The 143,875-nt window shown below is 44.9% G+C and overlaps 2 protein-coding genes, 2 pseudogenes and 1 gene segment (V, D, J or C); 3 read left to right on the forward strand and 2 right to left on the reverse strand.

Annotated features, from left to right (window-relative positions):
* The first annotated feature begins 8,514 nt into the window (after positions 1-8,514).
* Positions 8,515-66,484, forward strand: LOC132240013 (T-cell receptor alpha chain constant-like). The segment is given in 5 exon segments: positions 8,515-8,631; positions 62,464-62,721; positions 64,195-64,239; positions 65,128-65,235; positions 65,948-66,484. Coding segments are annotated over 4 exon segments (417 nt in total).
* A 13,935-nt stretch (positions 66,485-80,419) lies between these two features.
* Positions 80,420-110,037, reverse strand: DAD1 (defender against cell death 1). 2 transcript variants are annotated; one of them, XR_009454228.1, is made up of 4 exons: positions 109,740-110,037; positions 93,848-94,022; positions 83,646-83,768; positions 80,420-80,662 (listed from the first exon to the last, which is right to left on the reverse strand). XR_009454228.1 is itself a non-coding variant. In XM_059707515.1 (3 exons), the coding sequence occupies exons 1-2, from the start codon at positions 109,948-109,950 to the stop codon at positions 93,892-93,894; spliced, it is 342 nt and encodes a 113-aa protein (XP_059563498.1). In that variant the 5' UTR covers positions 109,951-110,036; the 3' UTR covers positions 80,420-80,662; positions 93,848-93,891. The 2 variants fall into 2 exon arrangements, 1 of the variants encoding a protein (XP_059563498.1); XM_059707515.1 differs by lacking the exon at positions 83,646-83,768 and having other exon boundaries at positions 109,740-110,036.
* Positions 110,038-117,957: 7,920 nt separating this feature from the next.
* LOC132240206 (cleavage and polyadenylation specificity factor subunit 6-like) lies at positions 117,958-119,742 on the forward strand (annotated as a pseudogene).
* A 5,691-nt stretch (positions 119,743-125,433) lies between these two features.
* Positions 125,434-125,980, reverse strand: LOC132224822 (proteasome maturation protein-like; annotated as a pseudogene).
* Positions 125,981-132,662: 6,682 nt separating this feature from the next.
* The window catches only part of ABHD4 (abhydrolase domain containing 4, N-acyl phospholipase B), an 11,921-nt gene continuing 708 nt past the window's right edge, over positions 132,663-143,875 (forward strand). Inside the window, exons 1-7 of one of the 6 annotated variants that reach the window (XM_059707530.1) lie at positions 132,663-132,759; positions 136,047-136,135; positions 137,397-137,769; positions 138,158-138,312; positions 139,706-139,817; positions 142,210-142,396; positions 143,091-143,875. The exon at positions 143,091-143,875 is cut by the window's right edge and continues 708 nt beyond it. In XM_059707530.1, the coding sequence (XP_059563513.1) occupies positions 132,737-132,759; positions 136,047-136,135; positions 137,397-137,769; positions 138,158-138,312; positions 139,706-139,817; positions 142,210-142,396; positions 143,091-143,180 (1,029 nt within the window). In that variant the 5' untranslated portion in view covers positions 132,663-132,736 and the 3' untranslated portion in view covers positions 143,181-143,875. The other 5 variants (XM_059707543.1, XM_059707537.1, XM_059707525.1 and 2 more) reach the window with 5 other exon arrangements.

Consider the following 143,875-nt stretch of genomic DNA (forward strand, 5'->3'; position numbering starts at 1 on the left):
TCAATAGAGTTTATCATTACACACAGTGTTCTGGAAGTAATAGAAAAGTGCATTAGTACCTCCTACAAATGGAAATGAAATGGAAATGTAGATTGTAAGTATACAACTGCAGTAAATAGCAAGGGGGAAAAAGATGAAAAGATTAGACCACATTTTTCTAATCCTAAAGGGGATGTTTCTATAAATAGTTTAAAACTATTGGAGAGGAGGGCGAGGAAGAAGGAGGAAAACAGAGGCAAACAGATTTTCTCCTCATCTTCTTCACTTTGCAAAATTGGAAATTGTTTTTTTAATCAAATTTCCATGAGCAGAGGAAAGAAACCACGTCTGTTTTCAGACTAAAGGGCACATGGGTGAGTTTCTCCTAGAAGTGATCTTGTGGAGGGCTCCCTATTGGTGACAAGTGCTGGCAATGTCATGGGGGGGGGGGGGGCGGAATTAGCACAAAAATGAGTTCAATGAAGTGTGCAGGGACAAGAAGGTCTCACCAGGCAGGATTTCCCCTGGATTTTCTGCCCTGACACCTAACCTTTCCTGGTTTAGCCTGGTGGATTAGGTCACAGACCAGCAGGTCCTAGGATTCAACCCAGAAACTGTAAGGATGAAGCGAACTCAGCTTTACTCAGGAGACCTGGCATATTCTGATTTTAAAGGTTCTTTTAACTCAGCTGTTTTTTTAGGGGGAGCTCTGAAAAGACTGAAAGAATGGTTTTATTTTAAAGGTTAGAATTGTAGGAAATGGAATAAAGATGTTAAATATTTGTTTGGCAAAGAGATTAAATATCTGGTACATGTCTACAAAGGAGACTTTGCCAAGGAGAAAGTAGGAAGCGCCAAAGGGACACTGTCCTGAACCCATCTGGCTTGTGAGATTCAGGCCATTGTCCACAGCAGCTGAGGCGCTAGGAGAGCAGATCAGGTGTCCTCCTCAAGGGGGAGAGGAAGAGGGGCCTTGTGTGAGGTTTGTGTAAAGCTGTTTGCTGTGGTGTATGTCAGGGGGTGCCAGCCAGAAGCTGGTATTTGGACAAGGAACCAGGCTGACCGTCAACCCCAGTGAGTATGAAAGGGGGAAGCTCCGTGGGCTCCCTCCAGCCCTTTCCTTCTAAGCCTTGTCCTGCGAGTTCCCCTGGAGAGGCAGGACTCCTTTTGCCTAGTCCCTCATAGGGAGGCAGACCCGGAAAGCCAAAAAGCCCTCCAACTTCTCCCTTTGAACATGTCCCTTTAAAAGCTCACTCACTCTGCTCCCCGTCTGCATCTGCAATCAGTTTCCAGTCAATCAGAATTTAGTGAGTTGATGTGAGCAATTTCAAGAAATAGCCCTGAAGTGCAATAAAGTAGAAACTGTGAGTGCCAGCCAGGGGTAGACAATGAGGGAAGAAAAATAGGTGGATTACTGAAACTAAGGTGGCAGCTTAGACATAAAGAGAAGAAAAACAATAAAAATTTAAAAAATAAATAATGTGTATATTTATCAGGGCTCCCTTGCCTTCTGGAAGCCCAGCTCCTGCCTGCAGCGGCCACCTTGTGGACTTGTAGGTTAGTGCTGGGTTGCAGGTCAACATCATATTGACCCCCCAGGGCCCTCTGCAAAGAGCAGCTCCTGTTTGTTTTTGTAAAGTGCCCCCTGACTGTGAGAATAGTGGAAGTGGCAGCTATAAACTGACATTTGGAAAAGGAACTCTCTTAACTGTGAATCCAAGTAAGTTTGAAGGGACTAACCAGGGTGGGGGTAAAGGGAATTCAAAGCACTTCTTTCTTCTCATTTAAATTATTATCCCCCCAAACATCCCAGCTTAGTTTCTAAATCTAAGAAATGGAAGACATGGTCCGCATCAGAGAGATTAGAACTCCATTGTACGAAGACTAAATTACCTTCAGCTAAAAACATTCCTATCATCCATCTTAAACAAGATTATAGGTTCAGGGAGAAAAATTGAATACAGGATCCTGAGAGATTCAGCTAAAGCCAGGGAATGTTTGCCAAAAGGAGAGAGAGGAAATTGGCATATTGTGACTATGCAAATTCAGAAGACCAAATATAAATCTTCCTGAGGCAGATACTAAAACTCCCCCTAAATTTATCTCCGAAAGAATGGAACCCTGCAATTTTATTAATGAATGCTGGAAATTCTACAGACAGATTTTTTTCCTTCTTTTCCCTTCATGTTTTCTCTCTTAAAGGAACTGTTCTCAATCCCCAGTCCAGTAACTGAGGTCTCTATGGGTGGAACTGTCTGGTTAACTCAGGCGGAGCATTAAACCTCTCTTTCCCTCAGTTACCAAAATCATTGACTGAGCTTTCATTTTACTTAGTTCAACTGCAGAGAGTGGGGAGAAATTCATTTGTCCTCTGGGTTGTGAGAATAGAGCAGTAGACTTTAAAATATACACCCACCTTTCCATAATGATAATAATGTGTGTAAGTGCTTGGAAGAAGCTTAAAATGCTATAAAATTGCTATTGGCACTTCTTGAAAATCTGTGTTTCTGATGGGTTTCTGAGAGTGGTGCTTATGAACGAATGCTGGGAAGACTGGCTTGATATACAACTTGGGGAAAGTGGAGGTGAGGCAAACCTGTTGAAACAGCCCAGTCTCCTTTGATATGAGCTGAGTACCCTGTTTGCAGCGTTTTGAGATCTGCTTTGCGTAATTAGGAGAGCACGCAGCACTGGGAAAAGCATGTTGCAAAACACAGCCCAGTCAGAGCTCTTGAAGAGTGGCTCAGGGGGTGATGCAGTGCAGGGTGGCACTGAAGGGGTTAATGCAGCCTGGTAGCAGCTGGCTTGGAATGTTCTGGGATAGGCCCTGAAGAACACATAGTGTGGTTAGCCATGAAGTTGTCATGCGCAGAAGTGCCTTGCTCAGCAGGGGGCAAAACCAGTACAACAATGAATAATACATGACATTGTTAAATCCCATGCATTCAGCAGTCTCTGGGGGTCTATCTAATTAACCCTTCCAGGGAATTCTTATGAACATCCTGGATCCTGAAGGACCTCCCTTCTCAGAGGGTGGGCAGTCGAGGCTGGGGACTTATACAGGAGGTTTTATCTTTGGTGTCTTGCTGGAAACACACCAGGATGCATATAGAAGCTGGGAGGCCTTCTCAGCACTTGGTTGACCTCCACACTTCAAAATGTGGACAAGCGGCCAGAGAGTTTGACGGCCTAACCACGCAAAGGAAATATCTAAGCAGGGCAAGCATCCTTCCAGAGCTCTGAACAGTAATTGTACGCCAGATTTCCCATGCAGTGGACTCTATATGCAGGGCTACAAGGCAAGGCTGGAGTCCAAGGCACCCATGATTAAATTCTGTTTTCCCACAGTCAGCAGAACACAGAGGTTATTGCCACAGCAGTACATTGGCACCGTCTGTTTGAGGGCTTCTGCTGAGGGCAGGCATCTGAGTTTGTTTATGTCCTGATGTATGGCAGCTGGAGTAGGGTGTAGAGTAGGAAAGAGAGCGGAAAAGTTGCTTGAATCCCCGACTGCTATGCTTAAAGCAGATAGACATGTCTTTGTTGCTAAATAATAGCCTTTTTCTCTCACCCTTTTCATGTTGATAAGCAAGCTAAAGCTTTGACCCTTTGCTGATTAAGTGGTTGCTTAAAGAGACGACTAGAGAGACTAGCACAAATTTAGTCCAGACAGTTGAGTTTAAATGTTGAATGCAATTAAAGAGCTAAGTATTTGTTTTTCTCATTCTTTGGGGATACGGTTTGATCACCATTGTGCCAATAATGAGACTGCCTCAATTTTGTTTCTTCCGCCTTTTGGGGCATCCACCAGACACAACCTAGGAGACCCCCAAGCTTCCTATGGTTATGACAGTCAACAATGGAAGCTGTGTTAGGTCAAAGGATGACATTTACAGCAACCTCAAGTAAAGATGCAGAAGCCTGCCTCTAACAGGGGCCTCACTTAACTCTATCACTGTGGCTGCACTGTGAGGTCAGGACACTTCTCATAGGGTGACCAGATGTCCCAGCTTGCCTGGGATTGAGAGGCTACCCAAGATAAAGGTATTTCTTTGCTAAACCCAGAACAGCCCAGAATAGCTAATCACCATAACAAAGATCAGGTATAAACTTTCTGTGAAATGCCACTAACATTTCACCACGTTCAAAACTGACAAAAAAGCTACTCTGTGAAAATAGGCTGAGTCAAATGTGCCCATCCTTTTCGTTTCTTATGCTGGGGCACAAAAGGGAAGCTCTGGAGACAGTGTTTCAAGAGGCTGGAGCCTCAACCTCATCTAATTCTAGTCAGCCTCCAGAAAACTGAGCACTCTCCTCCTGTCTTCTTCTAATCAATTCGTTGTCATCAGAAATGCGTGATACCTCGAAGGAAGGGGAGGACATGTCTTGAAAACTGATCAGAGAAATTGTCCTGAAAATGATGCTGTAAGATGGAAATGAGACCTTTAGAAAGAGCGATGCTAAACATGAGACATCGGTTAGCCTCAGGATGGAAACCAGAGGAAAAGGAGGGAGATGGCAGGCAGGGGGGGACACAGCCGGTCAGTGGCCCAGGACCAGGTGTGCAAATGGTCCTCTGACCTTCAGTAGGAAGAAACTGGCCTCACAAATCCAGGTCCCTTTGGGTGGGTTTCTTCTCCCCAGAATTAAAGAGGAAGGTGGCTGTTAGCATCTGTGGTCCCCTGGGGTTCTTGTAAAGGCCTCTGTTACAGTGTTAACACTGGCGGTAGTGGCTATGGAAAGCTGACGTTTGGACAGGGGACCATCTTGACTGTCCATCCAAGTAAGTGTAAAAGGGCACAGCAGCATTCCGGAAGTTCTGGAATTTTGCCCCTGATTTGAAAGAAATGTATGTTGCCTTGGAACCAGATCTTGCTTGAGGTTAACTAGTGACCTCCAAGGTCCTGTCCCTCCTTTAATCTCAATATTAATAATTCCTTTTTGGACCCTGAGCCATTAGGTTTATCCTCCTGCTGTTAAGTAGAGCTGACCTTGACCCTGGAAAGATAGAAAAGAATCCTTGCTGATTTCTGAGCCTTCTCTGGAGATGATGCCCAACTTTGGGGCTGGAGGGTCACCCTTTCCAACCTATTCCCCTGAGTAACCCCTTCTAACATTTAGTATCATCCTATCAGAAAGTGTTTCCTTACACCAATCTTAACGTCTTCTTGGCTCAGCGGAGGCCATGTGCACAGTGGAGAGGGAGAACTGGGAGCAGAGTTGGAATAGGTAGGGAGCATTCCATTCCGGGTTTTAAATGAAAGTGAAGAGGGAAAACACGAAAACTGGATGGGAATCTGAGGTCTTATTTTAAATCCCTCTATGTTCCCTGCCTGACTCCTATTGCGTCTATAGATGCAAAACTATAAAAGGGGGGGGAGGGAATTATGCATCCACTGTGTTCATTTCCAGCTCTGAAGCCACCAAGCAAGAGGTTACAATTCCTTCCAAAGAGTTTCAGATACAAAGCTGTATCCTTGCCGATAATTAGAGCGGATAGAAAGATTTGGCTTTAGTGTGTTTGTGGCTGCACCCCGCCGGGAAGAGAGAGGAACTCTGGCTGTTTTTTTAAGATTCATAAAGTTCCTCCTGTCAGTCGCTGTAACATGCCCCGCTGCAGGGAGAAGTGTGACAGCTCTGAGAAGCTGATATTTGGAAAGGGGACGCAGTTAACCGTGAAGCCCAGCAAGCCAGAAAGACTCTAACTCACAGTGTCCCCCATGTCTTTTTGCATTTTAGGCCTTTGGGCTCTTTCTTGCAGGGATTCTATTGGAGTCGGATGGAAATAGATCAAGGAGAGTCTGGAGCCCCGTGGGTGCTCAGAAATGATAAATGAAAGAGATGAGAGGCAGGAAGGAGGTGGGGAGTTAAAAAGCAGTAATATATTTTCCACTGCAGCTTGGTTAGACAGAGGTGGGGAGGGGGTGTCCGGAGAGGACTGTCACCGCTCGGACTGTGACTTAGCACTGTTTTCCTAGGCTCTCCTCCTAGGGCAGTATTTTCCCCCATTCTAAAGGGGGTGAGTCCAGTCCCTGGGCTGCTGTACAGGCCCAGAGGATCAGGCAGGCAGTGTAGTCGTAGGCTGTGTGTGTGGAGGGGGTGGTCTGGCATCACTGTCTACCTGCTCCACTGAGTGGCAGCACCCGGGTGGGTATGGAGCTAGAATGTGTGGTGCTGCATGTTGGGTTGTTACCATCATTTTGAATGTACGAGATGCCACCAAGGAACGCCTGGTTCTAATGAGCAGGGGGCAGGTTGGACCAACATTGCCCAGATTTCGTTGAGTTTCTCCAAGCCCAGTAATGTGGGAGCCAACACTGGGAGGCTGACTTTTGAGCCTAGGATCCCTTTGACTGAAATCCACCAAAGGGGTCAGAAAGGCCAACACAGCCTTGAAAGCTCTGCTTTTGTTTGGGCTGTCAGTTGTCATTTCAGCAAAACGCATCCCCTGAGAAAGGTCAGCTCTTCATTAGCCAGACAAATGAGAACAACATATTGACCAGTGATAAGGAGCCAGGAGCCCAGATCTTAGCTCTGAGAGCCTGGCAGTCCCAGTTCTGTAATCACAGCGTGCCTGTGAACAGACGCTGGCTCAGAGAAGGCGGATCAATGTGCGTGAGGACCTGCTGAAACCAGGCAAGGGCTTGGAGATGGAAATGAGATGCAGATTGGGATGTCCTGTGGATGGGGGGATAATAGAGAAGGGAGGAGGAGACAAGCGAGCTCACTGAGGCAGAAATGACACCAAGGCAGAAAAGTACACACTCCCAGCAAGGTTTGTATCATCCCGAGAGAGCCTGGCCTAGCTGTGGCTCCACACTCACAAATCCCATCCCATAACTCTCTGTGGTGCTTTTGAAGGGGCATCAAGAAAGACTGGGGTCTAAGCTCCTTAAGTGTCATCTGTCAATTATTGCAAAGGGTTGGGTGGCTGTGTGACAGCCTTCTCCAACAAGTTGACATTTGGGCAAGGGACAAGCTTATCAATCATTCCAATTAAGTGTCCCTGTGACTTTGCCTGTGAAATGTGGGAGCCTAATAGTCATATGCATGGGGCTCCAGTGGCTGTGCAGGTGGCATGTGGTTGAGGACATAAAGCTGAGGGATCAAGATATATTAACTCTTATCAGAAAAGAAGGTCAAAGAATGTAGGTTTAATCCTTAAAAGGTAGCATAGAGAGCTTGGGACTTGAAAGTGGAATTTGAAAAACAAAGTCACCAACTTGTGCTCTCCCCGCCAATTCTCGCTGTACATAGGGCACAAGGTGTGAGGCAGAATGGACAATGGACACTGCGTACTGGGGGTGTTAGGGAAATGAGGCAGGTTGGAGAGGAGCAAGGTGATCTGAGCCGCATACTGAATTCATCTGGAGAAAATGAGTTATTCCAGAAATTTCACAAAGAAATAAAATCCTTCCCAGAGTGAAAAGAGGTAATAAAGAGATCTAATTAAAATGCACTTCAGAATCATATGATCAACAGGAGAGAAATTAAGTCTTAAAAGAATTTTTAAACGCCCAGGAATAAAACAAACGGGCCTACCCCTTTCCTTAGACAGCAAGCTGCACAAGATGCACATTAGCCCCCCCCCTTGAATCCCTTCTCAGGGGGACTCAGTACCTCCAGCCACACATGGTCACAGCTGCTGTAGGCCCTTAAGTTCCTTTCTATTAGCACCCTTGCTCCTGCGCCTGCAGGGGGAAGAGACACTTCGTCTGCCTGTCAGTCAGTTGGGTGGGGCCCCAGGTGTACACCTGGCTCTCTTCTGCCTGGTTTTTGTTGAGCTTCCTATCACAGTGTAACACTGGTAACCAGAGACTCTATTTTGGGAGAGGAACAAGTTTGACAGTCATTCCAAGTAAGTCGAAGAAAATTTTCCATCACCATTGTATTGAGCAAACCCTTTAAACTCCAGGAAGAATGGTCAAAAGTCTGCTACTCTCTCTGCTTCTCAGTATAAATTTATCTGGAATATAGCAAAGAGCCCTTCCCATCCACCACTAGAATGATTGACATCATGACAGGTCTTTATTTCCTTGCCTGAAAATCCCTGGGAGGAGGGGGACAAACAATGCCTGCAGTCATGGCTGTCCGCTAGCTCACCCCTCACACCTGCACTCACCAGAGACATCTGGCTCTTTGTGGCACAGGCCACGGGAGCAGAGGATGGAGGGACAACTGAGAGAAAGTGGACCAGAAGGCAAAAAGGCACTTCAGAGAGAACTGAAATGTGGGATGGCATAAAAGGGTGAGAAAAGTGGCAGGGGATTCCAGACTCACACCTGTGTTTAGACCGCAGGGAATTCTGATAAAACCTGGAGAGAGAAAGAAAAGGTTTGTTCTCTCTGAAGGGAAATTTGGCAGAAAAATTAAAAGAGATCTCACATGTCAAGTCTCTTCGGACTATAGCCTTTTATCTCCACTTCTCTCAGTTGTTCCAACAGGAAGTGACATGAAGGGGTCACTGGGGGCTTTGATATTATAGAAGCATTGTGAGGAGAGGGTCACAAGAAACGACAGGTGGGAGGCCTTGCTGTGGAGTTTGGAGAACTTGGAGCAATGGTTTTTGCAATGACTTAGAACACTGTGTGTCTAACTATGGGAACGAGAAATTAACCTTCGGGACCGGAACCAGACTTACCATTATGCCCAGTAAGTACTCCATCCTTGGTCAGGAATTCTTCTTGAATTTCCAGGTTGCCTGTATTAGATTCCAGCGGTCATACTAGACCATGCAGACTTATCAAGGAGAGTTTCCACGTGTCCTTTCTCATAACTGGTAGAGATGGGTATTAGCCAAATACCTGAGTTTTCTGGGCAAACTCCAGTCTGAATATTTAATTCAAAACTAAAAATATGATTCACAATTCTGTTTTTGCTGCTACCATTATGTTGATGTGACATGTGAAGAGAATTCAGATAGAATGACTGCATCTTCATTTTTATCATGTATGATCATTTTAACTTTGAATACTGCTAGTGTTTGGAAGATGTGGTAGAAACACAAGCTCTCAAGGAGAAAAGCAAGCCAGAAAATCCAGAGAGGCAGGCAGACAGAATGCCAGGCAGTATATCATTTTACAAAACTAGTCCATGTGTGTCTCTCTTTGCAGATGGCAAAGGTATTTGAAAAGGTGCTAAGAGCTGATGTTCTGGGTGGGGCTGGCTTACTCAAGGGGAAGCTAAGCACTGATCCCAGGGGAAGGTTTAAACTTGGAAAACTGGGGCGGGGGGAGGGGTTCAGTGGAGTTTATCAGTGCAGCAGCACATCTGCATTTAGTAAATTACAGTTTGGGCAAGGCACAGAATTAACTGTTAAAAACAACTATGTCTGAGATTAGATAGAGAGATGATAGATATAGATAGATAGATAGATAGATAGATAGATAGATAGATAGATAGAATATATATGCACAGAGTAGAGTAATGTGAAAAACATGGGGCAAATACATTTCTTGCACCTGAAATTAAAAGCTGTGGAAAATTTGAATACGTTCCCTTTATAACCAAAGACAACTTCCCCAAATGGAAAGAAAAGCATACTGAGAGAGCAAGAGCTGGGCGGATGGAACCTTTCCGAGTCTGGATTTCCCAGCTGTCTTAACCACTCAGATACCTAGAGGAATTTTTTTCCTCTTTTCTGCATTAGAAATTAAAGGCATGACTATTGAGGCTTTGGACGGCTCGGGCTCTTATAGTGAAAAGTACATGATAAAGTGCCCCCCAGCTAGGCTAGCTAAAGCGCCCTTAGACATCAATGTTTCTTTCTTCTCCTCTCTCTGGATAGAATAGGAAAGTGGTTCTCTTCTCATTTTGTGTCTAGGGACAGGGAACTCAGAGTGGCCTGGAGTTACAAAGCAAGACGGTAGCAAACCTGAGCTGTGGGGTCTGGGGACCCAGGGATGGCCAGTCTGCCGCATGCCACAGATGCCACAGTAGCCAGAAGTGTGTAGGAAACTGTCCAGGTGAAAATAGAATGCACCCAGGGAAAATGCCACACTCCTGTGCCACTGACAGCATCTCAGTGTAAGAATGCTTTGCCCAGAGTGGCTCTAAACCAACTCAGAGCCCCAAATATTTGAAAATCTGTGGAAACCAGCTAAAATGAGCTCATTTCCCAGCAGCGCTTTCAGAAATTTGTAGTGGTTGGTAGTTGCTATGGAATTTGAAATTGGAGGACATCACAGCAGAGTAAAATTGTTTGGGTGTAATGGAGTATGATTAGGATTAATGAGATGAAAGAAAATTTGGCTAAAGGACTGGAAAAGCCCTAAAAGAACAGATACACTAAACCTTTGGAGTATTCCTTCCAGAGAAAAGTTGTAGCATTTATCCTAGTCCAAGAAGCAAAGAGCAAACATGAGCCAAATTCCATGCCCAACCAGCCTTTTCCTATTTAGAAGTTTCTGCAATTATTGCAATATCCTTGGCTTCTTGGCCAAATACCAGCAGGTTCTTAATGCAAAATGGACCAGTCTTCTGTTTCCAGGGCATGTCAGTCGCCCCACTCCACCCCACACAGAAACTGCGGCCGCTGTTTTTGTAGAGGACTTTGATGCTGTGTGAATGACAGAAACAAGCTGATCTTTGGTTCAGGAACCGTTTTGAGAGTCCAACCTTGTGAGTATAAAATGCATTCTGGCCCACCCTAATCGCAACCCAAGTTCCGTTGCATATTAAATAGACTCTTTCTGGTTTAGAAGTATTTGATTCTGAAGAAAGAAAAAGTAAATTTCAGGTGCAACACAAGCATTTCATTAGTGTGATTCGCTTACGAATTTCCATGTAGTGCCTTTGAGAGAATCCATCACACCAATTAACTGGTGTGACCCGCAGCTTTAAAATAGAATTTAAAAAAAAAAATTTATGTCAGTATCTCTGTGGAACACCTTGCCTACTGTTTGGGTGTCTCCTTTGGTAAAAGGGAAACCTTAGTCTGCACTCTTAAGCTTAGAGATTGTGGCTTAGAAAGCTTGTGGCTTAGAGAGGTATGAGAAAAGATCCACGCTGCTTGGTGAGGGCATTTCTGGATCAGTGTCAGGAGAAAACCAGGGCAGGCGGGTTGGTGAGGTGACGCTCGTGACAGGTGTCTGCCCTGTTTCTGTAAAGCTGCTGACAGCAGTGGGTACACTGGCAGTGGAAACAAGCTGACTTTCGGGACCGGGACTCGTTTAGCAGTGAGGCCCAGTAAGTCTGAGAGGAAAGTGGGATCTCTGTGTGTTTTTCTATCAGCATTCTAGTCTGATGTTTGGCTTCTCCTTATGCCCCTTTAAATATTTGCGACTAAGGGCCTCCGTCCTACCCGTCCTCCCTATGTGATGGGGTAGAGTTTTGTGGTCATGGCCACTCTCCTGAAAAAGTCAATGGTGATGCAGTTGGAAGCTGTGTGATGGCACTCCCAGGGCTCACCGGTAGGCACCTTGCCTTGGTTATGTGTGCTTTAAGCTTTTATGACACAAGAGAGGGACAGAAATGACCAGCAGCCCCAGCCAGGGCTCTGAGCCCTCTCTGGTATCCATGGGCTTAAGAGTGGCTATAGAGCAGTGGTTCTCAACCTTCCTAATGCCACGACCCTTTAATACAGTTCCTCATGTTGTGGTGACCCCCAACCATAAAATTATTTTCGTTGCTACTTCATAACTGTAATTTTGCTACTGTTATGAATCAAAATGTAAATATCTGATATGCAGGATGTATTTTCATTGTTACAAATTGAACATAACTAAAGCATAGTGATTAATCACAAAAACAATATGTAATTATATATGTGTTTTCCGATGGTCTTAGGCGACCCCTGTGAAAGGGTCGTTCGACCCCCCAAAGGGGTTGTGACCCACAGATTGAGAACCGCTGCTGTATAGGTTCTGAGAGGTTCAGGGCCTGGGTCTCTGACAGAGAGATTTATGCAAAGGGTTGTCCCAGGGTGTGAATACAGGAGGTGCTAAACTACTCACCTTTGGGAGAGGGACCCAGCTCATCATCCAGCCCTGTAAGTGCTTCTGCCGGGGAGATGGGGGGTCTAAATGCAGTCCCTATGGGGACGCTTCTAAATCCTGCTACTGAGCCTCTGGTACCACTGCTGTCACCAGCACCGTCCTAAACACACAGTAGGTTTTGAGTCCTGTAGATGAGGGAGGTGATACAGTCTGTGCTTCAGAGAACTCCTGGGTACTTCTGTGACTGCATTTAACTATAAGGCCATTATTGGGAATTCTGGGCTCCGGCAGACAAAGGATACCCTTAGGACTGGGGCACAAGCATCTGCGGGCCACTTCGTTAGCACCACCTTTGCAGTGACAATGGCTTTGATAGGAATGGTGGAAATGGCAGGGAAGATAGAGGCTTGATTGTTTCTCCTTTTTTGTCTTCATGCCCTCTTCTCTGCCTGACTCAGGGACCTTAAGTTAGAACAGTTATTAATCATTTGATTTCTGAGGCCATCATTCATGAAGTCTGACAAGAGAGATCAATTAACATTAACATAAAACCCAGAAAGGGAAAGACAAAGAGCTCAATTCCTAATGTCTGCAGAGTTGAACTTGACAACTCCTTGGCCTTAATCAACTAGCCAGCACCTCATGATCTCTTGAAGTCAAAAAAAGGTCCCTAACAGGTAATGTTAGCCAAGCAAGTATCTGGCCATATCCTGCTGCCCTCGTAGGGGTTAATATTGCAGAATTTGGGCAATAGAAATGGATCCCTGAGGGCTCAGACAAGCTCCCCATCAGGGAAGAGGTCATGGGGAGAGAGCTCTATGTAAGGGAGTGGAGCGTGGAGACCAGAAGGAGATTCAAGCAACAGGTTTCTGTTAGGGAGCATCTCACTGTGTAACCACTGGCGGAGGCAGGAACCTCGTCTTTGGGACTGGAACGAGACTTCAGGTCACCCTTGGTATGTAAAAGGAACCATGATGTAGCTTAACTGTGTGTTCCTTTAAAACAGAGGGTACTACAGAGTGGTTATCCTGGCGGGATGTAGTCCTTCCCTCTGTGGTGGGAGGTGATCTCACTGAGGATGCCTCAGTGCATTCAATCAGAATTTGTGTTATTTTTATTTCTGTTACCAAGGCTTTTCTTCCCACCTGTGAAAACAAACCTCTCCCTGCTCCTGCTTCTTCAGCCATCATTACTCGGTGTGTTTCCTTTGGAACAGTGGGTTTGGGAATTAATTTATCATCCAGACTTTGTCACTCTGGGAAGCAGAATGAAAATTGCTCTCAAACAGAGAAGCGAGAGTCCTGCTTATTCTGATAACTTTTCAGGGGTGATATGTATAAATGGGAGGAAATGGGCTGCAGTGACCTAAAGTTGTAGAGTGACTCTCAGGAAACTTGCTTTACGTCCTATGCACTTGACTTCTAAGAGGAGTCGTTTGGTTAGACCCTTGGTGGGGTAAAAACAAAACCTTGACCCTCTGAAAACATAATCAAAAGCAACAACCCCCACCCCCAACCCCCAAAACACTGCCACTTTTCATTATTTACCAGTTACAAAATGACTGCATGATAATTAACATGAAATTACATAGATGAGTACTTTGGGTGTTTTGAACCCATAATTAAAATGCAAGTTATAGAAGTTCTGGAGCATGCCACCAGGCAGTACCTCATACATGTGGTGTCTGAAGACAAACTGTGTGTTTGGCATGATTTGTTTGTGGTGTGGGTTTAGGAACCTGTTTGAAAGCTGATTATATGTCTCACAGTGCCCAGTTAGGGTCTCGATAAGCTGTGCTCAGTGGGCTGAAAAGTGACCACTTTTACAGCCTAGAAGCATGACAAAAATGACCCCATTTCTGTAGAAAAGGGAGAATGGGACTGTTGTGTTCTGTGCCAAGCTGGGAGCCTGACTGCAAGGTGTCCTGAGGAGGTTTTTGTTAGAGGGTGTATTGCTGTGGCAATAATAACAACGACCTACGCTTTGGAGCAGGGACCACGCTGACAGTAACACCCAGTAAGTGAGGGGAGTGGGCGAATCTCAACAGTTGGCCTGAGTGAGTGGCAGTGCTATTCTGTGTAGTTTCAGTGGGATTAAGACACTGCCGCTCCCAGGAGGATAGATGCGCCTAGTTTCTTTGTGCCTGAGCTGGTGGATGTCTGCTAGTTGACAGACCCTGGCAATCCTAAGAATTAGGTCATGAAGGAGTAGAAATTTTCACTGGCTTCTTCATTGGCTCTGGATATAGAGAAATTCTAATGATAAGATGCAAAACCTATGTTCTGTAATAAGACAGAGCTGAAAGACCTAACAACTCAGAAATCTGTGGGGGTTTTTCTTAATAAGAAGCCCTCCTCTCCAAGAGGAGTACGATCAGTGGTTTTGTTGTGTTATGGGGATCTTTTTTGTTGTTAAATTTGTGTAGCTGTTGTTTGTTGTTTGTTGTTTGTTGTTTTTAAGATCTATGCCTCTGAAAGTTGCATGGTCCCTGGTCCCCCAATGCTGACCAGCTATGCTGGATGACATGTATCTGCCAGACCTTGCGGTTGTCCCATGAGTCTCAGGCATAAGCAAGCCATCAGAACCCAGTGCTCTGGGAGCAAAACTGGTGGTTTAGGATCAAGCTCAGCTCTATCTTCACAGTCTGCTATGATTTTTAGAGAAATGTCCTAACTCGAGCAAGGAGCTGGGAGCTGAGGCTGCAAGGTGGTAAGACTTCCACAAGAAGGGAAGGTGATCTCATTTGTTCAGTCTCTCCCTCAGTCCTTCCCACCCACTGATTATTGTAAGGCCCCATATGACTGTGTGAATTATGGAAGCAACCAAGGAAAGCTCACCTTTGGAAAAGGCACTAAACTCTCTGTTAAACCAAGTAAGTGCTAGAGTCTCACAGACTAAATCAATGAATACAATTAAAGTACAAACTTGAGTGAATGAGAAGAAATTTACCAACCACTTTCTCAGTGGTGTCTTTCTGCCCTTCACCCATGAGCCCACAGAATTGCTCCTGGTCATGCCCCTGGCTGTCCTCAGTCCAGACGGGCACTTCCCTCTGCTGGACATAGGGAAACTCAACATGTAACATGGTCCCTTCCCCAGGATGGCACTTCTCAGAAGTGATTGCCCACCCCACCGTGGTGAGTGGGTGACCTTCTCAGCACTGGTCTCATGGAAGAGGGCCCTGGATGACCTCGGTCTGTGTGACTGCTGTGCGACTGGCTTTTAGACATTAGATTTCATAGAGGCTCACCCAAGGAGGAGAGGCAGAATGGCTACTGCAAGGGGTTTTTGTTTAGGGAAAAAGTGCTGTGGAACTCAAACGCCGGCTATGCACTGAGCTTTGGCAAAGGCACCTCCCTGTTGGTCACACCCGGTGAGTTCTTGTGGTTAACAAATTATTCTTTTTGGAAAGAAATCCAATAGGACCTGTTGAAACACAGCTGAATTTAATTGATTAATTTAGCATGCAGTTGTTAACTATGTCGGATGTGTGAGCAAGATATGAACACCTGTTTCCTTGGAGTCTGGATTTGGTTATCAGGTTTAAGGGTAGTTTGATAAATTGTATTATTACTACAATCAGTGTTTCTCGAAGGGCCACAAAAGCACGTTGAGGCTTTGGGAAAGAGACAGAGATAAGGGGAAGAAAAGCTTTCTGATAGGGACAGAAACAAATCAATGAAAAGGGATGCTACCGTAGCAGCAGTGTGTAGCCATGGGAGCATGTCTTTAACAGATAAGTGATGAGGATCCAGTTGAGTTTATGCCCAGGTCATCTGATAGAACTGAAAAACCCGGCAAGTGCACTGAGGACTCGGATGAGAGGAGGGCAGCAGGAGCTAAAAACTTCTCACAACTTTCCTCTTCTGAGAGAATAGCAGAACAGTGAAACTTTCTCTGGAGAGAAAACAGGCCCATTCTTCATTCCAGGGGCAAAGTAGTTCCTTACGCAGACTTCACCCCTTTACCTCGGCTTACTGAGTCGACCTTATGGGAGGAACAGAATACCAGTACCTTGGAAGGCCCCCCTCCTCCACTGAGTTATCTGTGCTAAAGCAGAATGTGTTACCCGAGTTGTGAAGCTGTCAGGGAGAGGGTAATAGAGCTGAATTATAGGAAGCAGTACTGAGAATTTACAGGCTCTCTCCACACTTGCAGAGTTCAGTGTTTTTGTTTTTGCTTTTTTTTTTTCTGTTAGAATTATAGGAACTGGAGTGCTTCCCATGCAGGCACACTATTTGCAGAAATGCCTGCCATCTCACATTTCCATAGTATTTCATCAACAGCCCTCTGTGCATGAACCAAGTGTGACAATAAGATCATGGGCTGATTTGTTAACAAATAGAGTTTATACAATTAAGTAAGTGGCCCAGTTTGAAGTATCTCGCATGTTAGTCCAAACTACTGTCCATTGCTCATCTCTTCTTTGATTCTGCCCTCTGTTGGTAGCATCTATAATGCCTTAATCTTTTGAAGTCAGATTTTGTCTTCGTTAATAACCAAAATCCTTTCAGAGCCATGACTTATAAATAAATGAGGAACTCAAGCTAGTTACTGGTACATTTTGGTTCCAAAATGAGGTATGACTATAAAATAATATCCTTGGTGTGTTTGTGTGACTCATAAAGTGACTCTCATAAAGAGTCCTAAAGGGAGTACTTCGAAGATTCAATATCAATCAGTTAGATGTTCAAATCCTGATATGGTTGTTTAAAAAGCCTCTTAAACACAGTTAAGATGAACAGCACAAGAGATTGAGGAGGTTTGGCAAACTCAGACCTAATCATAGTAGTGGAGACTTTCTATAAGAGCTGAGATATTATAGCAAATAAATTCCTTTTAGAAAACCATGAGGTAAAGACCTTCCAACAGGAAAAGTGCATATGATGTCCTAGTAACCAACAGCAAAGCTATTCCAACAAATGGTAACGTGATGTTGGTTTATGTAGAGCCACATGACACTGTGTCTACCTCAGTAGACTACAAATATGTCTTTGGAGCAGGAACCAGGCTGCAGGTTCTAACAAGTGAGTATTACAGGCAAGACAGACTTTATTTTATAAGTTGTTGGTGTTTGAGGGCCAAGGAAAGGGAAATACTCGTTATAACCTATGGAAGCAAAAATGGCCGCTAGTCTGAAGTGGCAATTTTGGGTCCCTGTACTCTGAACAGGAGGGGTGAAGGAGAGCTCTGAGGATAGGCTTACCATCAATTTCATAAGAATTGTGTTACCATTAGAAAAATATTTATTAGCTGGAAACCTTGAGAGACTTATAAATATAAGAATTCTATATTCTATATTACACTAAAACTGTATTATCATTCCACATTTTTCACTCCCTTTCTTACCCCTCTCTACGCCTCTCTCCTATCCAATTTCACCTGGCATTTATATTTTGAGAAACCATTATGTCTACTTCTTAGCTTATCACTTAAGGCTCTCTAAAAATCTGGATTCTTTCTGTCCTCCAAATTTATTTTCAGCTATTCCTTTTCACAAATGCTCTGCCCCAGGCAAACTGGACGCATACTTCCCCTGAATGCTTACCCATTCCCACACCCATACTTCATCTCCACAAACCAGACACCGTGGACATACCACCGAAGACAGACTTTCATATGTGAAACAAAAGTTTTCCTACCCAGGAGACTACTAGACTTAATTTTATAGAGGGAATTTGAGGCATTATATACCTTTTAAAAAATTAATAAGGCTTGGCTAAGAGGCAAATAGCAAAGTAAGAAAGAGGGATCTGCCATGGGAAGATAATCTCTGGGAGACAAACAACACTGACTAAATCCAAGTAGGACATTTATGAGCTGCCATATTGTCTGCATGTCCCTTGTTTTCCCCCTGGAGGGTCCATTCCTAATTGCTGTTGTGAGGCCCTGGTCCTCCCGGCAGCCGGGGGGAAGAAGGAGGACACCATGCTGTACACTTGGCAGTGGTGCCCAGGGAGTGTCCTCCTCAGATTTTCCTTCAAGTTACCTCAAAAGTGAGAGAGACTCCAAAGGATGCCCTAGACAGGATGGGAGAAGCTACCTGTGGGGGAATGATTTCAGGTTAGTCCATGAGTTGTGTTATCTCCCAGGACAATGGGACAGTGAGAATGAAAAGTCTCTACTAGGACAAAGGTAGAAAATGATGACAGTCTTTTTCCTGGTGACAGTCTAAGCAGAGGATGAAAAAGTCTGAATTTGGAGTCAGGAGCTAATCCAGGGCTGACCAGTGCCTGCAACTACCTCTAGTTCTGTGGAGTGAGAAAAGGTGGGACTCCTTTTAGGTGTTCCAGAATCTGGACTTCAGTCAGAGGTGTCTGGCTCCAGCACCCTCAATGGGCAAACCAACCTTCTGACCCCTCCTGCCAGGTGGGCAGGGGCAGCTGCCCTCCGTCTCTCCCTCTGTGATGACAGAGCTTCTGGCTGTTTTGGCTTTGGTGCCATTATATTCCTACTTTGTCCAAATAAGGTATATAATCTTTAGAACCCCTGGAGAATTGTTATCTAAAACCAGAGGGTGTGCTAGGATTTTTGGCAGCCAGTATTCTGGGCTTGTGCAGAAAACTCCTTCTTTAGAATATTCAGAAAGAATATCCTTCATTTCTCCAATGTTGAAACAGTCCTAAAATCCAAGCTGGTGCTAGGATTCTGTGCCAGGTTATTACTGTGTCAATTATGTAATATTCTCTGTGCTCACTGTATCGCTCCTTCCAGAAGATCTTTAGGGAAAACTTAGTTTGGTTTCTAGAAGGTTTTTGCTGAGCTGAAGATCACTGTGTGAATAATAATGCAGGCACCAAGCTCACATTTGGAGGGGGAACAAGGTTAATGGTCAAATCCCGTGAGTACCTCTGCTGAATCCATAATGAATGCTCTCATTTCTAAAGGCAGCCATAGCACTGGGTTTCATGTGGGGGCTGTTTTCTCCACCCAGTTTTATATTTTGTTCATTCTAATCATTAATCCTTATGATCATACAGTGTTATACATGCCATATGTACATGTGGAAATGGGCACATATATAATTGTCGCAGGAACAAATGAATTGGAGAAAGACACATTTCTTGTCCTTTTTGTCTTAACCATTAGGGTCAGAAAGTCTAGTTGTGTTGAACATGAGGAGTGGGAGAACCCATCTTCAGGAGCTTTATCAGGATTGAGCCACTCCTTGCTGGCCTGGTCAGGGGCAGCTCGGTCTGGCAGTGGAAGGATGGATTATTTAACCTCAGAAGAGCATTTCCTTCCCAAATATGCTATGAATGGACCACGATGCCTCTTTGGCCAGGGTCCCAGCTGGAGGAGCACGCCTCTGGATTTGGGGATTGAAAGGGATTTCCTGGTACACGTTGGCCTGGTCGGTTTCTGTAAAGCTTTCTGTGACTGTGTAATATTGGCAACGGCCGTAAGCTGATTTGGGGATTGGGGACACGTCTGGCAGTAAAACCAAGTGAGTCTTCAAATTAATTCTGAAACCTGTCTATGCAGTTTGAAATATCTTAGAAACTGTCTCCTTTTGAAGCCCAACTGTTTAAACTGTGCAGTTATGGGTAGTGTTTTCTCCTGTCCACCCAAGCTGAGCCCTTGTTTATCCTTCAATCAAAATAACCAGATGGCATTGGTCCACAGTGCATGGTAGGAAGGCAGTCGGGGGAGTATGAGACTGTTTTCTCACAGGGCAAACAGGCTGGCCCATTCCAAAAGGGGCCATAAAGGAGCACTGGAAATTAGAGGAGGTAAGAATATGCATCATGTATTATGGCTTTCTTAGTCCATCCATATGCTCCAACCTCACCATGGGCCCCTGGTAAATACTCTTCCCTTGGCTCGCAGCCAGAGAGAGTCAAGTGCTGCTGGGAACTCCCAGGACTTAGGCGCATCCCAGTGACTTCCCAAGAGAACATCTCCCTGGCATGGATTATCTAGAAGGACCCAAATTTATCATGTAATTCCTGCATCTCTCAGTCCTCATTGGCTCACAGCCTATGGTGGATCTGCTAGAAGGAACAGGAAAGGAGTGCGTTTCATCCTAACTCTGGTCTCCCTTGAGTTCTCTCCAAGAATCTTCAGAAGCATCTTAGAGATTCAAAACTGTGCTCTGTGCAACCAGACTGTGTTCCCAGCAGTGTGTGCAGTGGCTTTGGCTGAGGGTAGCTCTGGAGCTGTAGGCTGGTGCAGCTCGGGGAGAGGAAGGGGAATTGAAAGACACCTCTGATATAGGCATTAATGAATTTCTAAAGGAGCTTCCACATGTTAATCTGATAAGCCTCTCCAGGGAGAAGGTCACCCTTCCTTTGCAGCTCTAAATGTAAGACATGTGTTGCAAGAAAAAGTGGGAAATGTCAACTGCAATGCCAAAATGGTGAAAGTGGGTATAAATATTAAACCGGTTTTAACGTTAAGTTTATGAAATGTAAGCCTTTCAGGAGAATCAGATCAAAGTACATTTATTAGGGTCAGTGAGCTAACTATTTTGTCAATGTTACTGGCATACGCACTTTAAAGGAGAACCCAAAATAGAAAAAGGAAGCCTAATAGAAGGTATAACATAATGATTAAGGACACAGATTTTGAAATCTACTGCCTGGGCAAATCCTAACTCTGCTCCTTACTGGATGGGTGGCATTGAGCAGGTCACTTAATCTCTTCTTGCCTTGTTTTACTTCATGTGCTCACTGAACTGTTGTGAGATTAATAGGGTTTATACCGATAAAGGGCTTTGTATAGTGGCCGGCACATAGTAAGCCTTCAATAAATATTAGCTATTATAGATTGCTGGAGGGAAGGTGATGGAAATGATCTCCTTTTGAAGTTTTTGTAAAGTGCATCATTAGAGTGTGGCTCTGGTACTGTGGGGAAACTCACCTTTGGGCAGGGGACAACGTTACAAGTAAAACCAGGTAGGTTTGAATGTCCCTGACTAAGCCACAATTGCCATCTATGTTCTTTTTTTGGTAAATCTCTGCCTGTTCAACTTCTAAGCAAAGACTTATTTTTAAGTTTTATTTTCCTTTTATAAAAGTTAATAGAGTGTGTCTTTTCTAACCCATTTGGTTGCAGCTACTGGCAAAAAGAGGGGCAAGATTTAGAATGAGGTGGGTATAGAAGTTCTAGGTTAAGACTGAGAGAATATCCGTTTGGCTGACTTGGGAGAAATAAAAACTTCAAATGTGAGAAGTTCACAAAAAATAAAGGTGATTTTACAGAATAGGAGACTAGAGTGGAAACCACCCCTGGAGCTACTAGAATTCTTTAAGAACTGCCTTTCAAGCATGAAAATGGAAAGCTTTTGTTTGGGAAAGAAAAATGGGGAGGAGAGAACAGACTGTTAGTGATTTGGATTTTTTTTTTTTTGCTAAGAAACATGGAAGACAGCATTTTCTAGAGGATGGGTATAGCATACCCCTAGTGAGCGCTATAGAGGAAGAAAATTCAGCAGAGCAAAGTGTTTTTGTAGCAGGCAGAAACACTGTGCCAACTTCTGGAGCAGACAAGCTTGTGTTTGGGACTGGAACAAGACTCACCGTTATTCCCTGTAAGTCCTTTGCCACTTGAGACAAAGCCCTTAATCTGTAATAGCCAGCTCACACATCCCAGACAGCTAATAAGAATTTCTAAATGAGCTTCCATGTGTTAACCTGATAAGACTCTCCAGGGAGAAGGTCACTCCTGCCTTCCTGGCTTTAAATGTAAGACCGTGTAGCAAGAGAAATGGGAAATGGCAATTGCGGTGCCAAAATGAAGAGGGTGGATGTAAATATTGGACCAGTTTTAACGTTAAGTTTATCAATATAACCCTTTCAGAAGAACCATATCAGGCGCATTTATTAGTTTGTGTTTACACAGCACAATCGCCTGGTTAATTTGATTAATGTCAGGAGCTGATCCTGACCCTCAGGCACTTCCTTGAAAAACCTCCTTTGTGCTTCAAGTTGCCTGAACTGACTGGCGAATTACCTAAATAATTGCCAGATCTGTTTTACTTTGTGCTGTATAGACTCAGCCTAATGAAAACAAATGCTGCTGTGTTTTTCCAGTCTGTCTACTCCCCACACAGAAAGTTTTCCTTCTATTCAACATCTCTTCACACAACGGAGATATCCAGCGAGCCATTTGACTTATAGCTGCTGCTATTTTGCATTTATATGACTCCTTTCCTTGGGAGAGATTAAGACACTTCGTAGGACTTATTATCTCAACAGATTGACAGCCTAATTAAGAAGAGCGAGACAGATTCTGAGTATCTTTTTGTGGCTGCTGTGGAACATTTCGTCAGATGACTCTGCGAGGCAGAAATAAGACAGGGAGGTGGTGGCCGTGTGTGGCGCGGGCCTTCTCAGCTGCACGTGAGAACTTGGCCCAGGAGGGGAAGCAGCACTAAATAGGTCAGGGCAACTGACAGAGCCGGGGACATTTCTTCCCCTAAAACCCGTGTGTTCTCACAAAGCAAAGCGTGACCAGTTTTGACATCAGCTGTGTGTTTGTCTATGCTCCTTACTTTGGTTCTCGGGCCCTCCCACTCCAGGTCTACCAGCCTTCCGTCTCTAACTTTTCTAACTCCTTTCCCTCTCCTTTGATTCCTGACGCCCATGCCCACCAGTGCCAACCCCACCACATGCCGCCGCCTGCCTCTTTAGCCTGGCAGTTGTATTTCTGAGGAGTTTCTTAGCTCCTTGAGTGATTCCCCAAGCACCTGAGGGGGTCTTTTCTGAGGATGGGGCCCCAGCAGAGGTGGCAGTGGCCGCCATGGGCTACCAAGTGCCTTTATGGAGGCCGGAGCTGGGCCCTGGATGAGAAAGAGCCTCCAGAGGACGGTCTACCAGGAAATAAGGAACACCGCAGGGTTTTTGTAGTAGAGTCTACCATTGTGCACAGACAGGCTTTGCGGGTGCGCTGCAGTTCGGGTCCGGCACTCAAGTGATTGTTACACCAAGTAAGTGTGTCTTTTCTCATTTCTGTGGGCTAGAGTGTCTGTAAGTCATACAGAGTTCTTTCCCACCCACCCCCCCACTTCATTTCCCAGCTAGGCACTGATGCGATACAATTTCTGAATCTAAATACACTGCCCGTTTGACCATTAAGATGGTCAAATTCATTTTTAAAAATAACTTCGACTGATTTCACTTAATGCTGCCAACAGCAAAGAGAAATTAGTATGTCATGGGAACCTAATCTATGCTCATTGGCCGCTATGGGAAAACAGTCATTCCTTCCTACCCCCGGCCGTTAGCCCTCAGAACTCAGCTGACCTTTTCCAGACCTGTCTCTTCTGGCAGATTAAGTGGTTGTATCCACTGACTTTCTGGTGGAAAAACACACGAGACAGATATTTTGTCCTTCAGTTTTTACTAAAAAAGCTTTCTCTTCGTTATTTTGACAATAAACTTCAGCTAACATATTCCCTCCTATTCATGTCCATAGTATCTTGGCTTGAGCACGCACATACCCCCCTCATTAAGCAAAATGCGTTTCTATATTGTAACCCACTGCACTATCACTTTCATCTTCACAACATTCTCCAAGGTAAGCAGCGTCACACAGCATCAAACTTATTTCCCAGACAAAAGAGCCAAGCACAGACAAGTAAAGTTATTGTAATCAAGTCCCCACCCCAAATCAGAAGTGAAATTAGAGTTTGAGAGGCCCTGTATTCCCCTGGTGAGTTATCTTGAGCTGTCATCTTTGTGAACTGAAAACATAGTCGGCACAGGCCATGGGCATCTGCAGGGGACGAAATTTAGCAAAAACTGACTGTTTCATTGCATTGGTGTTTTAAGTGCATCCCCAAATCTTCTTTGATGGTGGTAGTTATTTGCTGCCAGTGATGGGTAAGAAGTGGAGGCAGAGCACCCTGCTGGGCTTAGAGGTTTTTGTAGGCCTCGCTATCACTGTGTGAACTCCAACAATGACAAATTAATCTTCGGAGCTGGAACCAGATTACAAGTCTTTCCCAGTAAGTACTAGGAGGAGTGATTTTGAAGAGGTGTTTTCTATAAAAGCCAACTTGCTCTAGTACATTCTTGCATACCACAGGCCACCCTCCCTACACTGAACTAGTTGGGGGCCTTCCACGCCTCCGGCTGCCTGGGTCCAAATTCCTCAGGATGTCATTTTTCTGATAGAACTCTGTAAACCAAACCAGCTTAATCTATATCTGAATACCATGGTTCTGACTAGAATCTTATCAGCAGTGAAAATAAGACACTGGAGAATTAGATGCATTATGACTCCAAACAAATGATGTTTCTCTTTTTTGCATTTTAATTTAAAAACTAGAGGCCCAATGCACGAAATTTGTGCAAGCGGCTTGGCCCTCACAGTATCACCAGGTGCCGCCTCAGCCCTCACAGCCCCAGCTGCCTCGAGACCCTGCCCTTCCTCCCCTGCCCCCCGCCCCCCCCCCCCCCGCCACTGGTTGTTCCGGAAGGTTATTCTGCTGTCCGGTCTAATTAGCATATTAGCTCTTTATTATACAGGATATCAGGAAAGGTGAAGCAAATCCAACTTCTCCAGTTTGGAAACTGTTTATGAATTATGTTTACCTTATATGCAGAGAGACCTAGATTGACTCTGAATGTTTAGTCATTCGATTTTATCATCTGTGTCTAGAATCTATAATGGGCAAGGGGATCAAATGTAATTAAATGAACAAATAATCTTCAATAGTCAATATTCCTACATTGTTTCATGTGCTTTGCTCTGGATTTTTTATCTGGGATTTATCTCTAATTGGCTCCCTGGAAGGACAGTGAGGTTTTTGTTAAGGTTTTTGTGTCTGTGTGGATAGCAACTATCGGTTGACCTGGGGCTCTGGGACCAAGCTAATTATAAAACCAGGTAAGTCTCAAAGATGCGACTATAAGGAAGTGGAGACACAGGTTGAATAATGCATGAAGCATAGCATGCAAATTATATTTTTAAGAACAATCCAGCCTGCTGGAGACAATGTACTTGACCCAAATGGAGTTTTCACTCCCAGTGAGAAGCAATGTAAGGCACCACCTCTCTTGTTTGGTCTAGTTGCTTCCAGAATGAATAATGCTTAACCAGCCTTTTAAGAGAGCAGAGCTGGGTTGTTAAGGAGTATCTAATTCCCTCTGATATGGTTGGAATTTTTTTCCAAGAATAGAACCAGCCTCATTCCATTAAAAGAATGAATTCAGAGAAAGGGAAAAGTCCACAGTCAAAGACCAGGGGGAAGGAATAGCGTGCCTGCTGCTTCCCCACATCCTTGCCTCTGGCTGCTGTCCCGAATGGAGAGCAAATGTCTGCGGAGCTCTTAGTCACTTGTTGGTGAATCACCCAGGGTTCTGGGCCTTAGCACAAATCCACAAGGACATAATATAAAAGGCAGTGGCAGGGCAGTAATATGGGGACTGAAGGGACACCTGGCAGGTCAGCCTTTGCTGTGTAAGCCTGGACTGTTCTTAGCCTGGAAAGACTGAGCCCAGACTCACCCCATCCTGCCATGCCCTTTCCTGGGGGTTATTGTAAGGCTCTGAAGGGCTGTGTAAACTATGGAAGTGGAGCAAACAAGCTCATCTTTGGGACTGGCACTCTGCTTTCTGTCCAACCAAGTACGTGAGTAGTGGGATTCTGTGTCCGTGACAAGTGGGAAGTAATAGCCACTCTGGGAAAGGGGTTAGTTCCCCGCAGTCATCCTTATCTACTACAGTAGAGTAGGCTTTCAAATTTTCCCATTCTCCTGGATGGTACCCCATAGTCAGAGGAGAGGACATGGTGTTGATATTAAGATAAATCCCAGCGGGGGGGGAACTACTGTGGGAAAATTGTTCTCATCTAAATGCTACAGGTTTTCCGTTCTGTGAACCCTGTTTCCAGGCCATTTCTCAGTTCTGCTCCTACTTTACCTGTATATAGTAAATACAAGCTCTGCTAACTTGTTTGTACAACTGTATGCCAACTGGTTCAAGCACCTCTGTCTATAGGCCATATCTTCTTTTTCTTCCTAAAGAGACCCCAGAGCTATACTTGGGAAGGTTGCTGAGAAGACAGGCAAAACTGACCCAATAGTCAGGGGGAAAGCAGTGGGAGGAAGGCAAATACTAGACTTAGGGTAAGTTGGCTCAGTTTTAAAACTACGACCCATGTAACTGCCTTCCTATATTGCCTGCACTTGCTTCCCCTTCATTTTCCCTAGAATGGTTTATTCTGAATGCCCCAGGCTGAGAGGAGAGATATAAAATTGGTTTTGAACTCTTTCTTCAAATCTGAAGAATTAAAAGCCATAGTCATGTTGGGGATGAGTTCAAGTCTCCTCTCTCCACACTTAAAATTCTATCTCTTATGCTCTACTTTTAACCAAGACCTGGTACCACTGTCTTGAATGCTCACTCCTCTCCCTCTTCTTCAATACTGTGTATTAAAATCCAGTAATGCTCAGCTTTGTGATAAAGAAGCTTCTGTGTGCTCTTATCATTGCCTTTAAGGTACAATCTTTCTTATAACAGAACTAGAGGCCCGATGCACAAAATTCATGCAAGGGCCTCAGCCCTCACAGCTTCATCAGGAAAGTCGTCCAGAAGGACGCTGGGGAGGACGTCCAGAAGGTCGTTCAGCTATCCAGTCTAATTAGCATATTATGCTTTTATTATTATAGATATGTTCACTTCTTCCATTTATTTCAGAACTGGACTTTGGGTTATGGCAGATGGTGTGTTATAACTTCCTACCCTGGTCTGTCTAAAACATCATACATGTCCATGGTGGAATTTCTTTGGGGAAAGATAGGACTTATTACATTTTGCTCTTCTTCCCTGGTGAAATCTTTTCTTAGGCTGCCACATAGAATCTGTTACACAGTGAGAAAGCTGTGAAATCACTTGACCACTGAGTAGAGGACAGGACCATGGAGTTTGGGTTTAAGTGGAGCCTGGGTGTGAGTCCAGTTGGCTCTGCAGCTGGAAAACCTCCCTGTGGACATAGAAATGCATCATCCCTTCAGACCCAGCAAGAGTTGTTAACAAATTATTTGATTCAGCTTTGGCAGATTTAAGCCTAGAAATGCAAAAGGATTTAAAAGCTCATAAGTTTAGTCTTTTGAAATAAAAATGATTGCTTTGTGTAACAGAACCAATTCTTTTCTTCCTGTTATAAATGGCCATTTTCTAGAGACACAGAAACTTAAAAAAATCATAGAGAATCCAAATGCCCCCTCACCATGGTGCCTTGTGTTTGGTGGGGTTTGGCTAGGGGTTTCAGTAAAGGCAGGAAATGCTGTGGGAATAATAATGCCAGAATCTTCTTTGGAACTGGAACCCAGCTAGTGGTTAAGCCCAGTAAGTGACCGTGTTCTTTTTATATTCGAGCCAACAAATAAATCCTGTGAAGTTAGTGGCGATTTCATTTAGTATGTAGACAACTGTACCTTTGGAAAAAAATGACTTTTGCAAATGCATGAAACATTGGTGATTGTTGAGAATAGAATAATAATGATAAACAAAGTGAAATGAGACAATGCCAAATTGCCGTTAATATGGTAGCTCAGCTCTCCTTCCAAAGAGATATAGGGCTGTGAGTTATTTACAGCCACAGTATCTCTCCAACTGTGTTCTGCAATGATTTGTGTGTTTACTGTGATTTTGCCTATTAACCTTGTCTTTTATTCTATTAAAAAATTAGAATCTATCTCATTTGAAACACCACTAAGATGAAGAAGGTATTTTCTTTGTCTTTCATTCCTGCATATGTATTTATTCTAAAGACCTAATAGGAAACCTAAATATTGTCTCATTTTGACAAATATCCACATCTAGTCCCATTCATGTCAAATTTTACTAAAAACAACTTTACTATTCAAATGCAATGGGATTTTTAAAAGACCCACAATTCAGAGATTAATTAATGGTCCCAGATGGCTTTATAAACACCTGAAAAGAAATTCAGAGGGAAATAAGATGGCAGGCATGATAACAATATTTTTGTTTAATGATCGATTTCTCCATGGGGAGTAGAAATTTTTTAAATATATCTCATTGGGGAGGAGGAAAATGGGAAATTCGGGATCTTGGCATCCCTAGGGATGTACCTGGAGTGTCAGTTCCTCCATAATGCCATTTTGGGGACAGCAGGAACCATCAAATTGTCAGTCAAAAAAATAATATTAAGAGGCAAATCTTGTCAAGTTGACTGACTGGGTTATTAAACCCTGCAACAGGTTAGAAATGAGACTATGGAATAACCAATCCAAAGAGCTTTAAAGTAGGGTAGCCTATTCTTAAATGGTTTAGCTATGGGAAATTTCCAGACAAGGAAATCAGCTACCTGACTCCATAAGTTTGTTTTAGATTTAGTAAGCATGACCAACCCATGCTCATCTTTTGAAATGACTGTGATAAAGAGCATTTGAGAGTTAGGTAGACAATGAGAAATAGGCAGTGGGGCTTGGTCAAACAAGGACCCATCAGGGCTAGTGGTAATGGCATCAAGTTTTCATCACTTGGTAGTGAGTGACCATGTTCTTGGACTGTGAAAGGAGAACATTTCCCGAAAGACTGGGATCCCTCTGGGCCAGAATGAATTTTCACTACCCCCAACTAGGGCAGGGCTAAAATGCATGTAGCAAACCTGTACTTGGCCTAAGGTGAGGTATCTTCAGGGTTTGATGATAAGGCCACTCTAGAACATAACTGAGGGTAAGGTGGGGCTCTGTAATGCAGCTCTATATCAGGTGGAAATTCAGATGTGTGTCTGACCTGGCCCCTTCCTGCCCTCATCTTTTGGGGGACTCTGAAGAGTGGATTTCTAATGTGGCTGTCTGCCCAGTCATTTATTTTTGCCTAAAGTAACAGAACTGTGTGTGATAGCACAGAGCAGTTGATGGAACTGTTGTTTTTATAATTCACTTTCAGTGTCAAATGAGGTCATCCAATTTCCTCTGTGCATATTTGCAATAAGCAGCATAAAATTCAAGCAAAACAACCAGGAGACACAGAGAAAGATGGCTGAAGCGATAATGAGAACTGTTTGTTATAGTAGAGGAGACTATGTGGGAATTTGTTAAGTCCCATGAAGGTGAGCTATCCACCAAGGCATGTGTAGCTTTCCTAACATGCGTCACTAGGAGTTTTTGTTATGGCCCCACTCACGGTGCACAAAATGTTAACAAAGTCATCTTTGGAAAAGGGACTCAACTTCATGTTCTCCCCAGTAAGTGCTATTCGTGTGATTTTCTGATATTGACCCCCATTGAGTTAAAAGTGGTTTGGGTTTAGGTGGGAAAAGTTCCTTAGGCTCTGACATGTTAGTAGCCTCTGGCTCTCACAGAAGCCCAGTTCTCAGTCCTTCCACAGCTTAGCCAAACACCAAATTCTTCCCCTCTAGAGTTGAGAAAGTTGCTGCCAGTGTCCTGCTGCTTAGAAATGAATTATCTTTTTCTTGTTTATATATGACAAAAAGTAAAAATTGTGAAACTTTGTCCAGAGTTCATCTTCCAGTCTCCCCCAGGTTTGTCCCCAGTGGACTTGTTTGGACACATTGTTAAGCCCAGTGTGATTCCTGGCTCCAACCAAAGTGGGTTTGGAAATGGCCCAGCCTACCTATGACCCCTCTCCCTCCACTCTTCACAAAGACCCACTTTTCTCTGTTCGGCCTCTTCTAAAATTCCTGGCTCTGATACCCATGCCTTCTCATTTCCCTTGTTCCAGGGATGGGCAGGAGATAACTTTCTAAAGAGCTACTTTAACGCCAGAGGCAACAAAGGTGGTATGTCGGCCAAGAGCAACATCTCATGTTGAGCCTTCTCTGTGCCATTTTCCAAGTCCTTTTCTTCATTTAGGAAAAGCAGCCACTTTTTGTTTTTATTTCTAGGACAGCAAAGAGTTCAGTATGAGGCCAGAGACAGGGATTTCCTTTGGAATAGTTTTCATAGGCTAACAATAAGTTGGAAGTTTGCAGGCGGTTCAGAAATGCATTTTTGAGTCACAACTCCATGTATGGGAGCTCTTATCGGCGAAACAGGCAGTCAAAGCCAGAGGCATGTTAATCGTGCCACATTTTATAGAGAATCAGGAAGAAGGAGGCAAAGATGTGCTAAGGGAAAACAAAAACTATAGTTAAATAGGGAGATTTCTGGGTTATTCTGCCAGGAAAAAAAGATTAAGAGAAAACATCAGTTTTTGTTGTGGAGATGATCACTGTGGGAATACAGGAGACAGGCAGCTTTCCTTTGGAAAGGGCACAAGACTTTCTGTGACTGCAAGTAAGTGTCCCTGGCCATCCTGGTTTTGATCAGCAATAACTTCATCCCTTGACTGATTTTTCAGTGTACCTCGGAGTGCTTTTAGTGCACCAAGACAGGTCTGCTAGGAACTGGGAAGTTAGTGTTGAGCAGGAAGATGAACGGATCACTCTAGCATAATTCAAAAGCCAACCAGACTCTCATGGGCAAGCACATGTACCAGCCTGGCCTCAGCGCCTCCAGCTTGCTCTGACCACAAACCCTGGCCCAGTTCCCTCCTCTGATCCCAGGAGACCAAAACTCTAGGATGTAGAACCTGAGACTCCTGAGTCTAGGGAGCACAGGAAGGCTGGCATGAGATCCAAGAGCCATTTTTAAATATATTGAGGGTTTCTATTTAATGTTATTAATTTTAATTTGTGTAAGTAATGCATGAAAATTTCTCCTTGCAAAAACAACCCAAATGACAGATAAATCCAATATGCACTTTGACCCACCCCTCCACCCTCTTCCTTCAATATCAGTTTCCTCCCCAAAGATGACCACTGGAACTGGCTGGGTATGTTGTGATGAGTATCTGTCTATAATATGTTGACATGAAAACTCCTGTCTTCATGGAGGGAAGCTTGAGACATAAAGAACTCAGACTGCAGTTTACAGATTTCAGTTAGATATAAAAAAAAAAAAAACCAGTTGCTTTAATGCAAAGGCTGTTGGCAAAGGAGAGCCACCTTCCCAGGAGCTCTTAAAGATTAGATGGGTATTTGGTCAGAGAGCACCGTTTCTGAAGACAGGAGAACAGACTAGATGAACTGTAGATGAACCCTGAAATCCAGTGGGTCTTTGTAGGACTCCTATACCTGCTCTTCTCTTGTCTGGTTATTGTTACATCTGAGGTTTTTTTGTCAGCACTACTCTTGTGTTGTGAGTGGCTTGATTTTCTCGGCATCCGTGGGGTTTCTGCAAAGAAAAAAAACTCTGTGCACACTCTGGAGTTTGGAATTACCAACTTACTTTCGGGAAGGGCACCAAACTCTTGGTCACACCAAGTAAGTTCTTCTTTCTGGCTAATTATTCTTCCCAAGAAGCCGGTCTTCCATCATGCAGAAGCTGTCAAAACACAGGTGGTGTTTTCTTTGCTTGGTCTGTGTTGGGTGGTTCGTGATACCAGTTGGAAAACAAGGTTATTAATGCACATGTTCCCTGGGGCATTGTATTTGGCTTTTAATATCCACATAGCCTCTCCCTGAGAAAATATGCGAACCTCCACCAGGAGGAAGTTCTAGGGAAAGTAGGAGGGGAAACGGCAGGAATTGGATGAAAATAGACATAGGGCCTGCAGGAATAACAAACAAGATGGGATCCCAGGAGACCATGCAGTAGCCACTTTGAATTTCCCAGGAGCTGCCCCTGCCAAGACCCATTCTTTCAAGGAAAATTATGGCAAAGAACATCGTGCTGGGAAGTTGCTAATTATTAGTATTCATCTCATGTTCTAACCTAATTACAAAGAGACTGTTTGGCCAGGGGCAGTCACTTCAGGTTTTGTTTTCCTGCTTGCTTCCTCCACCTGCACCTGTCTTCCTGAAGGCCCCAGTCAAGGTTATTGCAATAGCACTGAACACTGTGTACCACCAACACAGGCGAAGTAACCTTCGGGGACGGGACCACGCTCACTGTGAAACCAAGTAAGTTGTGTTCTTCTCTGGCTGGGCCTTTAGGGACAATCAATCAAATCATTCCTTTGAAAAATACTTTAATCCTATGCATCCGCTTGGGCTTTTTATTAATGTTCTTTCCCCAAAGAGGGTTGGTTCTCTCCTCTGCTTCTCTCTGTAATTCCACAATTTAGCAACTCCTGCTGCCAGAAAGTACTTTTTTACATCTAACGTTGACCATCCCCGACCCTCACTGTAATTTAAATCTCTGACAAGGGCCACTAGAACTTTGGGCAGCTGGTTTAAGAACAGAATTTCTGCTGCAGAACATGGGCCTCTGCCGCGGCTTCTCTGTGTCGGCACAAGCCCCTCTGGACAATGTGAAGCCGGTGCTGATGGGTTAGGCAGAATGGCATGAGCTTTGGAGAAAGAAAAACCCAAATTCAAGTCCTGGTTCCCCTGCTTTACTAGCGGTGTGACCTTGGGCAGATTATTTAACCCATCTGAGCCTCCGTTTCCCCAGCCATAAATGAGGGTAGAAATATACCTAGCTTGTTGAGTTGTGGTAAGGACCAAATGAAATAATAGAGTCCAAGTATTTTGCATAGTGCCCCAAACACAGAAACAGCTCATTAAACCCTAGCTATTAATAATAATGATAAACATCATCTCCAACGTGCAGTCAAGCTTTTGTTCCACCCTCGGGCTCTCTGTCAAGGCTCTGTCTGCATCAGGAGAAGAGCCGGCATGTGGGGAGGGCAGAGAATGCCAGCCTGTTCTATGAAGTTCTTCACCTGGGATTTGAAAGTGTCCGAGTGGAAATACAAAGAATCCTGCTAATTTAAATATGAAATCATCCCAGTGTCAGAGGCAGGGAGAGGTTTCTGCAGAGAGCTAGCTCCTGAGGCTCCACACACGCCCCGGAGCAGGCACTTGGCTCACAGCCTGCCCTGTGAGGGCTGGAGAACTGACACCTTGCACCACCCTGTTGCCATACGGACCCCAGTGTGACTGCCTCCAAAGTACCCCTACCCCTTCCCAAGACGTGTGGAAGGACAGGGACAGAGAAAGGATAAATGCTTCGCAGGGAAGAGCAACTTATCCCAAAATTGTCCTTCGGCTTCTGTGGGTAGTGAAGCTCATGAGCAATTGGGCGCCTGAAAATGGCCCCTAAATGAAGCTCTCGGGCCCAGATGGAGGATCAGTAAGGTCCAGAGAGGGAAAATTGAGGCTGTTAATATTGCAGAAAAGAGACTGAGGGTAAGGTGGGCATTGCGTCACAGATCTGAATCCGGGAAGCAGGCATTAAGCACAAGCTGCAGGGGCTGTGTTCTCCGGCTCCACCAGGATTCAGACTCCAGTTTAAGGCTAATACTGCAAGAAGAAGGGGGTGAGGTTAGGTTAGTGGTAAAACTTTCCTAATGGGTTTTTGAACAATGAAAATGAGCTGTCAGGAGTAGTTGCCAGAGCACTTTCTCTGGAGGGCTTCTGAAAGGAGCTAGACCCCCTCCTATCAGAGGTGATTAAAGTGCAGCCCTGCCTGCAGGCAGGAGGAGAAATGAAAGAACCTCTTTATGCCTCTTCCCAGCCCCCTGGAGCCTCTCTCTGTGAAAACAAAACTCTGGCTCATTAATGGGGACACTGTGGTTGCTGGGCTGTTTCGGAACCTTTGCTAGGTGTGTCCCAAACTCCCTTTGTTCTCAGGACTGGACAGGACAAACGGGCTGGTTTTTTCATCCTGGAGCCAAAAACACAGGCTCTGGGTCCCAGGTGGTTTGTGGTGTTGAGATGGTGCCGGTGAGCCTGTGGGTTTTTGCAGAGCCCAGAGGCACTGTGGGAATAACTACGGCCAGGGCTTGATCTTCGGTGGTGGAACCAGATTGTCTGTGCTGCCCTGTGAGTACATTTAGGCGGGAGATGAAATGAGCCTGGGGATTGAGACCTGGGTCCCCTGTGACCTTAGGAGCCTGGATGGAGCAGGAGGTAGAAAGGGAGGGACAACAGAATCTCAGGACAATACAGAGTGGGAGGGGTTGTTTATTCAGGGAGGAAAATCACAGGCCTGTGAGAATAACACTGGAGGAAATACATGGAGCTCTCCCTTCTCAGGAGGGCTCTGTGTGGGTGGAAGCTGCGTTGGCAGGTTTTTGATGTTGAGATAATCACTGTGCGGAAGGACAAGGCTTCTCCTTTACCTTTGGGAAGGGGACAAGGCTGCTTGTCAAGCCAAGTAAGTGGCATAGAATTTGAAATTGTGCACTGAATGCAATTATCTCCAAAAAACAGACCTGCTCTCTTTTCCACAGGGGCCTCCTTGGTCAGAAGGACATTAAAGGGGCTGAGCAGACCAAGGCCCTGTGCCTGGTCTCCTCCTCCCTCGTCCTTGAGCTCTGAGAGGTGTGGAGGGAAAACAACCCACCCAGGATCCCACCCATTCCCCAGCCTTGGGGTTCATCCACTCTCTCAGACTTCCAATAAGTAAAACCATCTGAAGGCAAGTCTGTCCCAGAAGGCGATTCTGTAGTTATCCCCATTTTATAGACTTAAACACAGAGGCAAGTAGAGGCCAGTGACTGACTTTGTTCCAACAGGAGCAGAATTCAGGGATCCTAGCACAGTTTTCCAGAAGACTCCTGAATTCAAAGCATCAGGTTATTTAAATGAGAAGGTGGCAGTGGTAATCAGCTGTACTGTGAGCTCCAGAGGCGCTGGGGACCAGGTGTGACATTAGCTAAACTCCCGAAGTGGTGGGTTTTTGTCGCTGCAGAATGGGAGGGGGTCTCGCGCAGCTTCATTAACCCCAGCGGTGCCTGCCTCTCTCTGGCCCTGCTGCCTGGGAAGTAATGCAGCTCTCGGCACCCATCATCCTCGGTGCCTTGAAAGAAGAAAAATTAGAAGAGAAGGGAGAGAAAAGCTTATATCTCATACCATGCAGTTACCTCCTTGCATAGCGAGATTGTTTCCCCATGAGCAGTTTGTCTTCATTTAGCAGCTGTCTTGTCTGGGGAGCCAGTTTGTAGAGGTGTTTGTCACAGTGTGACAGCTGGCAACTGGGGGAAATTGCATTGGGGAGCAGGAACCCAGGTTGTGGTCACCCCAGGTAAGCCTGATTCCCTGGAGCCTTCCTGCCCTCCATTTAACCCCCGTGTGCCAAGTAATCCTGGCCAAGACCATAAGAAACACATTTGAAAGGAAGCCATTTCCCTGAACAGCAATAGCCAGAGCCATTAAGCAAAAATGAGAGATCAGTTTGGTGTTAAGTAGAAACATTTTGGATAAATGGGAATTCTCATTATTCTTTACCAGTCCCTGTGTAAGTACCTTATGCCCCTTACAAGGAAAGAAAAGGTTACCGTGATAAGTATAGCTGTGGCTCGTGCTGTGGTGTGGGAGGGATCTGCTGTGGAGTTTGGGTGGAGGATTAGAAATGTGTTCAGGAAGATTGGATGTGTTCTTGACAGGATGTGTAGCACAGTGTGAATTATAACCAGGGAGGAAAGCTTATCTTCGGACAGGGAACTGAGTTATCTGTGAAGCCCAGTAAGTATAAAAGTATATCCCTGGATTAAGCAGTGTCTGTGGATTAAGGACTGATTTAGGCCCAATTATTCACTTATATAAAGAAAGTTTAGAAAGGGTGAATGAGCATCAAAAAAAGAAGGGGGACAAAAGTCTCCCTGGCTAGGAGCTGACATCTTGGTGCACAATGGGCATGTAGGGGAGTCTCGGAATTGCTCCCAGAATATATGTTGATGGAACTAAAAGCGTGTGACTGATTCCCTGGGGTATTGGTGAGGATTTGTAGCCCTGGATTTGTACAGTAATCAGTGGACAGGACTTCTAATTCCTTAACAAGCCTCCGAGGCACTATTCTCTTTGGCTAAGATTATGTCAATTTCTAGAAGGAACCTTGTAAATAATGATTATTGACCGAAATAACTGTGATTAGCCTCTCCCAAAGCCTGAAAATCACTTTTTTAAAAAAGTTTATTTATAAGTACTAGGGGACATTTTCTGTTTCTGAGATTTTAGGCCAAAAATTTGTACAGCATAGCCTCATGGAGCAGAGAGAATTCTGTAAGCCATCCCTTCTGACTGTCTCCATGTATGAGGAGTGAGACTAAGAGACTGATCATGGCCCCACAGCCAGCCTGAGTAAGACTGATCATGGCTGAGTAAGACTAGAACTTAACTCTCCATTTGCTGAAACTGTCTCATCAATTTCTCTGGCCTGAAGTTTGAGGAGTCTGCAGGACTCCTCTGATAGATATTTTTGTGCATCTACTCTATGCCAGGCTCAATGCCCAGACCAGGGACCCATCAGGGAACAAACTCAGTGAGCTACAGCCCTCAAGGAACTTACGTTCTAGAAGTGGGTCCCAGTTGGTCCCTTGGATATGATGGACTATATCCTGATCCCTCTTGAGCATGACTCTTTTATGCATCCTCCCTACCTTAGGAAATAGTAAAATTGATTTTTGTTGCAGTGTTAAAGTTTTTTTTAGCAGCTAAACCAACACAGAAACCACTTTAATCCTAAGAAAAGAAATGACCCAAAAGTGAAGTAGAAACTAGAAATTCTCCTGGTAATTTGATCATTATAAAATTATTTTATCGATATCAAACTAATGGTCAAATTAGCTAGATAACGCCAGCTCTATACATCATTTAGATCCTGTTGACTGAGTCGAGGGAGGACTCAAGGATTTGTGCAGCTTCCTGGTGGGGTAACCCAGTGATGTCCAGAAAGGAAGAGAAATGTTCTCTGTCCTGGACTTCATGAACCTTCTTAGATGAAAACATATGAACACTGGTTTGACTTCTAAAATAGGAGAGCACTCACTCTACACATATATTGAGAGCATACATTTGATGCTTAGAACTCTGTAGCAGAAACAAAGATTCCCTAAAGGAAAGTGGGAATAAAAAAACAAAGAAGGGTTTACTGAGGATCTGTAGACAGGCAGTTTGGTTACCCCAGATCAAACCTAAGCTGACAATGATACAGGCTTATTTCATGAACTAAGTGCCAGCTCTTTCCTCTGTGCTCTGCCAATGGCCTATTTGATCTGGTTTTTGTTGTTGGGCATATCACGGTGTTTCTTCTGGTTCCGGCTGGCAGCTCACCTTTGGATCTGGGACCCAACTGACTGTTGTACCTGGTAGGCCACCACAATCAGATACTCTATGCACTGATTTATTAGTCTACAAATATATACCGGCATATATGTAACTTAATGGTTCTTGGGGTTGAGGGTGAGAGAGAGACATAAACAATGCATACTTAAAAGGGTAATGTAGAAAGAGAATTCTTTATCAATGACCAAAGCAAAAGAGTTGCCTATTGCTAAGTTTGTAGTAGTAGTTGATGAAAAGGGGTAGGGAGAAGCAATCTTAACCTAGAAGAATTGCTGAAAAAATAGGAACAGATTCCACAAAAGGAACCTCTGTCTCACATTTTCATGGAAACCAGACAAAATGCTACACGATAATTTTGCCTGTAACTATGTTAAACCAAGTCTGGCTATCCAGCTACATTTATTTCTAGCCTGTTCTAGCTTATTTTGTACGTAAGTCACTAAACACAAAGGTGCCTATTTAAGATATTTAAGTGGTATTCTGTTTCTCTAGCTCTCTGGTGACCTTCCTGTAACACACTGCTTATTATTTCTACAAGTAAGAACAAGCCCCTCGCCCTCCAAAACTGCAGAAGCATTATAACTACTTGGCTTTGACTGAAGTCACCTCTATTTTATTTCTCAGAACTGTGTTCATTTGTTGAGATTTGTTTAAATCCAAACTGTGTGGGTGTCTAACTGTTGGCACAGAAATTTCCTTTCTCTTGAAGTTGTCAGCAAAATATTTTGCTCATAAATAAGGTTTCATCTAGACTTGCAAATGACAGTCAACACGGCAGTCTCTTTTTCCCCCTCTTGCTACAGGGATTATACAGGCAGAAAGCAGGGAGGGGGAGGGAGCCAAAATGTACAATTTTATTGTGGAGGCTGGAGGAGGGAGTCGATGTGAATGTTCAAGTACATCTGGTTATATAATGTACTTTGACAGGTAGGATATCGTGATCTCGTTAGATCACGCATACAGAATACAGCTAGCCGGTTGGCACAGCTCAGGGGGTCATTAGGAGAAGCTCAGATCAGGCTGTTGAGCACAACACAGATCCAGGTACAGACTCAGGGAGAGAAGCTGCCAGATAGCCCTGGAGCTAGAGGCAGAGTAAGGACTTTCCTCACAGTCCAGTCCACTGCAGGAGAATTTTCATTTATAATTAGAAAAACGTAAAGAACATTTACTCACAGTGTCCTTGTCTCAAATATTGTGTGTATGAAGCACAGAAGACACAAGAATGAACCCAAGCAGAAAACTAAAGAAAAGAAATCGATAAAACCACTGAAGAAAATCAGTTGCCCTTTTCATGCCTGTCTCTAATAATGAATGTGCCTTCTTGGCTCATTCCTCACTTTGCTTCTTGAATTTTCTGAGGAAATTGCAAAAAAGCTGGTGGGGTGGGTTAGTCTTGACCCAAATAGGTTGGTAATCACTGGATAAGACACCTCCCTTTTAGGAAGTCCGAGGAGCCTTTTTGTAATGACAGGAAACATAGTGTACAGCGGCAACAGATTTTACTTCGGATCTGGGACCAAACTCAGGGTAAAGCCAAGTAAGTTGTAATTGTCTACAAGAGGAAATCACCAATATATTACCCTAAATTCCTCCCAGCAGTCTGTATTTGTTTTGAGCTGTTTTGTGTTTGTGGTCCCCTCTCATAACATTTTATCATTCCTTGTACATATTTCTCTTAAACAGATGTAACACCTAGTAAACAAATCCTATGATTCAGTAAACATTCTGAAACTGCCAGCCATCCTCCCGGGATGTTACCCTATGTAAAGGAAATTTCCAAATTTTAATTATTGCTACTTTCACTAGTTGACAAAAGAGTATTTGGATATAATGTAAAGTACCTATGAATGTCCGGGATTTCAGAGAGGAGATATGACAAATGAAAAATTAGACATATTTTTACAAGATGAAAAGAATTAGATACTCTTGATACTCTAATAACTGACATTTATTGAACACTTGCTATGTGCAAAGTACTGTGTAAATGCCTGTCATACTCATTTAACCTTTTTCACAATCCTCTAAGGTCATTATCGTCATCCCCACTTTAACAGATGAAGAAACTGTGGGAAAGTGAAAAAGCGAGAGGTTAAAATAGTTAGCTAAGGGCTCAGAGCACAGAGGGTAGAACTGGGCTCAGGCAGCCTGCCTGTGTCCTCAACCACTCAGCCACAGTGCTGATGAGGTTTGTGTAGGAAGACCTCGCACTGTGGGTCTAATAACTACCAGTTCACCTTTGGAACAGGAACCACAGTCACTGTGAGAGCAAGTAAGTAAAAAGGATAAAGTCAGAATCCTGTTAAAACAAAAATGGTGGATACAGTTATGAGCCATTTCACCTGGGAAACACAATGGTCAGTACCTAAATTCCAAAAAGCTTTCCCATTTGCATTAGGGTCATGGCCTTTCTACCTCATGCCTCTCCCTCACCTCTTCTACCCCAGGATGGCTCTCTTCCTCAGGTCAGGTATGCCTTCACGGTGACCAACTTGTTGAGGGGTGCAGACAAAAACCAAACTAAGAATCTGAAATTACCTCAGCTCCCTAAAAGTAGTGAGAGAGGATATCCCTGGGCTGTATTAAGATGAGCTATAACTCTTTTCAAATATTTGAAGCCTTGCCGTGTAGACAAAGGGGTTAGTACAGAAGGCAAATCAAAACCGTGGGTGGGAGCAGACATGTCTCAGCCTCCTGTGCAATCTTTTTGAACAAGTAGAAGCAGCCTGCAGTGGGAAGGCTGCTGGTGAAGAGCAGGAGTCTCCTTCCTTGGAGATCTTCACGCTGACTCCGCGAGGCTAACCATCGGGTGTTAGAGATGGGATGTCTATGCCCGTTTAGACATTGAACTGAATCCTCTCTAGGTTCCCTTTCAACTCCAAGTGCAAAGATCCCATGACTCGAGCCTAGAGGAAAAAAGGTGAGCTCAGACCTGTTTCTTCTGTTTTTATTATTTTGACATCCCAAGAAACAGGTCATCAAATTATTCATGAGCTGAAGCCTATTTGGGATTTTTACGCCTAGATGATGGGGTATGATTTCTCAGTGCAATAAACGGAAAAATGAAATGGGCTATCGTGAAGGGGAAAAAAAAGAAAGAAGAGAAAGGGGGAATGCCTGGAGGGAGGGTACGAGGCTGAATGAGGGAAATGAGGTGCTTTTGTGAAGGACAGCTCTAGTCTGTCAAAGTTTTCACCGATTCAGCTCAGGGAAGGGAGCCGAACGTGATGTCAATCCAAGTGAGCAGCCTTTCATACTGAGAAATAGGGCCTGGAAAGCAAAGTTCTGTCCAATTTAAACACTTTCAAAAGGCCTGGTAATTGCTTCCTGATAGGAGGGGCCTCTGGAGGTAGGAAGACTATTGTTACCGCAGACCAATTGTCCCCTGAGAGATAGCCTCTGAGGACTGATGTCCAGCGTAGACTGCCAGCTGCACAAGAAGAAGACTTACAGCCACTTAAAGAGGATGGAGCTGAATGTTCAACCTTATCCTCCGGGGCAGGGAAGAGGGTGATAGAGAACAGTAGGACCAGTTTACGTAAAGGGGGCCCACACTGTGTCGATAGAGGTTCAAGCCTGGGGAAGCTGTACTTTGGAAGAGGAACTCAACTAACTGTACGGCCTGGTGAGTGGGCTGTTTTTACTCCAGGAAGATATTATTGTAAAGAAATTGAAAGGGGAGATGAATAAATTCCCATAGCCTTGAAATTAAGGGAATATGTGTACTGCCCCCTCCGAAGGACCCTCTTGCTAAGACCGGGGTGGGAAGTACAAGGAAGGTCAAGACAACCGAGGGTCCCCCTTAAGATGACCTGAGAGGAGCCTGTGTTCGTCTCACCACAAGCAAAGGGCAGTCCCAGAGCACGCAAGGCAGCCTGGAAAACTCACTCTGGTCTATACGCAACCCTTGGAGCAGGATATGGCCCTCTGCCCAGAATGCCAAATTGGAGGACAAATTTACAAGGTTTCTTTCTTGAGTCCAATTTAAACACTTTCAAAAGGGCTGGTAATTGCTTGCTGATAGGAGGGGCCTCTGAAGATAGGAAGACTGTTGCTACCACAGACCCATTGTCCCCTGAGAGATAGCAAAGTTCCGTCCAATTTAAACACTTTCAAAATTACTGGTAATTTTTGGCCATCACCCTGTCAGAAGCCCCATTGGTTATTACAGTCCTTTCTTATCAAGAATGATCTTTGCATCAAATTCTGTAAACTTTCCCCAAGAAACCTACTCATCCCTTTCCTTAGTACTAGTCCCATCAATGGATGGGCTCCAGAATAGCTGGAGGGGATCTGGATCTGAACTTGAACCAAGGAAAGTAAAGCTGATCCGAAGTGCACAGCAGCTGGGAGGGCCTGGGTGAACCCAGGACTAAAGTGTCCTTCCTTTGTTTGGGGCCTCCCCTGGGCACTGATGTGAATGTAGAGACCCCAGCAGTGTGCATGCTTGTGTATGCATATGTTCATTAGCATTTCCTCTCATTAGACAGATGAGCAGCCTGACCCTGAGGGTCCCTGAGCTTATAGGGCTTCCTGTTCTCAGGTTCCTTTGTGGGTTAAAAATGGTCAAGTGGGCCGCTGAATGAAGTTATGGTTGAGAGGTATTATCCTCACTCACAGATCCAGGTCCAAACAGCCAAAGCAGAGAAGTAAGTAAATATATGATTAAATGAAATATATGTCCACTTACATTTCAGCTCTAGAAAGTGGGTACAGCGCTAGGAGACAGGATGACCCTAAATATTGCCCCTGCACTTTACCAAGGCTATACGACATGTCCTTTGTATCTACGGGGTGTGATCTCCTTGGTCCCTGGGTTTTTGCTGGGCCTCGAATCACTGTGATTAACGCCGCAGGGAACAAGCTGACTTTTGGAGGAGGAACCAGGGTGTCAGTGAAGCCAAGTGAGTACCGGGGCCTAAGCTGCAGTTCTGTTTCCAACACTGAAGCAGGAGCCTGGTCATCAATTTTAAATTAAGTGTGCTGTGTTGGCCCATATTAATCTGTCTCAAACTTGCCTGTAAAATGTTTAGTGTTGCTTTTATGTATCAGCACATATGTACGTACAAATTCAGTGTGGGTAAAGGATATTGCTATCTTAATATTTCCTAGGGTCTATTGTCTTAAGAGGAGGAAAATAATTAAGGTACTTTTCCTATTTCTTTATACCTCTTCTCCTATTGTCCCACGAGGCAGAAGGAGGTGGGACATATTGCCTTCCGTACCAGGCTGCGGCCTCTATAGCCATCATTCTAATTTATCTCCTCTGGCCCTATTTTTCCCAATTAATGCAACTGAAATAAGGGTAACTCTTACCTCCTGACTCACAGAAAGCATGTAGGCATTAAAAAAATGTTGCTCTGAAAAAGAGAAGCTAGAAGTTTGTTTGGGTTTATTGTGTTTTGGGTGGCAGAGGGAGAAGTTATTATTTTTGTTTTGGTGATGTTGCTTTTTTCATTGGTGAAGGGAATAAAGAAGAGGTGGATACTTGAAAGACATATATAAATATGTACAAATTAAACCATTAAGGCTAGGAGCCAAGGGACACTGTGGGTCTGGCCCAGCCATGTACCAACCACAGGCAATGAGAAGACCACTCAAGCTCTCTAAGCTTCAGTTTGGAGTTTATGGAGTTTATGATGCCAGCTCTGCCTAGCTCAAAGATTTTTTAAGACTCAAATAAGGTAATATATATGAAATCTCTTTGAAAAGTATGGTCTGTCCGATGATTTATGATTTTTAAAAAGTTAGATTTTATGAAAAATTTTATTAGGGAGTTAACTTAATGAACTTCAGTATGGCAGAGAAAGGGCTGAATCTGGAAATAAGGTGAACCTTTCTCATTATGAAAAAATAGAACATGAGAATTGGTGATCAAGACTGTCCTTGGAGATTATAAAAATCTGAGATTGTTTAGGAAGGAAATTTGTGAGGTCGGGAGCTTATAGTAAATGGTTCTGAGGTTTCCTACCATTCCAAGGAGTATGTGAGTTTAAGACTTTTCTTGAGTTTACCTAAATATGTGCTTAGTGTTGAACTGGGTTTCAACCAAGTGAAAACTCTGAGAGAATTCCTGTGCTTGAAAATGAAGTGCCCTTTGGTTTTTGTGGTGAAATAGATCACTGTGGTTTTCAAGCACCCAGAAGCTGGTGTTTGGAAGGGGGACCATGTTAAAAGTAGATCTTAGTAAGTATTACCATGAATTCTGAATTCAAATAATTATTGAGACATGTAACAAGCATTTTTGAAAATCTAAGTGGACTGCTAAATGTCCTCAATTTATTCAGATTTAATTGGGAGTAGAGAGTTCTTCATGCCCTCCCCATCCTAACTAGAAGGTAATGGTTTGCATTGTTTGTAAGAGGATGCCAACCGGAAGAGAAGGTGTTGGCATCTCAGAGTGGGTTTTTCTGACAAGCTGGCCACTGAGATGAGGAGACTGTGTCCATTCTGCTTCCCTATTAGGTGAGCAAACAATGCCTCAATGGCCAGTGCCATAGTTTCCAATTACCCAGATAACATCCCACAGCCACTTTGGAAGAACCTCTGTCTGACTTTATCTTTTCTAACCAGGATTTTACCTGGTGGACTTAGCCCTAGTACTTCAGCAGAGAGAAGCATCCATGTTCGTGGTTGATGCTGTGTGACTTGGAGCCAGGCTTTGATCTTTCAGGGCCTCAATTTACTTATCTGTAAGTGGAGGTCATGCCTGGACCTCATTTCAGACCTCACCTCCTCAGAGAGACCGTTCCTGCCCAGCCAATCTAGCAAGCCACCAAATACAGCTGCTCTCTGGTGGTTCTCTGTCCCATTGCCCAGCCTGATTTTATTCATGTAGTTTTATTGCCTGACATTATATTATCTAAGTATTTGTTCATGTGTGCCCAACCCTAGACTGCAAGCACCATAAGGACAGGGATGGTGTTTGAGCAACTCTCCACTCTTTGCCCCGTGCCCAGCACAGTGCCTTACAAGCAGAGGTGTTCAGTGCATGGTTGAGTGAGTGAAGGACCTACCACCACCTACCCTCCTTCTCGTGAATTAGCAGAGCTTTGTTATTGCACACCCAAACATGGAAAGTCCACTGAGTTCCTTGCCAGAGCAAGGACATAATATTTTTCCATTGTTTATAGTTAAATACAAGGTGGAGTAAGTGAGTGAGTGGATGCATGAGGTATCTGCAGGGCCTCGTTTCACTGTGCCTACCAGGCAGGAACTGCCTTGGTCTTTGGGAAGGGAACTACCGTATCCGTGAGTTCTAGTAAGTACCTGGTTATTAATGATCATAATGCTTGTACTTATCCTGCAGGCTTATATTGCACAGGCTGACTAAATGTCTCCTTATTCTTTAATTCACGGGGTATTGCAGTTTAGTAATGAAAACCATTAAAACAAAATGGAAAAAATGGATTCTGTTCCCCAACACTAGTACTCCAACTATACCCTATGTTTCATTTCATGCTCACAAATAATTTTTAAATACGTTAAAGTGATAAAGGAATAGAAGGTTACCTAGAGATAGGAGCAATCTGCTAAACCTGAGACTGTGTGTAGTTGATTCCTAAGTAAAAATGGGGATTGAAGCTGGTCTTCTTTGGCTGGTAAAACAGGATTACTGGGTAAAATAAGTGTCAGGGTTGTCCAAAGAATATCACTCAGACACTTCTCAGGCTTCCCCCTACATCATCCACTATGGTGCCCGAAGAAGAGTCTTTCACAGCCTTGATTTCATGGCTTAGTCTTTATTCCAGTAATAAAAAGGGGGGATCCCAGCCAGTGCTCCCATGGGGAAGGAGAGATGCATGCTAATCACATTATCAAGGCAGCTCAGGCATTGTTGTCAGGTAGCACGTCTATGATTTATAACACATTTATCCCTGGGAGTAGGACGAGATTATCAGTAAAGCCCAGTAAGCAGGTGATATGTCACTAAAGCAGGAGACTTAATGTGGCTACTGAGGCCCATTGAACTTACTGCAGTATTTGTAGGGCCTGAGTGTCAAAAAATTAATGGTTTATGCAGACCTATATGCATTCTGATGTAGAAAGAAATGTTAAAGTAATGGCACAGAGTATAGAAAAATCTAGCTGTGGAGAAAAATAATCATAGACATGAACCAAAAATAACAGACTATAACAGCCAAGTCAGAGAGTTGATCCTAAAGGAAAAAACAGAAAGTTTGCCTGAACCTTTCCAGTTCTTCTAAACCTGGCTTGACTAGTGCCTCTGGGTCACAATTTCTTCACCTGTAAAATGAAAACATGTAATATCACCTCATAAGTTATTTTAAAGATAAAATAAGCTAATGTATATGACAGCACTTTGTAAATTATTAAATGCTATACACACATAAAATATTATGGGCTAGGTCAGCTAGTGTGATTCAACATGGAAAGAATGTATATGCAGGTTCTTAGCTACTTTTCATAATGGATCTATAGTCATGGGCATTAGTGAAAACCACTCTCTCTTCCACTGAAGTAGAGTGACTTAAATGCTACCCAAATGAAAGTGGCAGGAGATAGGAAGCCATTCTGCAAAGGCCTGCACTGTAGTGTGAATGTTGGGGGTAGCCAAAAGATGACCTTCGGAACTGGAACAAAGCTCCAAGTCATCCCAAGTAAGTCTAAATTCCTAAGCATGTCTCCTTCCCTATGTTGTCTCCTTTCTGATTGTAATGTATGGAGCAGATAATAGAACATAATAGGCCTTTCCTGGTCATTTTCAGAAGGCTAAAGAGATAGTAGAAGGGTCCTGCCTCTATTCTCTGATGTTCTAATATGAGAAATGAGAAACAGTAGATTTGCAGAGGATAAGAACTAAAGAAAAGACAAGTGGTGGTGTTTTTGTTTTGTTTGTTTGTTCACCACACCTGAAGCAGGATGTCCTTTAATCAGAGGACACCTGGCTCTGGGGCAGAACAGGACCTGAGTAAGAAATAAGCCTCCCACTGAGTCTGCAGAACAAGTTAACTTGGCAGAGCAGGAAGCCGTCACTCCATGATCTGGATCCTATTCCATGACATTTCAGATTGATGGAAGTTCAAATTAAGAGAGACACTGTGGCAAGAATCTAAAACTTGATAACTCTAATGGAGACACAAGGACTAGATACATCTGTTGAATAAATAGAGCTGAAAATCATGAGTGTGATGGTGATAGATCCAGACATGTGGGTAGATAAAGACTTCATTTTAAGTGTTACACAATAAATGCCCAAATTTGAGTCAAATGGCCTGTGTGTTAGTGGAATGTAAAAAGAAAGTTACTTTGTAGGTAAAAGGACCATATTTCTTAGTCTCACGTATGAGAAGGATGTGTGGGGCTTGTGAGTGTTTTTGGCTGACTAAGAAACACTGTGGGAACAATGCAGGCTATCAGTGGAACTTCGGGAGTGGGACTAGACTGCTGGTCAGGCCTGGTAAGTGGGAATAATGGAAAGATTGAGGATAAAATGTCTTCATGGTCTCAAGAAATGATGTGTAATAATGGGTGAGCTGAAATTTTGGGGGATCACTATTACTAGAGTTCTGATGTCTGGTTCTAGCAAAATAATTATATATATATATAATTAAATAATATTATATATATACATATGTATAGTATATATGTAATACAGGTGCAATATCACTCTTGTAGGAATACAAAAAAGGATTCCTCTCTCATAGATCCTCCTAAGATTTGTCTATCTTATGCCTTTTATCTGTCTCATGCATCTAGGCTATTTGTGTCTTTGGTAGCAATGCTAGTTCATTTGTAAAATAAGGATAATAACATCTCAGCTTGTGACACAGTTGTTGTAGTTGTGGCCCAAAAGATTGTTAACCAGCTTCATACATGATAGGTTATCCATAAGTGATGGGGTTTTCTTCCCTCTCCCCCAAGTGAAAGCCCAACACTGCAGGCTATTTTTGTATGAGGGGTTGCTATAGTGTGAATTCAGGATACAACACATTCACCTTTGGAAAGGGCACTATGCTTCTCGTCTCTCCAGGTAAATGTTGACCCCATCCCACCCTAGTTTTCCTCTTACGTAATTTAAGGCATCTACATGTTCTCACTGTGTTTTACCTTTATGGATGTATCATCCTTGTTTCGTCAGTTGACCTATGAATTTAAGATTGAGCCTTCATGGAGGGCTTATTAAACTAAAAATAGCTAAGAAAAAAGATTGAAATAACAGCAAACCTAATTCACTGGGTCAGAATGGAGTAGAGACTAACATCCTAGATCATTAGGACAAACCTGATTTCTCTAGAAATAGCCTGGCTTCCTGTGTAAAGCCTGGACTATAGTCTCTCCCCAGGCATCCCTCCCATCCTTTTACCCTCTATCCCAAATTCAGCTGCGGTATCTTGGACAGTCTGTGATATATACAGCTACGGAAATCTTTTATTACTGGGAAGATCTGCCTATTAAAACTGAAAGTTCCTTGAGAACAGTCTCTTCATCTATCCCATCAAGTGTCTAATATGGTCCTTTTACAAAGTAAGTCATTAAATGCTTGTTTAATTGAAATCAAACACCCAAAGAAATCAAGCTTCCAGGCAAAAGGGGAGAAGAGGATAAAGTAATCACCACAGTACATTCAGTGTGTGGTGGAGAAGGAAAAACACTAGATTGAGAATCAAATTGACCCTGTTTTGGTCTCTGCTGCCAACCAGCAGTGTACTTACTGTAGATCTCTTGCCTCTGGGCCTCATTTTTCTCATCTGAAAATTGGGAAGTAGATCTGGATAACCTCTCTAGTCTCCCAGCACCAACAGCCTATGAATTTATTCCATTTGGGGTCATGGGGAGAGCTATTTTCTCATATGAATAAGTCAAATAACTATATTGAATCTTGAGTGTTTTCTAACTCATTAGGTAACTCAGGAAAAGAGGTGGAGTGACAGAAGGGAGTTTATTATGAGGCATCAGACACTGTGGGACTCATGGGAGGAACAAACAAACTCACTTTTGGGACAGGCACCCAGCTAAAAGTGGAGCTGAGTAAGTGTGGGATTATATGGTAACTACAAAACGCATTCTGGTGATGGTGAACAAGAGAAAAGGAGATTTCATTTTTGTCATTTCTATGTTATTTACAATTAACTGTGATCTAGTTTTGAAGTATTAAGAATTGTGGTACCCAGATAAATTAGTGGAAGTAATCAAAAACTGTATGAGCGTATTTTCTTTGCATTAGAAATTAGCAAACCGTTATGATTTTTCCCATGATATAAGTCTGACAGAGCTCTGTCTAATATTAACTATTTTAGCACTAGAATTAAGCTAAATGGAGCCTGATAAAGGGGCTGGGTGCGGGGAGAGTGTGGTTAGAAGAGCTTAAAATTGTCTGGCCACGATGTAATAGACCCTTTCTACTTCCACTGCCATTGATTCAGAGACACACTGTGGGGGAGATATTCAAGGTCATTTTATCCATGCCTCAAATAAGCCATACTCAGTTCACTTTATAGATTGTGTCCCTTTATACAAATCGCTGTCCAAGAAGAGTCAGTGACGTGCAGAGTAAAGAGCCCAGGGCTTCTGGTTTCAGTGTAGTTCTAGATTGGAGTAGGTCCCAAATGGCAATGTAACACTGAACCACGCATTGCCCCACTGTGTGTCTCATACTCCTCCAGTGTGAGGTGAGAAGGTTGAAGCTTTCAAAATCTGTGCTCCTATACCACCCTAGAGTTTATATGATTCGAGGGTATGGATTCTTATGGCTAGTCCATAAACAAATTCCATAACCCAAAGGAAATAACCTTGTTAGTCAATAATCTAACTTAACATAGAAATAATAAACATACACATAACATATGATATTTTTTGTCTTTAAACAACTCTATGGGGCAGGGGGCAGCACTCCTCTTTTACAGGAGAAGGAACTGAGGCTCAGAGAAATAATTGTCCAAGATCCAACATGGTTGGTTTTTTTAAAAAAGATTAATAAGTGGCAGGGTCTAGATTCAAACCAGAGTCAGCTTCCTGATCTCAAGCCTTGCTCTTTCTACCACATTATGTCACAGACCCTATGCCAAGGCTTATTTAGAAATGAGAGATAATGCCAATCACAGTGAGTAAGGAAATACATGGAATTTATCTTTTGTATTCTTAGATATTGCCATCACTTAGAGTCGGAGCTTTGGGAAATCTTGACTTGAATGCCTCAGGTGTCCAAAGTATTCTCTTCCCATTTTAATGAAGAAACAAAAAGTTCAAGGGCCACTGGGAGCATTTACTACAAGGGAGAGAAGAGAGAGCTGGCAGCAGCTACTCCCTTGCTCTGACTTCCCCTTTCCCTCACTATTTCTTGTATTTCTCCAGGTGGACCAGTCACCAGTTTGACTGATCTGCAAGTGCCTGACTCATTTGTGTTATAGAAAAATGCAACATTGAGGGCAGTTTGGACATTGCTAGATGATATAATTTTACCCCTAAAAGGGAGCTAAGGAAATGCCTCATTCAGACTTCTTTATTTTTCTAATAAGAAAATTATGCCCCAGGGAGGTTGGTTGAATTGTCCAATATCATCAAGTCAGTGAGATCTGGGGCTGGGACTAAAGCCTGGGGATGGGGATCCTGGTCTCTGGTTCTCACAGAACAGTGACTCCTCTTTGGTGAACTAACCTTCCAGTAGATAGGAGCTGTGAGATATGTTCGGGAACCTGGGGGGAAATAACAAATGGGTTTTGTTAGGGGAGTATTAAAAAGTGCTCTTGATATTAGCAATGACCCATACGCTCCCTGGGCCTGCTCCCCAGCTGTAGTATAAAAATGGAAGGAAAAGGAAATGGCCCATTTTGTCACAACACAAACCACTGTGGGAAATACTGGAAACTTCAAAGTTTTCTTTGGGACAGGAACAAGACTATTTGTTAAAGCAAGTAAGTTCCATGAAATAACTTGGTTTGTATGAGTGAGGGGCATCTGTCTTCGCTGATTCCCCCCCCCCCATGGTTTGTGTGTTATTTAAAGAAGATAAGTGGCCCGTGATAACTGCAGCATTAGATAGTATTCATGAGCATCAGTCGTGCAGGAAACATGAACTGCACACTTAAAAGGCACGGGTGGATAAAACTACCCGAAGTCCTGTCTAGGACTGAAACACTGTAATGATATGAATGGCTTTTTCAACTGAATGGCTGTGACATTTTTATATAACCCACTCTAGACAAAGCAGGATCCCCTTTTGGATTCTGCCTTATTTCTTGTCATCTTCCAATGCTCTTGGGAAAATGAAGGTTAAATAGCTAAATTATATACCCCCTCCCACTTTGGTACATGCACAGAGACACAGGAACTCGCCCAGTAACTAACGTGTGTGTGACCTAGGAATCCCAGCTACAGGGTGCCATTCTGTACAGAGATATTTCAGAGTGTGAATACAGGCTTTCAGACACTCATATTTGGAACTGGCACCCGACTGTTGATCATCCCACGTAAGTCAGATCTCCAGAAATGTGCAGCCCCATCTCCAATACTGGATTTATGTTTTTATATGTAACATTTAGCATGGTCTGTAATAGGATATCATCATCATTACTACTACCACTATTTTGTTGTTATTGAACATTACAATGCTACTGACTTGGAATATATATTTTCTGTGTTGTTATTCTTTTTACCCTTTAAGGAGAATCTATGTCAAGATAGCAGAAGAAAAATATTTGAGTTTACTTTGGAGTCTAAGATTTTCCTTGACCATCCCGTATCCCCCTCCTTGCTGAGGTTCATATAAACCTCCCGACGCTTGGGGTTTTATACTGCCTCATGACCGTCTCTGAGAAATGCTTCCTTGGGTTTTCCCTGCCTAAGCACTTAGATATTGTACCTCCTGTTTACTTAGCTTTTAACCTCTCCCAAAACGGGCCTCCTTGTCCCAATAATTATGGACAGTAAAAGTAAGTTCAATTCATTAAATGATTATTGAGTATCACCAACAAGCCAGGGACCATGATTGGTTTTTTAAGAAGAAATAAGCAAAGAAAAGACGACGCTAAGATAATGCCCCTGCTCTCAAGAACTTCCAGTCATGTCAGACACTGAGTGAGCTAAGGTGGGCGCTGTGTTTGGTCCTGCGCGGGACCTGGGACCTGGCGGGGAGCCCTGTGGGCCGGAGGCAGGACAGTGTTGCCAGTGGAGAGTCCAATTCCCGGGCAGAGAGGCAGCGCAGCCCATGGATGTTTCAGGAAAAGGAGCAAAGTGTGTTCTATGCTAAGATGTTTGACTTTCTGGAGGACAGAAAGCCCCCTTTGTGCAGGAAGCATTGAGTGAGGTGAGGGCAGAATCAGGAGTGAGTCAGGCTGAGGCACCAGGCTGGATTGCTCAGCCTGAGAGGACGTGGGTTCTCGGAGTCAGGCCCAGGCTCTGTGGCAGGTGCCCCAGCACGGGGTGCTGGGAATACTCTTTCTCCTACACCTTCTGGCAAAGTGGAGAATACACTTTTGCCCATGTCCCTGAGAAAGTGGTGTCTTCTTATCTGGCCTGGCAGCTGAGGTGGGAAATGCCTGCCTGCTGCCGGAGTCTCTAGATTTACTCACACCTCCCGGCCCATGTAGGGGGCAGGTTTTCACAGTCTTGTGAAACTGTTTTACCTAGAGGAGAAATAGCTGGGGGCTGTGTTTGTTGATAGCTGTGGTGAGGAAAATGGAAGCCACCAGGTAGCTGGTGCTGTTACAACTATCAGGGAGGCTCCTTCAGTCCCTTCCCCACCCCTTACAGGGAAAACATTGGGGTCCGCCCTTCCAGGTTCCCAGCTTTCAGAGCTATGGTGAAGAGTGTGTGACCTCCACTAGAGGGTGGGGAAGCCAGGACCTTTTTGTAATGCAGCTACCTAGAGTGTGACTACGGAAACAACAGACTCACTTTTGGGAAAGGGACCTACGTGGTGGTCACACCAAGTAAGTGAGCCCAGATTCTTCGGTAAAAATGAGCCCCCTCCAGTGTTGTTCCTACCCCAGTGCAGGTCTACTTTTTATTTCCTTGGGAGGGGGCAGGATGTGTCTTCCACTAATGCCACACCTCAGGTTCTTAGATGGTCATTGTCCCAAGCCTTTACCCTCCCTTGTCTCAGCATCTCTACTGACCACACTCTCATCCTCTGTTCCCTGCTCTTCCCTGAGGCTGGGTTTCAAACTCAACAAAGGACCACAGAAGTGAAAGCTGGAAGGGACCTTGGGGAAGTCTTATTCATGTTGTAGAAGGAACCAGAGGCTCGGAGTCTAAGCGTCTGTCCAAGGCCATGCCGGGCAGGCAGTTTGGGGCCATGTCGGGGTTCCAGCCCATCACCCCCACTCCTGAGCTTGGCAGAGCCACACAGCCCTCGCTAGTACGGCCCTCGAGCCCAGCGAGCAGTCAGCTGAGGGCCGACAGCACACAGCGGTCAGAGACTGAGGGTAGAGTTTCCACCTCTGCCCAGGACTGCAGACCAGCAGGCCGTGACTTCTGTGAGCTTCACCTCGTGTCTCTGAAGTAGGAGTGTGATCTCAGTTTGCTCCCATCTTTCAAAAATGTTATGGAAATTGTTGTGACTTTTTTTCTGCCCTAGCCTTTCATAAAAGCAGGGCCCTGTGTGAATGAAGCTCATTAGAAATAAAGGAACCAAAGAGCTCTGGGGGCCTGGGCCTATTTCCAGGAGGTAAAGAGGGAAGGATGAACACACCAATCAGGAAGGCCCTGAATCCTCCCTGGAGTCTGGCCAGGAACAGGGATAGGCAGGGACCTGGAGTCTGGCCAGGAAGAGGGACAGGCAGGGACGTACCCCTGGCCCCCAGGAAGAAGGCTGCGAAAGGAAGCTTCAAAGAGCAAAGGAAAGGGAAAGACAGGACAGGGGAGCTTCCAGAAAGGCGGTCAGAACCCGTCAGCACAATGTAATATCAAATCTCCTCTGCCTCCATCCTTGGGCACATAAGGAGCCCCTTACGTCTGCCAACAGAGGTGCAGTCAGGCCCTCAGTGTTGCCTAAGCAGGCAGGTCGGCGGCGGCAGTGGTGGTGGTGGTGGTGGTGGTGTGGGGGAGTTGCTGCCCCGCTTCTCCGCTTCTCCGCTTCTTGCTTCTCCGTTGACAGGAGTGTGTGTTTTCTCCTGGGGACCGGGGTGAGGAGCTGTCCAGCCCCTAACCCCGGGCTCCCATCACTGCTCTGAGGCCATGGCTCAGGGCCTGAGGACAGCTGTGAGAGATTCCTCCACCTCAGGGAGCATGGGCCAGTGTTTCCTTGGATTGTTGCCCTGACACCCCTGGGCAGTGGGTAGAGGGGGTTTTATCAGAGGCTTTCCTGCTGTGTGTATCAGGAGGAAGCTACATACCTACGTTTGGAAGAGGGACCAGCCTTGTTGTTCATCCATGTGAGTATTATAGAAATGATCAAGGGAAATGTAGACAGAAATACATTTTGGAAGATATCGCAATAATGAGAGTCTGGTCTGCTCGTCGTGGAAGGAGTCCTTTGTTGTCTGGGAGTAACTTATCAGAGTGTCGGGTCTAATGAGGCTGTGTGGACAAGGGTTTTGCACGGTGCGTGCAGAGGACAAACGTTTTGAGAAAAGAGACTTCATTCTTGGTTAGGTTGCTAAAGCAGAACTTTATCCCTGACAGCCAAGGGTCTACCCCGCCCCTCAGCCCTCTAACTGAGGCTCTCTCTCAGCACCTTCACTTGGACCCATGAGCTATTTGTCCTACATGAGAGCATCCCAGACAGGGTGCTGAGGCACCCAGTGGTGTCGGAGTGGGTGGTGGGGTGGGGACATTTCTTCTCTGACTGCAAGAAGCTGCTTCCCTTTCCCTCCTGTAAAGTGTTGCTGGGATCATCCTCTTATTCGCTACTACTGACTGACTGAATGCCTGACATGTGCCAGTGACTACACTCTGTCCCTCGTGTAATTTTTCATTTGATGATCATGCCCATCCTAGTGTTAGGTAGCTGGTATCATTCCCATTTCACAAGTGAGGAAACAGATGTTTGGGGCAAGTAACTTGCCCCAAATCACACAACTCGGAGTGACAGAGCCAGAGTTTAACTCGAATCTATTTTACTCCATTGCATTGTTAACCACGCCACTGCACTACCACCACCATCCCTCCTGCGCTCCGTGAAGTAAGAAGGCTCAGACCCAAAGGCCACCTTTTAGTCCTTGCTTGGCCCATCCTGAGACTTCTTTCCGTGGTGACCGTGGCAGCCTTGGCACAGGACTCAGCATTTCTGAAGAGTGAAGTCGTTAGACTGGGCAGGGAGGATGCAGGTACCGCAGGGAGGGAAGTAGAAACCTAGGAGGGCTGTTTATTGAACCTAAAGTGACACAGAGAGAGAAATTTATCCTCAAACCCATGGAGCAGGCTGTTTAAGAAGCTCTGTTCCCAAAACTGAGGGCTGTAAATGTGGGAGGGGGCCAGCCAGCCGCCCCGGGTGGCAGAGGGCAGGTATTTGTACTGCCATGTACCAGGGTGCAGACACAGGAGGCAGAACACTCACTTTTGGGAGCGGAACGAGACTCCATGTGCTTCCAAGTAAGTGCCTGACCTCAGACTCACCAAAGACACAGAAAGTCCCTATTTTACTTTCTTATGTGTTGAATCTGCACTTCCTGAGCTAATGTCTCATGTTTCTTTATGAGGCTTGAATGTGTGAAATTTGAATTCCCAGCCACTGGTTCAGTGGTGGTTTATATTCTAACAGTAGTAATTGCCAGTGGGAATTGGCCTTTTCATCGTTGCAGAGGCAGACTCTTTTGCTGTTCTTGGGTTCCTCTGAGACAAAAGATCTTTATCAGAAAAGACGTTGTGACTGATTATGCCCAAAAATTTATTTTCGTTACCTTCTAGTTTTCATGAGAGGTGATAAATTAAACTTCCCAAAGACCCTGGGCGGTGCACACACTCTTGCAAAACTCGGCATCTAGTCTAGAGACAGGGAAAGAACTTAATGTCAAAATAATGCAACAAAAACAATTAAAAGTTTAGGCAATGAAATCATAACAGTTTAAAAGAGAAATGAAATAGTCCTTATAAAAGAAGATAGGAAGCAAGACTGCATTAAGATACAATTAAATATTTAGAGGGCCTTCTTGTTCAATGTATTTACTAAGCAACTACTATATTCTAAGCACTTTGCTCCATGCGAGAAAGGGAGGGAGGGAGGACAATGCAGACCTCTGCCTCTGGGGGTCTCGCAGGGGTAAACTCGGCACAGAGGCGATTGCGCCAGCATCACAGTGTTGCAGTGGAGGCATACAAGTCACAGTGGGAGCAGAAAGGAAGGTGTCGGACCTCCTGGCCTAGCTGCCTGGTACATATATCCATCCTGCATGGCCCTGTAAACCCCGTGGCCAGCACCCTCCCCCCTTCACCCTTACACCTCCTCAGCCTAGCATAGGTGTCACTGAACAAATGATTGTTGAAAAAATGCCTCTGGTGAGGGAAGGCAGGGAAGGCTTGAGTGGAGGTGTAGTGGCTGTTTAGAATCTATTGGCTTAGACAGGAGCAAGGATTCTCCGACGGCGGTGTTAGACTTCAAAACAAGGAAATTACAGAATCCATCCACATGCTCACAGTGGGGGCAAGGAGAGCCCATCTCTCCAGGGGAACTTCCTCCCTGTTTGTCTGTTCGTTTGTTGTTTCATCAAGGCCTCTTCCCTGTCGTGAGGCAGTGCAGGCTGCATTTAGAAAGCCTGGAGCCCATCATACTTCTCAGGATCCAGCATTCAGAGGCATAACTACAATACCTGTGATAGGGAAGCAGCACAAAGGGGTCTGAGCAGCAAAAGGAGAGAGGCCTAATGATAACTACATGAAGTCCACTTGAGAGACGCCCCCACCCCAGGGAATGTCTCCATTAGGACAAGACTCTTCTTTGAAGTACACAGCTCCAAGGTGTGTGGGAAGGTGTGTGGAAGGAAGACTGATAAATTCACATGTGGGAAAGGCAAAGTTGCCATTGTTCCTAGTAGGTCAGCCCTGCAAATGTTGGGGCGCTTTGGGTCCTGCAGGTGGACTGCATCTGTATCTGCCCTCAAGCTGTGGGAGGAGAACTTGCTATACAATGGCTACCATGTCCAGCCATTGCCCAAATAGAATGGTTTCATAATGATTAGAAAGAAATAATCTGCATCAATGAGGCTGTGTCCACAGGACTAGATAAAACAAACAGGTTCAGAAGACAGAAAACTTGAGGATAAAATTAGGCTAAAATTTAGGATGGAATTTTAAATACTTGGAACTAGAGAAAGGACTTCCAAGGAACATATATTTAAAGGTGCATGTGTTCTATAGGCGTTGATGAGTGGTGTTTTGGTGTGGGTGTTTTTTTAAGATTATTGGATCAAATAGGTTTGAGAATCTCTGGATTTCTTTACCAGCAGGACTTCTCAGAGCCTTTAAAGTAGTACTATACATTGTCAGTCTTCAAGTACACTTGTCTAAACCACTCTCAAACTTTGGAGACTTTTATTCTCCACATGGATATCAACCTGAATCTTAAAAACCTCCAGAGAAAGAGTTCTCGGGCCCCATAACTTTCTCCAGATTTTCACAACCCTCACAGTTAAGAAGTCCTCCTGTGCACTTATGTGAATGTTCCCAATTTTAATCTGTCTTTCTCTGCCCTCCAGGAACCACTCTCTAAAAGGGGTGTCCTTCATAGGCCTCCACTCCATGAGTAAGCCCTACCCATCTTTTCCACTGTTATAAAGCTACCCTTAAGATTCACTTCCAAAATTAATCCCTGGTTCTTCTCCAGGCTCTTCCAATTCAGCTGTGGGACCCAGAATGGGCATCCACCCTCCAGAAGGCCAGACCAGCTCAAGCTGGCTTTGAGGGAAAGGTTCGTGGGATGCTTACAAAGGAAGCTGAGGAATTAGGACTCAGTGAGCCAGACTTCTCTCGTGTGTCAGAGATAGGGGGATTTGGAAGAGCCTATAACACAGGGACAGGATGCATCACTGCCCAGGAAAGCTGGCCCTGCCTGGTTAGAGTTCTTGTAAAGCACCCTCCTATTGTGTGGCATCTGGTGGCTATAGTAAGCTGATATTTGGAACCGGGACCAGGCTGGCTGTACACCCATGTGAGTAAGACCATGCAAATGACCAGAGTAAAAGTAACTGATGACTTGTCTATGAGAAAACAAGCAATGATTTATGGCAAAGTCAGGGATAAATGGAACATTTGTTTTCCATTTCTACAAGCTCTCGGTGACTTAAAATGTTCCCATTTCTCATATTCAAGACAGAAATGCCAAGAGCCAGCAGAGTAAATAAAAATCTGAGCAGAATAATTTATGAAAACGTAAAAAGAGTTCCAGATACCTGGTGCTATCAAGCAACGCCTATAACATCAGCACCAGATAATCTGAACATTCAGGAAATCAGCTAAGTGTCCTTGAGGGGAAAGAGATGGTTAATGGCAAACACAAATTCTCTCGTATTGCAGCAGGTAGCTAAATTCCCTGGTTTGGCTAATGAGCAGAAATCATCCTCTCTGGAGTTTAAGTAGAGTTTTGAACCTCTCTCAGGATAAAGGTGACTCCGACCCCTATTTAAACAGCAGTTATGCCTTGTGAAATAACAAGGCATGGAGGCAAGATGGTAGGGGCTTATAGCACAGCTTGGGAGGCTGGCAGATCTGGGGAAAATTCTGTCTCTTCTCTGTCTAGCTAATAGTCTCCAGTTTCTCAAAAGCAAAATGACAATAACCACATCATCATAATATGAGACAATACCCAGTACATAGCAAGTAATCAATAAATGATAGCTTTTCTAAATTATTATTATCATCAAGGTATTGCTGTATTAAAGCTCACATTATTACAAAGGGAAAGGGGAACCGCTTCCCTGGGAAATAGGAAGTCTAAGAAACAAAGACCCAGGGAGACTTTTAGGCTGGTGCTCTCAGATCCTGGTGGGTTCCAGCAGATTAACATCAGGAAGGTTATTGCAAAGTCCTTACTTGTAGTGGGGAAATACTGGTGCTACCAAGCTCATCTTTGGAGCAGGGACCAGAGTGAGTGTCCAGCCAAGTAAGTAGAGTGGGGCAAGGGTGGACATTGACAACTAATTCTTTTTAGTCCAAGAGGCTGAGTTGAGCCCAGGTGTTTTCTTCAGTAAGATCCCAAATGGTTCTTTCCACTCGTCCCTCAAATATCCTCCCATCTAGCCCTCAATGCCCTAGAAACATCCTTAGTCTGGGACCTAAAGAATCATGAAGCAGGTGATGAGCAAGTAGTCCTGGGCCTTCCACGAGAAGATCCAAGACACTTCTCCCCTGAGCAAGGAGTTCTGCTCTACTAAATTATTGGTTTATTAAGATCACAACCTCCAACCCGGAGCACTACAGCAGGATGGGGCAGGAGGGAAAGGATTGGACACACCCGAGACAAAATCTCAACACAAAAGAGCAGAAGGTCTAACTCTAAAGAGGGTGATGCTCCAGTCCTTATGGAAAATCAGTGCTTTTTCTATTGAAGTAGGAGGTAGGGCCAGTGAGTTTCTGTGCTGGTGTCAACTGCAGTGTGCCTCTGGAGGAATGACTGGTAAACTCACATTTGGGAAAGGGACCCGAGTGTCCATAATATCTGGTGAGTCATCCCAGATGGCACCACTTGCAACCCCATGGGCCAGTGCCATTGATCCTTGCCCTTGGAATCTTGGTGATGACTATGGTAAGGCCAATTGTGGGTGTTCTAACTGATTGCCTTACAGAGGCCTTTATGAAGGAAGAAGGCATCATTATCCATCTTTAAAGTCTGTGTTTCTCTAGGTCAAACACATTAAAATTGAACTCTAATTGTCCAATGGATATTTTTAAATGCCTTCAATGTGGTCATCACTCAGTAAAATATTAGACGGAGTATAGAGACGTCTTAGATAGATTTCTGACCTGTCCCCAAATAGGATAAAAACTAGCAAAAGGGACAGAACTATTGCAAATTCAGCAACCTAAAGACTATTCTAGTATTGGCCAATTGATGATGTCAATAGGCACATTAGAGATTCAGAGGAATAGGGTGTTGGCCGGAAAGTTGGCCTAGATGGAGATGGCTTTCTTTATGCAGTAGAAAAAGGTTCCTTGAGCCTGAAAGATAAATAAGACCTATATGAACAAAGAAAGGAGAGAGAGTGGGTTCCAGACACAAAGAACAACAAGAAAGAAGGCATGATCTTAAGATTAAACAAGGCACGTGCAATCAGGCATAAGTCTGATAATAAGGTTAGATGGAGAGAAAGGCAAAGATGTCTTCTTAAGCAATGAAGAAAATGAATATGAGAGCCTTCAAGAGAATACAGACAGTCAAGGCCATAGCCAGCCACTGGGAAACAGAATCCAATTTAGAAATGCAGACCAGATAGGAAGGTGAAAGACCAGCTCTTTCCATGGATAGCTCATGGCCCAGGGACCTCCCCTCTCCTTCCTCAATGGGCTGGAAGAGGGGTTACCCCATTCCTCAGAGGAGAAACTAAGGGTTTCTGTAATGGAGATATTGGAAGTGGTATGGCAGTGTTGCCTCCCAGTTGCAATATGGCAAAGGCACCAGAGTTTCCATCATTCCCGGTAAGTCTTCCCAGGAAGTGTTACTGCTTCCTAATGCTCACCGGAGCCTCAGCAGGATTCAGTCAGTTTCTCTTACTCATATTTCTGGGTTCCTAGGGTCTAACTGCAAAGCACAGATTTCGTGGTAAGGGAGCTTTCAATCACTGCTGTGGCCCTGGGGACCTAAAGCACAGAGCATTGGGACAATGCTTTTGTGGTTAGTTTTGAATTCAAATGAAAGGTTAGGATCTAGAATAGCTGAACTTCCATGTTGAAAAGTCTCGCTAGAGCTACCTTTGGAGATATCGTCTATGGTAGGACATGTTTATCTTGCTACGGTGGAACAGGATGCTTCTCTCCCAGAAGCCCTTAAAGCCCTCGAAATGAAAAGTGACTTATTTCTTATTTTCAGATAAAAATATTAAGGTTGCGCCAGAGGTACATGGGAGTAAAAGTAAACTGGGGCTTAAAAAAATCAAGTTTAGAGATGAGTACCCAGCTTCTTTAACCAAAAAGCCTAATAAGCAGAAATTTTGCAAGCCTGATGGTCAGTAGCCCATGTATTTATTCAGCAGTTGTTTGAGCACCTCGTACTAGTATGTGGTAGATACCAGGGATGGGCAGTAAACCAGAGACCGGCCTGCGCTGTCACGGAGCTGACATCCCAGGGAGCCAATACTCTTAATGGGCATATAAAGGGCTTGAGAGAGGAAATTCAAGATTTGGAAGATTATGGCAGACCCTGAATGTCATGCCAAGAAGTTTGGCCATTATTCAACAGGCAGTAGAGAATCCCTGGATTATTTAGAACAGACAGTTCTAGCCAAATACTTTGGAGGATGAGCTCAAAGAGGAGATTGGTAAGGGGGATGTGGGGAGAGGATGAGCAAGGGAGGAAATCAGAGATAGGGAAGATGAACAGGAGAAACAACAGCAAAAATGCGGATAGGGAAGCCCAAAGGGTATTAACTGATAAAAAAAAAAACAGGGTGTGAAAAAAGCTAAAAATCACCTCAATTATTCTGACTGCATTTATTGCTATTTTATTTTGATCTCTCATCAGCAAAGCTGAGCAATTGGTCTGCCCCTGGTAGTCACCCCTCACAAACTTCAGGATGGCTTTTCAGTCTCACACTCAACTCCTACTGTCTTTCCTCAAAGTCTCATGATCCGTGGCATCGCTCTCTCCGGACTGATGCTTTCCAGTAGGACTTTCTGTGATGTGGAGATGGTCTATCAGTCTGCACCACCCACTATAGCACCCACCTCAGACAATGAGATTTTAATTTTTAACTGAATTGTTAAGTTTATTTAATTTTAGTTAACTTTCATTTAAATAGCCACATGTAGCTAAAGACTATCAATCATATTGGACAGCGAGGTCTTGACCTTCTCCAGCCTGATACCCACTGGCTCTAAGACTTAAGTGAGTGTTGAACCAGGACTCAAATTGGGCATCTGGCCCCCACAGCCATCCCTCCGCCCCCTTCAGGCCAAACTGCATCTGGTGCCAACTTGTCCTCTGCCTTCTTTTGGAGGCCACATTCTCTCAGCATCTCCACATCCTCATGCTCCCCTTGCCAGTCAGGCCCACGACTCCCACTGATGACTAAAAAATCCTTTGGGGTGTGTTGGTCCTGCTAATGACTTCCCATCCCTCCCCTCCCAGTAAAAGATTTATGTCGTAGGACCTTAACCCACAGTGATGCCAAGTCCCACAGTACGCGGAGATTAGAGGGAAGCTGGCAGAATCCTTCGGGGCCAAAGCTTGGGATGTCCCTTACATGTGACCATGGACCCAGTATGCTCTGCTGCTCCAGGGGTCGCCCCACCCGCAGGCAGTTCTGCCTTGACTCAGCATCCCAAGACCATGCCAAGGGCTAATTTCCCGTTTCAGGTCCAGTTGGATGTCTGCATTGCCAAGGCCACCCTGGCTGGCTCAGTAAGTGGGGTGCAGCACTAGTCTGAGAAGCCTTGTGTGCATGGTGAGGAGCTGTGGGAGCAGAGAACCACAGGGGCAGGAAGCTGTAGTCCCAACCCTGCTGTAATCTCTCTGGGTGGCCCCAATGTGTTAATCCTCCCTGCAAACCTCTGCTTCTTCCTCTAAAGGCAGGAGGTCTGAAAGAACAAACAATGAGAATTACATTAAAACACTAAACCCTACGGAAATGCTGAAAAATGATTCTCAGCACTGAGGAAAAGCCTTCAGCGACTCCTGCTTCCTGGGGGTGAAGAGTAGAAACTATGCATTACTGGGTAGCACATTGCAGTAACAATATCCTGGTAGTATCAGTAGCTACAACTACTTACATCTGTTCAATACTTTATTAAATATAATTTTATATGGAAAAACTCTTATTAGTTTCCCAGAAAAGCCTACTTAGGAAGGTGAATGAGGTAACATCTTCATTTTACAAATGAAATTCCTGAGATTTAAGGGGTGGTATGACTTGCTCAGGCTTGTATCTAATAAATGGTAGAGCCAGGGCTTGGATAGAAGTCTTCAATTTATAGTCCAAAACTTCTATAGATGTGAGAAATCTCCTAGTAGTGTGACTCACCTTCTAACTTAATTCCAGCCTATTGTAAATTTCTAGGTCCTCCCAATGCCCAGCATAAGTGGGAGAGGCCAAGCCAGATTCCAAGATGTACAGTTTTTTTCGTTGCTGGGCCTTTTCTCTATGCTCGCTTGTCCTGCCAGAGTTGTGTTTTCTATCAGGCCTGCTGAGCATTTGAAGAGGTTCCTATTGAGTAGAAGAGGAGTGGGCCTTCATTTCTGGTTTCCTTGAATGCAGGCAGGACCTGGCAGAGGGCATTCACTAAGAGCGTGGCCTCTTGGCCAGGACTCATGGCTTGTACCTGTGCCTGAGTCCCAGTCTGTTGCAAGCAGGTGGTTTCTAGAATGTTCTTTTCCATCTAAAGCTCGAAAATGTCACCTTCCGGGCCCAATGAGCCCTGCTCTTGCCCATCACTGGCATCTGGACTCAGGCCTCGGTTGGGACAAGGAGAGAAACGAGCATCTCCTAACCCAGCTCCTTTCGGCCCACAGATATCAAGGACCCTGACCCCGCTGTGTACAAGCTGAGAAGCCCTACATCCAGCAACACTTCCGTCTGCCTACTCACCGACTTTGATTCTAACGTCAATGTGTCACAAGACCCAAAGTTCACTGTGGTCAGCTCTAACAGCACGGCGCTGGACATGAGGGCCATGGATTCCAAGAGCAACGGGGCTCTGCACTGGAGTGACAGCCCTGGTTTCATGTGTGACGACACCTTCGGTAGTGAGACCTTCTACCCCAGCTCAGGTGAGTACAGCCTCCATGCCTGTGCAAGCAGAGTCTTCCCCCTGAGGCCTAGCTAGGCGGGCGCTCTCTCAGGCCGATGATAACTAAGTGCTGCTGTGATTGGTGGCCTCAGCTTCATTAATTGTCAGCAAAGCCCCCTTGTTACTGAGCTCCAGTGAGCCCCATCCCAGCAGGCCACAGAATGTCCTGGGCAAAAAGAGAAGGGGAGAGGCGGGCAGGAGAGGGCACTGGCTCTCGGTCTCACTCACTCTGAGTTCCCACCTCCCTGCCTCTGCTTGAGCTGTTTGCCCCTTACCCCTCTTCCAGGCCCCATTCTAATGCCCTTCTCCAGTTCCCTCCCCTTGTTTCTTTTTCTCAGCCAGCCCCTGACCTCACTCAGTCATTCAACAACCACTGATTGTGCATACATGGAATGCCAGGCACCGGAGTACTAAAAAAGCCCAGTGAGGGGTTTCCCTAAGGAAACTTCATTCTAGTTGAGGGAAACCATCCGTCAGCAAGGAGAAATCTATATAGCTTCAGATTATAGTATATGCTTTAACTCGGAGTTGAGGAAACAGCCACCTTAGGGACAAAAGTCAGGAAAGGGCTCTCTGGGGAAATTTATTTGAGCTGAGATATAAAGGATAAAAGCCGTGCCAAGGGCAGAGAAAGGACCCTGTGGAGACCTGAGGCAGGAGCTTAGTGAGAGAGAAGAAGATCAGTAGGAAATGAGAGGGAAGAAGCAGGCAAGGGCCAGATCAGAGGACCTCTCAGATCATGAAAGGGCAGGTATTATTCTAATTACCATAAGAAGCTATGGTCTGGCTTTACGCGGGGAAATAACATTTGGTTTACTTGTTAAAAGAGCACTTTGACTGCTGGTGGGGATTGGATTGCAGGAGCAAGAGTGGAAGCAGCAAGGAAGCTAATGCAGCAGAGAGGTGAGGGAGGTCAGGACAGGGTCCCCTAGTTGGGACTCAAAGGTAGAACTACGCAGAGATGAGAAGGAAAAGAGGGTATCAAGGAAGGTGGCTGGATTTTATGCCTGAGCAGCTGAATCAATGATAGTGTCATTTCCTGAGACGGAGGAAACAAAGGAAGAAATTTGGGGTAGAGGGATGGACGACATTTCAGCATCTATACCCCTATGGCACTTGTCACTGTGTGTATCTTATTGCCTCTATCGGACTTCAGCCTGGAAGCTGCCCAAGAACAGGGTCTGTGTCTCACGGTTCCTGTGGCCTTGTGTCACGTAACCTGAACTTTGCACAATCAGTGTTTGTTAGTGAGTGAAGTGGTGCCCAGAAGCCAGGGTGTTGGTCCGGGGGCTCTCCCAGCAGGTGCCCACATGTGACAAGTTCCCTCCAGATCTCTCCACGAGGAAATATGGAGAATTCTATAGACACTCACTTGTCCCACTCCTAGGAGGGCTGGAGTGGGAGAGTCGGCACACTCTGGACTCTAAGAAAATTTCTTTTTTTCTCCTTTTAGGATTTCCCTGTGATGCCACGTTGATAGAGAAAAGCTTTGAAACAGGTAAGAGAGGGGTCTGTCCTCTCTTTTCATGGCTTTGCACGGGTTTGGGGAGCAGGGAGCCCACAGTAACCCTGCCTGGGCGGGGGAGGTTAGAGGGAACTTGTGGATCTAGGAGTGACGTCCTGAGGAACAGGAGCAGCAGTTCAAGCCCTCCCCAGAGCTGCCGGGGTCCTTTCTGGATCCCCAGGTTCCTCTCATCAGCTCTCATTTTCTTTTCCATTCTGAGAAATTGGAGGCTGAGTCTCTAGGTTTACTCACCCAATGACTCACTTCTCGGCTTCTGAATGCCTTTCAATCACTCCACTGTCAGGAAAGCCTACAAGAGCTTCTGGGTGGCCCAGCGGTGACATTTCTAATGAGCTGACAGCCCTACCCTGACCAGGTCACCCTGAGGGCAGCTGCCCTCCATGCCAGGGGGTTTTGCCTTCTTTCAAGAAAAGCAGCAGAACTCATGCAGATGGTGATCTTCTCTCTCAAGGACCCCATCCCTCCTCCCCACCTACCCTGGGCCCATGTTCATTTCCACTTGAGCTGTTTTTATGAGTCATCTGCTTGTGGCTCAACCGCTGGCTTCTCACTTGGGGGCCCAGACCCAAGGGATTGCAGTGAGTTCTGAGCACCCACCTCCTCCCCATCCCCTGACGGGGCTCAGAAATAAAATAAGGACTAAGTGCAGTTGCTGTTTCCCTTTTGAAATGAAATGCTATTGATCCCGAGAAATGTACGAATTTTAGGAGGGGATGTGCACAGAAGCTCAAAGGAGAGGTGGATCCAGGTGCTGAAAGCCACCCCACCCTGCTTTCGGGAAAGCCATGGGCAAGCCATAGGGTGCTGTGCAGACTTCAGGTGCACATGCTTATCAACCACTGTGGCCTCTTGGTTTTGCAGATATGAACCTAAACTTCCAAAACCTGTCAGTGATCGGGCTCCGCATCCTACTCCTGAAAGTGGCCGGCTTCAACCTGCTCATGACGCTGCGGCTGTGGTCCAGCTGAGGTGAGCGGGCATCTCCGCCAGCCGGTGGGGTTTGAGGGTCTTGGGGTGGGTCCCCAAGCTCTGAAAGCAAACCTGTCCTCAGGATCTTCTTTTTAGGTGCTAAGTCTGGGCCCACCAAACTCCTCCGTTCTTTTTCTGTTAGGAGTTCCTCTTGTTGATAACCATGGCCTAGGATATTTGCGTAACACAGTACATTCCTCGGGTGACACAGTCACCTCAGCTGAGTCATGTCTCACAAAGTATGAGCAATGGCTATTATCCTCATTTTGGAAAGGAAGAAACTGGGGCCAAGTGACATCAAGAGCCACACACTAACGAGTGAGGAAAAAAAATAGAGAAATTCAGGACCCCAACATGCATTTATACTTCTACTGTACCTTCCATCATGCCTTCCAGCACATCCCTTTCACTGCAAAACCTGGTGGGGCTCCCAATTCCTTCCCTCATGTCCTGTGCCTCCAATATATGAGAAGAAATTACTCTCTTATTATTATATTATACCCTCATCCTGGCAGGAGGCTCCACACCCTTTTCCCCCAGTGTCCCTGGTCATCCTGCTGACCAGTGCATCCCATCCTACCACCATCAAAAACAACTCCAGGGTCGATTTGCTCCTAGAACTCTGCCAGTGGAGGCATCTCCATCGCATCCCCAGCTGTCCAGGATTTGTCTCCTCAGTGCCCAGCCTGACTTTTGTTCTTCCTCATTCCAGGTCAGCAAGAATGTGAGAGCCCAATGCTCGCTCCTCACCGCCCTTCTCTCCCTCAAGCAGAGACGCGCCCTCAGCCTCCATGAAGGAGAAGGCTCCCTCCACCTCTCGGGCCCCACTGACAATGCCACCAACTGGATCCGACCAGATATTTGCAATCAAGATGTTGAAGAGCTGCCAAATGCTGCTACCACTCCTTCTGTGCCCCCACGGCTGCTTGTCACTGCCCCATGTTCCCAGCAAAGGCAGAGGCCACTGCAGCTTCTCCTGGCTGTGGCCCCCTCCCCCTGCCAGAGACTGCTTCTGATGCCCCACTGGGTGGCGGATCACCAGGGGGTTCTCTCGGGTTCTAGCTCCTGGAGAATGTTGTGAGCAGCTTATATTTTTTTAAAATAGTGTTCATAAAGAAATACATATCACCCTTTTCCCCAAGATGCGGGGGAAATTATCTCATTATCTAGGCCCTGCTGTGCTGTGTATCTAAGCCACATTGTATATTCTGCTGCCCTGGCTTCATTAAAAGTGATTTGGAAGAGCAAAGACTGTCTTCTGTTTGACTGGGTTTGGTCGGGGTCACTTTCAGCTCACTGTTGATCACTAGCTGAGCAGAAGGAAACCAACACATTTGTCTATGATGACATCCAGGGAGCCTAACTCAACAAGCTGCATAAGTCAACCTCTTCTCGGAATAACCTCTAAAAAATTCCACTTAGAAGGCTGTGCTGGGGGCAAGGCAAACCCACTTAAAAGCTTGGGTCCCTATTCTTCCGTTTGCATGCCACACCACTGGGCCACTGTGGCAGGAGGCCCGTGGACATGGGCGGTAGCAACTGTAGTTAAAATCTGGCAGACAGGGACCACACAGCAAGTATCCCCAAAATGCCACCCACTGCCTCCTGTCCCCCAGGAACATTGCCTTTGCCTTTCCTCTCAGACTGATTTCCCATAGAAACTGTACATTGTCCCACAAATTTGTGGCTCGGGACCACACAACAGTCTACCGCCTGGGTCCCAACCCAGTGCCCAGCTCCTTGGGCCAGGGGGGGGGGGGGGCGGGGAGGAGAATGTGACCCTAGCTAGACTTTATACTCCCACCATCCTGGATGTGAGGATAAGAAAAGGGGAGATGAGCTCTCTCCCCTCGAGCCCAGGAACTAAGCCAAGGAGAGTAGATGTCTCAAGCCCTCCCTGGAGGACAGAAGGTGGGACTCCCTGGGGCCCCAGGAAACTCCTGAGCCTCCTGCTGCCTGAGCACCTTTCCTTGTGTCATAGATGCTAATGGGAACCCCCCTCAGCGATCACTCAGCCATTCAGCTCTCAATTACTGCTATGAAGACTAAAGCCTAAAAAAAAAAAAAAAAAAGACTAAAGCCTAGCCCAGCCTGCGTGAGCTTCGGCCCATGACCCAGGAGGTCATGCTTCGTTTCCCGGTCACATGCCTGGGTTGCGGGCTTGATCCCCAGTATGGGACGTATAGGAGGCAGCCAATAAATGATTCTTTCTCATCATTGATGTTTCTCTCTCTCTCTTCCTCTCTGAAATCAATAAAAATGTAATAATTATAATAATTAATCATAATAAACAGACTAAAGCCTAGTGGTCGGAGAGCATCCTATCTCCAAATACCTCTAAGGTCCACCTGCATGTCTCTGACCACATCAGTTAGAAACATGCAAGTCCTTCCGGCTACCATCCGGGCCTGCTTCTGTTCACGGCGACAGAGCCACCAGCTCAGCAGGTGACCTGGGTATACCCCCAACTCCATAAGCTCCAGGGTTACCACCTGTAAAATGTCAGCTGAGACTGGAGGCTGCCTCCAGCTCCATGCAACTCTGATTCGGAGGCATCTGTGGAGCTCCGCTGTCCGTGTCCTGGCCAGCCCCACCAGGCGTAGTTACAATCCCCAGGTCCCTGAGCCGCTTCATCCGCAGCCTCAACACAAGTCCCTTTAAAGATCACTAATAGGAAAGGTCTCCGTGGAAGTCCCATCACCGTGGCTCACTCACACGCAGGAGCACTGGAACCTCCCTCCCAAAAGCGGGAGGTGCCGCCTGCAGGGAACACAACACTGCCTGCTCATCAGTGTGACACAGGCCTGCGATTCCACCATTGGGGGTTTCTTTCCATTAATTCTCTTCCCCGTATTAGATGAAAATGTCCCTGGGAGAGCTAACAGAGCAAGTGTTTATCAACCGTTAAAACCTTAGCACAAATGAGTTTGTCTTCTTTCTCTCCTAAAGTGCTCATTCACTTCGGTCTGGATACAAAAGGTCAAGCGAGGGACAAGTAGGTGGCCTGGGAGGCAGGTCTGCGCCTGAGAGGTGGCTGCAAAGATACCGAGGCTGAAGGGGACGCGGGCTTGGGGCAGGGACCCTGGAAGGCAGTAAAGGGCCCAAAGACAGGCCCCTCCAAGGACCCTGGAGGAGGCCCAGACTGAACGAGGCCAAGGGAGCCTGCGGAGTGTGCCAGCCCAGGGCCTCGGAGGGCAGGGCCCACAGTCACTGGACTCCCAAGGCCACCCGAGGACTTGTGAGGTGACATGGCAGTGGCTGGCGATCCACCCAGACGCTGGAGGGAGTCAGGCCTCCTCCTCCCACGCCCTGTCCAAGTGGAGGGTGACGAGGCCTCAGGCAGGTGGGAGGCCATCTGGACATACGGTCAGCACTGCCCCCGAAGAAGCTTCCACCTCAAACCGGGGGTTCCTCAACCCCGGAAAGAACTTGCCCCTAAGTCTGAGGTTGTTAAGCCTAAAGCCCATTAAGGCCCAGTCAGAAAGCAACCCAGGGGCCACTGGATGTGCTGTGGGGGGAAGTGAGTACAGAGACACCGTTGGTCCACTCTGTGCTCACATCTGGCCCCGGCCCCACTGGGGACGTCAGGGGAAGCAAAGTGGCCTTGTAAGGAGGCCCAGGGGAAGGGCTCCTGTGCCCACTCGGAGGGTCAGCGCTGGGCTGGGCCCGTGCAGCAGGGACCAGGTGCTGTCCAGCCTGGAGGGAAGAGGTCACATTGGAAACCTGGAGACCTGGTCACCAGGTCCGTCTGGAGGCCCTGCCACGCAGAGCCTGAGTCCCCGTGAGCAGGGCCCAGCTTCAAGGAGGGAAGGCTGCCCTCCCAGCCGAGCTCGTCACAAAGGCCAGTTAGAGAATGGATGTCTCTGGACAGCAGGGCTACTGCCCCAAAAGGCTTCCCCTCAGGCCAGCCCTGGAGGCAGAAGAATGGACCAAATGGCTTCTCGTGAATTCAGGCCTACGAGTCAGATCCTCTGACACTTCACGCAGAGACCTGCCCACTGAGGACAGTTGGAGTCACAGTCCAGTCAGGAGAAGGGCAGACTAAGCGAGTATGTGCTCCAGGAACACCTCTGCCGTGACCCACCCCTGGAGAGGCAGCCACCTACGTCTTGAAGGATTGTCTATCGTCTTGGTTTGCCCATAAAATTCAACTCCCCTACAGTTACATGGAAAGCCCTTTACAGATATCACCTTTTCAGGCAACATCTCGGCAAGAAATGCCACTGGCCTGTGAGCACTTTGGATGGGAAGTGCACCTCGTTCACCCCTGTGTCTGCAACACCCAGCACAGTGCCGGGCTCACAACGCGTGCTCAATATACACTTAACCAGCAAAAGGACAAATAAACAATTAGTGTGATTGGGTACTTGGGAGGGAGCCAAGTTAGAGGGGGAGCATAAGAGAAGGGAAGGGGGGCCCTGACCGGTTTGGCTCAGTGAATAGAGCGTCGGCCTGCAGACTGAAAGGTACCAGGTTCGAGTCGGGTCAAGGGCATGTGCCTTGGTTGCGGGCACATCCCCAGTGGGGGGTGTGCAGGAGGCAGCTGATCGATGTTTCTCTCTCTATCCCTCTTCCTTCCTCTCTGTAAAAAAATCAATAAAACATATTTTTAAAAAGAGAGAGAGAGAGAGAGAGAGAGAGAGAGAGAGAGAGAAGGGAAGGGGGGATGGATAGAGGGGGTGGCCTGTTTTGCCAAGAGCAACCTGTCAAGAGCTACCAGGGAAAGTAAAACCTCAGGGAGGGCCCTTGGCCAGTGCAGCCCCCATGGCACTCGGCTAATACATCCTGGCGGGTGGTGACTCTGGGAAGGCAACGGGGCATCCAGCGTCAGCGCTCTGGTCACTGAGCAGCCGGGCCAACGTCCAGGGCTGAAGGTCCCATTACCACTCCACCTCTCATTCTCCACGTCTTATCTTAACGCCCCTTCTCCCATCTACCTCCGGGGCAATGGGTGGGCCAGGGGGAGCCAGCTGCGTCTTTCTGTTAATAACGATACTGGTTGATGAGGACCCGACACAGGACCACAGGCCCTGCCTCTGCGTAAGGCCACCTGGTTTGCAGGCTTTGTTTCATCCAGACACACACGCGTGAGGTTTCCTCTGAGCATCACATTCATTTTGAAATTAATAAACAGGTCAGACAATGAGTCAGTAGCCAGAAGTAGGACAGGAAGTGGAAAAAAGTCTCCCACTTCCCTCCAGGTGTTTGGGGGCTTGGGACAGCCCCTTCCCATTTCCATGACGTCATGGTTGCCGAGAGGGGCAAGTAGGGCACCCTTTGAAGCTCTCCCGCAAAAGCCACATCCTCTGGAAAGAAGAGTTAAAAATACTGAGTTCGAGATACCATCGCCCTAGGCCACGTGCCGAGGCCAGGCAGCCGGGCCGTTACACCGCCGACCACAGGTGCGGCAGGAAGGCCCCACGCAGGAGGGGCTGGCAGCCCCGCCCAGCAGCAGGCTGAGATGCTGCACACCCCATCCCTGAGAGGCCTCCCCGCCCCACCTCTGCACCCCCCTTCTGAACCAAGCCCTGAGATCAAACCGTGATCTCACCTCATTAAACCCTTGCTTAATACAGGACAGGCCCTCAACGCTTAAGTCCAGCTCACCTTCCCCTAGGAGGTGTGGGGGCCACATCTGTCCACTAGCATAGCTGGAGCTGGTTCTCAAAAAACAAAACAAAAAAACCTCCATTCCAGGCAAGGCCGGAGTGATGGCCCTGACTGACATCTGCTTCTCAGAGACCAGAATACCAGAATTCAGGACGCGAGGGGGCAAGGGCCCTGAAAGCTGAGACCAGAAACTAAGACCCAGGGAACACAGGACTTGGACATCCTGCATTGTGGTATGTCCTCAGCCATCCACCTGGGGGCAGCAGCGCTCCACCAAAGAGGCCTCTTTCTCCTCAATCTGTTCAATCTGGGGATAGAAAACCCTCAAAGCTTAGGAAAACCTCTTTTCCAAGGAAAATAAAGGGCAAGTGACTTATTCTGCGAGCCCCTGCCCTTTGCCAGTTACTGCACTGGGCTCCCGGCCCGTGTAATCCTGTCACCCCAAGGAGAGAAGGTCTGGGACTGGCCCCACAGGCAGCAGGGGGCACCCCTTGCCCAGGATCCTCAGGCCTGCTCATCCAGAGCACCGAAGGGAGCCCTGAGAAAGGGACCCCTGAGAAAGGGACTGGGCAGCCCTGCTGCCTGGGGGAGCAGAGTCCGAATCAAGTAGTCTGGGCTGGGGTCCAAGACCTTCACTTTCCTTAGCTTGCGCCCTGGGCAGGTCTCTAACCACCCACATCCATGGGAGCCCACCCGGGGTCAGTCTCTCTCAGAGAACAGTAAGAACAGGGCTTGTTTTCACGTTGCCTACAAGCCAGAGGCTCTGGGTGGGGATGCAGTCTCTGTTCAAACCCTACTACACCGCACAGATGACTTCCAGAACAGGCTAAGTAATCACCCGTATCGGGTGCCTCTGGGGTAGGAGGATTGACTGCGAAGGGGCACAACGAATCCCTCAGGGTGGTGGGGTGTTCTGTATCTTGATCTGGGTGATGGTAACACAGGTCAAAATGTGTCACACTGTACACCTAAGATTTGTGCATTTCAGTCTATGTAGGTTATATCTCAGTCAAGTACTGTTCCCTTTAAATACACACAGTTTCTGTCCTTAAGGAGCTAACATTCCAGTGAGCACCTGGCATGAGATGTATCAGTGACTGTGATTGCTTGAGGGAGGTTTTTGTTACTGTATTTCGGGGATGAGTCCTGAGGCAGGAATCCAGAGACCCAGTTACCTGTAACCTTCACTACCCTCACTAGCCTTCTCTCCTAGGGCTTTTAACGTTCCTGAGTCTCCATTTTTCCATTAATCAAACATTTAAAAAGTAACCCACTTCAGTGTTGTTGAAGGGATCATAAGAGATAATGGGTGTAAAAATGCTTAGTAAACTGAAATTCAGATTATAAGGGAATGCCCAGAAAGATGAACTGTGATCCCGCGTCAGGTCAGTCGGGCTGGGTCAGACTGGACCACCACGACGAAATAAAAGCGGGGCTGCCCTTAGCTGAGCCAGACCCGTGAGCTTGGGCTCCAAGGCCCACTGCGTCTCACTGTTTCCCACAGTGGATGGCCACTGCTCCCTTCACTATGGCTCCAGGAGTTTCTTTACTTTTTTCTTTTCCTGTAAATGGGTGCTTTTAAAAAAATCTTTATTGTTGAAAGTATTACATAGGTTCTCTTTCCCCCCCCCCCCCCCCATTAACCTCTTCCAGCTGGCTCCTATCCCTCCCCACCGCCTCACCCAGGTCCTCACCACCCCATTGTCTGTGTCCATGGGTCATGCATATATGCATACAAGTTCATTGGTTGATCTCTTCCCACCCACCCTCCCCTGCCTTCCCTCTGAGGTTCAATAACCTGTTCATGCTTCCATGTCTCTGTATCTTATTTTTGGTCATCATTTTATGTTGCTCATTAGATTCCACATATGAGTGAGATCATGTGATATTTATCTTTCTCTGACTGGCTTATTTCGCTTAGCATAATGCTCTCCAGGTCCATCCATGCTGTTGCAAATGGTAAGAGTTCTTTCTTTTTTACAGCAGCGTAGTGTTCCATTGTGTAAACATACCATAGTTTTTTAGTACTTGGATGGGAGACCCAGGGGTTTCCTGTTACACCATCACTTGCCTTCTGTTGTCCCCTCCACAGCTTCCAGCTCCAGAAGAGCTGACGAAGGGTAATTACAGAACCAGGAGACCCAGGCTAGCTTGTGGCCACGTTTCTGACAAAAGCCAGGACTCCTGGTCCCAGAGCACTCCGGGCCTCGGGCCTCGCCCTCCGAGTCCACACTGCACCGACCCCGGCTACTCTGGTTCCTTATCTTCCTTCCCACCCTCTGGCGGCCTCTCTGCCTTCAGAAGGGCCCCCTTGGCCCCTGGCAGGACACAGTCTGAAAGCATGAAGCCAGACCTCTACAGCAGCCTCCATGGGCAGCTTCTCTGGGCAGCCATCCTCTCAGGCCAATACCCTAAATGGTTAGGGGTGGGAAGAGGGAGCCCAGTCTCCCTGTTTGCTCTGGAAATGTGGGCATGCTCCCACTCCAGAGGCAATGGGATCCAGGGGAGAGGCCCCGCCCATTTTCAAAGCCTTCCAAAACTCTCCCGAGAAGCAGAGGCGAGTGCCTGTCTACCCTTTCCCTGAACCACCCACACAAAATTCACAGAGAAGGAAAAAGGGAAATATTAGAAGAGCATACAAATGTAAGACAAGGCTGGCAGAACTTCAGAGGGTTAAAGTGGATGAAGGCATGTGGTTTGAGGGTGGTGAGCAACTGCAGCCTTGATTGTAAGAGACCAGGTTGACCTTAAAAAGGACTTTATTCCAGTGGAGACTTCAAGACACTATTTTTAGCAACCTCTATAGGGTGTCCTTGCTTCTCCTTGCTGTCCCGAGTTATTCGTGATCTACCAAAGGACATGGGTGGGACAACATCCATATCTAGGATCTTTATGAATATCCTGTATCTGTACAACAGCAAAGCAAACATCTCTTGATTTTCTTGGTAAATTTACGCAGTAGGCCAAGTATTACCTCCCCTTTCACCAATGAGGAAAGAGGTGACGTGGCTTGCTTGGGATCACAGTGAACTAAGCTCGCATTAGCACTGGTCTCTGACCCCCTGGCTTTCCACCGGAACTGTGGACACCCAAGTCCCAGTGTTTCCGGATGCAGCCATCATAGAGGAAGGAGCAGACTGGCGTCTCAGAATACCCCCAGACCTGTGTCTTGTATTTTCCCTTCCCTCTTCTGTGATTCTGCACCCACTTGATCCCCCTGTAGGATCAGATTTTAGGCAAAACAGAGCCCTGAACATTTAGGAGGCACTCCCTCAATAAAAGTTGTTTATGTTAGGCCTGGCCAGCATGGTTCAGTGGTTGAGCATCGACCTATGAACCAGGTGGTCATAGTTTGATTCCCAGTCAGGTGACAGGGTTGCAGGCTCGATCCCCAGTATGGAGCATGCAGGAAGCAGCCAATCAATGATTCTCTCATCATTGATGTTTCTATCTCTCTCTCCCTCTCCCTTCCTCTCTGAATTCAATAGAAATATATTTTTTTAAAAGTTATTGAGGTTAGTAGTCTCCTGAGGCCATACTCTTTGCGCATGCAAACTCTACTACTCAATCATCTGGCAATGAGAAGCAGCTAAGTAATATCTAGACACACTCCCACTGGCTGGTCCCATGGCTCAGCTGTCAGATCTTAGCCTAAATGTCACCTGCTCAGAGGTCTTTCCTGGCCACTGTGCCTAAGCAGCTCCCTCCCCATCCCCATTTAAGACCACATCCTACTGTTTATTTCCTTCACTCCACTTACATGATTCTACCAATGCCAAATTGGGTCTCATCCCAACTAGGATTTTAGGCTCAGAAAAGGGAGGTGTGCTATCTGTTCTGATCACCTGTGTATCTCTAGTACCTGGCACAGAACAGGCACTCAAATATTCTTTTAACTAAATGATGGTGTAGTAGAAAGACTGAGCTCTCTCACCAAGATGACTTTTATTAATACGCTGCAACTAGACTGGGGTAAAATATTGATAATTGTTAAAGCTGAGTGTTGGGTATATGGGAGTTTATTTTACTCTTCTCTTGACATGTGTGAACATCTCATTAATAAAAACTTAATAACAAAATTGTTCATCCCAGGGATTTAATAAGGCAGAGCAGACCTGAATAGATCCTAATGGGAGCTCCTAGAGAGGTCTCTCTCCTCCAGGAAAAAGGAAGGCCTGCCATTGGCCACCACAGTCCTTCAGCTGAAAGCCAGTAAAACTGGATGTGCTGCTGAGGGAGAAAAATAAGATGTCTGGAACAGTTCTCAGCATTTCTGATGATGCTAGGAGAGGACTGATCGTACAGCAGTTACATTAACAAGGTACTTTACCTTAAATTTTATTGGGACAACTGTGTGAAGTATCATTATCCCCCTGCTTCTTACTTTATCTCATCCAAAGCCTAATCCAAATGCTTTGGAATCAGGAGGAAATAAGATTCAAACCCTAACAACTGCAAACTGAGTTTCTATTTCCTCATCAAAAAATGGAGAATACCACCACCCTACCTCATGGAGTTATAGGGAAACATAAATAAGAGGAGGATGCTTAGCACCACGTCAGACATGGTAGATGGTCAATGTTAGCACTCACCCGGGACAGCAGAGGCTGCCTAACCTTTTGTATTATTCTGTGCACTATGCGGCCTAGTGCTTAGGTGCCTAATTATTTGCAAAATTTGAGACAAAAGGTTCAAAAACAAAGTAAGTGGCAGAACAGGTCCTTGAATCAACACCTTCAGACCAAGAAAGTACATTCTGCAACACCAGGATGCCTCTCTGGTGGCTTAAAAATATACCCCTTTTCCACTGAATTGACGTAAGTTTTTCATAAGCTTGGGCCCATCTATTAATTCAGTGTAAGCAAGTGAAATAGTCTTTTATTTAGTTCTTCATAAGCTTTCTCCTCCTCTATTCGCATTCCCTCATCTAAGATCCCTGTTCAGGAAAGTGTTGTTTGCCCCCACAGGAAAAAGCCGTTTTCTGTATTTGTTACATTTTTTAAAATGAAATGTAGTTAGAAAGTTACATAGCTCTGAGATATTAGTTTAGAGGCCCAGACCTGCACACCAAGAAGGGAGGACAGTCCAGCCTGTGTGGCTCAATGGTTGAGCATTGAGCTATGAACCAGAAAGTCATGGTTCGATTCCCAGTCAGGACTCATGCCTGGGTTGCAGGCTCAATCCCCAGTGTAGAGCATGCAGGATGCAGCTGGTCAATAATTCTCTCTCATTGTTGATGTTTCTCTCTCTCTCTCTCTCTCTCTCTCTCTCTCTCTCTCTCTCCATCTCCCTCTCCCTTCCTCTCTGAAATCAATAAAAAAAAAATTTACTTTTTTTTTAAAGAAGGGAGGACAGGAGAGTCGCACTGAGTCTGTGTACAGCTCCCAGCCTCTAGCAACCGGCCAGTTTGCTGGGCCTCCAAAACAAACTATGACTAAAAAAGTGTTTGAAACACAAGATGAAAAGATGTGATCAGAGGCCAAAGGTATAGGCTGCTAAGAGAAGAAAACACAAGAGATGGTTTCCACATGATAGAGAAGACAGGAAATGTGTGGGCAGGAGGCGCTCAGGGCTGAGCTTCCGCCGCTGCAAAGAATGGCCGGGAGCAGACTATGTACAGTGCTTGTGGCAATGGCTTCCGGCTCCACAAAAAAGCACAGAAAATAAAAATAAACACCCAAAAAGGTGTTGAGCTAGAGACAACAGGAAATGCTAGGATATAGCTCTCTATCCCGTTGTACTCAAAATCTGCTTACTCAACATGCTGCACTGAGCACTCATGTGGAAGGCCAATGGAGCGGCCTCGTTAGAATGCAGCCACTGGGTACTGAGAAAGGCCCAAAGACAGGAAGCGGCATCCAGTGAACAGGTTACCCACCCTGGCCCAGTGCTTCTCATCTACCATGTCTTTAGCTACTTCCGCTAAAAGAAAACACCTAAGAATGTGTGTGTGTGGGGGGGGGGGGGGGGGATAATGCACTTTTTTAAGCTTGAAGGAATAGTTCCATAGCTAATTCTTCTGTATATCGAGTTGAGAACCACTGAGTAAGTCAATAGAAGCCTAAAAAAAAAAAAAAAAAGTCACTGGTAATGAGCTTTTAACTAAATTTAAACTCAAGATTCCAAAAGCAGCCTGAAGCTTTTGTCCTAATATGGTAGACAGTTAAACAGACATGAGCAGGGCAAGGAAGATGGGCCCAGTGCAGGTCAACAAGGCAGAAAGCCCCGGGGTACCTAGCAATGGACAACTGTAGGGTGGGACCTCATCTCCAGGATGCCCTTTCCTCCCTAGAGATAACGTCTAGGCCTCAGTTGTGTTTCAGCTCCAGGCCTGAAAAGCAACAAAACCAGACAAGTGACACCAAGGGTGACCTCAGGACCAGCTATAATGACTAATGACCCCCTGCCCTGGCTCTGAAAATGACCCTAAAAGGACAGACTTGAAAAGCTGATGAATACTCTATTGGGATCCTCTCCTGGAATCACTCCTCAAAGCCCTTAGGAAGGAAGACCCAGCCTGCTCTCCCTCCTGGGAGCACACCTGAGCCTTTCCCTTCTCTCTTACTCCCCCAGGCTCATTACCTACCTTCACCTTCCTCTCTCCTAAATTCCAAGGACTTTTTTTTTTTTTTTTTTTGCCTCTGTAACTTGTTTCCTGAGTCCATTTCTTCTATCACTCACTTCTACCTCTGTGGCCTTCTAAATAAACATTCTCTTACAGTTTGAGTCTTGATACTGAATTCTTTCCTAGCCAGAACTCCAGTACCAAGGTTGCTGAAACCAGGTCTAGTCTGACCCCACTGAGCTAGCACCTGGGGTCTTTCTCGCTACCACCAACACTATTGCAAATGGTGAAAACACACACCAAAGACAAATGCTTCCTCTGTTGATTGATGATAACTGGCTGGCATAAATCACCAGAGACAGAGAAAAACCAGTAAATGGGAATATAGCATCTTCCCCATGTATTTCTTCTGTTTAATCAACAACTAAAAATAATCCAGAAGCCTCTTAATAAAGCTATAGGATATCTGTATATAAAAGTTTTAAAGCAAATTAAATTGACTAGTCATAATTTCAGTGAACTAGTATCCTTGAGAATGGCAAACCATGGCTCATTGACCAACAGCCTGTTTTTGTAAATACTTTACTGAAATATAACCCTGCCCGTATATTTAAGAAAAAACTGTCAACAACTACTCATATAACTTAACAAAAGGAAGATAAATAACCCAATCAAAAAATGGGCAACGGACCTAAATGGATACTTTTTGAAAGAGGACATGAGGAAGGCCAAGGGACATATGAAAACATGCTCAAAGTCACTAATCATCCGAAAGATGCAAATAAAAACGACAATGAGATACCATCTCACACCTGTCAGAATGGCTATCATCAACAAATCAACAAATGACAAGTGCTGGCGAAGATGCGGAGAAAAAGGAACCCCCATGCACTGCTGGTGGGAATGCAGACTGGTGCAGCCACTGTGGAGAACAGCATGGAGTTTCCTCAAAAAATTAAAAGTGGAACTCCCATTTGACCCAGTGATCCCACTTGTAGGAATATATCCCAAGAAACTAGAAACACCAATCAGAAAGGATATATGCACCCCTTTTCATAGCAGCACAATTTACAATAGCTAAGATTTGGACATAGCCTTAGTGTCCATCAACAGATGAGTGAATTAAAAAACTGTGATACATCTACACAATGGAATACTACACTGCTGTAAAAAGGAAGGAAATCCTACCAATTGCAACAGCATGGATGGACCTGGAGAGCATTATGCTAAGCAAAATAAGTCAGTCAGAGAAAGAGAATTATCACATGATCTCACTCATTTGTGGAATATAATGAACATAAACGGATGAACAAAAACAGATCCAGAGACAAGAGAAGCAATTGATCAGACCATCAAACCTCAGAGGGAAGGTAGGAGAGGGTGGGGGTAAGGGGGAGAGATCAACCAAAGGACCTGTATGCATGCATATAAGCATAACCAATGGATACAGACACCAGGGGGGTAAGGGCATGAGCAGGGGGGCGGGGTCGAGGGGTATGGGGGGGGGAGGGGGGATAAGGACACATATGTAATACCTTAATCAATAAAGAAAAATAAAATAAAATGTGCAATTCAAAAAAATTGCCAATTCTGATCTAAAGCTGTTCTCCAACTTTGTTGTGTATCAAAGTTACATGGAGAGTTAATAAACATAGAAGCCCAAATTTTTTATTAAGTTCCCAAGTAATTGAGATACACCAAAATTTGAGAACTGCTCTAGATCAGTGCTTCTCAAACTTTAATATGCACATAAATTACCTAGTGACCATGTTAAAATACAGATTCTGCTTCAGAAGGGTCTGGCTTGGGGCTTGAGTCCTCTTTTTTAAATAAGCTCCTAGGTCAGCGTTTCTCAACCTGTGGGTCGCGATCCCTTTGGGGGTCAAACGACCTTCTCACAGGGGTCGCCTAAGACCATCGGAAAACACATAATTACATATTGTTTTTGTGATTAATCACTATGCTTAAATTATGTTCAATTTGTAACAATGAAATTGGGGGTCACCACAACATGAGGAACTGTACTAAAAGGTCACGGCATTAAGAAGGTTGAGAACCACTGTCCTAGGTAATGTCAATACTGCTGATCAATGGACATTCTGAGCAGCAAAAATCCAGATCAGTGCTTCTCCCACTTGGCTGCACATGAGAATTGCCTGGGAGCTGTGCAAAGTACAGATGCCACCCCCAAAAGTTTTTATTTACTTGGTCTGGGTGTGACCTGGGCACTGAGATTTCGTTTTTAAGTTCCCCAAGGGACTCTAATGTGCAGTCTGGTTGGAGAACCTTTGCAGCACACCTCATCATTTCAGTAGTCAGCTAAATTTAAATACTAGTGGAATTCTCAACACAACTTACTTATTCCCTCTATATAGCACCCAAGATGGAAAAAGGCTGCTAGCATGATACATATAAACATGCCTAGGCTTCAGCCAGCAGACCTATTATTCTCCCAAGTTGTATCCTCAACTGTGATCGTAAGCAAGTTACAAATCAAAGCTTCAATTTCTCCATCTAATGAGGATTAGAACCCTGGAGATAATCATAAGAATAAAATGTGAGACTATTTGTGAAGGTGGTTTGGAGAGTACTACATCTTATAAATGAACGTATTCACAAAACCCCCCTTTGCACTCTGCTTACACTGCCTAAGAGGTACATATTTCACTTTTCCCTACTAAAGCATATTGAAATAGCTGTAAATGTGGAAGCCAACAGTTCGATTTCTAACAAAGTGCTTAATGACACAGTTCCAGGAATGCAAGTGTCATAAGAAGGGAACTGAACAACTGAAAGAGTAATAAAGGGTTACCAGCTCCAGGAAAAAGACAAAGGAATGTCTTTTCACAGGGTTGTCAGCACTGCTTTTTGTCATTAACTTCAAATACACTTAATGAAAACATGGAGGAAGATTTGCAGTTGCAAGTTATCAATTTTGCACAGAAGACTGTAGAAAAGAAAGGATTCTGATACCAATAAATAATAAAAACAAAAAACAGAGCCAAGGCATAGAAAGGAGTGGCATGGAGTTTAATTTGGAAGGCAAAAAGGTTACACAATGGAAGGGAGAAGAGGTCATGTAAATAAATGCTCAGGACAAAGTTGTTTTGACACAGAAGCAAGGGAACTTCTCTGGCTCTCCACCAGCATACCAAATCTGAGCCAGTAGGCAGTATAACTCTGAAGAACATCCATGTGTCCAACAAGCTGCCATCTCAAGAGCTCTTCTCCAGGGGAAATAAAAAAGTGAACCTAAAAGAAAGAAGTGGAAAGGTAAGAGGAGACACCCAAGGTTTTTTAAAATGTCTTATGACCAGGCCCCAAATCCTGGGCAATATTTAAGCCAAGCTAGAACCAAATATTTTTCACCAAACATTTTATAAAAGAATCCTTAAAAAGTAATGTTCAAATCTGAATTCCCAGCACACCAAGGCAAAGCTGACTAGGAACTGGTAGACATGGGTTCTGACTCCAGCTCTATGATTAATTAGCTGCACACCTCTACGTTAAGTCCCTCTAACCTCTCAGGTCCAACTCCTAAGAGGTGAGAAGGTAGCAATTTAACCTAAAGAGCTTCTCTGGATCTAGAGAGCTTATAAAGCACTAACTTCCAGTTTGGGGGAGAATGAAGGAAGAAAGTATTTAAGAGAGAAAGTTGAGAAAAATTCTCAATCTCAGATTTAACAAAGGAAATCCAGAAAAAATATTTTTTTTCATTTACAGATAAGTTTACTTAGAGATAGAATGTGGAGAATAACTCCGAGAAGCATCCACATTGCTGCTAGAATCAGATGAGACTGAGATCTGGTAGCTGTGAGGTGGAGCCCAACGGCTTCCTTCTAGTGCCTCCAGGGTAGTCAGAAAGTAACCCCTTTGGCCCATCCGGTGTGGCTCAGTGGTTGAGCGTTGACCTATGAACTGGTGGTCACGGTTTGATTCCTGGTTGGGGCACATGCCTGGGTTGTAGGTTCGATCCCCAGGAACCGTGCAGGAGGCAGCCGATCAATGATTCTCTCAAATCATTGATGTTTTCATCTCTCCCTCTCCCTTCCTCTCTGAAATCAATTTTTTTAAAAGTTTTTTAAAGAAAGTAACCCCTTTGCCCTACGGGCTTCAAAATCTCTAGCCATAAGCAGCCAACTTTCTTGCAGTGAGTCATAAAAATACTGTAGTATCTTTTTTAAATATATTTTTATTGATTTCAGAGAGGAAGAGAGAGGGAGGGAGAGATAGAAACATCAACGATGAGAGAGAATATCACTGATCAGCTGCCTTCTGCACGCCCAACACTGGGGGGACAAGCCTGCAACCCAGTGAATGTGACCTGACCGGAAATCGAACCGTGACCTCCTGTTTCATAGGTCAATGCTCAATCACTGAGCCAGGCCACCAGACAAAATACTGTAACCTTATATGTGTGTCATGACTTTGAAAAAGATTGGGAAACACTGCAGAAGTGCTGGGCTATCCCAGTAGGTAAAAAGGCACCACCTTATTTTGTGTGTTGGTTCTGATCTGAAGATTTCAGCTTCATAGGTTTAAAAAAAAGATCTTAGACTTCTAGCCAGAGTGCTTTTATTTCACTAACAATGGCATTTAGAGAAATGCTACATAAGTGCAGAACATTCCTACATCACTGGAATTGTGATACGTGTAAAGAAACAACAAAAAGTATCCACAATGCCAAACAAGAACAAAGAGACCTATTAAAACTCACCTTTTCACTCCATCAAGTTTCTTAAAAGCAACAAGCTATGAATTAATATGATACCAGTTCTAATGGCTGACGTGAGAGAGAACTACAACATAAGGTTATTTCAGGAAAGAGCTTTGACACTTTTACAATTATAAAAGAAATCCTAGTTTAGTATAAAAGTTGTTTTGAGATGCTCTGATATTAAAATATTTAAATCTGAAACACTGGAGCTGGTCTATCCAGAAGGCAAAAATGACTCATAACAGTAAGTCTCTTTGATAATAGTTTTCAGAAAATTCTATTTACAAAGATATGTTCTCTTCTTTTAAGGCAAAAATATATTTACCAGACAGTATTCTAAAAGCCGAAGTTCCAGGCTTCTTTGAAATGTTAGCTCAGTAAAACTGGACTACTCAACAGCTCAGAATAATGGTTTCCACTGCTAACCCAGAAATAAAGGTTTCAGGAAACTAATAAAATTTCCTCCTCTGATATCAAGAACGTAAAATGAAAGACACCTACTGAGAAAAGTTAGCATGACTTCTTCAGTCTATTTCACTCACGCAGAAAAGACAGCACCACTTGATCAGTCCATTCTAATCATCTTAAACGAAAGCAAGGCACAACGCAAAGAACTGTTGAAAATAATGACTCTCCGTATAGATACAAAAGATAATGCCAGACAGGGTCATTTCTATTTGGAATCTGTATTCCTCTCCAGCACCATCTCTATTCAGACACTAGCTCTGAGCAGATATGCTCAAATACTGATTTTTCCTTCAAGTCCAATCTCATCCCGGATCCTGGTCACCCAATTAAAACTGAAAATAGATAAAATGTGAATCAAAGACCATTCTGCAGAAATTCTAGGTTCAAAGCTCAATTTCAATCACTACAATTTCAAAAGGCACAGACTGTATATTTCTAAAACTGAAAGGAGCATTAGAGACCAGCCAATCTAATCCTCTCATTTTATAGATAAGGAAACTGCAACCTGGGAGCTGGACAAATCTGTCCAGAGCGACTCTGTCCACACCATGGCCACTCACCAGAGGGGACTGTTTAAACTTAGTTAAAATTAAATAGGATTCAAAATTCGATTCCTCAGCTCCTTGGCTTCATTTCAAACATTCAATAACCACATGCGGCTGGTGGCCACCACACCAGGTGGCGCAGCCTCAGAACATTTCCACACGGCGGAGAGTCCAGGGTCACCCTCTCAGGATAAAGTCAGTTCTCCTGCATTTCCTCTGGATCTTATTAAATGTGGCCAACTTTGCAGAAACATTTTAGATAGCCTGACTTCATCCTTCCTTATCAACCTCTCTATTTCTTTCCATTTAAAAAAAAGCAAGTTTAATATTTTTAACAAAAACCTTCTAACAAGACATATATATATTTATCATCCAAAAGTCTTCGAACATAATAGAGAAGGGAAGTAAAATTTTTGAGTCACAATGTCTGTTAAGTTCCCACTCAGTCACTTATTAGCTCCAGGGCCTAGACAAGTCAGCTTACCTCTCACAGCGGTGTAATTACCTCATGTGTAAACAGGAAGACTATTTGTCTCCCTCCATCAGAGAATGGGCTGTGAGGGTCACATGGATCAGGTGTGTAAAAGTGTATGAGGGACGGATGTGAGTCCTGCAAGCCTGGTGATAACTGTAATACATTTTATAAATATTTTTTAATTTTATAAAAGGCCTTATATAAACATCATGCATTTTGATACAGACAGTCACACTTTAACTTTCCTGTAATAGATGATGGGAATCTGATAATATGGATAAAAGCCAACAACTGAAGGGGAAGGAAAAAAAAGCAAAGCCCAATTGAGGATCCATACAGATAGCCAATCCTCCTTGAACACAATGGGAACCCATGAATTCTAGTAATCAAAGGCTTGAACAGCTGCAAGAAAATGATGAACATCCAGTCCAATCACCTCACTGTGCAGACAGGGATACTGGGAGTGAAGGACCAGTTTACTTGTCATTCCACAATGCAAGCCTTCCCCCTTCTAGTCATATGTTTATTTTTGCCTTGGCTTCTTTCTCCCACAGAACTTTCCACATGTCTTAGCATCTGCATGACTGGTGATACAGCTATTTTATATAGCATTTTATTGCCGTTAAAGATGACTTAGTCATCATACACTCATTCAACAAACATACATTGTTACTGTTAGCCTGTGCTAACCCCTGAGGTCCCCAACCCTCAGTAGGAGACAGGGCAGTGAATCAAAAGTTTCATAGCAGTGTCATAAGTACAGCACTCAAGGCATGAACAGTGGACTCCAGAGCCCCAGAAGAGGCTTCTATGCAACCTGGGACAGAAGATGACTAGGAGTAGGAATCATCAAGCTACAAAAAACAAAGCAAATAAGGCAGGGAGTTAGGGCAACAATGAACTTCACAAATCTCCATTTTCTCTCTCTTTCTCTCCCTCTCTCTCTCTCTCCCTCCCTCCCTCTCTCTCTCTCCCTCTCTCCCTCCCTCCCTCTCAACTTTAAATGGACCAAATACAAAAGAGAGCTCAATCACCAATTAGAGAGTCAGTAATTAGTGGGTTTTTTAAATATATTTTATTGTTTTTTTACAGAGAAGAAGGGAGAGGGATAGTTAGAAACATCGATGAGAGAGATCGATCAGCTGCCTCCTGCACACCCCCTACTGGGGATGTGCCCACAACCAAGGTACATGCCCTTGACCGGAATCGAACCTGGGACCCTTCAGTCCGCAGGCCGACGCTCTATCCACTGAGCCAAACCAGTTCGGCAGCAATTAGTGTTTTATACTAAATACAACTAGCAGATTCAAGGTTTTAAGAATAATAGGTAAAGGATTAATCTCGCCCTCTGAGGACAAAAAGGAGCTGAAAGAGATTATGCTGTGTTTAGCTCAAAATATGCTCTACAAATTTAGAATAGTTCCTTTTTGGTGGCTGAACCTAATTCACTATAAAATTAAGTATCAAAGAATAAATGAAATTTAAAACACAGCCCCTCCCTGCCCTAGCTGGTTTGGCTTAGTGGATAGAGCGTCAGCCTGTGGACTGAAGAGTCCTGGGTTCAATTCCAGTCAAGGGCACATACTTGGGTTGTGGGCTTGATCCCCAGTAGGGGGCATGCAGAAGGCAGCCAATCAATGACTCTCATCATTGATGTTTCTATCTCTCTCTCCCTCTCCCTTATTCTCTGAAATCAATAAAAATATTCTTAAAAATCAGCTCCTCCCAACAAAAATGAAAGATTATTGCCAGTGAGAGGTCATGTTGAGAGCAAAAACAGGTCAAGAACAAACCAAAAGGGAGCTCTTGAACTGACAAGAAAAGGAAATAAACCCTGCACAGGATCTTCCCTGTGTGACAAAAGCCTTGGGCCACTTAATGGCTCATGGCCTTTATGCCTAACTCGACACTGCCCACTTCTGGACAGAACGTAAAGCAACCCCCACCCAGCGTCTAGGCCCGTCTGGACCTCTGCTGCCCTCCTGTGACTGGAAAATATGTTTTACCACAAAGATATCAGGAGCTTCTTCCCCCAAACTCAACTTCTCTTATGCTTTGCAGTACACGCTCTCAGCAGGTGAAATATATAATCCACTAGGTGGCAGTAGAACCTAAAGAATATTTACATTCCTGTCCTGAAATAATTCTCTAGATTAGTATACTTCATTGATGAATTTGAAAAGCCAACAGTAATTGCATATTTGTAAATAGTACTCCTTGTCAGAATTATGTTCTGCCCAGTTCTTATAGCACCCTTGCTCCATCCAGGATTAAACACTATGAATTTTGAGAGACCTGTGATAGAATGGCCTCCATTATAAAAACAAAGCAACACTAACAAGGTTTTATCACAAACATTAGCCAGTCTCCACCAGGCTGAGCACACTTCCGAGCTCAGGTATGACCCTCTGAGCCCATTTCACTTTATCCTCTGATCCAGGGCCCAAGTCCAGGAACTTTCCTCCCAAACTATGACCTAATGGTAGCTATGTCCCTCTTTTCTTCATTTCCCTTTGGGGCCCTGAGATTCACTCTGCAATTTTTTTTTTAATGCCCTTAAAAGAAGTGGGGTGAGTAAATAGAAAACTGAATGTGCCAAGCAGGCAGTTTAGAAAAATTAATTCGGTCAAACTACTTGTAGTTAGGGGGCAGTACAATCCCCTAACTAATAAGGATGAGTCCATGATTTGACTCATGTACATAAAATGAGTGGGGAATGAAGTATGGTAGCAATCATCTCAGGTAGAAACTATAGTTTAACTTTAACCCTGCTGTTTGGCTTCTGTACTTATTTGCTTTAACAATAGAAAAGTTATTTTGATTTTCTGAATTATATAAATTGCCCCATTCGATTGAATACCCTATTGAATACAGTTATCCCAAGGTCAGAGGGCTCCAGTTAACATGTCCCTGTTGACTCAGTGTCTGGAGACCCAAAACTGTGATTTAGATAACATGAAACTGCTTCTGCTTCTGTAAACTGCTTTTTTGCAAACCAGGTTCCTCATTCCAGACCCGAGGGCTCTAGATAATGTGTTTCTGTCAACTCAGTGATCCAGAGACCCAAAACTATAATTTAGATAACATGCTGCTTTGCTTCTATAAACTGCTTTTTTGCAAATCAGGTTCCTCATTCCAAACCCTGGGATGTAATCAATACCTTTGTGATCTTTGCCTATATAAACCATCTTATCACTATGAGATTTGGGAGAGCAAGATGCCCCCTCATTGTCCCGGATTTGCAATAAATGTGAAAGGGTGAGGACTATGCCCTCCACCTTGCCCTGGGGTAAGGACTATGCCCTCCACCTTGCCCTGGGGTAAGGGCTACGCCCTCCATCTTGCCCCGGGGTAAGGACTATGCCCTCCACCTTGCCCTGAGGTAAGGACTATGCCCTCCACCTTGCCCCGGGGTAAGGACTATGCCCTCCACCTTGCCCTGAGGTAAGGACTATGCCCTCCACCTTGCCCCGGGGTAAGGACTATGCCCTCCACCTTGCCCTGAGGTAAGGACTATGCCCTCCACCTTGCCCTGGGGTAAGGACTATGCCCTCCACCTTGCCCTGAGGTAAGGACTATGCCCTCCACCTTGCCCTGGGGTAAGGACTACGCCCTCCACCTTGCCCTGGGGTAAGGACTACGCCCTCCACCTTGCCCCGGGGTAAGGACTACGCCCTCCACCTTGCCCCGGGGTAAGGACTATGCCCTCCACCTTGCCCCAAGGTAAGGACTATGCCCTCCACCTTGCCCCGGGGTGAGGACTATGCCCTCCACCTTGCCCTGGGGTAAGGACTACGCCCTCCACCTTGCCCCGGGGTAAGGGCTACGCCCTCCATCTTGCCCCGGGGCAAGGGCTACGCCCTCCGTCTTACCTTGGCCATGTGCTCAGCAAGGCTTCTTCCCGGAAGCCAAGCCTCTGCTAGCCACACCCAGGACTTCTTTAAACTAACCAATGACAATCAAGGGAAGTCGCCATAGATATGACCACATCCTGTGTAACAAGACACCGACTTGCGCCTGGCCAATCGGCAGGGCCCACAGTCCTTTCTCCTCCCCTTACCCCAACCCCCTATAAAACCTCTCTCCACACAGAGTTTTCTCTCTCGGCCACTTGGCTTGCTGTTGTGTCGGTGAGTGTGGTGGACAGGGAGCTCAAGCTAGCTTGAAATGAAGGACTCTTTGCTTTTGCATCGGACTCGCTGGCTCCCTGGTGGGCCCTTGGGAATCTTGAAATCTGGGCACAACAAAATGTGACTCTTTAATTCAGAAAAAAAAAAAAAAAGAATTGCACAAAGAGATATGAACAAACAAAACAAAATAATTATAGAAAGTATATAAATTTTTAAATATTCTGTATTATGCATTCATTCAAAAAAGATTTACTGCCATTAAGTACCTGAACATCACTGACCATCATTTTAAATGTGCATGAATTCTCCCAACTCAGAAGCTTACTGGGAGCATTTTTCACTTTGCATTTACATTTTTATGATAATCTAAAAAATACTGAATCTATTCTTGACCACTGGAATAGCCATCTTTAGGCAGTGCTGCCAACTGAGTAGCTTTTACCACAGCATTTCTCAAAATACCATCTTTGGACATGCTTTCGGGAGATAAAGTCTAAAGTTTGGTCCTTGCCGATTTGGCTCAGTGGATAGAGCTTCGGCCTGAGAACTGAAGGGTCCCCGGTTCGATTCTGGTCAAGGGCACATGCTCCATTGCGGGCTCCAACCCCTGTGTGGGGCATGCAGGAGGTAGCCAATCAATGATTCTCTCTCATCATTGATGTGTCTCTCTCCCTCTCCCTTCCTCTCTGAAATCAATAAAAACATTTAAAAAAAAAAAAAAAGACTAAAGTTTGGAAAAGGTTGTGTTTGATAGGTCTAGGCATGAGTTCTGGCTGAAAAAAACTGCCAAAAACTTCTAGTCTTACAGCAGAGGGAAGGAAATGATTGGTACTAGAGAGGAATTCAAAGGGAACTTCAGCTGAATCCACAATGTTTATAGCCTGTTCAAAATCCACTATATCCAGGTGGAAGCCACCTGGGTGTCTGTTTTGTTCTCAGTACTTTTTGGTATTTTTTAAATTGTCATAATAAAAACAAAGAAAGAAAAGCTTGAGGGGGAGGATAGTGAGAAAATAACTGGTAACTTTTTAAACACACTTCTTTAACTCCTCAATAGTCAAATACCTTATAGTAAACAACCTTAAGCAAAAATGGAATACAAAATTTTTTTGAAGTCAGACTGGATTATCAGACTTCATAGTTACAAGATTCCCAGCAAGCCTTTCCGAACCTGTTTCTCATCTATAAATGGAATTAGCAAGCCTATCTTCATGAGGTAATTTTGAAAATAAGACAGAATGAGAAGCACTTAACGCTTGGCCTACAGTGAGCTCTCACTACCTGTTAATGTTAACTTCCTTACTTCTCTTGAGATAAATCTATGTTTTTTAACTCAGTACCATATCCGTTTGATTTGCCTGTTTCAGAGTAGCTGCTTGTTTTGAATGTTATTCCCAAACCCTGGCTGGTTTGGCTCAGTGGTAAGAGTGTTGGCCCACAGACCGAAAGGTCATGGGTTCAATTCCCAGTCAAGGGCACGTACCTTGGTTGCAGGGAGCATGTAGAAGGCAACCAGTCAATGTGTCTCTCTCACATCTATGTTTCGCTCTTTCTTTCTGTCTCTTTCTCTGTCTCTCTCTTCCCTTTCTCCCTCCTTTCCACACTCACTAAAGATCAATGGAAAAAATACCCTTGGGTGAGGAATAAATAAATAAATAAATAGCGCCTCCAAATTCATGCAGAAGCAGTACCCTACAAATGTTCATTCTTTTTATACCCAACTCTCAAAGTACATGGCAAGTATCAATAATGTTCAATCTATTTTGTTCTACCTTATGAGTTGGTATAAATATTGAAAACTCACTTGGAAAACTGTTTTCAAAGTGTTGTCACATTGCACACACAACTGAGTTAGAAGCACATAAAAAGGGCAAATGATGTATGTTACAAATTGACAGTACAGTAAAGTATATGTCAAATAAAGGATCTCTAGGAAAACCCCTGGGCAGTCCCCCAGGGAGAACATACTCTCTATGAGATGATTTAACACTGCAATCTGGGATGGGAAGATTTTGCTGCACCTTGGGACCATAATTCCCAACTGAACAGGTGGCTCTAGGTTGCTATAATAGTTTGCAGTAAACAGTTTCTGCTGAGCCTGCTTTTTTTCGTCTGTTTTTGTCATAATTTTGAAATACTAAGCTCTCTGCAGCAGGGTCCTCCTCCAATGATGACAGCCCTAGGATATTATTCTCTATGATTTGGTATCTCCTTGAGCCCAGAGAAAACCTTGAAATGTTTGTGCTGTCCCTTTCTTAAGCATACACATGACTCATTTAGAAAAAAATAACTTGAGAAATTCAGAGTAAGGCAATCAGAAGACTTATGACCTTTCCAGCAAAGTTTCTATCAGGAAGCCCAAGAGTTAGTTACTCGTGATATTTGCAGGCATAAGGTCAATGTTGGTGGGTCAGCTTTCTAGCTGTACTCAGAGTTATCATTGGTCAGACACCTTGTCTGCTGCCTCTGCACAGTGGCTCCCTTCTCTAGACTCCCACGGTACATTGTCCACATCTGTAGTGTGGCCTGAACTATGCTGTATTTAACTGCTATAAGGTAGCAGTCATATGTTAACTTTTCTTTTGTGTTTCCAGTAATAAGGCATTGACTAGCACATAGACAGAAAAGGGGGAAGGGGAAAGGACAACTGAAGGCCTGATCAGTTCTCCAAAGAGTTAAATTGTATTAGAATAGTAGAAAGAAGTGGCTCCAAACTTTTTCACTGAAATAAGCAACCTCTGTACCTTATCAAAAATGAAACCTTAGCCCTGGCCGGTGTGGCTCATGGAACGTGTCGTTCCATGCACTGAAAAGTTGCTAGTTCAATTCCAGGTCAGGGCACATGCTCAGGTTGCAGGCCTGATCCCCCGCAGGGGTGTGCAGAGGTAGCCAATCGATGTTTCACTACCACATTGATGTTTCTCTCTCCCTCTCCCTTCTCTCTCTAAAAAATCAATAAAGAATCTTTGAAAAGCAAATGAAATCTTACTTAACTAACAGAACTGTTTTTCATCAATAATAAAAAAGGATCTATGTAATATAAGTAACTAATTAATTCATACCAGAAATTGAATAGTCATTGCCCCATTACTGCATTCACTTAGTACATGGTTGCTCTAACTCATGTCAGATTTCTGATCAGTACAAAAATGACAATTTTCCAAGTAGTGCCAGAAAGAAGTTGGTCCTGGAATAGTCTTGCCCCAAATAGGATAACATTTCCTAAGATTCTCTTTTCTGTACCACCCAGTAAACAATACAACACTAAATTTTGTAGTGAAAAGGCAAAGAAGTCCTAGCCAGTTTGGCTCAGTGAATAGAACGTAGGCCTGCAGACTGAAGGGTCCTGGGTTCGATTCTGGTCAAGGGCACATGCCCAGGTTGCGGGCTTGATCCCCAGTAGGGGGTGTGCAGGAGGCAGCCAATCAATGATTCTCTCTCATCATTGATGTTTCTATCTCTCTCTCCCTCTCCCTTCCTCTATGAAATCAATAAAAATATTTTTTTTAAAAAGGCAAAGAAAATAGTACATTCATTCATCAGTAGCTACATAGGACACTGGAAGAACACAAGACCAACAGCATCACTGGTCTAAGGCACTATTCGGCAGTCACTTAGCTATGTGGCCAGGGAAGGCCACTGAATTATTCTGGACCTCTGTTTCCATACATATAAAATAAGTGTTCCTACATAGAGTTTGGAAGCACACATTATTTCTTAGAGCGTTCGGATTCTGCTTGGAAGGAGGGGTGGGGAGGAGGGCATACCACACATAAAGGAGAGTCCAAGCAAAGAGGGCTTTTCAACTTGTTCATGAAAACAACTCTAGCTACAATGCTGTTTTATATATGGAAAACCTATATAAGAATTTGTTTAGGGAAAAAAGCTCTACTGCTAAAAAAGGAAAAATGGCAAATAAAACAAATGGCATATCATCCTATATTCTAAAGCAGCGGTGGTCACCAACCATTTGGACCTCACAGACCACCAGTGGTCCACACACCACTGGGTGGCGACCGCTGTTCTAAAGTGTTCTCCCAAACCAATCCAATTTCTCCTTTTATTTCTACACTAGAGGCCCGGTGCACAAAAATTTGTGCACTCGGGGAGAAGGGGGGGTCCCCTCAGCCCGGCCTGTGCCCTCTCGCAGTCTGGGACCCCTCGGGAGATAACGACCTGCTGGCTTAGGCCTGCTCCCGGATGGCAGAAGGCAGGCCCAATCCCTAGGTGCAGCCCCTGGTCAGGCTCAGAGCAGGGCCGATTGGGGAGTTGGGGCGATGCCCCCTGTCATGCACAGAACAGGGCAATTGGGAGGTTGTGATGACACCCTCAATCACACTCAGGGTAGGGCCGATTGGGGGGTTGGGGCACCGTCCCCTGTCACACTCAAGGTAGGGTCGATGGGGAGGTTGCAGCGCCACCCCGTCACGCACAGAGCAGGGCCAATCAGGGGGTTGGGGCACTGTCCCGTCACTCACAGAGCAGGGCCCATCAGGGGGTTGGGGCGCCACCACTCTCACACTCAGGGCAGGGCCGATGGGGAGGTTATGGCTCTACCCCGTCACACACAGAGCAGGGCCCATGGCGGGGGGGGCGGGGGGGGGGGGGGCACCGCACCCTGTCACACACAGAGCAGGGCCGATCAGGGGGTTGGGGCACCGCACCCTGTCCCACACAGAGCCGCAGGGCGATCAGGGGGTTAGGGAGCTCCCCCCTATCAGGCACAGAGTAGGGCTGATCAGGGGGTTGGGGAGCCTTCCCCTGTCACGAACAGAGCAGGGTGGATAGGGAGGTTGTGGCCCTGCCCCCTGCCACACACAGAGCCGCAGGGCGATCAGAGGGTTTGGGCGCTGCCCCCATCATGCTGATCCCAGTGCCAGGAAGCCTCACGGCTCCACTGATCCCAGTGCTGGGAGGCATATTACCCTTTTACTATATAGGGTAGAGGCCTGGTGCACGGGTGGGTGCCGACTGGTTTGCCCTGAAGGGTGTCCTGGATCAGGGTGGGGGTCCCCACTGGGGTGCCTGGCCAGCCTGGGTGAGGGGCTGATGGCTGTTTGCAGCTGGTCACACATCCTTCAGGGTGGGGGTCCCCACTGGGGTGCCTGGCCAGCCTGGGTGAGGGGATGATGGCTGTTTGCAACTGGTCACATACCCTTCAGGGTGGGGGTCCCCACTGGGGTGCCTGGCCAGTCTGGGTGAGGAGCTGAGGGCTGTTTTCAGGCTGGGGGTGACTGAAGCTCCCAACCGCTCCTTTTTTTCTTTTTTTTCTTTTTTATTCTGGGCCAGCTTTAGCTTTGAGGCTTGGCTCCAGCTCTTAGGCCTCCGCTGCTGAAAGTAGGTTTCTGGCCTTTGCTTACAATGTTGCGATCCTGCTGGCTGAAGCCCGGCAGGTTTCTGGGGTTTTGTTTAGATTCTATGTTTGTTACATAGTTGCTTGCAGCTCAGAGGCCTGCAGCGGCAGGCGGGGAACATTGGAGTGCTCCGTCACTGAAGCAAGCAAGCCTCATGTTAGTTTCAAGCTGCCTGGCAGTTAATTTGCATATCGCCCTGATTAGCCAATGGGAAGGGTAGCGGTCGTACGCCAATTACCATGTTTCTCTTTTATTAGATAAGATTAGCGCATATATTAACAAATGGCTACTATCTCATTCAGCATATACTGGATGTCAGTCAGGTGTAAGCACTATACTAGGTACTATGGGGACAATGGCCCAACATTTAAAGTCATCTAAGATTAAAATCAGAAATAAATTACAGAGCAAATCTAAAAGCAAAATCTACAATTTTTGTCTCTTCTAAGATCTCAGAGTTATTTTCATGGAGTTATTGGTGCAGAAATTTATGTATTAGCTACAGGCAAGCTCCCATTTTGTTATCTTAATGATTTGCAAAACAGTGAGAAGAGAAGGCAATGACCAAGAGCGGCAGCACTGATGATTCAGGATGAAATTAATGCATACTTTGCAGACTGATAAAAAATTCTGCAAAAACGTCTTATCAGCAATGTGGGAACCTTGCCAGCCATGATCAAAACCAGCCCCATCCAATTTCCAGTTCGAAAATCAACATGATGGGACAAAGGCTATGATTACCACTTACCTTCTTCTAGTCTCCCACTCCTCAATTAAGCAAATAGGAATGATTCATCCAACGAAGTTCATGACAACAAGGTGAAGGATGGTGCTGGCAAAGAGAAAATCAGCAAAGGCTCGTTCCGGGGAGATGCCCTGGAAATCCGCTTTGTTCTGTGGGTTGATCTGTATTCTCAGACAAACTACACAAGAAGCAAAACACAAAAATTATCATCTAAAAGTATAAAACAAATGACTGCTAATGAACACATACATACCCAATGACCCAACAATTCCATTCTAACAAGTATGATAACCATGACAACCCCAAACTGGAAACAATTTAAATGTCTATCAACAGTAAGATGAATAAGTTATAGCATATGCATACAATAAACACTATATATGAAGAAGAGGGAGGGGAAATTGGAAGAAAATTGGTAAAAAGGTACAAACGTCCATATAATAAAAGCCTAATATGCTAAGTGTCCAGTCGTCTGGTCGTCCATTCAACCAATCAAAGCATAATAGGCTAATGATATGCTGAGGCCACTTAACCACTCACTAGGACGTTCACTGACCACCTGGGGGCAGACGCTCCAATTGGTAGGTTAGCTTGCTACTGGGACTGGATCGGGACTGAGCAAGACAGGCCGGACACACTCTGGAGCCCTCCCAAGTTGGCCTCCCCAGCTGGCCAACCTCCTGCATCCCTCCCCAGCCCCAATTGTGCAATGGCGACGTCCCTTGGCCTGGCCTGTGCCCTCTCGCAATCCAGGACCCCTCAGGAGATGTCGGAGAGCCAGTTTCAGCCAGATCTTGCAGGCCAGGATGAAGGATCTCATTGGTGCACAAATTCAAGCACCAGGCCTCTAGTCCAGTTATAAAATAAGTAGGTACTAGGAATGTAATGTACAGCATGATGATAATAGCTAACACTGCTACATGAAATATGAGACAAGTTCTAATCACAAGAAGAAAATTTTTTCCTTTCTTTTTTCCTTTTTCTTGTATCTATATGAAAAGATAAATATTAATTGAATCTTTATGGTAATCATTTTACAGTATATGTAAATAAAACCATCATGGTATATGCTTTAAATTTACACAGTGATGTATGTCCTAAAACTGGAGGAAAGAAGGGGCTCAGCAAAAAACAAAACAAAAATCTTCACAACATGGATAAATTCTACAAATATAATATTGAGCAACATAATATAATACAGACACAAAAAATTCACGCCATATTATTTCATTTATGGAAAGCTTAAAATAAGGCAAAACCAACTTATGGTAAAATACAAGCCAGGATTAGTGGTTTTTTCTCTTTCATGGTAGGGATGACTAATAAGATGCAAGGTAGAGGTCTCTAGAGTGCTGGTAATGTTCTATAGCTGGACATCAAGCTATAGAACTCATCAAGACAGACAGATGTGGTAGGGGTGGGAGTTGCAGGGTACTGAGCAAAAAGAAAAACGAAAACTCATGGACAACAGTGTGGTGATTGCAGAGGGAGGAAGATGGAAGAGAGCATAGAGGGGATAAATGATGATGGAAAAAATAAAATAAAGATTAAATTTTAAAAACCCATCAAGTTGTACACTTAAGTGTTATGCACTTATTTGTGAAAGGAAAAAATATAACCTCATAGAGTTACGCTAAAAAGAAAGGCTTACTCAGAAAAAAAAAAAAATATATATATATATATATATGTATGTATGGATATACATATATATAAAACCAAAAAATCTTTAGAACTCTCTTATCTCCTGATTAAATTATAACCTAGAAAGTAGTTGAGGGCAGTAACAATGGGGCTGGGTTGAATGACAAAAAGTTATAAAACTGTAAATTATTTTCAACAGATAGTGAATATTGGATAGCAGAAATTATAAACATAAAATGCTTATCTGTGAGGACCTCATAATTGTAGAAAATCTTTAATCTCAAAAAAGGCAAAAGACCTAAGCTACATTAACTTGACAGAGAACTCTCCACTGGGGACTCTCATAGCCAGTTAGCCTGGAGGTCAAATCACCCCCAGTATTGCCGACATCAATCAAGGCTTAAGTAGAACAAGACTGTGCACAAAGACCACTAGGGGGTGCACCAAGAAAGCATAAAAAATGCGGAGACAAAGAAACAGGACAAAACTGTCAATGGAGGATATTGAGTTCAGAACCACACTTTTAAGGTCTCTTAAGAACTGTCTAGAAGCCGCCGACAAATGTAGTGAGATCCTCAAGAAAACTAATGAAACCCTCGATGTTATGATAAAGAACCAACTAGAAATTAAGCATACACGGACTGAAATAACGAATACTATACAGACTCCCAACAGCAGAACAGAGGAGCGCAAGAATCAAGGCAAAGATTTGAAATGCGAAGAAGCAAAAAACACCCAACTGGAAAAGCAAAATGAAAAAAGAATCCGAAAATACGAAGATAGTGTAAGGAGCCTCTGGGACAACTTCAAGCGTACCAACATCAGAATTATAGGGGTGCCAGAAGATGAGAGAGAGCAAGATATTGAAAACCTATTTGAAGAAATAATCACAGAAAACTTCCCCCACCTTGTGAAACAAATAGACTTACAGGTCCAGGAAGTGCAGAGAACCCCAAACAAAAGGAACCCAAAGAGGACCACACCAAGACACATCATCATTAAAATGCCAAGAGCAAAAGACAAAGAGAGAATCTTAAAAGCAGCAAGAGAAAGAAACCCAGTTACCTACAAGGGAATACCCATACGACTGTCAGCTGATTTCTCAACAGAAACTTTGCAGGCCAGAAGGGAATGGCAAGAAATATTCAAAGTGATGAATACCAAGAACCTACAACCAAGATTACTTTATCCAGCAAAGCTATCATTCAGAACGGAAGGTCAGATAAAGAGCTTCACAGATAAGGAAAAGCTAAAGGAGTTCATCACCACGAAACCAGTATTATATGAAACTAGGGGCCCGGTGCACGAAATTCGTGCACTGGGTGTGTGTGGGGGGCAGGGGAGTGTCCCTCAGCCCAGCCTGCCCCCTCTCACATACTGGGAGCCCTCAGGCGTTGACCCCCATCACCCTCCAATCACAGGATCGGCCCCTTGCCCAGGCCTGACGCCTCTGACAGAGGCGTCAGGCCTGGGCAGGGGACCCTCATTTCCCCCCATCACTGCTGGCTCTGCCCCTTGCCCAGGCCTGATGCCTCAGCCAGAGGCGTAGACCCCCATCACCCTCTGATCACCTGATCGGCACCTTGCCCAGGCCTGACGCCTCCGCCAGAGGTGGCAGGCTTGGACAGGGGACCCCCATCTCCCCCCGATCACTGGCTCTGGCCCCCGCCCAGGCCTGAGGCCTCTGGCCCAGGAATCATGCCTGGGCAGGGGACTCCCATCTCCCTCTGATCGCTTGCTCCACCCCCCGCCCAAGCCTGACACCTCTGACCCAGGCTTCAGGCCTGGGCAAGGGGACCATCATATCCCCCCAATCCCCAGCTCAGCCCCCCGCCCAGGCCTGATGCCTCGGCCAGAGGAGTTGACCCTCATCACCCTCCGATCACCAATCACCGGATCGGCCCCTTGACCAGGCCTGAGGCCTCTGGCAGAGGTGTCAGGCCTGGGCGGGGGACCCCCAGCTCCCCGCGGTTGCAGGCTCCGCCCCTGCCCAGGCCTAACGCCTCTGGCTGAGGCGTCCGGCCCGGGCAGTGGGGACCTGCAGCTGCAGCGGCCCCGCGATTGTGGGCTCAGCTTTAGGCCCAGGCAAGGGACCCCTAGCTCCCGGGACTGCCAGCTTCGACCGTGTCCAGCTCCCATCGCTGGCTCCACCCCTACTTCCTGCTATCACTGGCCAGGGCGTCAAAGGCGCCTGATTCTCCGATCATGGCTGGGGAGCAGGGCAAAGGCGGCCCCAGGGCCGCCTTTGCCCTGCCCCCCAGCTCTTAGCTCCCCCCTGGGTTTCCGATCACTGTCAGTGGCAGGGGGCTTCTTCCTGCTTTCCCTTTCGCCTCCCTGCATTGTGCCTACATATGCAAATTAACCGCCATCTTGTTGGCAGTTAACTGCCAATCATAGTTGGCAGTTAATTTGCATATAGCCCTGATTAGCCAATGAAAAGGGTATCGTCGTACGCCAATTACCATTTTTCTCTTTTATTAGTGTAGATGCTGAAAGGTATCCTTTAAGAAGAGGAAGAAGAAAAAGGTAAAGATACAAATTATGAACAACAAACATGCATCTATCAAGAAGTGAATCTAAGAATCAAGTGAATAATCTGGTGATCATAATAGAATCAGGGACATAGAAAGGGAATGGACTGACTATTCTTGGGGGGGAAAGGGGTGTGGGAGATGCGGGAAGAGACTGGACAAAAATCGTGCACCTATGGATGAGGACAGTGGGTGGGGAGTGAGGGCGGAGGGTGGGGCGGGAACTGGGAGGAGGGGAGTTATGGGTGGAAAAAAGAGGAACAAATGTAATAATCTGAACAATAAAGATTTAATTAAAAAAATTTGAATAAAGCTCAGCAGCACGGAAAAAAAAAAAAGTCAATCAATGCAATTACAATCTTAGCAGTTAGGGGCAAAAAAAAAAAAAAAAAAGAACTCTCCACTGCCACATTCTACAGCCTTAAAGATTCCAACCTGATACATTAGCCACAGTCACCATTTGACATGAAAAGGGAGCTCCAGGAATACACTTTCCAAAAATATCTTTATGCCTGTGATAAATGATTACACTGCTTAAGAAAACTCAAATGTACTTCAGGCTAACATCCATCCCATCACTAACTAAGAAAAGGAAATGAACTGAGATCTAATCCAAAGGTCAGAAAACTACCAGTCTACTTCTCCATAATCCATCACCTCAGCAACAATTTTCATTATGCTAAAACATGTAAACACTGTAGAAGCACCACTGATCTTTTCAAGTACCTTCGAAATATAAAGGACAGTGACTAAAGCAAGGGCAACCAATTAAAATCCTGCTGTGGATGGAGTACAGATTGGTTCATGCATTTCAGAGAACTGGCAATACATTAATATTTAAAATGTTTGTACCTTTTGACTATGGAATTTCTTTTATAGAACAACTAGAGGCCCAGTGCACAAAAATTCATGCACTTGGTGGGAGGGGAGAGCAGGCCCTCAGCCGGGCCTGCACCCTCTCGCCGTCCGGGAGCCCTCAGGGGCCTAAGCCGCAGTCTGGCCTCCCTTTGTGGGAGGTGATCGGCGGGCCGATCAAGGGACAGCGCCCGCCGGCGAGCAGCCAGCCCTGCCCCCCAATCACCCCTCCACCACTGCCAGTTGCCACCTCTGCCCACCCTCCCTTTCACCATCCCCTCCCTCTGCCCGCTGGTACCCACCTTGGCTGGCCCACTTGCTGGCCCCACCCCCTGCTGACCATTCCGCAATTTGGTCATTTTGCATATTAGGCTTTTATTATATAGGATGACATTCTAACAGCAAATTAGTAACATTGAAAAAAAAGATAAAGTTAAAATGTCATCAAGGGATTTAAATAAATTATACTATATACATGCAGTGAAATTTCATGCAATCATTCAAAAGAATGATTTAAATCTCTATAGCTTGACAGTAAAGATATCTAAGACATATTACATGAAAAAGAAGTATTCCATTCCACATTTCTGCTTTTAAAATGGGGAGGGTGGAGAGAGAGAGAGAATTATTTTCTCATTTGTTTTAGTTGGACTCTAGGAAAATCTGGAGGAATAAATACCAAATTATTAATAGTGGCTATTGGAGTGGAGAACAGGAGTAGTGTTTCAGGAAATATGAGGGGACAAAAGAAAAGAGAAGCTCCCCATGAAGGTAGGTATGAAAATTGATGTATTATCATCATGATCACAGTAACCCAAGTTATTACAATGATAATATAAGTACATTGTCCTGCTGAGATGCAAAGGACTGAAGGTCATAAAGACCAACACTCCACTTAGTGCATAAAATGCCCAAGAGGTGGTAGGGGTGAGTACACTGGAGGGAAGCTGCATGAATTACCTCATCATTCCAGAATCTGATAAGCTGTACCCAGTTGAATAGTCACCTTCCAGAGTCTATTGATAGCAGTGTCATATCATTGAGTTGGGGTACACAAAAGGCAATGAACACTTGTTCAAAAAGCTCCTCCACAAATGATCTTTCAGTTTCTCTGTGAGCACTTCCAAAGTTGGAAATTTACGACCTCCTGAGGCAGCTTGCTCCATTTTAGAAGTTCTAATTTAATCTATGTCCTTAAATGTTATTCATTCAGCAGAGGCTTTCAGTCAAGATGGTGGCGTAGGAAAAGCAGTACTCATCGCCTCCCACAAGCAAATCAAAATTTACAACTGAAACAGAGAACAACCAGTATTCAGATCCACCTAAAATCTAGCTGAATGGAAGTCCTACAACTAAGGATTCAAGAAAAAGCACATGGAAACCGGCAGGAGGGGCGGAGACACAGGAAGGAATCTCAGACCCAGTTGGTCCCACATCCACATGTGGCAGTTTAAAAAGGGGAGGGATATTTTAGCTGTGGAGGTTTCCCTGAGAAGTGAGGGGTCCCTGCCCCACACCAAGCCCTCAGTCCAGCATTCCAATGCTGGGAAGAGAAGTCCCCACAACTTCTGGCTGTGAGAACCAGAGGGGATTGAGGCTGAGTGACACGGAAGCTGCAGGAGTCCCAGGCAGTTCCTCTTAAAGGACCGATGCATGGCCCTACTTAGACTCACTCCCTCTGAGCTCCAGCGCTGGGGCAGCAGCATGAAAGGAACATGGAACATGCAGGGAGGAACTAACTTGTCTGGAATCGGGGCAAGACCTGAAGGAACAGCTTTCTCTCAGACAGAAGTTGCTGCCAAAGGCCAGTGTTCCTTTGGTGAGACCACCTGCCATAGAGCTGACAGGCTTTGCCATATCTGAATCTCCTTCAACCTGGCTCACACTTTTTACCCCACCTTGGTGATTCCCTGAGACCCTGCTCCTCCCTACTTGCAGGCTCATCCAAGCCATTTCCAGTGGCTTTTCCATACAACTGGCCTCTCCTCCCATGCTTTGGACTTTCCTAAAATCTCTCAAACAAGCAGCAGCTGGCATCAGTGTGCCCCATACCTCTCAGTAAGTGGCCCCAGGCCTGGCACTAGCGACAGCCCACCCTGGTTCACAGCTTGGCCTCTCCTGAGCACCTCCAAGCTCAACAGAAGTAGCAGTCATCTGCAGGTTGCTTTGTAGCTCATGCTGGGTGGCTCCATGCAGGACATAGGCAAAGGCTGACTTTGCACCTCCCAGAAGGCCTCAGAGCCAGTGCACCCAGTGGTCAACTTCAACTACACCAGATTACAACCCTTCCAACTCCACCAGTGACACATTCAAGGGGCAGTCTTGGTGAGCATCAAAGCCCCACTGACGCAAGTCCTACTCCACAGGGTCAGCCCCTGCACAGCAGATCTTCCACTATAGTCATAACCAATCCTTGCAACCGATTGGCCGGGGTTGGTTCCTCCCAGTGACGCCAACATAAATCAAGGCTCAACTATAATAGGACAGTGCACACAGCTCACAGAGGGGTGCACTAGGAATGCCCAGCTCAGGTGACTGGGGAGGCTGAGCCACTGGGCCCTATACAAGGCCATGCTACCAATTCCAGAAGACATAGCAGATCTACCTGATACATAGAAACAAACACAGGTAAGCAGCCAAAATGCAGAGACAAAGAAACATGTCATAGATGAAAGAACAGGAGAAATCTTTAGAAAAAGAACTAAAATGAAATGGAAACAAGAAAACTACCAGATATAGAGTTCAAAACAATGGTTATAAGGATGATCAAGGAACTTAATGAGAACTTCAAGGAACTTAATGAGAATTTCAAAGAACTTAGTGAGAACATCAACAGCATAAAAAAGGACCAGTCAGAAATGAAACATACACTAACTGAAATAAAGAATAATTTATAGGGGATCAACAGTAGAGTAGAGGATGCTGAGAATCAAATCAGTGATTTGGAATATAAGAAAGCAAAAAACACCCAATCAGAACAGCAAAAGAAAAAAGAATCCAAAATATGAAGATAGTGTAAGGAGCCTCTGAAGATAGTGTAAGGGATAACTTCAAACGTATCAACAGTCACCTCATGGGGGTGCCAGAAGGAGAAGACAGAGAACAAGATATTGAAAATCTATTTTAAAAAATAATGACAGAAAATTTCTCTAACCTGGTGAAAGAAATAGGTATATATAAGTCCAGGAAGCACAGAGAGTCCCAAACAAGATGAACCCAAAGAGGCCCATAACAAGACACATCATAATTAAAATGCCAAAGGTGCCCTAACTGGTTTGGCTCAGTGGACAGAGCATTGGCCTGTGGACTGAAGGGTCCCAGGTTCGATTCCAGTCAAGGGCATGTACCTTGGTTGTGGGCACATCCCCAAGAGGGGGTGTGCAGGAGGCAGCTGATCAATGTTTCTCTCCTTGATGTTTCAAACTTTCTATGCCTCTCCCTTCCTCTCTGTAAAAAATCAGTAAAATATATATTTTTAAAAATAAAATAAAATAAAATGCCAAAGGTGAAACACAAAGAGAGAATCTTAAAAGCAGCAAGAGAAAAGCAGTTAATTACCTACAAGGGAGTGCCCATATGACTGTCAGCTGATTTTACAACAGAAACTTTGCAGGCCAGAAGGGAATGGCAAGAAATATTCAAAGTGATGAATAGCAAGGACCTACAACCAAGGTCACTCTATCCAGCAAAGCTATCATTTAGAATCAAAGGTGTCAGATAAAGAGCTTTCCAGACAAGGAAAAGCTAGAGTTCATCACCACCAAACCATGGAATGTTAAAGGGGAAGAAGAAGGAGGAGGGGGAGAAGAAGGAAAAGGAGAAGGAGAAGAAATAAAAGACCAAAAATATGAAGATTAAAATGACAATAATGCATATCTATCAACAATTGAATCTAAAAATCAAAATAAATGAACTAGGAATCTAATGAACAAAATACACTAATTAATAAAATAGAACCAGAGATATGGAAACATGGAACAGAATGACAAATTTCAGAGGGAAGGGGGAAAGGGGACCAAGAAGAGATTAACCAAAGAGCTTACATGCATATATGCATTTCATATGGACAAAGACAATAGGGTGGTGAAGGGCTGGGATGGGTGGGGCAGGAACCAGGTGGGGGGGGGGGCAATATGGGGGAAAGTGAGGGACATCTGTAATACTTTCAGCAGTAAAGGTTAAATACTTTAATTAATTAACTGAGCATTTAGTATGTGCTGGGAATATGGCACAGAACAAGACAGACAAATATCTGTCTCTCAAGGAACTTATACTCAGGTGGAGAGAAACATGCAGTACATAAGTAAACAAATAAACAAGGAAATATCATGTAGAGATGTGTGCTATGAAGGAAATAAAGCAAGGTAATAACAGAGTGACTGGGAAGCTATTTTTTATTTGGTGTTCACAAACCTCTCAAAGAAAGTGCTATAGAAGGCCACAATTTGAAAGACAGGATCTAAGGGCAGAGCATTCTAGGCAGCAATAACAATCTTGACATGTCTTAGTATAACAGATCAGACTGAGGGAGATGACTGGGTGAGAAGGTTCAATCTGGAGTTGCATATCAGACATCAAGTGAAGATGTCAAGTGGGCAACTGGATTTACCAATCTAGAATTCAGGGAACAGGTCAGAATTAAAAATATAAATGTGGTAGTTGTAGTTACATAGACATTATTTAAATTTACCTATAAAACAAAATATAGAGAAGGTATCAAGAACCATCACCTCCAACAGAGAAGAACCTACCACTAACAGTAGGAAGGAAAAACCAATGAGGTGAGAAGAAACAAAGTGAGTGTAGTTTAGAAAAAATTTCGAGAAGTACTCCACACAGATGAAAGCAGCCAACTACATTAAATGCTAAATGTTGCTGAGCTTTCAGGTAAGGTGAGGTAGACGGCCATTAGACCTGGCAAGAGTAGTTCCACTTAGTGTTGGAAAAAGACCATCACCAAGAATAGGTTAAGGAATGAATGAAAAATGAACAAACAGCAACTAGACTATTTTTTTCTAAGAATTCTGTGATGATCAAGAAGAAAAAAAAAATGGAATGATACCAGGAGGGGTATCTGGAGTCAAATACAAAAATTTAATTGAACAATACTAGAGCATGTTTGTATGATGAAAGGATAAATTAGAGAGAGAAATTAATAATGCAGAATAAAAGGATGATTGCAGAAGCTGAGTCTCTGAGTGAGCAAGAGGACTGGATCCTCCACACAAGTGAAGGAATTGGCCTTTGAAAGGAAAGGGACACATTATCCACCATCATGGGAAGTAGGCCACAGAGCAGGGATACAAGTGCAGGTGGACTCCTGATTCCTGGGTGGGAAGATGAAAGGATTCCTGTCTACTTTTATCAGTGGAAAAATAAAGCAAGATCATCAACTGAGAATACAGAAAAAGAGGAAATATAAAGAGTGGAGAAAAAAGTTATAAAGCATAGTTTAGAAAAGCAAACATACCAGGGAAGTGTTACAAGACCACAAAGCAGGACTGAGCACCCTTTTGTGTTCCTTTACTCACCAATGCTTCTCCATCACAGCACTATATCCATATTTACTTGTCTGTACCTTCCACCTAGATTATAAACTGAGAGAATAGAGGCCAGTTGTGTTTTGCAGTTGAATCCTCAGTTCCTTGGCAGAGAATCTGGCACATAAATTGCTCAGTATTCCTTAAATTATTATGGGCATGCTCACAATTTAACATATACAATGTTAAACACTAAGCATGCAGAGATGACGACAACAGTTCCTACCTTCAAGGGCTTTACCTTCCAGAGAGAAGACAGACATGTAAACAAATACAACACAATATCGGTGCCATATCTCTCTCGCGCACGCGCGCTCTCTCTCTCTCTCTCTCTCTCTCTCTCTCACACACACACACACACACACACAGTGAAATAGGAATACAGGAGAAAAGACCTATGCTGGGAGAGTCAGGGAAGGGCTCCAAAGGGAAGCATGTCTTGAGTTGAGATGTGTAAGAAGTAAAGGAATTTTCCAGATAGTCGAGCAAAGGTAAAATAGCTTGAGATGTTCAGGGAATAACAAGTAACTTGATAATGCAGGAGGATAAAGTACAGGGAGTAAAAGCAAGAGATAAAACTGGAGATATGAACAGGACATCATGAAAGAGCCTATATACTATGAAAAGAAATTGTAATTTTTCCTTGGGAACACAGACACTTTAGGTAGGGAGCAGCACAATCAGACCTGCAAGACAAAACAAGCTTGCAAACATAGTGGAAGATGGACTGGAGGGAGAGGTCCTGGAGGATGGGAGATTATTAGTAATGAAGCTTACAGCAGTCTAAATAAGAGCCTGAGTCAACTGAGGATAAAGAGGTAGCAATGCATATCGGTATGTGAATAACCCATGGACACAGACAACAGGGTGGTGAAGGTCTGGGGCAGGGGGCAGGGGGCAGGGGGCAGGGCAAGCTGGAGAGGGGTCAATGGAAGAAAAAAGTGGACATACGTAATACTTTCAACAATAAAAATTTTAAAAAATAAAATAAAAGAAGCCCTCGCTGGTTTGGCTCAGTGGATAGAGTGTCAGCCTGAGGACTAAAGGGTCCCAGGTTCGCTTCGGGTCAAGGGCACGTACCTTGGTTGCAGATTTCCCCGGCTCTGGTTGGGTGCATGCAGGAGGCAACCAATCGATGTGTCTCTCTGACATCAATGTTTCTTTCTGTCTCTCCCTCTCCCTTCTACTCTCTTTAAAAATCAATGGAAAAATATCCTCAGGTGAGGATTAATCCAAAAAAAAAGAAAGGAAGAGAGAAGCAATTGATCAGACCATCAAACCTCAGAGGGAAGGTAGGGGAGGGTGGGGGTAAGGGGGAGAGATCAACCAAAGGACTTGTACACATGCATATATGCATCATCAATGGACACAGACACCAGGGGGTGAGGGCATGAGTGTGTGTGTGGGGGGGGGGGGGTGTAATGGGGGGATAAGGACACATATGTAATACTTTAATCAATAAAGAAAAAGGAGGGAGGGAGGGAGGGAGGGAGGGAGGGAGGGAGGGAGGGAGGGAGGAGGAAAAAAGAGATGGCAGCAATGGACATGAGAGATTTAGAAGACTCTCAGGCACAAGGTTGGCAAACTTCCAATCTCTTGGATAGCAGTTATGAGAGATAATATAAAGGTCCATAAAGCTGATGGATAATTCCCTCCAAAATGCAGACCCCCTGGTCCACACAGCCTAACTACTTTCAGAAAACATTCTGGAGTAGACTTCCTTATCTTTCAAATCAAACTGCTTTTGCATCTGTAAACAAGGGGAAACAAAACTATTTTTTTAATCAAAAATTGTTTCATATAGATTAGAGAACATAATAGACCAAAGTTGTGAAATGACTTTTAAAATTATTTCAAGCCCAGCCGGCTCAGTGGTTGCGTGTGAATCTATAAACCAAGAGGTCACAGTTTGATTCCTGGTCAGAGCACATGCCCAGATTGCAGGCTCAAACCACAAAAGGCAGCCAATCAATTATTTTCTCTCATCATTGATGTTTCTATCTCTCTCTCTCCCTTTCCCTCTATCTGAAATCAATAAAAATATATTTTTTAAAAAAAATTATTTCAAGATTAAAGACTTATCTTAAGACTTTGTTTTCCACTTATCCCTCCTACATAACACTTTAAATGAGCAGAAAGAGGGATTTCAGTTAGGTAAAAAAGGAAACTAGAAGGGCTACCTAACACCGGAATGTTTGTCTGGAAAAGGGACAGATGTCCTCCTCTTGAGATATCTAACCGCAATATAAAGTCAACTGCTGAGGATGTTTGAAATCTGAGGTGAAGATTTCAAAAATATTCTACCTCTGAGGTCCTTGTAAAGCCTACTTTACTATACAGTTGATCCCTCCACTGACCACTCCCGTCTCCCCGCTCAAAAAAACCCCACAAATTTCTCAATGGCAATTTTCTTGAAAATTTCTGGCTCTTTCTTAAAACAATGGGTAAGTCTCTGAGGCATGAAGGACTAGGAGAATCAGACAATTTTCATCAGGCCCAAATAACACTAGTCTTTTTAAAAGTGTGGTAGCATTCTATATTGGTTTAAAATGTACTGATCAATTTCCAAAGAACACATGCTAAATAAATGCAGACAGAAGGAATGGAAGAGAACAGACTGCTAAAAAGAAATCAGGGAACTTTTCCCTCCAATTCATCCTACATGCTAACACCAATTTTAAGTCTCTCCCTTACTCAAATTAAAAAAAAAAATCCTTAGATGCTTTCCTAAACCTACAAGATAAAATTCAAATTCCTTGGCCTGAGCACTCGAAGTTCCAGTATGCAGTACTACCAATCAACATAATCACCTACAATTCCCTTTCTCAACCAAACTGACTTCCTCCCTTCTCTTCCAACAGGAAACACAACCACAGGAAAGTGAGAAACATCAGCACCATAAATAGGTTCAAGGCTTCCCTTCCCAACAATCAGAACAAAGGATAAACTTTAAATACATATTTCCCCTTAAAACTAGTCTCCAGTTGAGTACCTGGGCTATCAAATGGAAGAGCAGGCAGGATTTAGTAAGGTTGACGCTATCAAAAGAAATGTAAATGATGCCCTTCTATGGTAACTGCGAACTGTCATCCTTTCTTTTCCTAGAACTGTCATTTCTCTGGCCCAATTACCTGTTACTAGTATCTAGCAGCTTTGAAATCCATCGCCCCCCCAACCTGACTCCACTATTAAAGTGCCCTTTCACTAGGTATTCTATTCAATGGCAAGTCATTGACTTCTCATTGGGGAAAAGAGAAGGGAATCTGCCAATTCTCCTTTAGCCACAACAGCCTCAAAAACAGGACTTGGCATAAGAATATATTATCTGCTCAAAAAAATCTTCTGGTTTTAGCATACAACTCTAGTAGTCCAAGTAGCCCTAAGGAGTCATTTTAACCCTAGAAACTTATGAAGCCCAGGTGATTTCAGCATAGAGATGTCTTATTTTTTTTTTTTTAATCAGCTTTGAGGCCCTATCCTATTCCTACCCTTTTCAGACCTGAAAGACAAAATCACCCAATAAAATTCACCAGAGTTTCTCAAGATTCTTCTCCCAACCGGCTAATAAAAATTCTTAGTCATGAACAGAATTTGGGGTAAGGGGAGGAAGAGTCTATAGCAAAGAGGGTAGGGTATCTGGTGCATCTGATGATGGCACTCTGTCAACTCCTGAAGGCCAACATGCTGCCACAGAGAACCAGGTCTTGGTCATCTAGGGCAAAATGTAAAGATAATGAAATATTCAACTGATCAACAGGCTAACTGCAACGCAGACCCAGTGAGTGCATAAGTCATTAAGTCCTTGGACTTATTTTAAGTTCTAAGAAAGAGAGAAGGTAGAGTTTATCTGAGTCTGAACTAGTAATTTGAATGTGTAAAAGCATTCTACAGATCTATACTTAAAGCTCTAATGAAGTCTCCAGACCATTTTAATGCTATATTTTGTCTGTGCCCTACATAGACTGTAAACTATTTGAGGACATACACTTGATGTATCCCCAAAGCTTTTACCATAATACCAATGTTATTAGATTCAAAATACGATGGCCTGACTGATGATGATCACTGGAAAAAACAAACATGAATTCTAGTATGTTTTTAAAGTCACGTAGTAGACAATACCAGTGACCGACAAGGTCCATGTGGTAGCCACCTATAAACTGGACTAGCTAACACCCCCTGACCCAATTCTGGACTCAGTATTCATTGAATCCCTGTTCAAGAAAAAATGTCAGGCCCTAACCGGTTTGGCTCAGTGAATAGAGCATCGGCCTGCGGACTTAAGGGTCCCAGGTTCGATTCCGGTCAAAGGCATGTACCTTGGTTGCGGGCACATCCCCAGTGGAGGGTGTGCAGAAGGCAGCTGATCGATGTTTCTCTCTCATTGATGCTTCTAAATCTCTATCCCTCTCCCTTCCTCTCTGTAAAAAATAAATAAAATGTTTTGGGTTTTTTTAAAGAAAAAAGGTCAGATTTTTGGCAAAAATTTATGGAGGACAGTCAGCTCTCATTAAATATGGCAGTCTACAAGATATCAAACACTAGGAATCAGAAAGAATAATAATGCTAAAATAGAACTATGTGCCCTAGCCAGTGTGGCTCACGTGGTTGCCAGTTGGATTCCTGGGTTGCAGGCTCAATTCCCGGCCAGGGGCATGCAAAAGGCAGCCGATCCATGTTTCCCTTTCACATTAATGTTTCTCTTCTCCCTCTCCCTTCCTCTCTGAAATTAATAAAAATATTTAAAAGTCAAGGATGACTCTTTGGTTTAAAAAAAATAGAACTATGTGAATAAAAACTGAGTTCAGGGTAGTGAAACAACATCTTCATCCACAAGAAATAAGCAGGAGCAGCTAAAAGCCAAAGTCAAGTAAAGGATGATTCGACAAGCAAAGCTCCCATGCTTATATTTCTTACACTGTTCATTGAAACATCTCACCGGAGGTTGGTAATGATTAGGTCAAGGTGAGAAGATGCTTCAGAGTTGGGTTTTCTATTTTAAAAGTCTACCAACCTTAAAAGGGTGTGAAAGCTAAGTGAAAATTGGAATGAACTTTTTTCCCTGGACCAAAGTGATGTGGATCACCAGGTTGAGCAGCAGCATGAAGGTCGATGTTTTACACATTTAATTCCAGCTACGAGGGGGCTTTTTTGGTATTTGGTATGTGACAACCTTTCTGAGCCTCAATTTCCCCACTCACAAAAAGAGGGCAATGCAGGCTCCCCTCACAGCTTCACGAGGCGGTGGTCTGACATAAAGAGTACTGTGAGAATAAAAGCAGCGCCCCACAATAACATTATTACTGCGATTACTTATAGAAGTATTACCCGCTAGGATGAAGCTCCCCACACAAGAGATGAAGCCCGAGAGGAAAGAGTTGAAGGGAAAGGTCCCCACGAGGAGACAATAACCGAACTGCAGCGCCCCGGTCAGCAGTATATACAGGAGGTACGCGTCCAGCAACTTCAGACGCTGAGGAGTGGTGCTCAGGTATTCTTCCAAGAACCGCGAGATGACCGACACTACTGAAGCCGACATGACTACAAGATCGATCCGGCAGCCTGCACTCGCCAAACTCCGAGAGGAAACGACCACCACACCGGATGTAGCGTTCGCGCGTGCGCAACGCTGTAACCCAGTTCCACCCGCCCCGATTGGCCAATTTGCGCAGGCGTAGGGTGGGCCAAAGCGCGAAACAACCAATGCGCGGACGCAGAATACATCGACTGACAGAACTACCGCCAGTATAGCTAATGCGCCTGCGCAATAGATCTTCCGTCAGAGCAGGAGACGTGTACTCTTTCTACCCTAGCTCGCGGTTGCTCTGGCAACAAGATACAGTGAAAGGAAGTAGAGGAGAGGTTTTACGGCGGACCGCGTAGCTACCCGAGGGTTCCCGCGCTCTCTCTTTGCTCCTCAAAGATTAACTGGTTCTGTTTTACGTCAATGCCTGGCACTCCCCAGGTTCAGTACCAGCTCGGCCCTGAGCCTGACTGCATATGCCTGTCCCAGCTCTTTGGAACAAGTCAATGAATAACTGCAGCGAATAACTGCTCAGGCACCAGTTTAGAAGTGGTTATTGGAGGAGGAAAGTGCGGCGAGTAGGGAACGAGTGAGCTTGACCTCTACAAGGGCCCTGAGCTGGCCCTGGAGGTGCTTATGAATAAGCGCGGTAGAACCTGAGCCCACAGGTATTCGTTCATTCAGCAAACATTTATTGGGTATCTCCTCGGGTCCCACGTTAAGTTGTAGGTACCCTCCGGAGGAATCCTACAGTCAAAAAAAGAGCGGGTGATTGGGAAGAGAACGAAGGGTGAGGTGGGGAGAATGAGGCCAGGTGGGGGGGGGGGGGGGAGACTAAAATAATGGATTAAAGTACATAAAGTAAACGAAGTTTAGCAGCCTTTTACTCCCAAGCTGAAGTCTTGAACCCCGTGTAATATCCCAGGATGTCAGTGCTGAAAGGCTCGCAAAAGCATTGCCTGGTTCAACCCCTTTCCCCTCCAACTCATTTTGCAGAGGAAACTGAAAATTTGAGGTTTTATATTTTAACAAGTGGGGTTAACTATATTTACCGTTTTAACTTTTTTACAAAATAAGGTTCACTTTAATTTCTGGCTTCCGCGGCCCGTTTGATTTCACATGAATTTGACCCTCCAGACTTAGTTCATCTCATCTTTCGGCTGCAAGTCACACATAAGCAGGTTCTTTTTCAGCTTATTAATAACTTTGAGCTATCCTAGGTACTCGGTAAAATGCCTACAAGTGAATGACAATGTTCCTTTATTTTCTTTTTTTATTTATGTTTAGACTGGAAAAATCTATCGGCATCAACTAACGTACTGATTATCAGTGGTGGGCGAAGCCTTGCTTAGGTTCTAGAAAGACGAAAAATAATCCATGTCCTCAGAAAGCTTTACAATTTATTTGAAGAGATATGTTTATATTTAGACCCACTGAGATTTGTATTGCTATATGAATTTAAGTTCAGCTTAAACTCTCTGATGTTGCTGGGGGGGGGGGGGGGAGAGTGGGCAACCCCTCTGCTTTTTATTTCAATATAATATGGCAAGAAGCATAAGTTTCTCTGACAAGTTCAACCTTTCTCCCATCCTCATGAGCAAGTAAGAGGATAGCTTCCTCCCCAGTATTCAACCTCAAACTTTAAAGGCTTAGCTAATATTTTTTAATCATTCAGGAGTAGATTCCTCCGGGTGGGGGGGGGGGGTGCTATTCCATCAGCCAGGCTCCTTCCAGCATTTTTTCCCTTATGTTTTGTGTGCCTTTGGTCCATGACAAATATCATCATTAGCATCGCCACAGGAAATCCCACAAGGGGAAAGTAGAAGAGATGAAAAACATCAAATTCACCTCCAGAATGCATCCTTTTCTGAGACCTGCAAAGTCAAACACCAATAGAATGAACTAAAAGCCTTTGTGGACTTAAAACAGCAAGAAAATGAAATGTTTTATTATGTGTTCAGTTTGTGATTCTATAATCATTGAAACATTTTTGATTGATCTGTCAATGGGAAATTGCTAATACTAGTGGTTCAATAATTTCAATAGTTTAAATTAGAATAGTAATATATGTAAAAATTCATGTCCAGAATAGTGGGTAAGAGTGCAGCCTCTAGGATCAGACAATCCTGAATGTGAGCCTTGATTCTGCTGTTCAGTAGTGATCTAATATAGGACAAATTAGTCTGACAGCCTCATTTTCCTTTTCTATAAAATGGAAGTAAAAATACCTAGGTTGTTATAATGTTGTGATTATTAAATTAGATGTTAAGCATTAAATACCTAGTATAGTAATTAAAACAGTGAATGTACAGTAAATATTAGCTATTACTAATTATTATTCATCATGGTATCTATGTCTGCTTCCCCTATTTCTCTAAATACTTCAAAGTTAGCCAAGGAGCCCTGGCCAGGTACTCAGTTGGAGCATTGTCCTGATAATCCACGGTTGCTGGTTCTATCCCAGTCAGGACACAAACAAGATGCAACCGATGAATGCATGAATAAGTGGAACAAATTGATTTTTCTCTCTCTCTAAGAAATAAATTAAAAATAAAAGTTGGCCAAACCACAGAGCCCCAATATTTGGGGCATACAAAAGATGGCACGGGAGTGACTGCAACTTGAGTGGCTCTCAAAGGGCAAATCAAATTTATAAGTTGAAGCTGAAGTCACAATAGACCTTAGGAGTTTTATTAGTAAAATGCTGTTGAAAAGTGTTATAAACAAGACAACACACCCAAAATGGAGTTGCTTATGCTAAATCCCACATCACCAAACTGAGAATTAACTTAATTACAGATTCAGCTCTCCCAGAAATGGAACTTTAAACCAGTCAATCAGGAATCACATGATCAGCACTAACTAGGTAACCTGCCAAAGGACCTGTGCCATCCCCTGGCCTAAAGGAAATAAACAGCACACTTTTTTTTTTTTTGCCTGATATAAATTCCTTATTACCACTTCCCTTCTGGCTATAAAAGTCTTTGGTTTTGTACAGCTCCTCAGAGCTCCTTTCTGTCTGCTAGATTGGATGCTGCCCAATTGGAACTAATTTTTGTTCAAATAAACTCTTAAAATTTTTAATATGTCTCAGTTTATCTTTTAAGAAGAGAAAAAACTGTTTTCTCTCTACCCATCTTAAGTTCACTGACCCTGTAAATTAGACTGACAAAAGACAATTTAACAAGAGAAAAACAAAAATATGTCTATTAATATGTGTGTTGCACATATATATATGAACACTCAATTATGAGTAACTCAGAAGGGTGGTTAGAACTTGGGCTCATAGAGCACCTTAAAAAAAAAAGAGCATTGTATTTTTAGGGAAGTGAACAAGGCAAAGGAAAAGGACTTTGAGCAAATCGTGAGTAAATATATAAGGGAATTCATGAAAAGTAAGAATTAGTAAAATTTGTTAGATGGATTCCTCTGGTGCCTTCTCTGGCTGATAAGCATCTAGAGTTCTTCTGTTCTTACTGGTAGAGAGATGAGGGGGAGCACCCTACAAGTTCATGTCCTGCTTTTAGACAAATAGAGAACAGAGAGCCTTTCTTGTATCCTGCTGCTTCTCAGTTACTTTCAACTCAAAATAATCCCATGCTTCAGTGACAGATTTTTAGGCGGCCTATTCTTCTACCCTTCAACACTTAACATTATAAAACAATGGGAAAGTAAAGGAGCAAGAGAGTCCCCCTTATAAGCCAAGGCCATGACTTTACAGTGTGTCTCTCCACAGTAAAAAAAAAAAAAAAAAAAAAAGGCATTCTTTATCAAAAGAAACACAAATCCTCCAAAGAAAAGGACGCTTCTAAATACACACACACACACACACACACACTCACACAGGAAAGAAGAGTCTCTTGTGTCTTTTCCAATCCTTTCCCTCTTGTATTTTCATTTTCTCTTTCAGATCCCTCCTTTTGCTTGTCTTTAATATTGCATGTAACAGCTCCACCTTTTATTTTTTTTAAAAAATATATTTTATTGATTTTTTACAGAGAGGAAGGGAGAGAGATAGAGAGTTAGAAACATGGATGAGAGAAACATCGATCAGCTGCCTCCTGCACATCTCCTACTGGGGATATGCCCACAACCCAGGTACATGCCCTTGACCGGAATCGAACCTGGGACCTTTCAGTCCGCAGGCCGACGCTCTATCCACTGAGCCAAACCGGTTTCGGCGACAGCTCCACCTTTTAAACACTGGCCACAGTGTGGCCAAAACCCCCTTTCCCTATATGATACATTTTGTTGTGATATAATAAGAAATACATATTTGGTCTTCATCAGGGCTCCTGGCACAGAGCTCCTAAATTCCTTGTAATTTCCTAAGATAAGAGCAGTCTTTTGTTATAATATTTGGCTTTGTCCGCACTTCCTGAACTAGCTACAGAGCAACAAGGGTGAAAGGGGCATCCTTTGTGTTCATAACAAGGCCCTTTCAACTAAAGGACTTCAGAACAGGCCTCCCCAAGATGTGCTGTCTGGGCATGTGAATTATTTTGAGCTGAAGGCAATTGAGACCCTGAGTGTTCACAAGGAACTTTTACCTCTCCCTTAAAGAAGTTAATTAAGAGTCTTACCCATAATTAGAGTCATCATCAGAAATAACTTTTTATGACCTATCTATAGGGTGGGGCAGAGTTCTAACATCAACTCTTATTCTCCTGAGAATGAATGACCTTCCTGTCTCTATTTTGCCTCATCCTTAGCTTATATATACCTCATGTATGTGGGGTTCCCATATCTACATATGTAATTAAATTTGGTCATTTTTCTTCTTGTCAATCTGTCTCATGTCTATTTGATTATGGGACCAGCTAGAAAAAGCTAAGAGGGTGGAGGAAAGTTTCTTCTCCACACAACCACACTTGAGTTTATGTTAATAAAGTGACTTTTGGAAAGCCCCTAACAAAATGGTTGCCAGGGGAACCACCCTGCTGGGGTCCAACCCCAGCAGTTCCAGGGGTCCCCAAAGGTGTGGATGGAGTCGGCGAAGAAGGAATGACAGTGTTCAGTTGATCAGCAGCCTAGCCAGGATTTCCAGCCAAGTTCTGGTCTGGATCTCCAGCAAAGTTCTGCCTTTTATTGTCTTGTTACATCTGTATTTATACCAGTTGATTTTAATCCTGTCAATTTCTATTGCAAAGGTTAGGACGTTTCTTATCTCCATTCCAGGGAGTAAAGATTATGTAGCTTAAGCATGATTGTTTGTAGTTAAAGTGATTAACTACCCGCCTGGCGCTTAGTTAAGGAGTTTTATCCCCTCCCTGACTTCAGGGGAAAATCCCTACCTGGGGAAACAACCTTTCTCGGAGAGGTGACCTTGGTTAAAACACACAGCGCTAAGGGGAGCAAACATATTAAGAACAGTATGCTATATACGCCAGGTCCCTTGAAGCATATGCTGTGCAGATCTTTCTTTCCTGCAGCGACTGTGTCAAGCAGCAAAGATGGACTGGCTTCCGGCACCACCCAAAGGAGTAGAGGGTTGGAACTTTCAGTCCAACACCCTGGCTAGAGATTGAATTCATTTACCAATGGCCAATGATTTAATCAGTCATGCCAATATAATGTAGCCTCCATTAAAAACTGCCAGAAGCCGGTCCACCCTTGCTGCTTGACACAGTCACTGCAGGGAAGAAACATCTGCACAGCTTATGTTTCAAGGGACCTGGCATATATGGCATATGTTTGCTCCCCCTCTTAACGCTATGTGTTTTAAACAGGACACCTCCCCGAGAAAGGTCGTTTCCCCAGGTGAGGATTTTTATCAGTAAAACCCCTTAACTAAGTGCCAGGTGGGTAGTTAATCACTTTAACTAGGAACAATCACACTTAAGCTACATAATCTTTACTCCCTGGAATGGAGATAAGAAACACCCTAACTTTTGGAATAGAAATTTTTTTTATTATTAAATCTTTATTGTTCAGATTATTACATTTGTTCCTCTTTCCCCCCCCCCCATAACTCCCCTCCTCCCAGTTCCCACCCCACCCTCCGCCCTCACTCCCCACCCACTGTCCTCATCCATAGGTGCACGATTTTTGTCTAGTCTCTTCCCACATCTCCCACACCCCTTTCCCCCCCAAGAATAGTCAGTCCATTCCCTTTCTATGTCCCTGATTCTATTATAATCACCAGTTCACTCTGTTCATCAGATTATTTATTCACTTGATTCTTAGATTCACTTGTTGATAGATGCATATTTGTTGTTCATAATTAGTATCTTTACCTTTTTCTTCCTCTTCCTCTTCTTAAAGGATACCTTTCAGCATTTCATATAATCCTGGTTTGGTGGTGATGAACTCCTTTAGCTTTTCCTTATCTGTGAAGCTCTTTATCTGACCTTCAATTCTGAATGATAGCTTTGCTGGATAAAGTAATCTTGGTTGTAGGTTCTTGGTATTCATCACTTTGAATATTTCTTGCCACTCCCTTCTGGCCTGCAAAGTTTCTGTTGAGAAATCAGCTGACAGTCGTATGGGTATTCCCTTGTAGGTAACTGAGTTACTTTCTCTTGCTGTTTTTAAGATTCTCTCTTTATCTTTTGCTCTTGGCATTTTAATTATGACGTGTCTTGGTGTGGTCCTCTTTGGATTCCTTTTGTTTGGGGTTCTCCGCGCTTCTTGGACCTGTAAGTCCATTTCTTTCACCAGGTGGGGGAAGTTTTCTGTCATTATTTCTTCAAATAGGTTTTCAATATCTTGCTCTCTCTCATCTTCTGGCACCCCTATAATTCTGATGTTGGTACGCTTGAAGCTGTCCCAGAGGCTCCTTACACTATCCTCGCATTTTTGGATTCTTTTTTCATTTTGCTTTTCCCATTGGGTGTTTTTTGCTTCCTCGCATTTCAAATCATTGACTTGATTCTTGCGCTCCTCTGGTCTGCTGTCGGGAGTCTGTATAATATTCGTTATTTCAGTCCGTGTATGCTTAATTTCTAGTTGGTTCCCCAACATAATATCGAGGGTCTCATTAGTTTTCTTGTAGATCTCATTAAGTTTATCGGCGGCTTCTAAACAGTTCTTGAGAGACCTTAAAAGTGTGGTTCTGAACTCTATATCTTCCATTGACAATTTTGTCCTGTTTCTTTGTCTCCGCATTTTGTTATGCTTCCTTGGTGCACCCCCTAGTGGTCTTTGTTCGCAGTCTTATAGTTAAACCTTGATTGTTGTAGCTAATACCAGGGAGGGTTTGACCTCCAGGCCAAGTGGCTATGAGAATCAGCTGTGTCAGCAGTAAGAGAACTTCTGTCCTCTAGGGAGGTGCTAATCTAGCCTTTGCCTGAGGCTATCCGGCAAATGCCTCTGTGCAGGGCTTGGGTAGGGCGGGTCGCACAGGATCAACAGGGTGGGCCGGAGAGAGCAGTTATGGCAGCTCTCAGTCCTGTCCCCAGGGGCTCTGCCTCTCTGAGTCCCAGCACCCGCTGCAAAGCTCGGAGAGAAAGCTGCACTCGCTCTGACCGAAGCCAGACAGTCCCGCTTCTCCCGTTTGAGTCTGGGTCCCTAAAGACTCGCCTGTATCTGGAGCTCAGAGTCTGCGACTCCCTCCCAATTGAAAACGCCAACCGCGCCCTCCGCCGCCAGCCCGCTCCACGCACTCCGCACCTCAGAATTTGACTTCAGCACTGCGCCTCCTCTGAGTGTCCGTATGCATTTCTCTTTCCTCCTAGTTGTAGGACTTCCACTCAGCCAGCGTTCCTGTGGTTCTGGGTGATGTCCCTTCCGTCTTTTAGTTTCACTTTTGAAGTAGTTGTTCAAAGCAGCAAACTCCGGTGTTAACCTATGCCGCCATCTTGGTTCTCCTGGAATAGAAATTGATAGGATTAAAATCAACTGGTATAAATACAGATGTAACAAGACAATAAAACACAGAACATGGCTGAAGAACCTAGACACAGAACCTGGCTGGAGATCCTGGCTAGAGAACCTGGCTAGGCTGCTGATCAACTGAACGCTGTCTCTGTGTCATTCCTTCTTTGCCAACTCTGTCCACACCTTTGGGAATCCCTAGACCTGCAGGTGGCGGCGGCCACTGAGGCCAAGGCTGAGGGAAGATGGCGGACGATGTGGACCACATAGACATTTACGCAGATGTAGACGAAGAGTTCAACCAGGAAGCTGAATATGGTGGGCATGATCAGATAGATTTGTGTGATGATGTCATCTCTCCATCTGCAAATAATGGAGATGCCCCAGAAGACCGGGATTACATGAGCACTCTCCCACCAGCTGTTGGTGATGATGTGGGTAAAGGAGCACACCAAATGTTGTCTATACAGATACGGGAAAGAGAATTGCTTTATATATTAGAAATCTAACATGGTGGACAACAGATGAAGACTTAACTGAAGCACTGCATTCTTTGGGAGTAAATGATATTTTGGAGATAAAGTTTTTTGAAAACCGAGCAAATGGCCAATCAAAGGGGTTTGCCCTTATTGGTGTTGGATCTGAAGCATCCTCAAAAAAGTTAATGGATCTGTTGCCTAAAAGAGAACTTCATGGTCAGAATCCTGTTGTAACTCCATGCAATAAACAGTTCCTGCATCAATTTGAAATGCAGTCCAGGAAAACTACACAATCAGGACAAATGTCTGGGAAAGGTAAAGCTGGTCCTCCAGGAGGCAGTTCACGTGCAGCATTTCCACAAGGTGGTAGAGGACGGGGCCGTTTTCCAGGGGCTGTTCCTGTTGGTGACAGATTTCCTGGGTCAGCAGGACCAGGAGGGCCACCCCCACCTTTTCTAGCTGGACAGACTCCATCACGTCCACCCTTAGGTCCTCCAGGTCCACCTCCACCTGGTCAGGTTCTGCCTCCTCCTTTAGCTTGGCCTCCTAATCGAGGAGATCGCCCTCCACTGCCAGTTCTTTTTCCTGGACAACCTTTTGCGCTGCCTCCTTTGGGTCCGCTTCTGCCTGGTCCTCCACCTCCAGTTCCAGGCTACAGTCCACCTCCAGGCCCCTTTCCACCTCATCCACCTGGTCCTCTTGGGCCACCCCTTACACTTGCTCTTCCTCCGCATCTTCCTGGACCACCACCAGGTGCCCCACCGCCAGCTCCACATGTGAACCCAGCTTTCTTTCCTCCACCAACTAACAGCGGCATGCCTACATCAGTTAGTCGGGATCCACCACCAACAGATCCATATGGCCGACCTCTGCCATATGATAGGGGTGACTATGGGCCTCCTGGAAGGAAAATGGATACAGCAAGGACTCCACTGAGTGAAGCTGAGTTTGAAGAAATCATGAATAGAAATAGAGCAATCTCAGGCAGTACTATTTCAAGAGCTGTGTCTGATGCCAGCGCTGGTGATTATGGGAGTGCAATTAAGACATTGGTAACTGCAATTTCTTTAATTAAACAATCCAAAGTATCTGGTGATGATCGTTGCAAAGTTCTTATTAGCTTTCTGCAAGATTGCCTTCATAGAATTGAATCCAAGTCTTATGGTTCTGGATCAAGACGTGAACGACCAAGAGAGAGGGACCATAGTAGATCATGAGAAAAGAGTCAGCGCCATAAATCCCGCAGTAGAGATCGTCATGATGATTATTATAGAGAGAGAAGCAGAAAAAGAGAGAGACATTGTGACCGAGATCGGGACCGAGTCCGATAGCGTGACCGAGAGCACGAGTATTGTCATTGCTAGAAGCTGAAGGAAGAGGAACACCTTCCAAGACAAAACAGTCTTCATGAGGGAAATATGACGCTTGTCCAGCAGTTTGCTTCTTGCGATTGAACTGAACCTGTAAGGATTCATGGAAAAAATGAACAGGAATAGATCTGAATAAAGAAAATTTGCATAAATGGTAAAAAAAAAAATTCCTTCTTAGCCGACTCCGTCCACACCTTTGGGAACCCCTGGACCTGCTGGGGTTGGACCCCAACAAAAAACAAAACACACACACAAAAAAAACCTAACCAAGAGGTTCACCGTGCTGAAAGGGTTATATAGCCCGAGAAGACACAGAAGCTCTATGCCCCTTCCTTCATACCTCACCCTAGGCATCTCTTCCATCTGGCTATTCCTGAGCTATATTCTTTTATAATAAACCAGTCATCTAATAAGTAATCTTTTCCTGGGTTCTGTGAATCATTTTAGAAAAATTTTGAACCTGAGGAAGGGAAGATGGGAACCTCCAATTTATAGTTGGTCATCAGAAGCACAGGTGACAACCTGGACTTGAGATTGGTGTCTGAAGTTGGGGTAGGGGACAGTCTTATGAGACTGAGCCCTTAACCTATGGAATCTGCACTAACTCAGGGCAGTTGGTGTCAGCATTGAGCTCAACTGTTGGACACCCAGTTGGTGTCCTCCAAGAATTGGAAAAATGCTTGGTGTAAAAACACCCACACATTTGGTGTCAGAAGTGTTGATTTGAGTACAGAAAAAGAAATTAGTTTTTCTTTTACCTTGTTTTCTAACAGAACAGATTAAATAGGTTATTATTTTCAGGAGGAAAATTTTAAGAGAAAATTTCAAACAGCACAAAGTCAAATTTCTACAGCATCAACTCTCTGCTCTCAGTCCCAATAAAGCAGCAAATATCTTCAATGAACTCATATCCCTTTATGCTAATATAACTGTCCTTGCAGCCTCTGATAGAGTATAACAAATTTTCAGGCCCCTTTGTCTGATTTCCTTATCTCCTAGCTCTTTGGGAGTCTGATAAAGAGAATCCCTCAATCTTGCTCCCTCCCTGGCACTGAAGACAGAGTCAGGAGGCAAAACACTCCCTACACATTGGGCTGAAATCATCAGTGCTTGACAACATTGCCCAATAGGGTTTTCTGTGATGATGAAAATGTCTCTGTGCTGTTCAGTATGGTAGCCACTAGACACTTGTGGCTATTGAGCATTTGAAATGTAGCTAGTAATGTGACTTTTATTTAAATTTTTTAAAATATATTTTTATTTCAGAGAGGAAGGGAAAGGGAGAGAGAGATGGAAGCATTAATGATAAGAATCATTCATTGGCTGCCTCCTGCACGACCCACACTGGGGATTGAGCTTGCAACCTGGGCATGTGCCCTGACCGGGAATCCAACAATGACCTCCTGGTTCATAGGTCATTGATCAACCACTGAGCCACACCGGCTGGGCTATTTTGTTGTAATGTACCCCGTGAATCACAGAAGGACGACTCAAGAAGTTGAATTAAAGAGTCACATTTATTGCAATGCAGGACTATGAGATTTGGGGAATGGCCCCTCATAGTCCCGGATTGCGATAAATGTGACTCTTTAATTCAACTTCTTGAGTTGTCCTTCTGTGATTCGTGGGGTACATTACAACATTTGGAGGCCCCAGTGAGATGCAGCCCCTTAGGGGTGCTGTTTTGGACACAAAGGGAGGCCAAACCTCCCCTGAGCTGTTCGTGGAGACTGAGGGGTCTCTAGGGGGTGCACACCCTGAGAAGTTCCAGGGCCCCGGAGAACTCCCCTTCGGATCCAGCTAGCGGACAGGGGATGTTGGCCCGTCCTTAAAAAAATTTTCATCAGAGTCACCTGGGAAATCCTCTAGAGGTGAGTCTTGGGACCGGTCACTGGTGATGGGTTGTGAGAAGGGCTGGATGCAGCCATAACTTCTCCTTCTTTGGTACCCCTGAGACGTCAGAGGGTACTTCTGGCCTTGGTTTTCTTGGTTTGTTTTGGTTCTTGTTTGTGAGTCTGTGGGGAGCCGACATAGGGTTAAACCTCAGACTGACCTGTGGGCAAAGTCACAAACAGGTCTTCCGAGTCTTAAACAACCCAATCCAAGAGGTGGCCGCTGATTTACACGTGCTGTCATTTAAAAAATAAAAATGGGGGAATTTGCCGGAAGCTGGTCCACCCTTGCTGCTTAACACAGTTGCTGCAGTGAAGAAACATCTGCACAGCTTATGTTTCAAGGCGTATATGGCATATGTTTGCTCCCCCTCTTAGCGCTATGTGTTTTAAACAGGACCACCTCCCCGAGAAAGGTTGTTTCCCCAGGTGGGGATTTTTCCCTGGAGTTAGGGATTAACAGGACTAAGGTGTTATATGTGTGTTCCCCCACATCCCGCATGGTTTAGGGTTCAGGATCTGAAAGAGGAGCCACACACAAATGAAAGAGAAGAGACAAGAGATAATTTAGAAATACTGGGGGGCTAGGTGGGCAAGTCCAACTCAAGGGGAAGGACCTCCACTGGTGCCCAGTCCTCGTCAGCCTTTTATTCAACTTTGGTTAAACATAAAACCCTTGGTCAGGCAGGTAATTGTAGTAACAGACAGGCTATCTTAAAGGTCAGTAAATATTAGAAGGATTTACTCTGAGACTATTTGGTCAGGAAATAGCTTGAGGCCCCATTGTCAGGACTAGACAATCGGTGCATAACTCAGGCCCTGCCGTGGGTTCAAGGCCGCTGAGTTCTTTTCCCAAGGTGCTTGCTCTCTGTCAGAGGTGGAACCGGCCCACCTAACAAAATTTCTGTCTTATGTTTGTGTACTAGGGACTTGGATGTGCTCTGTGATTTTGCTGTGTTAGGTTGAAATTTTGGAATTCTGGGGTAGATTTAAAGGTATTTGTGGCTTTTCTAGTCTGATTGGGACATTCAGGGGCTGGCTCACAGCTCCTCGGGGCAGAGAGATTTTATGGGCCCCACCCCCTGCCTGTGCTGAATTAAGGGTCTTTTCTTTCAGAAGACCCTCCAGGGTGTTTGTTTGTTTGTTTGTTTGTTTGTTTGTTTGTTTGTTTATAATGTGTCAGTACTTTTAATGTTGTATACATAAAATTATAGTAAAAAGATGACTATAAAGACGACTACAGTAAACCAAGCAGCCTTCTGGGATCCTTGTTTGAACTTCTCTGCTAGTGAAGACAATGGGCAGCCTCCTGCACTAGGAAGGAAATAAATCAGTAAAATTCCTTAACTAAGTGCCAGGCGGGTAATTAATCACTTCAACTACGAACAATCATGCTTAAGCTACATAATATTTATTTAGGATAATCTCCTTCAGTTACTTCCTTGTAGCTTAACAGAACAGTAGAGTAGTGACCTTGGAATGGAGATAACAAATCTTTGGAATAGAATAGATAGGATTAAAATCAACTGATATAAATACAGATGTAACAGGAAAATAAAGAACAGAACCTGGCTGGGGAACTTGACTAGAGAACCTGGCTATGCTGATCAACTGAATGCTGCCTCCTTGGCATTCCTTCTTTGCCGACTCGGCCCACACCTTTGGGGAACCCCTGGACCTGCTGGAGCTGGACCCCGACATGAGTCTAATGCATTTGTGAGTCCAATGTGTTTAGTCTGTCGATTTTGTCATTTTGCTAAAATCCTCTTGGAGGACATTGAGTGGTTTCATCCAGCCTCTTATTCTATTGAAGGTTAGATGAATGGATTACTGCTCTAGGTTATCAAGAATCTCTAAGGGACTTGTCCTGTATCTGGGGGAAGGGCTTCTAGACGGTATTCACCATGTCTGGGACTTCCAGGAGGGAAGTCAAAACTCGGACTGGCTAAGGATTCGAGTCTGGCCTGTCTTTTAAAAAAGGTAGAAGAGAAGCGTTCCTAGGCAGTTTTCTACTGCCTCTGTTCATGGACTTGCTCTGTACCTCTGCACAATTGAAACTGATTTTTTGGTATTTTGTGGTGTAAATGTGTCACACGCCTGTGTAAAAGTGTTTGTTTTGTTTCCTTTGAAAAAAACCTTTTGAACATCTTCTGAGTTTCCGTGGTGATTCAAAGTTTTTTAATGGGGAATGTTATCTGTATTTGTTTAAATATGTGTCTTTGTTGTTTAAAATTGTTCAGCTAGTGAAATTTCTGTTTGTGTCTCTTAAATATGAATGTATTGCTAATCTGAGAAATGTTAATTACTTACATGTCACCTAAAAATTAAGGCTAAGAGTTCTAACTAACTGTAAAGTATGGCTTTGGTGTAATGAATGAAGGTAAAGAGAAATGTTGAAAGAAAGTTGAATGGGCCGAAACCGGTTTGGCTCAGTGGATAGAGCGTCGGCCTGCAGACTGAAAGGTCCCAGGTTCGATTCCGGTCAAGGGCATGTACCTGGGTTGCGGGCACATCCCCAGTAGGAGATGTGCAGGAGGCAGCTGATCGATGTTTCTCTCTCATCGATGTTTCTAACTCTCTCTCTCCCTTCCTCTCTGTAAAAAATCAATAAAATGTATTTAAAAAAAAAAAAAAAGAAAGAAAGTTGAATGGATGATAGGCCAGTAAGCTGGGACAAGTAGAATAGGGAAACTGAGCAGAAATTCTGTCTTCCCTAAATCCTTAAATCCCGTCTTCCCTAAATCAAGGACATTTGGATCCCTCTTGTAAATCTTGTCTTCCCTAAACCAAGGACACTTGGAAGTGAATGATTTGCATTTGCCTCCCTAAACAGAGGTGAAATAGTTTATGTCAATTTGATTAGTGTCATTTGCTGTCCACACCCAAGGACAAATGAAGTTAGAAAATAAGCCTTATTTTGATTAGTTCTTTTATCCAGGTATTTTTTAAGGAGGAGGCAACCCGGTCCCTCCCTGCAACATGGGTAATAGCTCCTCTTCAAACTCGACTGTCTTAGAATGTATGTTAAGGAATTTTAAAATTGCTCAAACCTTGCCACCTTGGGTCCGGTTCTGCATGTGTAAGAAGGGACAGAGTAAGGTTTAGTAGCAGGAGTGAAGAGGCAGGCAGGGCAGGAGCAGGCCAGAAGAAGCTGGCAAGGGCATCCAAACCACCCAGTCACTATTGGTCAGAGCCGCCTGAGGCAGACCCAGCTCCCAGAAAATTCCCCTATGTTGTGTACTGAGGCATTTGTCTTAGTTGTCATGTCTATTATTCTTGTTTCTTTGTCCAAAACATGGTCGAGGGCCGTTTCTGTCTGGTCGAGACGTGGGTCGAGAATCCTGTCCTGGGATGTGGGAAAGGGAGGCCCCCACATCTGTTCCTGTCAGACCCCCATCAGGGGACTTGGGCGGTGTTCCTGTTATCTGCTCAAGATCCCAAGACTGTAGAAGTACTTGTTCACTGAAAGTGTGTAAATGCAGATGTTTATTTGATGTTTGTATATCCTGGGTATAATTATTTGTTCATATAAGTGTCGAAGTCTGCGAGAGAAAAAAACACGTTTGATTTAGGGCTGAATGCTCTGACCAGTAGCAAAACACCCCCGAGCAGCTGCTAGGTTCTTTTCCCAAGGTGCTTGCTCTCTGTCAGAGGTGGAACCGGCCCACCTAACAAAATTTCTGTCTATGTTTGTGTACTAGGGACTTGGATGTGCTCTGTGATTTTGCTGTGTTAGGTTGAAATTTTGGAATTCTGGGGTAGATTTAAAGGTATTTGTGGCTTTTCTAGTCTGATTGGGACATTCAGGGGCTGGCTCACAGCTTCTCGGGGCAGAGAGATTTTATGGGCCCCACCCCCTGCCTGTGCTGAATTAAGAATCTTTTCTTATAGAAGACCCTCCAGGGTGTTTGTTTGTTTGTTTGTTTGTTTGTTTGTTTATAATGTGTCAGTACTTTTAATGTTATATACATAAAATTATAGTAAAAAGACAACTATAAACAAGATGTAGCCCCTCCATTTCCATGGTCAGCTCACTGTATTACAGTAAACCAAGTTTATATTCCACCATCAAGTGTGGTTCTCCCATTAGTTCACTTTGTGATGGGTCATTAAGAATATCTTCAAATCCAATAGTCTCATCATTGCCCCTCAAAATATTCATTGAAAGGTTGGGGCTTGGAAGAAATGGAAGACGCTGAACCTGTTGCACTGCCTTGAATTCCAGTTGCAATTTTAGGGGAGCAAATAGACCCTGGAGTTTTCTCAGTGTGGAAAAATTCATTTTATCCTGATAATTCAAGAGGATGACTGGGCAAAAGTTCATTTTCCACACAAGAAAAACCTTTTCGAAGAAGATCATGACTTTCAAAAGGTCCACTTGCTGATAGCTCAGTAACTGGAATACTGTCCTTTAGCTGAGATCCAAGTCCTCTGCTATTCATCTTTAGCTCAGTCTGCAAACAGCCTCTCCAGCCCAGTAACGTCAGCCTGCCCCCAACCCTCCAGGTTTTTAGTAAATTTTCCTGCACCCTTGTCATCCTCTGCCTTCTTTTCCAGGCCGACTAAGAGTCATTTTCCTCCACAGGTCGGACCCCAGCCTCCGGGAGGGAGGGCTACTACAGTGACAGCCTGTAGTTTTCTCTAAAACTCCCGCTGTCTTTTCCTCCCATCTGTAGGAATTGTCTTCCTCTAACTCACAATAGGAAATAATACAGGCCAGTGTCATTTGGCTTGCTGGTTAAAGGAAGAAAACGGGCCCTGGGATCTGTAAAAGTGGCTGGGAATGAAGCTGGTTAATTGTACTGAAAGGGTTTGGTACCTGCTGCAGCTAGCAGAGGAGGGGCTGATACCCCCTTCCAGTGCACTCCCTTGGGAGAGGCCTGATTGCTGCTCTGTCACAGGGGACTGCACGATGGCAGGGGCCTGGTACCCAACCCACTGCCACAGGAGCGCTTTGTAATATGCAGGGCGTGTTTCCCCTTGGCCCCTCATAGTCCCGGATTGCAATAAATGTGACTCGTTTTTTGTTGTTGTTGTTTCTTTTTTTAATTTTTTAATCTTTTTGTTTTTTTAAATGTGACTCTTTAATTCGACTTCTTGAGGCGTCCTTCTGTGATTCGAGGGATACATCACAACATTTGGAGGCCATTCCCCAAAGCTCATAGTGATGAGATGGCCGCAATACCAGATTTATATAGGCAAAGATCACAAAGGTATTGATTACATCCCAGGGTTTGGAATGAGAAAACTGATTTGCAAAAAGCAGTTTACAGAGGCAAAGCAGCATGTTATCTAAATTATAGTTTTGGGTCTCCGGATCACTGAATTGACAGAAACACATTATCTAGAGCAGTGATGGCGAACCTATGACACACGTGTCAGAGGTGACACGCGAACTCATTTTTTGGGTTGATTTTTCTTTGTTAAATGGCATTTAAATATATACAATAAATATCAAAAATATAAGTCTTTGTTTTACTATGGTTGCAAATATCAAAAAATTTCTATATGTGACACGGCACCAGAGTTAAGTTAGGGTTTTTCAAAATGCTGACACGCCGAGCTCAAAAGGTTCGCCATCACTGATCTAAAGCCCTCAGGTCTGGAATGAGGAACCTGGTTTGCAAAAAAAACAGTTTACAGAAGCAGAAGCAGCATGTTATCTAAATCACAGTTTTGGGTCTCCAAACACTGAGTCAACAGGGACACGTTAACTGGAGCCCTCTGACCTTGGGATAATTGTGCTGTCCTTCCCAGGTAAAGGAAAATGTGCTTTCTAAGACCAGTATGACCATAACCCCATGGGATATTCACATTACAATCAATAAGGTATTTAATCGAATGGGATAATTTATATAATTCAGAAAATCAAAATAACTTTTCTATTATTTTAGCAAACAAGTAAGTACAGAAACCAAACAGCAGGGTTAAAGTTAAACTATAGTTTCTACCTGAGATGATTGCTACCATACTTCAACTTAATTTTTATTAATTTAAATTTCAGTAGCCACAAGTAGCTAGTGTTTAGCATATTGGACAGAGCAACTTTACCACTATTCTATTCAGTTCCTATGTTTAATCCAAGGGTTACACCTTGGCCATAGTTTGTTCAAAAGGCAATGACACCATTTGAAACCAAAGAATGATCCATCGCTGTGAAGCCTAAATTTAAGTGTTTTTTTAAAATTAAATCTTTATTGTTCAGATTATTACATTTGTTCCTCTTTTTTCCCACCATAACTCCCCTCCTCCCAGTTCCCACCCCACCCTCCGCCCTCACTCCCCACCCACTGTCCTCATCCATAGGTGCACGATTTTTGTCCAGTCTCTTTCCGCATCTCCCACACCCCTTTCCCCCCCAAGAATAGTCAGTCCATTCCCTTTCTATGTCCCTGATTCTATTATAATCACCAGTTCATTCTGTTCATCAGATTATTTATTCACTTGATTCTCAGATTCACTTGTTGATAGATGCATATTTGTTGTTCATAATTTGTATCTTTACCTTTTTCTTCTTCTTCCTCTTCTTAAAGGATACCTTTCAGCATTTCATATAATCCTGGTTTGGTGGTGATGAACTCCTTTAGCTTTTCCTTATCTGTGAAGCTCTTAATCTGACCTTCAGTTCTGAATGATAGCTTTGCTGGATAAAGTAATCTTAGTTGTAGGTTCTTGGTATTCATCACTTTGAATATTTCTTGCCACTCCCTTCTGGCCTGCAAAGTTTCTGTTGAGAAATCAGCTGACAGTCATATGGGTATTCCCTTGTAGGTAACTGAGTTTCTTTCTCTTGCTGTTTTTAAGATTCTCTCTTTGTCTTTTGCTCTTGGCATTTTAATGATGATGTGTCTTGGTGTGGTCCTCTTTGGATTCCTTTTGTTTGGGGTTCTCTGCGCTTCCTGGACCTGTAAGTCTATTTGTTTCACCAGGTGGGGGAAGTTTTCTGTCATTATTTCTTCAAATAGGTTTTCAATATCTTGCTCTCTCTCATCTTCTGGCACCCCTATAATTCTGATGTTGGTACGCTTGAAGCTGTCCCAGAGGCTCCTTACCCTATCTTCGTATTTTCAGATTCTTTTTTCATTTTGCTTTTCTGGTTGGGTGTTTTTTGCTTCTTCGCATTTCAAATCTTTGCCTTGATTCTTGCGCTCCTCTGGTCTGCTGTTGGGAGTCTGTATAGTATTCGTTATTTCAGTCCGTGTATGCTTAATTTCTAGTTGGTTCTTTATCATAACATCGAGGGTCTCATTAGATTTCTTGAGGATCTCACCACATTTATCGGCGGCTTCTAGACAGTTCTTAAGAGAACTTAAAAGTGTGGTTCTGAATTCAATATCTTCCATTGACAGTTTTGTCCTGTTTCTTTGTCTCCGCATTTTTTATGCTTTCTTGGTGCACCCCCTAGTGGTCTTTGTGCCCAATCTTGTTGTAGTTAAGCCTTGATTGTTGTCGGCAATACTGGGGGTGATTTGACCTCCAGGCTAACTGGCTATGAGAGTCCGCTGTCGAGAGTCTTCTTCACGCTATAACTCTAACAGATCTAACCCAGTCCTAAGATATCTCAGTATCTTAAGAGATATATTAAATTTGATTATAAAAGGCATTTTCTATATGTTCGAGTTTCCTACTTCTAAGCAACCTCCGCTATAAAGCTGCTTGGCACATCAAGATTTTTCTGCGCTGCCTCCTGAGATGAGGCCTGGAGAGTTCCAGCCGGTCATGCTGGCCTCAAAAAGTTCTCCATTCTACAGGTTCTCAGAAAAGTGGGAGATTGTGTTGCCCTGTCTTAAAATGACGTAGCCTGGAATTTCCTATGTCGTACAATTTAAAATACAGCTCCCAAAGCCCTTGACACTTAGTACATTGTTTTATAGGTAATTGTTTACATACCTGCCTCCTGGTTAGACTTTTCATCCATTTATTTATCCAGTAAATACTGATTGTCTACTCTGTGCCACAACCTGTCCTAGGTGCTGGCAACAGAGCAGAGAACAAAACAGACAAGGTTTCCATGAACCTTAGGCTCTAGTGGAGGGAAACTGATAATAAATGAGTAAACAAATACACATGAGAATGTCAGATAGTGGTAAGTGTTATGAATAAAATAATGTGACAGGTAGACTAGGCACCTCTTTTATTTTATTATTGCTTAAAGTATTACAAAGGGTATTACATATGTGTCCTTTTTTCCCCCCGCCCTTGACAATCCCCTGGCCTCCCCTACCCTCCAGTGTCTTATGTCCACTGGTTATGCTTATATGCATGCATACAAGTCCTTCAGTTGATCTCTTACCCCCTCCCTCCTGCCCCCACCCCCTCCCCGGCCTTCCCACTGCAGTTTGACAATCTGTTTGAGGCAGCTCTGCCTCTGTATCTATTATTGTTCATAAGTTTATAATGGTCTTTATTATCCATGAATGAGTGAGATCATGTGGTATTTTTCCTTCATTGACTGGCTTATTTCACTTAGCATAATGCTCTCCAGTTCCATCCATGCCGTTGCAAATGGTAAGAGTTCCTTCCTTTTTAGAGCAGCATAGTATTCCATTGTGTAGATGTACCACAGTTTTCAAATCCATTCGTCTACTGATGGGCACTTAGGCTGTTTCCAGATCTTAGCTATGGTGAATTGTGCTGCTATGAACATAGGGGTGCATATATCCTTTCTGACTGGTGTTTCTGGTTTCTTGGGATATATTCCTAGAAATGGGATCACAGGGTCAAATGGGAGTTCCATTTTTAGTTTTTTGAGGAAACTCCATACTGTCTTCCATAGTGGCTGCACCAGTCTGCATTCCCACCAGCAGTTAGGCACCTCTTTTAGACCCTGCGGTCAGGAAAGGCCTCAGAAGAGGGGAAGTTTGAGCTGAGCTCTGAATACAAAGTTGCCGATAAACAGCTAGGATGACACCAGATAGAAAAATCTTATTTACCACTAGAGCAGGCTATTATTTTTATAATAACTTTTTAAAATTAAGTTTAGAGGAAGGGCAGGGTATATCTATAATAATCTATAATAATAAAAGCATAACATGCTAATTAGACCGGACATCCTTCTGGGGGTCCTTCCAGACCACCTTCCGGACAAAGCCAGGGCTGTGAGGGAAGCCCGGGTCCCGGGTGCTAGAGGGAAGCCAGTGCCGGCAGCTGGGGGAAGGAAGACCTACTCTTGCACAAATTTCATGCATCAGGCCTCCAAGATATATATATATATATGCTAGTAAACCCTTACCATGATACTCATGGTTTTGACACTGTGTTACAAGAAAGAAGAAATCTCATTCTCCCGAGTCCTGCATGATGGCTAAAGAAAACACCTTGACAAACCCCTCAGGACTAGCATTCTCCCACCGACCGCCACCCGAAGTCTAGTTTTAACCTAACCTAGGGACAACCTGAAATCAGACAGCTCCAGGGACATCAGGCCCTGTTTACCAGTCCAGGTAAGGTCTGGAGTCAGCCTCAAGATGTGGCTCCTCTGCCAAGCAAACCTGAGTACACTCAGGACCGCTGAGCTAAGCCAACCACCCTCTCCTCCAAACCCCCACACCCCTAAAGCAGGCCTAGCCTTGTAAGTTAGTTCTTCAACTCCCTCTCCTGAGGGGAGGAGGCGGGAACTGGGGATCTTCCAAACTGTGAGAGACCTGGGATTGAGCCACATCTTCCTGGAAACTAGGTTGGGGAATCTCCAGAGCAAAGGATTTGCATCGCTTAGGTTTAGGGTTGACAGATAAAATACAGGATGCCAAGTCACTGAAGTATGGAGCAATCATCTCAGGTAGAAACTATAGTTTAACTTTAACCCTGCTGTTTGGCTTCTGTACTTATTTGCTTTGTTTAACAATGGAAAAGTTACTTTGATTTTCTGAATTGTATAAATCATCCCATTCGATTGCATGCCTTATTGATTGTAATGTGAATATCCCATTGATTGTGATCTTACTGGTTTTAGAAAGCAAATTCCTCTGTACCTGGGAACCAGGACAGCACAATTATCCCAAGACCTGAGGTTTCCAGATAATGTTTCCCTGTCAACTCAGTGGTCCCAAGACCCCAGGGCTCTAGATAATGTGTTCCTGTCAACTCAGTGGTCTCAAGACCCCAGGGCTCTAGATGATGTGTTCCTGTCAACTCAGTGATCCCGAGACCCAAAACTATAATTAACATGCTTAATTCTGCTTCTGTAAACTGCTTTTTTGCGAACCAGGTTCCTCATTACAAACCCTGGGTTGTAATCAGTACCTTTGTGATCTTTGCCTATAAATCTGATGTTGGGGCTGGGGAGGGCACTATGAGATCTGGGAGAGCGAAATGCCCCCTCATAGTCCCGGATTGCAATACATGTGATTCTTTAATTCGACTTCTTAAGGCGTCCTTCTGTGATTCGCGGGGTACATTACAACATTATGTCCCAAACATTACGCGGGACATAGTTGCTCTATACAAGTATTTGTTGGCCCTGGCCAGTTTGGCTCAGTGAATAGAGCTTTGGCCTACAGACTGAAAGGTCCCGCCTGGGTTCGATTTCCATCAAGGGCACATGCCCAGGTTGCAGCCTCAATCCCCAGTCGGGGGCGAGCGGGAGGCAGCCGATCAATGATTCTCTCTCATCATTGATGTTTCTATGTTTCTCCCTTTCCCCTCCTCTCTGAAATCAATATAAAAATAAAAATTTAAAAGTATTTGTTGTTTGCCTGAAATTCAGCTTTAACTAGGCGTGCTGTTCTTTATGAAACCTGGCAATCTACTTAGGGTACAGGCCCTTGGTAGGAACATTTAACCAGTGGTGTGGTCTCTACAAACATCATAAGCCCCAGATTAGAAAGGACACCAGGGGAGGACTTCCGAGGACAGGGAGCTATATAATAGGGAGGCCCAGACAGTGTGAGCGCCTGCGGGGGGGCGGGGGGAGTCCTGTCACTTTCTGATCTTGAGAGCATGGAGGGCTGGTGAGCTCCCATGAGGGACTCCGTGGTTTCGGTACTACTCGCCTCCCTGACTGTCTCCCAGAATTACGGTCCTATTCTGCGAGACCGGGAGACTACTCCGCCTGCACCTGTGCCTGGTCCCCGCCACCCGTCACCCGCCGAGGTTCAAGGCCAGAGTCCCGGTGCCGGGGCCCCGCCTCCCCGTCCCGCGCTGGCCCCGCCCCACTTTGTTATCCGACCCTTTGCTAGGTCAGCTGGTGCTGGCGTCAGGCAGAGGGACGGGCTGGCTCGGCTCGACCCGGCAGGGCTTGTTTACTATGGCTGATGATCTGGAGCAGCAGTGAGTTAATCCCGTCTCTTTCTCTTTCTCTGTCTCTCTCTGGCCCATGATCCTGGGACTGTCTGTGGCTGAGGAACACTTTTAGACATCTTCCTGCCTTTCCTGTCTCAGGTCGGCCTCATGGGAGGGCTGGGGGCTGCCTATGCTCGCTTTGCTTTTGCCCAGAGGAGGCGGCGGCGGAGCCGGGGGACCGATGGGGAATGAGTTAGCCTGCATGCCGCTCCGAGATTCGAACTTTGCACGTGGGTCTCCGCGATCGCTCCTCGTTCTCCTCTCCCCGCTGTGCTCGGGGATTAGATTCCGTGGGCATGTCTGAGATCCACCGAAGCATGCTGGCGGGATGCGGTTGCGGGGGTGGCAGCCAGGTCCGCCGGCCTGGACTGGCCCTGGTTTGGAAGTCGGGGGTGGAAAGAGCCTCATTTCGCAGGGCACGGAGAGGGCACGGGAAGAGGAGAAAGGCCGCCGCGCTGGAATTGGCCTGCTTGGAATAATAAATGGGCTTGCAAGCCTTCTTTAGTTCTCACCCGCCGAGACACTTTGCAGCTTGCGACCCTAGCTGATAATGTTTTTAATCATTATAACTATCTTTTTTGCTGTGGTCTCAAAATTAGAGCTCTTGAGACTTGTTACCACTGCCTCAAGGGCACCGGGTTTGGGGCGCCACCTGTAGCTGGTGTGGTTAGCCATTTGCAGTCTCTAGGAGCCAGGCAAAGTTGCTTCCAGAAGAATGACTCAGCTCCCAGCCAAGCCTCGGTGTCACTAGCTCCGGTCCTTTTGTGGGTCCCGCGGTCCCCCTTTTCAGACCAGCATAACTGGCAGTTTGCAAAAGGAATTAACTTTATGACACAATAGTAGCTTCCTGTGCTTGAAGAAGCTGCCCAGGAGAGTTGCTCTCTAAGAGAACTTTTCCAAGAACTGTACAGTAGCTACAGCGACTTAGGGAAACAATATTAGAGCCGGTTGAGATGCAGGTAGTTCAGCTCTTTTTTACAGACAAAGAAGTCAGTGCCCATAGAAGTTAGAAGACTTGCCCAAGATCACAGACCCCGCACAGAACCTCTTCTGCCTTACCTCTGTTCAGATAAAAATGCTCTAGAGCAGTGGTTCTCAACCTTGGCTGCACATTAGAATCACCTGGGAATCTTTTTACAATCCTGATTTTAAATTTTAAAAAGATTCCCAGGTGATTCTAATGTGCAGCCAAGGTTGAGAACCACTGCTCTAGAGGGACAAGACCATCCTGGCCAGCCCAAGTTCATGGCTAAGTGGCTTCTCTTCTCTTTGCCTGAACCCCCCTATCCCCTTCCCTCACCTCCCCAATTGTATTAATCAGATTCAGTGTGCCAGACAATATTTCCAGTGCTTTATTTGCAACATTTTTGGTGAAGAAGAGGGGCAAAGTAAAACTCCCCTGAATATCTGCTGAGCAGCCCATAGTGCTGTTCCATGGAACAACATTTCTCCTGAGTGCTGCAGTATGGGATCCAGATGCTTCAAGCTTACAAGGGATTCCAGTGGAAAATTAAAAGGGTTATGAGTCTCCATAGGATTTGATTGATGAAACTGACAACTCTCATCTGGCTATAATGTCATTGATATACCACTCTCGGGTGCAACCTCAGTATTTCAAACCTCAATCAATCATTGAGACTTGCTACTTGCAAAACAGCTTATGATTTTGCTGGGTGGAAACATTTATTGGGAATTTTATTTTGCGCTAGACTTTATTCTATGTATTTTAGATGCATTAACTCATTTAATCTTTATAACAACCCTGTGAGGTAGGTACTATTAGTACCGCCCTTTTAAAGGGGAAAGTTTGACACAGAAAGTGGAAGTCATATTGCTGGTAAGTGGCAGTGCCAGGATTAGAAATCTGACTTCTGCCTTTAGATCACACCTCCTTTCAGAAAACAGAGAACAGTGTGAAAATTATGTCCTATACCGTAAGTATTTGTGCATGGCCTTGAAATGCCAAGGCTGGAACTTCCAGAAAAGAAGTACAGAGAAACCTGGATTGCAAATCTGGGTTTTCTAGTTCTGCTTCTTTTTCTCACTAGCTGTCTGGCCTCTTTGGGCATCGGTTTGGTCATCTGTAAAATAGAGAGACTGGGCTAGATGATTTCTAAGGGCCATCCTTATCTAAAGCTCTGTGCTTCAACTGATGTACCAGGATGCCCAGTGTATGCTAAGGGGGGGGGGGGGTTGCAGTGGTTCCTCTCGTTCTCCCACAGAATGCTCTGTGTGACTATACCCATGTTCACAGGCCTTTCCTACAGCTGGTGTGTCCATCCCATAATCCTCTTCACCCAGAAAAGAGAAATGTCATATGCAATGGAAAAGAAATAATAAAAACTCATTCATTGAGCATCTAATTTGTACCAGGCACCTTATAAGTTCCCTTACATATCTAAATGCTCAAAGACAGGCTGTTCATCAGGCCAAAGTCATTCTGCTCGAAAATGATAATACCGTGACTCAGATCCAAGGTGTGTTTTTTTTTATTTCAAAACTGGTGCTTTCAACTTCTACTCTGCAATGACTTAAAGTCCTGTGGATATGAAGGAGAAAGCAGAATAGCGTATCTTATCTGTTTTATTGCCTGCTATGGGAGATAAGACCTGTGTGAGTTTTTTACTCATTTTATAATCTGAAGAACAAGGCCAGAGGCAACCTGTGTCCAGCCGGTGATTCACCACAGGACTTGAACCCAGGTCTCTCGTCTCTTGCTCCCTGCCTATCCCATCTCGTTGCTTAAAGGTTTCCTGAGAGCCCAGCTGGGCACTGACAGTGCTCTGTACTTCCAGGGGCTTGAAAGAGGGCACACACAAACTGCAGTGCCTTGCCAGGAGGGCAGGTGGCATGGGAACTTGTCCTATTCTAAAGGAACATTCAGTCCTGAGGATAGCAAAAGATAACTGAAAGCATTAGTTAAAGGTGGGTTTGTCCCCCTTATAATCTCTTGAAACACGAAAACCAGTGGCAAAAGGGTTTGTAAAGCTCAAATGAGATAAATGTGAAAGTGCTTTGTAAACTGTAAAGTGCTGTGCACATGATATTCTGAGCATCTTTGAAACAAAGAGCATGTTGTTAATAGCCATTTACCAGAGAAGAGTAACAGTCTATCGGGCCATGAGGGAATTGCTGACTGCCATAGTGGGAGGTCTCCTGAGCCTGGAAAACACCCTGTACCCTGATAACTCTTTTGTATCTGTCAGCAAGGCTCAGGGCATCAATGTTTCCTTTCCAATGTTGCCAATGAGCATCTCTGTGTCTCTTTGTCCCAGGCCTCAAGGCTGGCTGAGTAGCTGGCTGCCGGCTTGGCGCCCCACTTCGATGTCTCAATTGAAGAATGTGGAAGCCAAGATCCTCCAGTGTAAGTAGAGGGGACAGCTTGTGCCATCTCCCTCAGGAGGCCTAAGGAGGATACGGGATCTTCCCAGAGCCTGGTACACTGAGCCCACTGACTCCTGATAAAAAACGTTTGAGGGTGGGAGGAAAGGTTGTCAGTGATCTAAGGGAAGAGATTTTTACAGAGGACACTGAATTCTATGATAACGGTTCCTCAGTGTCGCCCTCCCTGTCCGTCATGTAGTTCCTGCCACATCCCACAACTTCACCTCCAACCCTGTACCAACTATTAGCACACAACGCACACAAATACACATATTCTCTCCTTTTCTCCCTTCTCCTACTCCTCTCTTCTTTCTTTCTCCCTGTCTGTTCTTCCAAACACACCAGCACTTCTTAGATTTACCACCTTGCTACCCAAGGACCAGCAAAGAAGTCCTATATTCTCTAATATTACTATTTCCCCACCACTTGTCTGGTTTGAGACAGGAGTTAGAGATTCCCAGAGACCAGCTCCTGGGCAGTGTTATATTGGGGCAGGGCCTCCCATGAGCATCAGCAGCCACTGGCTCAAACAAGGCCCTTGGGCCACACCTCCCTGTTTTCCTCTGATCTTACCTGCCCTGTTCTACTTCCCCAGCCATGGCTCACCTCTTATGGGCCTGAGTAAGTACAACTGAAGAATAGCCACAGCTTTCAAGCTTTTGTCCAGGATCCAAGTCACTTTCCCCAGGCAGCTCTGTCATGTAATTGCCTTCACACCAGCAGAGCAAGCACTGCCCACCTGGGTCTGTCTCTTAAGAGGAATAAGCCGGTGGCTCAGTTCACACCTGTCACACCCTCCGCCTGTCTCAACTCCAGTTAAAAGCCCTCCTCCCAGATACCCTCAGTGAGGACACTTCTGTCCATCTGTCAAGCCCCAAGCACACAGGTACAAGAGCAATGGGTGCAGGCGCTCTGTAGGTTGGTGGAGTCACTGCCACCCTGTGCCCAAAGGGAGCCAGGCAAACAGCCTCAAGGAATAAGATGGCCACTCTTATTATCTATAGAGTAGATGGTCTACAAATTGTACCCACTCTTATTATCTATAGAGTAGATGGTCTACAAATTGTACTCAGAGTTTAACTCTTGGGGTGTATGGTGAGAGGGATATAAAAAGGAAAGAGGTGAGGGAGGTCAGGGAGGTTTGGGAACAGAGAGACAGAGCTGAAGACTGATCATCCAGGCACCATGACAATGCTGTCAGAAAGCAGACGTATTGCTCGCCCTGAATCTCCTCTCCCCAGGTCTCCAGAACAAGTTCCTGGCCCGGTATGTGTCTCTCCCAAACCAGAACAAGATCTGGACGGTGACCGTGAGCCCCGAGCTCAGGGACCGCACCCCTTTGGTGATGGTGCATGGCTTTGGGGGTGGCGTGGGCCTCTGGATCCTCAACATGGATTCACTGAGTGCCCGCCGCACACTGCACACGTTTGATCTGCTTGGCTTCGGGAGAAGCTCCAGGCCAACATTCCCGAGGGACCCAGAAGGGGCCGAGAATGAGTTTGTGATCTCAATAGAGACGTGGCGGGAGACCATGGGGATCCCCAGCATGATCCTCCTAGGGCACAGTTTGGGAGGATTCCTGGCCACTTCTTACTCTATCAAGTACCCTGAAAGGTAAGAAGGACCCACCCTCTGGGTCACTATCCAACTCCTTGCCTCACTGGGAAGCTTCCGGTATTAGTTTCCAATACAGTGGGGCCTTGACTTACGAGTGTCCCGACTAACGAGTTTTTTTGAGATACGAGCCGTCTCTCGGCCGATTTTTTGCTTTGAGTTGCAAGCTCAAAAAAATTCGGGTTACGAGCCAGCTTCAGATACCCCACCGCTAGTTGGCGCAGCAAACGTCACAGTGATTTGACATATGAGTAATTTGAGTTATGAGCTCCGTCACGGAACGAATTAAACTTGTAAGTCAAGGCCCCACTGTAGTTCTCTTTTTCCTGGGTGATTTAAGGGCTATGGTATCTCCAAGCAAATACAGCTTTTCCTTTGTCCTCCGTAGAGTTAAACACCTCATCCTGGTGGACCCATGGGGCTTTCCCCTCCGACCAACTGACCCCAGTGAGATCCGTGCACCCCCAACCTGGGTCAAGGCTGTGGCCTCTGTCCTAGGGCGTTCCAACCCACTGGCTGTTCTTCGAATAGCTGGGCCCTGGGGTGAGTAGCCTACAGATACAGAAACTCTCTCCTCAACCAAGGCTATCCCATGCTAGAAGCCCCACTGCTTCTGGGCTCCCATCATCCTCGCTTGTCCTTGAAAAGTGGGAATGGACCTAGCATTGTTATTTTAAGCTATTAATCTGGACCAGGTTTCTTTGTCTGTAATTTCAGAAGGTTCTTTTTTTCTTTCATTTGCATGGAAAAAAGCTTTCCTATGCAAGGGACAGATGGAGCAGAACTACTACTCTGTGCCTTGGTTAGACCCCCAGAGAGAGAGAGAGAGAGAAAGAAAGGGACCATGAGGTGACTCTTCCTCTGCTGAATTCTTATGCTACCTGTGTGAGTTTATGGCAACCTGTTGGCGATTCAGCGTGGTAAACTGGCTCCCACCTCTGCAGCTCACCCAGCACCTGCAGCAGGGAGATGTCAGAACCAGAGCCTCCAACACACCCCACAGTGTCAGGCAAGCCCCTCAAAACCATGCCCTGCTCCAGTCAAACACCACATCTTCACCATTTAGTAGCTGTCAGCAAATTCTGTGGCTGGAGGGAGGGAAGGCGTTCTGAGGAAGTGAAATCAATAGGCCCCAGGCTTCTGACCTCACCCTGCCAGCACCCTAACTTTCTGGGGAGCTTTTTACTCTGATGGAGTGAAAAGCACACGCCCTTTATGGGAAGGGTTGGTGACGCTCTGTCTTACACTAATGGCTGATGTATACATGGTAATGTTCAATAGCCAATTATTGTGAGTTCATTGCAAACGGCTAAATAAGAGTTATCTCTCCAGGCCCTTCATGAGAAACAGAATGGCTCTGGATAAAAGGGAAATATGAGCATTTGAGGAGAAGGTAGGAGTTTAGGAGAACCTCAGCTCTTACCACGCTCCCCGTTTTTGGACTTGCATCTGGCTGGGTTCAGGCATGGGCATCAGAGCTAGTGTGGTTGTGGCAGTTGGCTGACAGCCATGGAGGAGGCCAGGGCCCAGGGGATCCTGGCTGTGCCGCCCTCTGACCCCTGGCTTCTTACATGCAGAGAGAAGACCAGAAGGGAAAGGCCCGGTGTTGACCAGTAGGCCCCAATTGTGACAGTCTGTTTTGGGTGCCCTGCTGCTTGTTTATGGACTATATAAAGAAGGTGAAGAGAACAGATTGCTCTAAAACCGCCCGAGTCTGAGATGCCGGGGTTAAGCTTGCCTCTCCACTCATATTATGTTACAGGTCTGAATATGACCGGCCTCTTGGGAGATGGTCTAGTTTCACTCACTACCTTAAGATTAAAAGGCTGTAAGGGTCCCAGGAATAGGAGAAATAATGTTGTTCAGGCATGCACAGGCAGGAGTCTCTCCCCCACCACCCAAACTGGCCCCTCCATGCTCTCCTGTCCCCTCCCAGGGCCTGGCTTGGTGCAACGATTCCGACCAGACTTCAAGCGCAAGTTTGCAGACTTCTTTGAAGATGATACTATATCAGAGTATATCTACCACTGCAACGCACAAAACCCCAGGTGAGAGCAGTGCCCAGAGCCAGCGCCAGGTGGACAAGATAACACGAAAACTGCAGAACTGTCACAGGATCGTTCTGTGCTGTGTTTCTTCTTCCACAAAGTTTTCATTCAGTTTGGGCAGCGATTTTTCAACCTCCATCTCATGGCACACATAAACTAATTACTAAAATTCTGCGGCACACCAAAAAGTATATTTTTTGCCGATCTGACAAAAAAAAAATAGGTATAATTTTGATTCTTGCATACTGGATGACTACTGTTGTGTTGGCTGTTGTCATTTTTGTTTTAATTTGACAATCTAAGGGAAAAGAGGCCAGTGTCCCTGACTAAACAGTCAGGTGTTGCATGTTTTAAAAATTCTTGCAGCACATCAGTTGAAAGTCGCTGAGTTAGGAGAACAGAAGCGTTAGCAGGCTTGATCGTTTCCAGAGACTTCCCCAGGGGTAGGCACAAAGAGATGGAGAAGATAACATTAATTAAAATTGCCACTGTCTCTACAGGTGACCCTTACTCTTCTGTAGAGATAGGCGGTTATCCTGACAGGCAAGAGTCTGGAAAACATTTGAAAAGACTGGTGGTTTTTGTTTTTTTTTTACTAATGAATATGGTATTTTTAGAAAAGCAAAAAGAAAGAAAGAAGTCTTTGCCTGTCCCAGACTTGTAATTTCCAACTTTCCTTGTTACTGCCAGTCTGACATATCACGTGACAACTTCAGAGAACCTCCTTGCATGTCTCCCTCTGCACACACATGACTGTCTATAGCAGTGGTTCTCAACCTGTGGATCGCGACCCCTTTGGGGGTCGAACGACCCTTTCACAGGGGTTGCCTAAGACCATCGGAAAACACATATGTAATTACATATTGTTTTTGTGATTAATCACTATGCTTTAATTATGTTCAATTTGTAACAATGAAATTGGGGGTCACCACAACATGAGGAACTGTATTAAAGGGTCGCGGCATTAGGAAGGTTGAGAACCACTGGCCTATAGAGTATGTTCCTACAAATAGAATCGCTGATTGAGAAAGTACCTATTTTAAAATTTAATCATGTGCGCCTTGAAGTATTGTTGGGACAGGAATTCTTTCCAAATCTTTTTGGAGATTTCCGGGTGTCCCCAGAATCTTGAGAGGCTCAGGTCTGTGACTGCTCACCCAGCAGCCCCCATAGGCTTGTAGCTGACAGCCAGGGCAGAGTCTGGGAGGCAATCTTCCCCTCAGGCCGTGCTGTGTGAGTGGCTGATACCAGGAGGCACCGCCTCTGTGGTGGCCTCACCCTGAGCTGCTGGGAGGCATCTCAGGGGAGCCAAGTTCACTGGGAGCCACAGCACTGCCCCGCCTCATTCCAGGCCTGCCCAGGTCGCTGTTGTGAGCCAAAGCTGTGAAGAAGGCGGGGATTTGCATTCCATCAGTACTGTCTGAGCACTAGCCTCAAACCCAGACCGCTTTCAGGCAGCGTGGGAACTGTCCATTCAACATTCCTCCTGAGCACCGCTCATTGAAGGCGCTGCTTAGGCAGCAGTATAGGAACTCAGCTCAACAGTCAAATCAGGCAGCCCCCTGCTTTCTGCTCTCTACCCGCCTTTCAGCCCCCTCTGGGCTCAGCGCCAGTCTCATACCCACTTGAGGCCCCTCACGCACAGTCCTCGCCCTTTCCTCAGAATGTTCCCCAGCCTCAGGACTAGTTGTGCATAATGCATGCAGACCCCTTGCAGACCATGATACGGCCTCAATTAGCTCTACCTAAGGAAATGACCAGGAAAAAGCAAAGTAGATCGGATTGGCAGTCCTGGCTTCTTGCACAACACAAACTGCTGCTCCCCCAGGTCTTCACATGACTGTTTTATTCACAGTCTCCTCAGGAAACCCTTTGTACTACCATAGCACTCGCTCTTGCGACTCCACCCCCAATGAACTCCTGACCTTCTCCCTCCACCCCCGCCAGCTAAGTCCTTACTCTGTGTTCTCATGGCACTCCACTGCCCTTTCATAATTCTTGGGAAATGTGTAGTTAATGAATCATATAATTTATTACTTAATGCCTGAAGTGTGAGCTGAAATGTGTCTTGTTCATATGTCCCCCCACTCAGGTTAGGGCATGAGACATGAATATTTTTTGAATAAATATTAACCCATTGCATTCTTGGACAATACTCAGTGCCCTAGGTGTTTTCACAAGTGTGTCCCTCTAACTCTGTTTTGTGTTAAGAGGCCTCTAGAGATTCAGTCCTTTCTCCTAATCTTACCAATATTTAGTGAGTCTCAAACCCAGGGTTTGAGAGGAATACCAAGATGATGAAGATACTGCCCCAGCCTCTGAAGAGACCAACAGTTTGACATTTTATGCTGCGGGGTTTATTCTAATTGCCTCACCCTGTTTTGCTTCTTAGTGGTGAGACGGCCTTCAAAGCCATGATGGAGTCCTTCGGCTGGGCCCGGCGCCCCATGATAGAACGAATTCACTTGATTCGAAAAGATGTGCCCATCACCATGATCTATGGGTCCAACACCTGGATAGACACCAGCACAGGGAAAAAGGTGAAGCTGCAGCGGCCGGATTCCTATGTCCGAGACATGGTACGTTGGCCACCCAAGGAGCAGAATTGGGGTGGAAAAGCTGTGCATTGAATGCCAGCACGTGTTGGTTGACTCTCGGCAAGGATGAGCAACTCGGGGTAGAGAGGGTGATGGAAGAGTCGGCAGGGAAAAGAGGGATGAACCGATTGAGATGAGACAGTGGACTTGAAAGGTTTGCTTTTTGTCGTTTCATAATTAGGAGGCCTCTCACTTCTGTTCTTATCCAGTAGCCAGGCACAGACATCATGTTACCCCTCCTGTAATTCCCACTCAAAACCAGAGCTGTGAACAGGAGAGTGAATAGTAGAGGCTGACATGAAGCCTTCCTACCACACTCCTGCATTCCCTTTTTTCTTCCCCCTTCAACCTCATTTGTTAATGAGTGTGCTTAATTAGGCTGGCTGCCTATTGGGCCCTGGTTTACTGGGCCTGTGGGTCAAATGAGCAGATCGGTGGTGGGGCTAGCATGGAAGGCAAGATACAGTGAATGGTCATGGGAGAAGGAAAATGGGATATTGAGAGTCGTTGGCTCCTACAGGAAAGTGCCAGGATCCAGGGAGAAAAGTGGACCATGGTTTCTGACAAGTGCTCATGGGTGCTAGGCAAGCAGGTCTAAAGGAAAAGAAATGGTTTGACAGCTTTCCAGTGCTTGGAATAAAGGGCGGTCCCACCCTGGCGGTTCCTTTCTTCACAGGAAATCGAGGGTGCTTCGCACCACGTCTATGCAGACCAGCCACACATCTTCAATGCGGTGGTGGAAGAGATCTGTGACTCGGTTGATTGAGCTGCTCTCACTAGAGGAAGCGGAGAAAGCCAGAGAGTCGCTCTCACCTCCCTGGCTGCTTACTCACCCTCTGTCCTTTCCTCACCAACTAACATGTGCCAGCCAGTCAGAGCCTTGGGCTGTTCCCAAGGCAAGAATGCAGTGAAAAGTACTCCTGACCCCAGGCTGAGGGCTGGAGGCAGAAGCTCCAACGAGGCCTTGAGCTTCCCACCCCCGGGGAGGAACATAAAGGGTCACTTGGTGCCACCCCATTCTCTTCATGCCAAGCGCTACCCAGATAGTGGTTGTGAGGGTCTGTACGGAACCACGTCCCCTCCCTGCCAAAGGGAGGCCAGCCTCTCTAGCCCTGGACAAAGCAGAGGCCCCCACAGTCTTTCCTAGCTCTGGAACATTTCTGGGGGTAGGTTCCACAGAAGAACTTCCTCCTCCTCCACCTCCTTGCCCCTCCCGTGCCAGTGTCCAAGGTATGGTTGGGACCAGTTCCCACGGAGCTACCAAGAGCAGGTTCTGGAGAGCCCCTTGTTCTTCAGAGTCTCTCCCATGACCTGAGAGGTCATAGCCAAAGCCCTCGTTAGCAGATGAGGAGCAGGCCAGGGCAGGACATGGCCGGCCCATGGTGATATAGCTCTGTTCCAGAAAAGCTCAGGCTAGAACCCAGGTCCGCTGACACCTGGTGATGGTGCAGACTCCATTTG

Source organism: Myotis daubentonii, chromosome 1, assembly GCF_963259705.1.
Source record: "Myotis daubentonii chromosome 1, mMyoDau2.1, whole genome shotgun sequence".
In the NCBI taxonomy this organism is placed as follows: domain Eukaryota; kingdom Metazoa; phylum Chordata; class Mammalia; order Chiroptera; family Vespertilionidae; genus Myotis; species Myotis daubentonii.

What these genes read in the sequence shown, in the direction of transcription:
- DAD1 (XM_059707515.1), bottom strand. Translation starts at nt 109,950, where the DNA reads ATGTCGGCTTCAGTAGTGTCGGTCATCTCGCGGTTCTTGGAAGAATAC. An exon ending in GGGGAGCTTCATCCTAGCGG is followed by an intron (nt 94,023 to 109,739) that starts GTAATACTTCTA and finishes CTTCTTGTGTAG; the next exon opens with TTTGTCTGAGAATACAGATC.